The 144,179-nt window shown below is 40.1% G+C and overlaps 1 protein-coding gene across 3 annotated transcripts; it reads right to left on the bottom strand.

Annotated features, from left to right (window-relative positions):
- Positions 1 to 7,200: 7,200 nt before the first annotated feature.
- Positions 7,201 to 119,893, bottom strand: LOC124142211 (zinc finger protein GLIS3-like). Of its 3 annotated transcripts, none has more exons than XM_046510540.2 (10): positions 119,716 to 119,893; positions 62,206 to 62,549; positions 46,617 to 48,259; positions 39,105 to 39,266; positions 33,302 to 33,418; positions 22,736 to 22,895; positions 18,291 to 18,423; positions 16,315 to 16,472; positions 15,644 to 15,835; positions 7,201 to 14,985 (listed from the first exon to the last, which is right to left on the bottom strand). In XM_046510540.2, exons 1-10 carry the CDS (start codon positions 119,784 to 119,786, stop codon positions 14,834 to 14,836), a joined length of 3,132 nt encoding a protein of 1,043 aa, XP_046366496.1. In that variant the 5' UTR covers positions 119,787 to 119,893; the 3' UTR covers positions 7,201 to 14,833. The 3 variants fall into 3 exon arrangements, with proteins under 3 accessions (XP_046366496.1, XP_046366497.1, XP_046366499.1); XM_046510541.2 differs by lacking the exon at positions 119,716 to 119,893 and adding an exon at positions 91,584 to 91,728; XM_046510543.2 differs by lacking the exon at positions 119,716 to 119,893 and adding an exon at positions 63,822 to 63,952.
- Between the last annotated feature and the right edge of the window lie 24,286 nt (positions 119,894 to 144,179).

Raw genomic sequence — 144,179 nt, forward strand, 5'->3', positions numbered from 1 at the left:
TCTATAGTGCATATGCCATATCAGGATCTCCTGCAACATATCATCAAAAAATATATTGAAACATTATTTTAAAGTATCTTATCTACTTTGTTTTAAAGTATTCTTGTTGGGGATGATATGGGTCGTTGAAAGTTTTTCAACTCTTAGGTGATTTCATTTTCTGACACAAAATTCACCCTTTGGGTGTACTTGTTAACAATACTACTTGTGGGTAGTTGTTGGGGGTTAGTATTTCATGTAGGTCATAGCATCCTACATGTGGGATATCTCCCAGGAATATAGAATAGTTATTTTACATTTTTTCTCTGATAGCCTGCACTGATGGTGATATGAATTTGCAAAACCTTGTACACACCTGAATGAACTTGTGTCTTCTACACATCACATATGAAAGATTTGTTTAATGTTTTTGTATATTTTACTTCTATACCAATTTTATGCTCACCATGATGTGATAAACTTGTCAATATTCATAATATGTCATGTCTTCCTATTTGACAGGTTTTATGGTCTAAATATTAGAAAGTTTGTCGATTGAATTTCAATAGCTCTGTGAAATGTGGCATGTAGCGTCTTCTAGTTTTAACTAACTAATCATTAGCCAGGAATGGCCTGGTGTATTTTGGTACAACATTCCTTGCAGCAATACTGTTATGCACAGTTATGTGTCAGAGACTTTAGTTAGATGTGCGTGAACCAATTAATTTATTTATAGGCACTATGTGTATTTTTGTCATAATATTGCTAATTAATAGGGCTTTTATCGCTTATTAAAACTATTTTGTATCAAAGTAAGGCCACACATTTTTGGTTCACAGGCCCGCCGCCAGTACTGAAAAGCAGCTGGAAAAGAAATAAATTAAACTTTAAAATATTTATTTTTATTGTCTCCCACTAGTAATATAGACCCTCAATACAATATTAAATTTGATATATAAATTCCATATCTGCATCACTATCAGTAGTCCAAGAAGCCAGCTACAGAATGGCAGAATGACTTTCATAGAAATAAATGAATGATTGACATTGCTATTTATTTTCATTTTTATTTCGGCCGACCTTATGTGGAAAAGCTGGAATAAATCTGTGAAACATTAAATTAAAAAAGTTTGTCTTAAGGGCTTTTTGTAAGATGGGATTGATAAACTACATGGATGATTAATTATTCCTATAGGAAACGAAGAGATGATAATCAAATGAGGTTTGATACTGATGTTGTGAAATGTTCTCCGGGATGGATGAATGATCTGTGTGATTATAGGCAATACTCAACCGATGTCATCGATGTCATTATGGCTTTCAGGCGTGAGATTCTGGAATCCAGGAGCATATTTGGTGCTAGTGTGAGGTGAGCTGATTGTACGTGTGATGGCAGTTCTGGGAATAATGTACCATAACACTGGTGGATAACAGCTCCAACAATAGTACAACATGGTAATTGGTATAACTTGTAACACTGGTGGATAACAGCTCCAACAATAGTACAACATGGTAATTGGTATAACTTGTAACACTGGTGGATAACAGCTCCAACAATAGTACAACATGGTAATTGGTATAACTGTTACCATATAACACTGGTGGATAACAGCTCCAACAATAGTACAACATGGTAATTGGTATAACTTGTAACACTGGTGGATAACAGCTCCAACATTATTACATCATGGTAGGACTGTGTTATAATGCTGGAATGAAAACCTTGTTCTAGATCCTAACTTCATCCAATGATTCTTGGTCTGCCATGCTTATTGGTTCCATCAACGAAAACAGTTACGGGTCACTTTGAACTTTTCTACCACATTTCTGACACACAGTGATAGAACTGAAATTCTGTTGAAAGCAGTGTTTAAATAAATTTATTCACTCACCCACCAAAATTTATTGCATACAGTAACCACAGTTACGACAAAAAATGGATTACTATATGTTGAATTTTATTTTTCATGACATCAATGGCCACACTGGAACATGTTGATAAAGTAACAGGTTCAGCCATATAGCTTTCCTACTGTTGTCCCTCGATTTCATTCACGCAGTTGGGATATATGATGTTTTATTGTATGCTTTAGTGTGAAAGACTGAATTTTCTGAAGTTGAGAAAAGTGATATTTTCATTGCAGTGAACATAACACTTAGACGGAACTATATGTCATATAAAGCTACCTCCCCACAAATTATCTCCCTTTTACATTGACATGAAATATTGACAAATGGCCATTTATGGAGTTAATATCGCTACTAGCTAGCTGTTTGTTATTCTCTTGAAAATGCTTCTTTGTAAACTATAAACTTGGAACTACTTTTTGAGTCGCAATTACAAGGGTAGTTGAAATGTCCCTGCGTATTAGGTAGGGATAATTTGAGTTTCAAGGTTGAATATTTGTTATGAAAAATATTAATTTTCCAGTAGACAACTATACAAAAAGTATAATATATATATATATATATATATATATATATCCTATGTTGTCCCTACTGTCATCACATGCATCGTCAGTGTAGGAAATACGGCATTGATCAAAGTTATTATGAATGAAATGGCTGGCATATAAATGTGATAGTCAGCCCTGGTTATTATCTGTGACAAACCTACGATCGACTGATGAACTGATTCTTCCCATTCATCTTCTATCCATGCACCATTCTTCTTTTGAAGAAAAAGTTGTTTTTCTTTTTTGAATACATGATATGATATCTAGTGTTTGAACTTTGCTTCATCTTTCCAGGATAAAAGAGAAAGGGTTGTCCTTTATAATCAGAGATTCGGTAATGGGAACTGTGTGTAGGGAAGTTGTATACAGTACGTTTCTCTGCTGCTCAATGTTTGCAGGGTTATTGATTCAAGAATACATGACTCTTTTATGGACAGCAACTTCTTTTATTCTTTGGACGTTTCAGAGCTACTTTGTACTCATTCATCAGCATTCACCTGATGAAGAAGCAAAAAGCAAGAAGTAGCTCTGAAACACCAAAAGAATGAAAGAAGTTCCTGTCCACAAAAAGTGTCATGTATTCATGTTCTTCAAACTTCTAAATGTCGATCAAAGACAATTTTGATTCAGTATACAAGAAACGTTGGTCTCCATGTCCTTGGTCCATGCAATGTTCAAACTAGTCCGAGGTAAGTTTCTGACTGGTGGGTTAAGGGGAGACCGTGTCGAAAAGTTGATCTTTCATTCATAAGGGGGCACGGGTGGCCCAGTCGTCTAAGGCGCCGCGCTTCGCTGTGCAGAGTTGCGTCCCTTGGGCACGCCAGAAACCTATGATTGTGGGTTCGAATCCCGGTTTGCCCCGATTATGTTTCTAGGTTTGTCAGCACCATACCCGTGCTCATGGGTTTCACCGAAGTGGTAAACGTCTGAGACCTGCATCACTTCAGGCTTTCCTCCCACATTAAGCTGACACGCCGCGATATAACTGGAATACTGTTAAAAGCGGCGTTAAACCAAACTCACTCACTCACTCCCTCACTCACTCACTTACATTCATAACGTCATGGATAACCATGCATGGCACCAGGGCTCCCAAGTCTGAATGAAAAACTAACACATGTAACGTAACATGGTTATTTCCTTAAGTTTGAAGCTGATTTCTGTCTTCATTGTCTGTATGTATCATTCAACAACTCATAGAAATTACAGCACCAGTATCTTTCCCATGGATATCTCAAGCAAACTTTGAGCAGTATGTACATGTACTACAAACCTGTAAGTTTGCAACCCTACATTGACTGTCCTTGTCTTCAGTGCATCAGTCAACGTATACTATGCAAACAGAGTTAAAGAACACCCTATTCGTTCATGTCACACGGAATGACAGATTAACTACAGTAATATAATGAACCGGGTGTTCCTTATCTTCTTTTGAGTAGTATATGTTAGAAAACTTGTCATCTGCTTCATATTGGAAAACAGAAAGATGCGTGTTTATGAGATACAATATAAAGAGTGTTTATTTTCCCTGCTGAGTGATTGACTAGCATTTATTACTGTATATCTCAGATACATATTTACATATTTTGCTATAATTGTTGCACTTCATGGTTGTTTAACTCCACATGAATCTCACACAGGCTTGTTAATTACAACAGTCGGAGTGGCCAGGCTGTGAGCCAGGATAGCACAGAGTTGTCTCCCTTTGGATGAAGGTCGAAGTGGTGTGCCACTGCATTAAATCAATGTAGGGTCATGGCTTCATGGTCTGAATTGGCAAACCCCTACTTAGTCGGTCTAAGTGACTAATTTTACTGTGAAATTAACCAGATATGTTCACTTATTAATATCATTCCAAAATTTTTAACATACTGACAAAGTAACAGTGACATGATACAACCCTAACAGGGGATTGTGAGAATCTCCATCGTGAATGTTAAGAATGGAGCGCTGATGAAGATGCTCCATTGTTGCAGATCTTGGCTTAGACGTTCGGCCAGTATTCAGGGAAGGTGGAGCTAATTAATCCACACCAATTCTGTGTCCATGATTTTTATAAAACTATTTCAGTTTACATCTTGATGCTCTCTTTTTAATTTTCTTGCTTTGTGTATGAATGTTTATATTGTAATCTAGATTGTGATTTTCCCAATATTTATTGATGTGCATCATTGTCTAGTGCTTCTTGATCTTACAAATATACCTCATTGTAACAGCCTTTGTCCTCATGCTGGACGCCTTGTGGGAGACAAGCCATTACGTCCCAGTACTCCATGCTTGTCAGGATAGACGACTGACATGGTGATTGGCTGGTCAAAATGGCTGATTGTGTAATTAGTACTATTAGCAGACCATGGGGAAGATCTCTTAGTGGTGTAGTTCTGATGGAGTGTCACAGTGTACCTTCATGTCAGCTTGTTGGTCAGCGGTAGACCTACTCCATTTCAGTTGAATCTTGCAGGCCACGACAAAAAACACATTCACTCACTTTTGCATCGTGAGGTACACTTGTGTTAAGGACATCTTTACATCATCATTAAACTTTTATGGTCATATCGAAATAAAACCAACTTCAATTGACCTAAAGTGAGAAGGCTTAAAGTGTTTTTAAACTCCAAAATTGCTTTTTTGAAGACACATATGCTCGCAAGGGGTTAAATACCGGTGTTTGTTATAACCTATATTTCCCTACAATTGGTTTCTGGATTTGTAAATAGTACGGTATACTCTGCAGTATCCATGGTATTAAGTGACCACATTTGCAGTATTGATGAAGTCATTCAAACTGTATTTTCAGCTCTCATCGATATTTTGCATCCAAGGTTAGAGGTTAAGTTAGATTATATTCAACTCTGAGGGAGAGAACTCAGTATTGGGAGAAACAGGCTGATGTATTGACTAAACAAGTTGTGCAGTTATGCTGTATTCACATCAATTTCTACAATCTTAGACTATTTTGGTGACCAGTTATGTATTACAATGGGTAGGCTGTTGATAGTACCATCACTTCATGAACTTGAAAAGTATCACTCTCAGCTTATAATTACCAGTTTTCACTCTGCCCCTCCCCAAATTCATGTGTATTTTTCTCATCACACAAACAGACTGTTAGCTGACAGCTGGTTCTATAGGTAATATCAATATTTTGACATTAAAATATTTTTTTCACAACCTTCCATGACGTGTACAGTGAGGATTATAGAGACATTCTGCCATGTTTGTTGATGGCACAGTTATCTTAAGCCTACCCTTGGTGATGCATAACGGTCCTATTGGCCAACTGTTATTAGATTTTCATCCCCGCCCACCTTGCTAGCAAACACCCAACCTAACATCATTATATTGTGGGGGTACGGGTGACCCAATCGTCTAAGGTGCAGAGTTGCAGAGTGCAGAAATTGCTAGATATGTTCCTTCATTTCTATATTATGAGAAATACATACTTCTATGAAAGTCATACCACACAATCAGGCAACATTGGGATCACATCCATAACAGTTGTTCAAAGATGCCTTGAAGTTTGTGTAAATTAAAAAATAAATATAATTAAATGCCGCTTCCCTCACATTTTTTAAACATTTGGATGAAAATCAAATAATTAATTTGTTGTGGCCTTATCTTAAATATTGTATGTTTCTATCACAAACTGGGCTGTCAGTGATTTGTGCTTGCCCATTCTGTGCAAGGAACACTAGCTGGTGAATCTGCAGTGCTATGGGTATGCCTTAACATAAATGACATGTTATACATGTGTTATTAACTCTTGATAAAAGTGCTATGATTAGAAAAGTGAGTTTTTCCTTTTGACCCACATTTTGTGTACATTGATACCTTGATAGGTAGTCAGAGCCCAGAACAAAGTGCCTCTTAGCCATGTGATTGTAGTGCCCGTGTTGTGACATGCTGACGTGTTATTGTAATGTCTTGCTATGTAGCCTGCTGAAATCTGCTTTTAAGCAATAAATATATGTTTACACGATAGTAGACTTTTTGTTTCCTGTAATGTGAGGCCTGTCAGTGCCATCTACAACCTGCATAACTTCAGGGTCCCACTGTACATGGATTGACCATGACTGAAACAGTGACAGACCGAATTCGCTTACTTGCTTAGAGATCCGTGAAGATCTTGGTTAGAATTGGTCTTCAGTAACCCATGCTTGTAAGAGGTGACTAATGGGATCGGGTGATCAGGCTCGCTGACTTGGTTGATGCATGTCATTGTATCCTACTTATGTAGATATCAGTGCGCATGTCAGTCACTGGATTGTCTGGTCCAGACTCAATTATTTACAGACCACCGTGACACAGCTGGAATATTGCTGAGTGTGTCATTAAACAGCAAACAAACTCGCTTAGAGAAATGGCTCATCTCTCATAAAATGACCTACACTGGTACTGCCAAATAGCATTTTGTTAGCTAAAAGTTGGGGACTGGTGATGGGAGTCTTGGAGGCTGGTTGTCAAAGGCGCTGCAAGTCGCAGTGGAATAACTGAAATACTGTTCAAAGCAGCGTTAGACCCACCTCACTAACTCACTCTTGGAGGATGCAGGGTGTCTGGTTTCTGGAACTGTGACGACTCTCTGCTTATGGATTCCCAATCCGGATCCTCCCCGACTAGAATCCTCCGTTCTGTCAGCACCACACCCACATTCACTGGCTCCAAGTCATAACAGTGTCACTATTTTCAATCTCCCAAATTCAGCTGAAATATTGTTCAAACTCATTCAATGTTTCATGTGGACAAATAACAAGAAATACAAAGCTGAATCACAGACATTTAATGACCAACAATGCAATAGGGACCAACATTGATGGTGGCCTTGCCCAATGATACCATAGGGACTACGCTGCTGGCGGCCACACCCAACACTATTATAGGGACCAACAAGAACATCAGCCATGCCCTGTAATGCTAAAAGCACTAGGGACAAACACGGAAGTCAACCATTCCCAGTAATGCCTAAAGCACAACCTGGACAATACTAGTGTTGACCTTGCCCTGTAATGCTTAAAGCACCAAATGGGCCAACAGATGTCAACCATTCCCAGTAATGCCTAAAGCACAACCTGGACAATACTAGTGTTGACCTTGCCCTGAAATGCTTAAAGCACCAAATGGGCCAACAGATGTCAACCATTCCCAGTAATGCCTAAAGCACAACCTGGACAATACTAGTGTTGACCTTGCCCTGTAATGCTTAAAGCACCAAATGGGCCAACATGGATGTCAACTTTACCCTGTAATGCTAAAAGCACTATAGGGACCAACTCTACTGTCAACCATGCCCTGTAATGCTAAAAGCACTATGGACCAATACTAGTGTTGACCATGCCCTAAAATGCCACAAGAACTTGTTCGGTGCCAGGCGTGGCCTTCTCCAGAGGGACCATAAGTTGGGGTGGCTGTCCCCATGGTTACTCCAGTCTGAATAAGGCACTTCTTTAAGCAAGCTTCGCCTTCTCTCCATCCATCTTTCTGTCAGTCGGTCCTGTGCTACCAAATTATCACCTCTGACACGTACACTGTAACCATGGCAACAGCACACAGCCAGTTTACACTTTGCGTATTAAATTTACAAGTAATTTGTACAAAAATATCACCAATATGACCTAGACATGGACAGTCAGTGAGCAGAAATAATCACAACAATTTGTAATAGCACAAAACATTTGAGGATTATTTTTCACATCTTATTTTTGATTACACGTAAAGTAACTTTCTGAGCACTATACTTCAAAATATCTGGGAACAACAAACATAACAATAAACATTTTGGAATAATGTATCACTTGAATTATTTTTGATTTCCAACAGTGATCACAGCATTTGAAGAGCTCTATTTAAATACAACTACTGAATGTATAACTGTACAACAAACATGCCATTCCGTCTCTTCCCTTGGATTAGCAGCATTCATAGTAACCACAGCTCCACTCGTAGTGAGAACACAGATGCATAACAACACATTCCATTAGCCAAATGCATCCTCTCCTATTTCCGTGGACATATCATTGGCTATATTATTGAATTGTTTGATAGGCATAACTTAGATGACGGATGACAAAGTAGACACAATTTATGGATAACAACTTCTTGAATACTGTAAAGGTGACGTTTCGGTATAGATCCTTGTCAAGCAAGACTGGACAATGGTATAAGGATCTGTACCGAAACGTCACCTTTACAGTACTAAAGAAGTTGTTATCCATAGATTGTGTCTACTTTGGCTATATTATCACCTATACATTATTTCTGTTTTAGATGTCTTGACTACTAGGGTCACCAATGTCACAATGTAGATTTTAATGAGAATCCTAGATGTTTGGTAGGGTAATTGTCCAACTTTTGAGCACATTTTAATCTTTCGGCATTCCAGTGATCTTAAGCCAAAATATCAATGGCCCATAAATATTAGAATTTTTTCCCTCTTTCAACAAATCCATTTCATCTTCCTCAGCTAGAGTCCGTCTCATGATCATAAAGCATTGTGAGGTTGTCTTATAATACTATAAAATTGTTGTAAAATAATAATGATAACACTATAAAGCATTTTAAAGTAGTTCACAGAATGTCCAAATATTTGTGTTGTTGAGAAGATCTGTTATCCATGGCAACATGACTAACCTTGGGAGTAGGCATAGTTGTATACAAATGTTGATGAGCTCACAAGGCTATTATATACAACATACCTTAACAAATGAGTGAAGAAACGATGTAACAACAGCATCCATCTGTTAGACACAATACAATAATGCTTTGTTTTCAAATCAAGTAAATTTACAGCAGAAAAAGTTCCGTTTCTAAAACAATTGTTAGAAACAAATAGCCAAAAGCTAAAAAATCTCTAAAAGAAAATGTCTATCTTTGGAATGTACAGCATAAAATAAACAAATCGGACAACAAAATGAAATACTAAACATAGCACTGTGATGAAGCTACTGAAAAGAGCACTTTCCGCTACCGGGCTGGGGACAAGCCAGTACAATGCAAGACATGATATCGTGGCATCCAAGGGTAGGCCTGCTTGGACTGTGTCGTATTCACTGCAAAGAGCTATATATCCCCCCAATACCTGGTGTATAACCACACCGTAACACACACATTAGCAATGACCACCAACATATGGGAATATTTCTGTAAAAGATGATATCTAGACTCTCACCTAGACTTTGAAACACATGAAATGAAATCGGCAATGCTGAGTAAGTGCTTCCATGGTGACCGTTACCATTGGAAACCTTTTTCTCTATATATCACACAACAGCCTATGATTCAACTTCAGCCCATGAAATCCTGTACAACATGAATTCATGTTTGATTGCTGAAACATCTATGGCATTACAAAAATGGAATATATTTGTCCTTGATACTTTATCTTTCACTGGCTTTGTTTCAAAGGGAAATCCAATTGATGTCAGCATGTGTGTTCTATATGTGTTAAGAAGCACAGAGTTGCTTCCCCTGATGTGTGACTGGCCTGGCTGTGTGAAGTGTGTGTGAAGTGTCTTACACTGGAGACACACCCAACCACTGCCTACTGTCGCCTACACATCTGGGTAGAAACTTTGCTTATCTACCATTTAAAACTTTACTGACATTTGTCATAGCTATGAGAATGTACCTCGATACCTAAGTAGGGGCAGTGGGATAGTCTAGTGGTTAAAGCGTTTGTCGTCACACCAAAGACCCTTGTTCGATTCCCCAAATGGGTACAATGTGTGAAGCCAATTTCTGGTGTGATATTGCCGTGATATTGCTGGAATATTGCTAAAAGCGGCGTAAAACCATACTCATTCACTCACTCAATACCTAAGTATGATTAAAAGGACTTGAATGATAATATGAATAAATAAATTCTTGAAGAAATTTACAAATGTCATTGAAAAGAGTTCTGAGAACACATATATTCTATAAATAGTCCTTAACAAAGCAATATTGTTAATAACAGAATGTCTGGAACTTGAAATCATCAAAATAAAGAGTTAATGATTCTTGCAGTAGTTAACTGTTAAGCATATATATGTGGACACTGATATTCAATACTGAAACTCAAGACACGGTACAGGGCATTGACTATGAGGACGAACAAGCGACAACATCACGGGGTTAATATTGCAAAACTCTTGGACGGCATCAGCAACCAAAGAAATGATGTTTATAAGTGTGGATAATTCAGCAATGTCTTAATATGTAAGGAAAATTGTTTAAATATTTCCCTTAAAGAAAGACAATGGAAGAATCTCAAAATTCTGATAACCGGGATCCTTCATAAAATGCTTTGTAAATATTTTAAAAAATTGCTCAGTTTAAACTCATCATTTCTCTGATTCTTCACAATTGAATACATTTTTTTAAACATCAACACAGTGCATTAGGAATGATACATGTATATGGCATTATGAATGTGTAGGCATGGAAATATGAATGCATATCATGAGTAATATGTGGATGTATTAACAACGTGAATACACCCCATGTAAAACATGGACATGTCAACAATGTGAACAGACCCCATGTAATACATGGATATGTCAACAATGTGAATAGACCCCATGTAATATATGGACACGTCAACAATGTGAATAGACCCCATGTAATACATGGATGTGTCAACAATGTGAATAGACCCCATGTAATATATGGACACGTCAACAATGTGAATAGACCCCATGTAATACATGGATGTGTCAACAATGTGAATAGACCCCATGTAATATATGGACACATCAACAATGTGAATAGACCCCATGTAATACATGGATATGTCAACAATGTGAATACAACACATGTAATACATGGACACGTCAACAATGTGAATAGACCCATGTAATATATGGATGTGTCAACAATGTGAATACAACTCAAGTAATACATGGACACGTCAACAATGTGAATAGACCCCATGTAATATATGGACATGTTAACAATGTGAATACAACTCATGTAATACATGGATATGTCAACAATGTGAATACACCCCATGTGACACTGGATCTATCAACAATGTATATGTTACATGGATGGAGGGATGCCACTAGCAACAATATAAAACACAGGATACAAGGGAAATACTTGATATATATCACAACCATATATACAGTGGCATGAGATGACTTCAATACTGCCTACATGCTTTCTCCTAATGGGACTTTAGTACAACAAGCTCAAGTTATCAGGTCACTGATGCTGCTCACAATATAGCATGAATAACATGGATATAAAATACTATGTTTTTCTCTAAACATAATAAACAAATCCAAAAAATATCTCTTCAGCATGCATAAATTTGCATATATTATGTACCTGCCAACAAAATAACAAAGTGAGAGGACGGAATTGCCATCTGGATATTCTATAATGCTTTCTGGTTACGGGCACATAAACCTCCGCTTTGTCTATGTAATAAATGTGTTTCTATCTTTTACACAAAATAATATTAAATATGAAATGTCAGAATCACACTAGTTACTATGGCAATGAAACGATGACATTTCTACAACTGAAACACACCTTAACCATGTTTATGAAGATTTCTCCATTATTATAATCACACTATGAATTGGAACGATGTGTTTAAGGGTGAATTATGGCACATTATTTATGTTATTGCTGATAAATAATGACAATATTCCTACATGTGTATTTTCCTCAATTATTTACACACATGGGAGGAGGGTAACAAGGTGGATGAGGGGGAGGTTTAACCAAGGATGGATGAGGGCGCTTCTCTGACCTGCAGATTTCAACAGTGGAACTTGGACAGGATTCGCCACCAAAATCATCACCAGTGATAAAGTGGCTGTTTTAAAAAATGTTAGCAAAAAATCACAATGAGGATGATTATACGAGTTAGCAGTGATCTGGTGACAATCCAGGCATCTTAGTCTCATCATGTGTATGTTTGAGAAGATCACAATGTTAAAGTGTAATGTTAAGGAGTGATGTTCAACTTTCATCCCACGACATTTTTCTGGTCCATAAACTGAAGGCAGAAAACCTGGCTCTGATACGGCAGGATGTGGGAGGATGTCCTGATTGTGTTGGGACAGTGAACACCCTGTAGACGAACAATGGGTGAAGAGTAGGAGACAACACTGCCATTCTGTTCACATGACATCTTCCAATGTAGGTTTGATAATGAAGAGAAACAGCTCGAGTTTAAGCACTTGTTTGCTCGACTTCTATGTGGTTTGTGTGAAGCAAACAAGTTTACTCAAATTTCCTGATGAGTTAAATTTGGCTGTTTGAAAGATGATTAAATTCAAAAGTTCACACCATTTAACAGATTAAAATGTCAACAAGCTTAAAAAAACATAATTCTGCGTAGGTGACTTAGACATAATAATATCCAGTCTTTGAAAGTTCAGCAATGAGTGTATCTCCCGCCATGTGTCTACCAACCTTTTCGCAGTGGTGTCACAGAAAATGACAGTAGTTAAATCTTGACAAAACTAGTTATATTTACTTGGTACAAGCTAACCTCCTCTTGCACTTTCACATCTCTGACCAACAAAGAATTTTCTAGATTGTCTCAAACATGGCAGTCACCCATATATCTAGAACAAATCCTCACTCATACTTCCCAAGCAACGTTTAGAACCAACATCTCTCCACTAATACTTCCCTAGCAACATGTTAACAGTTTGGACCAACATTTGACAACTATTTTCTCCCTAGCAACATGTTAACAGTTTGGACCAACATCTGACAACTATTTTCTCCCTAGCAACATGTTAACAGTTTGTACCACCATCTGACAACTATTTTCTCCCAAGCAACATGTTAAAAGTTGGTACCAACATCTGACAACTATTTTCTCCCTAGCAACATGTTAACAGTTTGGACCAACATCATCAACTACTTTCTCCCTAGCAACATGTTAACAGTTTGGACCAACATCTGACAACTATTTTCTCCCTAGCAACATGTTAACAGTTGGTACCAACATCTGACAACTATTTTCTCCCTAGCAACATGTTAACAGTTTGGACCAACATCATCAACTTCTTTCTCCCTAGCAACATGTTAACAGTTTGGACCAACATCATCAACTATTTTCTCCCTAGCAACATGTTAACAGTTGGTACAACTTCTCTGTACACAAAGTCGCCTAATACCCTCATTAATACTATATCCATTACCACTAGTAACAAATAGGATATTTGTTTATGAAACAGGTGAAGATATTTCACAGTTATGTTGAAAGACAAGTACATGTGATTAAAACAGGGACGGAAAAACTTCTTCTGACTTGCAAACGAAGCAGTTAAAGCATCTAGAAGACATATATACCTCCTCAGAGATCAACAGGATGATATGAAGATGCAGCCATGAGACTAGCTGTCATTTGATGAAACCTGAAACCTTTGGAAAACATGTAAACATATCTAAAAGTGACAATATGTATTTCAAACGTGGACGGCTCTGGACGGAGATCCTACAGTCATAACCGACATTGATTAGAAATAACCAATGTTCATCTGCATAAGGCTTCAAGAATAACACAAACTTTACACTGTGTGTAACAAAGACATGAAACAAGAACTCAAGACTGAAACCTGAATTATTAACACTATCTCCTAACTGATATATAGTATATATGCAAGATTGTAAGATACAGGGTGACAGAGATGAGAAGTTATTGACCATCCTCCAGCCTCTACAAGAATGGTGTGGAGATAGCAAGGTGATGTGATCACCTGGCTACTAAGTCCTGACCAGGTCAAATATAGCAAGTGGTAAGAATATAGCATCACAGTCTCACTTTGATTCTTACCAGATAATTCCAATTTTGGCCTCATTTTCAGCAAGGGAAACACCTGATGACTTCTGTACAGGGCAGTTGCCCTTTCGGCATGATAATGTTGATGATAAGTGATACAGCATTTCACAACACAAGGAATATACACATATATACAATACAAGCTGGGCACTATATTCCCAGCAACAAATGATAAAAAACAGGATGCCATAAAGCAGAATGTCCACAAACTACGCTGCCATCTTGGGACTTCATTAAAATGGACGGCTACGTTCTGTCACTGAATATCACAATTCTGTAGTGTTCGTTTTCTAAATGCTGACAGACATATTCCCAGCTTGGTATGAAGCGCTGTAGTCACGACACCTGAGTGCGTAGTACCATGTTTATCTGACGTGTAAAAAATGTCCGTTTGATGTGTAATTACGGTACCCTTCTCCCGTAGAAACAGCATCCTCTTGACGTGTACAAACATCAGGCGTGTAAAACCAGAACAAGTATTACCATAAGAATGATAATACGTCCCTGCCAATCAATCCAGTACATAAAAAGATTGTCCAAGCTTGTCACATGCCAACCAATGGTGGAGCAGGTAATGAGGCCGTGTGTCGTCATGGTGACAGGATGGAGGATGCTAGGTGGAACCATCAGCTGCGTATACTGCGGAGAGTCGACTGTTGCAGCGGTCCACGGCCGACAGCTGCAGGAACTGTTGCATATTGGCCTCCTCCGGCCCAGCCATGCTGAACTGTTCAAATCCGGTTGGCATCTGTTGGTCACCATATCCTGTCACACAAGACGAAACATCTCAACACATGACCTGGCAACGTTGAATACAGAACAAATATTACATAAAGAGGATATAATACACAATTAGTGCATGACCATAGACATTTCAGAAACCACTCTACCCAAAGACTTAATACATTATTAGTACTGGTACTAAGATGGCTTTGTGAAGGAGAGCCCAGATTTTCAGCATAATGTTATAATGTACATTGAACAATACGTGGATCTGCACTCTATCACTACTTCAGACCATCAAGAAAGTGTCTACAATCATCCAAATCTCTATACATCAGTGGACACCAGACACATTGCACCCATGTGAGAAGTCATCCCTGGACAAGGTTAACTGACGTTACCACACAGCAAGAGGAGATTGAAAAGAGAAAAAATTTTAACCAAAGGCTATCACTTCTAAAAGCACTTCTCACAAGAGCATCCAGACACAGGGAACTGACAACAACACTCATCCAAGGAAGAGAATTTATGGATGTCAACTTCTTTATTATAAGGAACGGAGTATATTCTCCTTCACCTGATGAAGGAGTAAGTATAAACTCCAAAACATTGTGTTCCTCATAATAAAGAAGTTGACATCCATAAATTCTCTTCCTTATATATATATTTTCTAAATGCCTTTCAAAGACTTAAAACTCACCCTGTTGGCTGACAAATGCCTTCTGCATGTCCACAGGCATGTTGGCAAACTGCTCCTCGGTGAAGTTCTGGAGGGACACATGCTGTGACTGCATGGCTCCCATGCGGCAGCTGTTGATGTTGGTGAAGGCGTTGGCGCCGGCGAACGGCAACCGCTGAGTGTACTGAGGGTACCCGCTCTGGTTGGGCATGTCTGCAAACAAAAAAGGTACCACTATATATATACACAGGAACAGCTTTTGTGTTGAATCTATTTGCTAAACATCAAGCCTTTTCTGACATTCCTGAATAGTTGCTGAAAATCTTCTATTCCCACCAGTATTTGTCTTTTAAACAAGCCATGTGAACATCTAAAGTATTAGTTTCTTAAAATCATGTTTCTATTAAATCAGGCCATTATTTTAAAAAGTCATAAAGTTTCCTCCACAACATGTCTTTCAATCTTTTATTGGTTTATTGTCTTAAGTTTTAACCTTTAATCTAGTGTGTGTGTGTGTGTGTGTGTGTGTGTGTGTGTGTGTGTGTGTGTGTGTGTGTGTGTGTGTAGATCTCAGGTTGTATGTGTCAGCGTAGGGGTAGAAAACTAACCCTGCATTGGGGGTGGGGAGAGGGTGGTGGCAGGGGTGTATCTCTGGTAGTAGGTGTCAGCCTTCCTAGGGGTAGCAAACTTACCCTGCATGCCCCCGGATGGGGGGTAGCCCTGGTAGGATGTGGCAGGGTAGGGGTTGGGTTGCATATTGTTCAGCATGTTGGGGGCGTGTCGGCTGATGGGTGGGAGTGGCCGGGGACTCAGCATGCCCTGGGAGGGGCCAGGAGAGTAGCCACCCATGCTGAAATGATACACATGAGATAATTAGATAAATAACACACTATAATCAGTACATTGACAAACTGTTTACGGGTACCATCCATGTGCAACAGTGCAACAAAGTCATGACACACCACCGTATTTGACTCTAGAAAAGCCACATTTTGAGGACCAGAAAAACAGATTCTGTAGAAAGGAATTGGCCTATGTGAAGGTAACATGGGTCCGGGTAGTCATGTGGGTAACAGGATCCTACTCCATACCCACCCGACCCGAGTACCTGAGTTACCCATCCCAGCCCTACGGACATAACATTTTGATACAGACTTCAAGGGTCAAGTTAGCACCTCGGCTTAACTATGAGATTGGCTTATCTATGGTCATATACGGTATGTATCTTAATACTTGATACATATGATACACTTTGCGATACAAATAGATACATATAAGTATCTATTAAATTATATTGAAATATGTCCCAGTCTGGACAGGCAAACCAGTGACTGAGAGCATGAGCAGCGATCCACGCTCTTAGGGTGCAATACCATACTATCAGCCAGGTGACATATTGTGACCACACATTCCTTTTTTAGTTGACCCTCACATCAATCAACGGGTGCTGTTGAACTATTCTGACCCAGAATTCTTAAGGGGCTCAATACACAAATACAAAACTTCCTGTATCATTAATCTATCTCACGATGTACGGGTGCACATCATAACAAAACAAACAACAATTAGCTACTCATGAAATCTTATGTAAAAGCATTCTTTAGGGCACTAAAAATTGTCAGTGCACCCGATTATTCAAGCAAATTCTGCATAGAAACCCAAGGCCATAATAACTATTTCTACTTCAAAGTCGGAGTGATAACATTTTTTTATCTTTGTACCCAGGGCGGCAAGTTGGCCAACACACATGACATGCTCATCCTTGATCCATGTTCCCTGAGGGATCTGGCTATTTCAGACCAGTCTATCTCTAACAGCTATTTCTGTTTCAAAGTAGGGGAGCAGGTCCTCTTTCTCCCCCTTGCTGACAGAGGGATGCACTTTCCCCTCACACCGGGAAGCTCCACCCACTCACCGGGGTCATGTCACACCGATGTGTCTCCACCAGACGTAAAACACCCACCTGTAACACCTGTCTGTAACACTACTTATAACACCCACCTATAATACTACATGTACCACCAACCACCTATAACACCTACCTATAATACTACCTATAACACCCACCTATAATGCTACCTATAACACCCACCTATTATACTACATGTACCATCACCTGTAATACTACCTATAACACCCACCTATAATGCTACCTATAACACCCACCTATTATACTACATGTACCATCACCTGTAATACTACCTATAACACCCACCTATAATACTACCTATAACACCCACCTATAATACTACATGTACCACCCACCTGAAATACTACCCATAACACCCACCTATAATACTACCTATAACACCCAGCTATAATACTACCTATAACACCCACCTGTAATACTACCTATAACACCCACCTATAATACTACATGTACCCCCACCTGTAATACTACCTATAACACCCACCTATAATACTACCTATAACACCCACCTATAATACTACATGTACCACCCACCTGTAATACTGCCTATAACACCTACCTATACTACTACCTATAACAATCACCAGTAAGCAAGATGTGATATGGAGCTATGTTGTCTGATTGGAGACTAGGGACGGTTGACTGATGTTATTTTGGACCAAAGGGCACTGATTCCACTGATGGAAGGTGATGAAAGACCCCTCAAGATAAAACGCTGAATATTTTGGCCGCCCTCACCTGTCCTCCTCATTGACCACGCTGAGAGTGCCGGTGTTCATGGGACTGCCTTGCATGCTGACGGGGGACTGGTGGTTGCTGACGCCCGTGGCAGTACCGCAGCGACTGGAATGTGTGCTGGAGAAGCTGATGCCTGCAGAACAAAATTAAGGTGTGTCACAACACTTCACGACACGGGTACGTCAAAATACTTCACCAAACACGTGTCTCAGAATACTTCACAATGCTTCAAAACATAGGTGCGTCAGAATACTTCAAAACACAGCTATATCAAAATACTTCACCAAACATGTGTCTCAGAATACTTCACAATGCTTCAAAACATAGGTGTGTCAGAATACTTCAAAACACAGGTACATCAAAATACTTCACCAAACACATGTATCTCAGAATACTTCACAATGCTTCAAAACATAGGTGTGTATAAGTTTACTTCACAACACAGGTGTGTATAAGTATGCTTCACAACACATGTTTGTGAGAAAACACATTAAATCATAGCCTTACACATTGTTAGAAATTAATTGTTATTTTCATCAGTCTGCAAAAAACAGTTACAGAGCTGCCATTCTGCCTCAAGGTAAAGTCAGGGTAAGTCAGTCACAAATTTGATTTTTTTACATGTACTTGGTGCATGTAGACATAAATATTTAATAAGGCTGCACTTTTCAAAAATAGGTTGCACTGGTGCTTGTTTTATACAGCTAAATCAAGCCCTGTAACTGTGAACTCAGCAATTTTCAACATCATGCAACACTTATCATGTACCTTGTCTAAATTTCCTAACCCAAAATGCAATGATGCAGTGACCCTAAAATGGTCATGTTTTTGTTTGTTTGGTTGTTGTTTAACGCTGCACTCAGCAATATTTCAGCCATATGACGGTGGTCTGTAAATAATCGAGTCTGGACCAGACAATCCAGTGATTGACATCATGAGCATCAATCCACGAAATTGGAATATGATGACATGCATCAACCAAGTCAGCGAGCCTGACCCCCTGACCTGTTAGTCGCCTCTTACAACAAGGGTAGTCACCTTTTACGGCAAGCATTGGATACTGAAGACCTATTCTACCCCGGATCTTTACAGGTGAAAATAGTCATGTTTGACAGGGGGGGGGCAAAAAAAGAATACTAAATAAATTGGAAGCAAAATTTACTTGGGAAAAATCAGGATATTATGTTGTAATTAATGTAAAATAAAAGGCTGCCTAATAAATTATCCTCGAACCAGCTCTTACACAACTGTTAATTCACAACTTACAACATATTACGAGTTTGCATGAGTGGCCAATCATAATCACCTATTGTTATCCAACAAAGATGCTGATATAATACATCAGTGCATTGACATAATTCTCAGATACGAAACACCATACCCACTTAACTGAAGTATTTCACATATAGTCCTGTATAGATTCATATTTTAACTAGTATATTTTCATGTTTAATTAGTATTCTTAACTTCAACGCGATCAGAGGCCTCTGTTCTAGTCTTTTCTAACTGGTGTGGAAACTCTAGTTTTATCTGAAATAGGGTACTGATTGAAATGACACATTTATATATTCAGACCAGATATTCCGGAAGTTTAAAGCCTGGTTACTAGTGTTTATACCCTTTTGTATCATATGTATACGTATCATATCAGGAACAAAGTACCGGGAAACCCATCATATCAGAGATTGGTGTATCATTCCATGAACTTACATCGCTATGTAATGTTAAGGCTTATCCATTTTGTGAGTCATTTCAATGGCAATAATCTCAGTCAATTTTATTTAATGACTACCTGACAACACTTGGACTCCTCGGATACAACTTAGAAATATATTTTAAGACTAATTGTCCAGAGGACAAGTGCAAAAACTATTTCACTTGTCCTCCATGTTAGTAGCTAGTACTCAGTACTGATTTGTAGTAAAATCACACCCCGAGAACTGGTTCAGAATTACTGCCCTGAAATAGCACTAGTGATTGAGGTCTACCATCACTGAATAATTAATAGTCCTCTGCACAATTTGGTGATTTCAGGCTAGCATGAATTTGGAAGGCTGCAGACAAAGTACAGAGTGACAATGAGTTGTGTGGCAGATAGCACTAAACCTGGCCATGTCAACTACACACCATAACAAGCTGAAATATTTCTGTTGAAGCAGAGCTAGGGTGCCATGATCAATCAAAGTTTGGGTCACACCTCATTCAAAGAACAATACACCCCAATCAAATAACTGTATTTGACATTCCATATTTTCTCGTCAATCAATATTCCAGTGATAAAATATTGCTTTTCAGCATGCTATTCTCACATCATAATTCTAAAAATATAATCATGTTTTCAAGTTATCAAAGGCTGACATGGGTATTATCTAAATCTCCAGCTTAGATGGTAGAAAAGTGAAGAGTCGTTACCTGTGAGAGATAAGAGAAAGTTTAACATATGACAGGTAGTTGTCTATTTGCCATATTACGTGACTGACAAATGGCATCGACCTTACACTGTGCATACAGCTTCGACTTGAGGTGGTGTTTAGCGGTCATTATGTACCTGTCTCTCCATTACCCTGACAATTGTTCTCATTGAGACCTGGGACACGGCTCTGACCAAATACAGGTATATCCTAGCTACGCTCAACTGTTGTTTGTACATTAGATTACAAGCTAGATGGGTTTTAGGGTGACTGACTTAACTAGCAAAGCTGGGTGTTTGAGTCAGCACTGGAAGATCTTCAGGTTGGAATGTTAGGAGGCCATCGTCATGTTTGTCCTAACATTCCGTCATATATCACTGGCTGGTCATGTGATAAGAGGACACAGGGACTTAATGAACTATATGCTGCTTAATTAATCCTAAAACAATCTACAACAGTTAGTCAATGGACAGAAAATAGCAAAGATGTCTGGTATTCACATGTTCTTTTAAAAACAGGTTTCTTGACAACATATTAACAATGTAGCAACTTTTCTGAATTGTTATGGGGCACGGGTGGCCTAGTTATCTAAGGCACTGCGAGTTGCGTCCCTTGGGCACGCCAGAAACCTATGATTATGGTTCATATCCCGGTTCGCCCCGATGTCAGCACCATACCCGTTGATCGTGGGTTTCACCGAAGTGGTTAACGTCTGAGACTCGCATCACTTCGGGCGTTCTTCCCACATTAAGCTGACACGCCGCGATACAACTGGAATACTGTTAAAAGCAGCTTTAAACCCAACTCACTCACTCACTCACTCTGAATTGTTATGGTATTATCAACATACACCTCACAGATGTATTATGTAAGCAGCTTTCATAAAAACATCACTCTTCAAGACTAATAAAGGACACGTATGCTCTTTAAAACAAATATCATATTGGTAGGTATAGACAATATATATCCTGATATTAACATTCAAGCCTTAAATGTGTGTAGTGATGGGTATTGGCCTGAATATTGTACTTAATTAATCCTAAAACAATCTACAACAGTTAGTCAATGGACAGAAAATAGCAAAGATGTCTGGTATTCACATGTTTTTTTTCAAAAACAGGTTTCTTGACAACATATTAACAATGTAGCAACTTTTCTGAATTGTTATGGGGCATGGGTGGCCCAGTCGTCTAAGGCACCACGAGTTGCGTCCCTTGGGCATGCCAGAAACCTATGATTATGGTTCAAATCCTGGTTTGCCCAAATTATGTTTCTAGGTTTGTCAGCACCATACCTGTGCTCATGGGTTGATATTAACGCTCAAGCCTTAAATGTGTGTAGTGATGGGTATAAGCCTGAATATGGTACTGCAATTTATTGCAATAATCAATCATGTATTGCAATATGTACCACAATATATTGAATGCTTTCTTTCATCTGTAAATTGTATGAACCTGAACAAAAAAAAACCCTGCATGTTTTCGACAACTTCATATTTTGTTGCTATGGCCACAAAGCATGCGTAATAGACACATCATATACAGGAAACTGTCACAAATAGTTTCACTGTTTTGACCATCCGGAAAAGTTGCTAATTACTTAATTTCCATTTGAATTGACACCAGCGTAAAATGTCCCAATGAGATGATATGCATGATTTTGAAAAAATGCAATATATCGTTATTTTCCAAATGTATTGTGGTACATATTCATTGGTATTTCATATCGTGGTATACCAGTAATATCGCACACCTCTAAATGTGTGTGATGCTACAGGCTGTCATCTGTTACATAATGGTAGATATAGACAATATACCCTGCTATTAACACTCAATTCCTTCTTTGTTACCCGTCAGGCATCTGTTTAACAGCTGACATCAGGTGTTAGACAACTGACATGTAGTCCATGGAGTTGTAACTTGTTGGTTTGTTTGTCGTTTAATGCAACCCTCAACAATATTACAGCTATATGATGGCGAGACTCACTTGGGTACTTGTGGGCTGTGGGATTTCCTTGGGTAATGTGTTTCTTACTTGGGTACATGTCTGATGCGGTGCCTGGCATGGATGCGTGGGGGGAGCGTCCGAGCCCGCTGTCTGTGTGCTCCATGGGAGAGCCCTCTGGTCGCAGTGGCTGGATGGAAAGGCAGTCATTCAGGAGGTCGGGTGGTGGCATCTCTGCCTCCTTCTTCAGCTGGGGAAGAACAGAAAAACACATGAGTGAGTGAGTGAGTGAGTGAGTGAGTGAGTGAGTGAGTGAGAGAGAGAGAGAGAGAGAGTGAGTGAGAGTGAGTGAGCGTGCAATCAGCAATTATCGTAGCAGTCTATGAATAATGGAGTTTGGACCAGGCAAACCAGTGACTAAAATTATAAACAACAATCTAAGCCATTGGGTTTCAAGACACGCAAACAACCAAATCACAGAGCCTGATCACCACATCTTTAGTCAGCTTCTACAACAAATATGAGGTACTGGGTACCTATTCTGACCTGGAGCCCACTCAAGACCAAAGATGTATCTAGTATACACACCAATGTATATCTAGTTTTCACACTATAGTATACACACCAATGTATATATAGTATACACACACCAATGAATATCTAGTATACACACCAATGTATGTCTAGTATACACACCAATGTATATCTAATATACACACCAATGTATATCTAGTTTACACACCAATGAATATCTAGTTTACACACCAATGTATATCTAGTATACACACCAATGTATATCTAGTATACACACCAATGTATATCTAGTTTACACACCAATGTATATCTAGTATACACTTTAATGTATATCTAGTATACACACCAATTGTATATCTAGTTTACACACCAATGTATATCTAGTATACACACTATATAATGTTTACAAGCTTAAGACACAAGTATTCATTAAAACTCCACTCCACTCATTGATAAAAGTGGAAAAACTCCTCAGCAAGCCTCAGAGTTTTTCCACTTTTATCAACTCGTGTTCCCATATTTTATATTAAAAGACACTCGGGTGAGATTCTCTATTTAGCTTACACCTGTGTGAGTGGGCATCTGATTTCAGAAAATAAAAAATGGATGGTCTGAATCATAAATTGTACAAAGGTTCACTGTGTGTGTGTGTGTGTGTGTGTGTGTGTGTGTGTGTGTGTGTGTGTGTGTGTGTGTGTGTGTGTGTGTGTGTGTGTGTGTGTGTGTGTGTGTGTGTGTGTGTGTGTGTTCTCTATTATACTTATACAAAACTCATCCTTTGTTGTTGACTTGCATAAACACCCAACTGGACATCAGCGAGGGCTATCGTGACAAATTGTCCAGCTGTGTACTTTACTGAAGGGTTGACAATTCTCCTAACACGGTCCATAGCATCAAACAATAGTAATTTGCAGTTAGTGGTACATTGATATATGAACAAGGACTTTTTCCACGAGTGTGTCTTACAGACATTGCCACAAAGAAGCTGTATATCTAAGGCAATAAAAAACAGACAAGTCTGACTTTGGTTTTAATGAATACTTATCATAAATCCCTCATTCGGCACTTTAGCACTTGTGTACAAGAAGGTAAGACCCCATTCTTTAATTGACCATCCATCAAGCAGGCAATCCTTGGGACAAACAGCAACCCACAAGCCAGTGTCGAGAGCCATCGCCTACAATCTTGGCATTTGTCCAGCTGTAGTAATTCATGACTGTAGCAGGTACCCTAAGTTTGCGATCTCTCAGCTCCAGAGTGGCAACACGATCACAAATTAAGTAAAGTCACCAGTTCCTTAATAAATTTTGGAGCCATTATTATTTACTTTGCTTTTCATGAGGAGCATGAAGGCCGGGTGATTTATTTGGTTGGCCATTCTCTGCCTGGATGGATCCTTGCCAAGTAAAACATGGTTAGAAAAAACACAGAAATCAGAAAACACTGCTTAACGTTTCCACACAAACTGTGATATTTTAAAAGAGACACAGAAATTATCCTAACGGCATAAATATCAATCACCATTCCCAAAGTAAATTATTAGGCTTTTATTCATAGGGATAAAAGTTGTCAGTTAAACCTTGAATATAAAATATTCTCAGACAACATTTACATTAGTTAACTACAGGTAAGAGAAATAACGACACATAATTTCTCAGTATTTTATGCCATTTTCCTCTAAAACAATCCAAGTGACAGTTTAACATATTAGAGTTGGCAAACCACAGCATCAACTAATTACCAGTGATTTCTGCTCTGGAAAGAACCCAAGGTAGCTTTACTTAGAAAAATCTAAAAATACACCTTCAGGTAAAAACTTCTCCACACCTTGTAATATAAGGAAGGTTCCAGGAAGAGCATCAGGTTGGGTTACCTTCAACATGTATGTGACTTCAACCTGCTGACTTGTTAAGGAGGCCTTGTCAAGCACGAGAAATAAACGTCAGCGTTTCCGTTTGTACAAATAATTCCAGACAGTTGAAATGAGGAGATGTGCTCTGCCCGTTTCATTACAAACTAACTGCCTAATGGTATTTATTCCTTTCTAAAGACAGGATATTCCAAGTATTTGAATAAAACAGGGTGATGTTAATAACCAGTGATAGACTTGTTGAGCTTCAGTTACACTGACAGTTTACTGTATCAGCATTAAGCTAATGAGTAGCAACAGTTGTAAGGAAAACACTATTGACATGTGTCTTCATGCTCATGGACATGCAAATACATTGGGGTCATTTATTTTATCTATGACAGCCAACGAACTATTTTTTTGCTGTAAAGACAAGATATTTTTCCAGATGACAACTTCTTTATTCTATTATCTATTGTGACGCAATATTTCAGTATAGATCCTTCTACCATTGTAAAGCAAGAGAGAGTGTTTATTCTATTCTGATGCAATGTTTTGGTATAGATATGTTGCATCATCCAAAAGTAACTCATCTTTGCTGTTACTTACTAGTGCGAGGACGATACAACAATGCATCGGTGGATCGCAATATTTTACTTCCCGATACAAGTTTCGATCACAGTTGCAAACTAAGTAAAAAATATTGATTCATACTTTAAATGTTTACTTTAATGCCTGTTACACCAAACACTAATTAGTAGGGAAAAAGTAAATGTTTTCATCCACTGCACCATACTTGACACTGCCAACTGTATATCGTCAGTGTGCCAGATATTTGACTATCCTGTCTATGAAAAAGATGGCTTACGAACCACAGATATGAGGATATGAGCATCGTGATATGTATCGGATCGTGATCGTGTGAAAACCCCACTCACCAACTTTCTTGGTGATGTCATGAACAGTGAAACAGAACTGCAGCCAAGTGACAGAAACTTTCAGCTACCTCTTGTTCCATTCTACAGAGGTCAAGAGACATAGGCAACTCAATGGTCTTGTGTCATACCAAGGGGCAGGATCTGCTGATTGTTGGTTATCATGGACCTTGGTATGTCTGCACCATACCCATGCAATGTGGTCGACAACCTCCAAAACTAAACTTTGACATGCCATGCAATAACATAAGTTCTGTTCAGTCACTTGCTCCAGATATCTATTTTAAGACCTATTTAAGACCTATTTTAAGTTTGCTAAAAGATAATAGTAAATTTAGGGACCAGACTTTATGTAGGGGTGGTGGGTCAGAGGGAACGAGGGTCACCAAAAAATATCACAGAGCCTAAGGGGGTCATAAAAATTAGTAGACATTTTTGGGGAGGATCTTGAAAAAAAAGTACACGGACTTGGAGAGGGTCATTCAAAACTATTACGAGCATTAGGGGGGGGTCATTATCTGCAGTACATTAGTGCAACGCCCATCCACCCCTGTATTAAATGACTGGTCCCTCACCAAGAAAGCAGGGTTGGTGGGGCTTGACTTTTTAACCAAACTTATTAACCCCACTTTGGAACCTCAGGACGACATGATCACACTGAAACCAACTGCTGACCTCACTAGTTAGACATGGGTCCTTCTTGTCAGACATTACACAATCCGATGTTTACATTATTCACACATACTTACCATCCATAAACACATACCACCTCTTTAAGCCATCCTACCATATCGTGTTGCTGGCCTCTCCGGCGCAAATGCCTCATAAACATTTTTCAGTGTCTTGCTAATATGTCATCCATGGCTTGTCGTCATTTACAAACATACGAGGGTCACCATGCGGCCACTCCACAGTATTGTGTGAAAGAAGAATCAATTTAAACCTAACTGTATATTTGACTTGGAATCCTGGGCATGTCAAGAGACCACTAAATGCGTATTTAAATCTCTAATGGGAATTCTTTGCCATCTCATTGTGGTTACGATTCACAAGAATCATGGACAAATCTCTTTCTCCAACAAGTTATAGGTATTTATAACATCTGTACACGGACATCTACGTGACTTTGATGGAGGTTATATATGTGTAACTGCCAATGTCCAATGACTGGCAGAAATGAAGTTCTGTCATATGAGACACTGATCCCTAGATCAGTGATTGGAATTATGTTTTGTGTTACTGACTTCTTACCATTGTTGAAAGTCCTGTAGATCGGTGTTATTAACCTGTTTGTAATGCCAAAAGGGGAATAAAACCCAACTCACTCACTCACTAACCGCAAATGTGTCAGTTAGGACCTCGTCTCATGACCTGTTATTTCCTATTGTTTACATCAGCAATATTCATAAACACCATTTAATCCATAACATTTTTTAAGGTAACTGTAGAAAGTTTGGGATTGCCAATAAACTATAATACATGAGCTGTGAGTTCATCTATTGTTGGACAAAAGTCACATGAAACCTTCTGTAATGTCAAACAAGGACAACATTTTCAATTTTTCACAATAATTTGCAACATGATGTCACACTGCTGTGGGCCACTTTACAAACAATCAAAATAATTGGCATGAATTAGCCAATCAGCATGAAGCAACTACATGTACATGTATTACATTTTTCAGTGACACTTGCCAAAAGTATGCCACATATACACCAGTTGGCAAGGCCGTAGTTTACTTTTTGACAGGGGGGGGGCAGGCAGCAAATATTTGTACAAGTATCACTAAAATGTCCCAACTTGTATTTTCATGATTCAAATAAAACTGCTGTTTTCTATAAAAATCCAGGAGGGGCAACTGCCCCCCGGCTGGCTACGGCACTGGTTGGTAATATTTCTGAATCTAATTTTAACTTTTAGTCATATGTTTGTCATGACTGGTTTTTAAGTCATTGTTATTCCGTAACCTTTGTTTCACTACAGCAGTAGTGAAGAGCTACTTGTTTGTCTTGCCAGTTACATATCTAAGTAATATCATATCCTTGATAGAACATTAGGCTTTATATACAAGTCTACTAGTTCAACAGAACTAAAACATCCCTATCAACAAAACAGATTCCAAAGATAACATTCAAGACACACACTGATTTTATCAACATTAAAAAAACAAATAAAGGAAGAAAAGGACAATAAAAAAATGAAGTATCAAGAAAACATACCACTATAAAAAAGATAATTTAACAGCCAAGCCACTTGGCTACCAAACATGCATTTATTAGCCTGCTAGACTTTCCTTATTCAGCATTCAATCAAGTTGTTTGAGTTGAGAAAACACCCTTGGTATGGATGAAAACATGTACAAGTGTAGAAAAACATGGGAGAAAGGCTCCATGTTGGGTAGGTGGCACCTAGGTTAGCCTAAACAACCTCATTAATTCATAATTCCCCTACTATTGACTATTGCCGTCTTTGATTCCTAGCACAGCGTGAAACCCTACTCTCCCTAGTGTCCCCAACTCAAGCACCTGTAAGTGAAGATTTCAACCTGAGATAGCCCGGCCATTTCTCCTCCTGCATGTGTGAATACTAACATGAGCTAGGTTGTCGTGTGTTTTACTGAACCGACAGAGGTGTCCGTCATGACATTCACAAACAAAGCACAATACACTCTCTCTTCTGGGACAAAAATTTGCTCTCTACAATTAAACAATCAGACCAAGTTTCCATTCACGCCCTCTTCGGAAGTTCCAGGTAGAATAGGTCCACAACACTCCATGCTTGAGTAAGAGCTGACAATGATGATCAGATGGTGACAGCATATGACTGTGTATGACCATGCTGACCGTACGTCATCATACCCTGAGAGTGTGGAGCATTGCTCACTCTGCCAACCACGTTTAATATTTTCCATGCAATCAAATATAAAACACCAATGCCAGAGAATAACCAGTCTCGATTTTCCGACGCACAGATTCCATTTGGTGTAAAATGCAAAATAGCAGTGAAAATTATAGGAATGGATCACGGAAAATCAGTGATGACTCCAGGTGTTCAAAGACATCCATTTAATGATTTAGATAAAAGCTGCTTTTTCAATAGGAGTATTGCAATCTTCTGATTGTCAGTACTAGTAGATATATGTACTTTGGATGTAAGTCTTAAAAATAATAACATAACACATATAAAGAATAAAATGGCTTTTGAAATTATCTTTGAGAACTGATAACTCCAAATTGTTATATAAACTGAGACGTTAGCATCTCACTACAGCAGCTCTGCCACTGGCAAAGGTATATTCTTGACAACTTAAACCAGTGTTTTAAGGAACATATAAAATGTTTGAAGACTATGTGACAATAAAGTTGATTTCTCTTTGATATTTTCATAAATGTCACCTTGAATAGAACCTAGACACACACATATCTCTTAAAAGTTCAACAATAGTTACATACAATACTACATCCAAAAGTGATTACATTCAACCATTGTATCTTTTGAAGTTCTGTCAGTTGTAATCATACTGGTGCCAGTATGGCTCTGTCCAGGTCATAAATCTTATATCACCACAGCAAGTCCTAGTGGATGACGGAGCAAGACACACTTGTGCAATGACTCATACTATAAGCCCTCTCAAGTTCCGTAGCATCAAGATATTTGACAGAGGGTAAACATGGTTAAGCTCACTAGAACAGCACAATGCTGTACATAACACTACCTGTAATACCCATATAACTATTTATTACATATTAAGTAGTTGTTCTACAGGTGGTACGTGTCAGAGCTGTCTTCTTGTCAACTCTACCATGGTATGCTGACCCAAGAGCCAACTCTACCCCTGGTTGCTGATCCAACAATAAAACCTATTCCTGTTGGCTGATCCAAACGTGAAACCTACCCTTGTTGTCACATTCCATTAGAACCTAACCTAAACTTACAGGTCGATCCAATAGCCAAACCAATCCCTACTGGCTGATCCAAGAGCCAAACCAATTTCATTGTCCAACCAAAAGTCAATTCTACCTATGTTGGCTGATTCAGAAGCTAAACCAATCCCTATTGGTCACTCCAAGAGCCAAACCAATCCCTATTGGTCACTCCAAGAGCCAAACCAATCCCTATTGGTCACTCCAAGAGCCAAACCAATCCCTATTGGTCAATCCAAGAGCCAAACCAATCCCTATTGGTCACTCCAAGAGCCAAACCAATCCCTATTGGTCACTCCAAGAGCCAAACCAATCCCTATTGGTCACTCCAAGAGCCAAACCAATCCCTATTGGTCACTCAAAAAGCCAAACCAATCCCTATTGGTCACTCAAAGAGCCAACCAACCCATACTGGCCAATCCAAGAGCCAAACCAATCCCTATTGGCCAATCCAAGAGCCAAACCAATCCCTATTGGCCAATCCAAGAGCCAAACCAATCCCTACAGACCAATCCAAGAGACAAAGAGATCCCTACCGGCCAAGACAAGAGCCAGACCATTCCCTACAGACCAATCCAGGAGACAAAGAGATCCCTATCAGCCAATATAAGAGCCAGACCAATCCCTACAGACCAATCCAAGAGCCAGACCAATCCCTATCAGCCAATACAAGAGCCAGACCAATCCCTATCAGCCAATACAAGAGCCAAATAAATCCCTGCTGGACAATACAAGAGACAAAGAGATCCCTATCGTCCAATACAAGAGCCAGACCAATCCCTAACGGCCAATACAAGAGCCAGACCAATCCCTATCAGCCAAGACAAGAGCCAGACCATTCCCTACAGACCAATCCAAGAGACAAAGAGATCCCTATCAGCCAATATAAGAGCCAGACCAATCCCTACAGACCAATCCAAGAGCCAGACCAATCCCTATCAGCCAATACAAGAGCCAGACCAATCCCTATCAGCCAATACAAGAGCCAAATAAATCCCTGCTGGACAATACAAGAACCAAAGATTGGCTCGGGATCTATGATATAATCCCTACCATCTGATCCTACATCCAAATCTAAGCTGTTAATCAAGATGCAGACTGATGACTAACTGTCCCCAGAATGACACACATTACCTAGGACAAAACCTCTGCTGGCTGATCTAAGACATAGCCTACACAACAATTTCCCTATCTGTGCCACATCTAGGATTGATAGCCACAGATTACTTCTGGGCTAAAAAAGAAAAGCTGAGATTACCTAGAGTCCCATTTTCGTCTGGTTGTAAATATCCACAAATCTTTCCATATTGCAAGATAATACATTGGATACAAATATTGGACAATATATTCGTGTTTGGCATTAAGTCAAGTGAACAATTGAACTTTCGTGCAGCACGTATGCGCCCCACATTTCAAGGTTCACCATGTTGAAGCATTTCAGCAAACATCAATGGTTGACAGACTTCCAACAGGCTTCTGTGGACATTTCCATGGGGCTCTAACATAACTTTTCAGAACTTAGCAAAGACTGGCAACTTTCACTTCCATTCTCTGCATCCCACTTGGGACCAATGAAATAATCATTACAAAGTAATTATGTGTAAGCACAAACATCTTAATGATTTACAAGCATCTAAATAGAAGTACCATATACACCTGGATAAAAGAACACTGAACGCATGCTGACTGCATGACAGAGCAGAACATATTGGTCAGAAAGAAGGTGAGAACAGACTCCTATAGCTGTCATGTTCGAACAGAGGACGTCTATTGGGTCAATCCCTCGTGAAAATGTAACTGGGATTCCAGTGGGATGTCAAAATCCTGACGGCATTACTTCATCCTAGTAGGATATGGTATTTGCCAGTTGGGATTCCATCTCACTGGCATTACTTGTGTGTGGGATCCCACAGGGATGTATTTTCTTTTTTATATTTTTGTATTTTCATTCTTTAAATTGTTTCGTGCAATTTCTTAGAAGTTGATGAATGACAAAGTAGACTCAGTTTTTGTACACAACTTCATTAATATACTATAATAGCAACATTTCAGGATAGATGCTTATACCATTGCTAAGCAAAACTAAAGAAACATTGCTATAAAAGTATATTTATGAAGTTGAAGTTGATGTATACTTTTTCATTCCTTAGTCTACTTCAGCTTATAACTCAACAGTAGGATAATGACACAAAGATTAACATTTCTTTGTTCGAACTAAACTCAATGGTCTTTCTGAATTTTTAGCATATTTAACAAGATGTCTCTAACCTACCACTGAATAATATGAAAATACCCATTAATTTTGAAATTAGAGTAACCTCCCCCTTTAAAATGGATGCCATCTAGTTATCGATAGTCCAGTTAGGCAATTGTGGACATTTGTTGTGTACATTTGTCCTATTCAACTTGCTTCTGGAGGAGAAAAATAGATTTCAGTTCTTGAGCTGACCTGGTCTAGGTAATTGCAGTGTTTTTAAAGTTTTTGTGGATTCTATGACTAACATAGTCAACTGAAAGGGTCACGACCTTGAGATCAGTCAGTTCACCTCATGAGACATCTGATAGTCTCTCTGTGCACTTTCTGAGTATTATGTGTGTCTGTGGGCTATCTAAAAACTTTCAATGACAAAGAATGCCTGAGAAAATCCCTCAATGACAAAGAATACTGGTAAGGCTTAAAAAAATAAAAGAATTGGTTCTCAGGCAATGACTTTGAAAATATAGTGTGGGTGGGCGTGTTTTTTTTCTTTTTGTGCTTGTTCAAACTAGTATGTTACCAAATAAACAGCTGTGCACCTGGGAAAGGGCCTCTCTACATAAACATTACCATTACCATAACACGAGATGCGCAGTAAAGCAGTGCGCATGTAAAGGGAAGAAATTGCATGCTATGTTGGATCCCATTGTTTTTAAGTACCATATTTCGACGTAATAAGCGCCCAGGGCGCTCTCAAAATTAGAAATATGGGGCTCTTATTAGAATATTATTTTGGTGAAAAAAAACAAAAAACAGTGTTGAAAGATAAATTTCGTGGTTTATGCTGACAGCCTGAAATGTTTATGTATGACAGATATATTTTTCCAGAATTTATTTGCCCATAATTAAAGGTGCATTTAACACTCGAGTGTGTAATTTATGCGAATAAATAAGTCTTGTGAAAATTGATCAATCGGAAGGGGTGCTAATTGGGATTGTTCACTAGCCAATATATCAGCAAATATCACCATGGGCACTTATTAAAGCGGGGTGCTTATTACGTTGAATACGGTATTAGGTTTTTTATATCTTTTTAAAAATGGAAATTAAAAACAAAACATGCGGCAGACTTTATGATGATGCGGGCAGTGCCTGAGAACCAAGACTATTTTCTTTATTAGCCTAGGTGAGAACATTGACCAAGGAAATGAGATGTACCTTCTTCTTCTGCTGCTGTTGCTGGTCCTTTTGACTGTGATTCTTGACATGTTTGCGGAGCGAGCTGGGGTCCGTGTACCGCTTGTTGCAGGCTGGGTACTGACAGGCGTATGGTTTCTGACAAAAACAAATTATTGCATGCAATAAATCAATTAATTGAACATCTGCAAAAAGAAATCATTTTTTGAATATTAATGTAGGGAAGGCTCTATTTTCATATGGTTATATTTTTTAGGTGATCATCCATTGGCTTATTCTCTACCAACAACCAATCAAGTTGAGTTTTTCTTCACCCCGTCGCTGGAATACTCATAATGGCGAAGACTATTAGACTATTGAACAATGTTCAGGTTGTTTTCGTAATATTAGATAGTTTTCGTGGCCATATTTTCTTCAACCTTGCCGAGGACAATTGTTTTGTCATAACTCTGTAGATTCTGCCGTGCAGTGCTCTTGAGAATGTTCAGATAGAAACAAATCTTTCAATGGCATTTAGAAGTGATTCATGTAAGAGAGAGAAATGAAGGATGTCAACACCTTTGTGAGGAACCCCACATTTCTCTCTCTCAGACAGAAACAGTTCATGTGGCTGAAGAGAAACACAACAAATTCCCTGCTTATTCCACTCCTGCATCTAGACATTTAAAAAAGAAATGTCCATAAAACAAGTAATTAATGTGGCCTGGCCTTTCTGTGAAAAACTAAATAGTTAGGAATTTTCATTTTCTTTTTGTGACTTAAAATATCCTGCTGGTTTGCCTTCATTACTGTTATCTAAGAATGAAGACTACTGCTTTTAGCCTCAGCTTATTACAATATGTGTGAGATATCCCTCTGGCACTTGTCAACACCTTTATAAAACTGAAACATCTACCTGTATACTTTTTAAAGTGGTGTCAAACCCAGCAGTCAGATTGGGAACAGTGTATACAAGCAAAAACAAATACTGTTCCGAACATAGATTTCAAAATAAAAAATGATTCATATTCTAATAGTTTTTTTAAAACTGCATTTGAATTAGACAAGGAGAACTAAGGATAACTTCTTTACTATACATAAACAGTTTCAGGGCTTCTTGCCCTTCAAACAGTGTATGCATATATCACACAGCTAAATGCCCCTGAACACTACTTGCAATACAAAGTAAACAGCTATAAGTTCTAGCATAATATGTTCCAATATGTACATAATTCTGTAAATATACATACAATGTCATTTACAAAAGTTGTTTTTGCAATGAAGCCTATTTCAGTTACACAGCAAACAGGTGCTTGGAATAACCAATGGCCAGAGTATATAACTATCTACTTGTGTATCTGGAGGTAGCATTGAATTGTAGTCATCAATTACCCACCAACACGACCTTGTTCCCTGAACTGAATCTGTAAGCCGACTCCTACTGAAAACACTGATTTATGTGTTTACAATCCCTCGGCTACATACTCTGTTGAACAAATCTATTAGACATGTATGAATAACTATTTCAGACCCCAAAAAACATACACAAGAAACTACACGTTCAAAGACTTTGTAGTTCGGAAACCCTTACTGAAAACACATGGCAGTTTGCGTCATAGCATAAGTGTCTGAGAGATTTATAGCTCTGTTCTCACATCAAAACCTGTCTGAGTTTAAGTTGAAAACACGAACATGTTTAAGCCTAGCTATCACATGTGATGGGAACTTATTTTGTGACAGATCCAATTCAAAGCCAACTCACTGAAGCATAGCATCTCTGTTTAACCTCTGACCCTTGAGGACACGTACACAATAAAGTGGCACAAGCTGTGATTACAGAACATGTTCTACCCGGCACTCTTGAAGTGTATACATAGCAATTGCTCCCCGACTTTGTAGTCTTCATCAAAGAGACACATATTCTGAAGACTGCAATCACTGTGTTATCACCGTGAGATCAGCGCCGTTGCATTAACACCAATCCTGTGTTATATATGACGGTGTCTGTCATGCCTCTTCCCCTCTCTCAATGTTCTGCATGTCAGGAGCTGAACAGAACTGAACACGCTAACACCAACGACCCGCCTCAATACTGAGCGAGTATTGTTTTACGCCGCTTTTAGCAATATCCAGCAATATGACGGCGAGGAACACCACACCCATGTGGAGTGAGCGAGTTTGATTTTACGCCGCTTTTAGCAATATTCCAGCAATATCACGGCGGGTGACACCAGAAATGGGCTTCAAACATTGTACCCATGTCGGGAATCGAACCCAGGTCTTCAGCATGACGAGCGAACGCTTTAACCAGTAGGCTACCCGACCGCCCTACACCCATGTGGAGAATCGGACCCAAGTCTTTGGTGTGACGAGTGAATGCTTTAACCACTAGGCTACCCCACCACCCCCTCCTCAATACTGTACAATAGAGGGATATAACATACTACTCAACATTTGATAAGGACCACACCTTTGACTGAAGATGACTATGTTATTCCTTAGCAAAAGTTGAGTAGAATGCCCTTGATACACATTCAAATCATCTGGATGGCAATCCAATTTAGAGTTGTAATCAAACATATACTTGTTTCAGCACACAATATTTGCTCTGTTCAGTCAAATCATGGTACATTATGGGGGATTTATTGTGTCATTATTGATTATACACATTCACAGCTGGACATTTATGTGAGTCAGCTTAACACAGAGGCCAGGGAGGTGATTAGTCTGGACCAGGCAAACTGGTGGTTGATACTATGAACAACAACCAGGGATGCTTCTAGGTGTTCTCAGAGGCCCATGTTCTCTTAGAGTTGCTAGAAATAAGGCCATTTATACTGCATTATATTGCCGCACCACAGAAGGGCATTCTCAAAGCACAAGTTGCAGGACTGGCTGTCATCATTTGCTCTGAAATTGAGTGAGTGAGTGAGTTGGGTTTAACGCCCCTTTTAACAGTATTCCAGTTATATCAAGGCGTGTCAGTTTAATGTGGGAGGAAAGCCCGAAGTGATGCAGGTCTCAGACGTTTACCACTTCGGTGAGTTTTTGTCTACATCAAATGTCATAAAAAAAAATAAAAAAATGTTATCAGAACTAATGACAAGGCTTGGCAAGCATGACTTGTCTTTCATGTTAACAAGGCCTAAAAAGAGAAAACAGCTTTAGATTCAATCTTTAAATACCTCTGAATTTGAGAAAATAAAATAACATTCCCAACTTTGGACAAAATAATGTGTTTGTCTTTGACACAGGCACTTAGTTTGAAATTCAAGATAAATCCCTTCATTGCATAAAGTAAGTTTTGCTGGCGACTCCACTTTTTGTATTCGGCCATCACTGTACCCATCTTGTGCATGTCACAGCCAGCTCTATTGAGAAGCACAAGGGGTACTAGGAACCAGGGCCCACTTGCACAAAGCAATCTTAGCGCTAAGATGATCTTAACTCCCATACTTTTACATAGGCTTGCAATAGTCTTAGCGCTAAGATCGTTTTGTGCAAGTGGGCCCAGGTGGATAAATCAAGTGTTCAAAATCAAGGTCCCTTGCCACACAAACTCTGAACAAATTGTTATTTTGTTTAAAATTGAATTTTTAAAAAATAAAGCAAGCTCCCACACAAAGTGCTGGACCTTCATTATATTCTCATATAATAGCACAGAGAAAAGAGTATCGCAGTCGGGAGCTTTGTTGCAGTATCTGACAGGTAAAACATGCTGTTTGATTGGCTCTTGTCGTTTATATACAATCTTACTATTGGCTTACATCCAACATAAGGGGCGGTAGGGTAGCCTCGTGGCTAAAGCGTTGGCTTGTCACATCAAAGACCAGGGTTCGATTCACCACGTGAGTACAATATGTGAATCCCATTTTCCATTGTCCCCTGCCGTGATATTGCTGGAATATTGCTAAAAGCGCCGTAAAACCATACTCACTCACTACACCAACCTGAGCAAAGCTTTCTATCAACAACACAGCAGTAGTGTCAACCATAGACTTGTACAAATCTCTAAGGTAATAACAAGAAAAAGTGAGCAAAGCTTTCTATCAACAACACAGCAGTAGTGTCAACCATAGACTTGTACAAGTCTCTAAGGTAATAACAAGAAAGAAGTGAGCAAAGCTTTTTATCAACAACACAGCAGTAGTGTCAACCATAGACTTGTACAAGTCTCTAAGGTAATAACAAGAAAGAAGTGAGCAAAGCTTTCTATCAACAACACAGCAGTAGTGTCAACCATAGACTTGTACAAGTCTCTGAGGTAATAACAAGAAAGAAGTGAGCAAAGTTTTCTATCAACAACACAGCAGTAGTGTCAACCATAGACTTGTACAAGTCTCTAAGGTAATAACAAGAAAGAAGTGAGCAAAGCTTTCTATCAACAACACAGCAGTAGTGTCAACCATAGACTTGTACAAGTCTCTAAGGTAATAACAAGAAAGATGTGAGCAAAGCTTTCTATCAACAACACAGCAGTAGTGTCAACCATAGACTTGTACAAGTCTCTAAGGTAATAACAAGAAAGAGTGAGTGAGTGAGTGAATATGGTTTTACGCCGCTTTTAGCAATATTCCAGCAATATCACGGCGGGGGACACCAGAAATGGGCTTCACACATTGTACCCATGTCGGGAATCGAACCCGGGTCTTCGGCGTGACGAGCGAACGCTTTAACCACTAGGCTACCCGACCGCCCCTAACAAGAAAGAAGTGAGCAAAGCTTTCTATCAACAACACAGCAGTAGTGTCAACCATAGACTTGTACAAGTCTCTGAGGTAATAACAAGAAAGAAGTGAGCAAAGCTCACATACCCCTGTTATCCCCGCTGGTCAACAACAAATAGTAAATAGTTTGTTAATTAATGAAATATACCTGTTGCTTTAAGTCAGAGGAACTGCCCTTTCCTTTGTAACCCATGAGGATGCATTATGTTTGAAATGAACACATGTTTTTGCAAATATATTTTAATCTAGTGTGGAATAATCAATGCTTAGCACAACATACATTCTTGATGTTTCTTAATGGGTACATGGAAACGGCAAAAATTCAAAAATTCAGAATCTTCAAACTAGCAAAAGGCACAAGTACTCATTGTGGTTAATGTGTGTAGACAGTTTGGTGAAGCTAGGGTGCATAGTTAAAAAGATATAGGCCGTACAAAACACCCACCCTAAAACTTTAAGTTTCTTAATGTTTCCATGGAAACGGCAAAAATTAAAAAGTTCAGAATCTTCAAACTAGCAAAAGGCATAGGTACTCATTGTGGTAAATGTGTGTAGCAAGTTTGGTGAAGCTAGGGTGAATGGTTAAAAAGTAATGGGCCGTACAAAAGCTCATACAAAAGCTCGGACGGAAGGACGGACAGACGGAACACTATATATCCCTGATTTACTTCACAAACAGGGCTATAATTATTAGTTTAAATCATATTTTCTAGAATATGTAAACAAGTTGTCCCTATGAGAGACTGGAGTCCTTAGGAGAACTGTCCACATATCTAGACTTGCAAATGAGGACAGAATTACTACACATCCATGGACTTTTCTTTAAGTACAGCCTTGGAGCAAGGCTATGTCAACCACTAAGGCCTCTTCCCTTTTATTGGTTCCAGTGAAGTCGCCATTATGAAGTCATAACATTAATTATCACTACAATAACAGGAATTGGGAACTTTTTCATTCCAATTTGAAAATTTTGCCTGACATTTCCTGCCAAATTTTGTTAATAAAGCAGGTCTAGATACATGCCTGGTGCTCATTCCACAAAGTGATCGTAGCACTTAGACGATCATAAATCCAATACTTTAACATTTATGCAGGAAAAGGCTCCTGCCAGCACCTACCGTGTCAAGATGTGTACGCTGATGTTTGGCGCGGTCGGAGGAGTTGCTGAAGGCCTTCGTACAGCCGGAGTGTTGGCAGAGGTATGGACGTTCCCCTGTGTGCGATCTCAGATGTATCTTCAAGTTCTCGAGGCGAGAGAATGCTTTGTTACAGCCCTCGAACTGAAAAAGGGAAAACAGTTTGTCAGAAGTCCTCAAATCATAACATTAAAGTAATTGTTCTAGGCCTCATAAGTAATGGTGAATTATTAAGTTTTAAAAGAGAATGTCTTGATACAACCCTCAGACTGATCTGTGTATAGTTCCCACATCTTCCCAAGGCAAGGGAGTTATCTGACTGTAAAAGTTCAGTTTCCGCCCTTGCCGAACTAGGCTGGAATTAAGGAGTTATATTTTGTCTGGACTAGCAGGTCTATGCATAGTCCAATCGAAATCGCGTAACAAAATCAACATCAGGTGGTGGCGCTACGATTGAGCCAAGACATTCCAGCCTAGAACTGCAAGGGTGGAAACGGGACTTTTATAGTTAACTCCCTTGCCTCGGGAAGATGAAATTACCAGTATTCTATTGCTTGTCATAAGAGGCAACAAAGAATGCGATCCTAGTTTTCTATTTCTATTGCAACAAATTTGGATTGGAATATTGCTGACTTTGGCGTAAACAAAACAAAAATCTTGTGATAGCACAGACAATCTGTAGACAGAGACTATCCCAGTTTGGTTTCAATAAGCTCTTCAGGGAATGTATGAACAAACGTGACAATAGCACAAAAACACAACACAACAACCCCTTAAAAAACCATGAAACTATTCATGTCAAAAGCAAACTTGCATCACTGTGGCTGCATCTTCAGGGAGTGTTTTGAACAATAACACAAGCAAACAACACAAACAAGTCTCTATTTATAAAACAAGCGACTCTGACTTCAAAAGGACACTTTTGTGGCATCATCCTTCCTAATGTCATTTCATCTATCACGCTATCTTACAGTAATAAATTCACACATGGCAGAATAATAGCTCTTGAACAGGAATATTCAATATAGGGCTCTGTGTCAAAATAAATCGCGCATTGATTTTTGAAGCATGGTCAAGTAATGATCAAGAAAGAATTATCAATAATGTTGCCATGGTACATTTCATTTCACACTTGCAGCTCTGTAACATATCTGAACAATGCAGTTTCTTAGGAGATATCAAACTGTAACAAATTGCAATGAGTGTTTGATTGAAACACCTTGACCTATACACAGTGGAATCTTTGATCCATGTGATTAAGAAACAAAAGACCAATTGTGACATAATTCCTGTTCACATAAATCAAATGATTCATAGCGGCTTGCTTTGAACGTGAAAAGATTTAAATAAATAACACAATTTCACTCTTGAACAAAGCTTCTGTAAAGCTGGATCTCTTGACATAGCATATGAGCTGAAATGCTTCAAACTCATGTTTAAATAATTGAAAACCTTAAATTGCTTTACAATATCTTAATCACCATTACACAGATCAATAAGGCCCCGCTATCGGTAAAGCAAAGTAATCATGACTGGGTAATGACCTGGTACAAGATAAATCAATGAATTTAAATAACCATTACTGTCAACGTATTTGCCTACGACAAACAATAAACTCCACGACTGTTTTCTGCAGACATTCAGCAGCAGTCCAACCATCAGTCACTGCCAATACCTGGACCACAGTTCTCGGAGAAAACAACGAATGAATACCCGCTTATAACAAAAACAAAATATAACAAGGTGCAAGAGACCACTTTTCAGATGCCACGATCGTTCTTTAACCTCGATTTAAAGGCCTTTGCAAGGCTACCAACACATAAGTAAGAAATGTCGACACCTATTGTGTTGCTCAGCCCATGAATATTTTGTTAAGTTTGCTTATGGAATGCCCACGTGGAAATACAATATACCTTATTTGAACAGGTGCAATTAAAGTACCATACTTGCTCATGCTTTCCTGTCCTCGTCTTATGGGTAAACAAAAACATTCTCACAAAACCCTGCCATCCAGTGTGATAATGGAAAACCTACCCAGTAAACGTAGGATAGTTTTGTTCCTGGAACATTCCTTATAACCAAACCATGCAATCACTAGATAGTTTTGATGTGGGGGAAATACCTGATTCATGTTTTCATTGCCCTTGTCTGCTGACTTTCCACTCCATGAGAAATTTCATTGTGAAAGATACATTGTTGACAAGGTTAAAGAAAACACTGACATCTATGTTTTGACTAATGAGTGAGTGAAACAGGGTTCCAAGCAGCTAGTATTATATCAGACCTATCCAGAAATAGCTACTTGAGTGGAAACTGTGCCAGTAATACAATCCATCTAGACTGTAGCCAGCTGGAAGCACTGTTAAAGCATCGAGACGTTCAAAATAATTACTCATATTCGTACAGTTATCATTAGGTTTTAAATAGATAAGTCAACCTCTATTAATTTTCGAAATCATTGTTGGCTAGTGAGCCTACTGTGGGACAATACTGTTGTAGAATCCTGGCCAAAAAGCACTCTGTCACTGTCCCAAATACAAGTTTAAAGACAAAGCCCAGTTTCAGTAGATTTCCCATACTGCATCTCTCCCAGAATGACCTGCTGGGTGAAATTAAGCCTGGAACAGAGGAACCAGTGGATGACACTGTGAGACCTCATCCATGCCATCAAGCCTGGCACAGAGGAACCAGTGGATGACACTGTGAGACCTCATCCATGCCATCAAGTCTGGCACAGAGGAACCAGTGGACGACACCATGAGACCTCATCCATGCCATCAAGCCTGGCACAGAGGAACCAGTGGATGACACTGTGAGACCCCATCCATGCCATCAAGCCTGGAACAGAGAAACCAGTGGATGATACTGTGAGACCCCATCCATGCCATCAAGCCTGGCACAGAGGAACCAGTGGATGACACTGTGAGACCTCATCCATGCCATCAAGTCTGGCACAGGGGAACCAGTGGACGACACTGTGAGACCCCATCCATGCCATCAAGCCTGGCACAGAGGAATCAGTGGATGACACTGTGAGACCTCATCCATGCTATCAAGCCTGGAACAGAGGAACCAGTGGATGACACTGTGAGATCTCATCCATGCTATCAAGCCTGGAACAGAGGAACCAGTGGATGACACTGTGAGATCTCATCCATGCTATCAAGCCTGGAACAGAGGAACCAGTGGATGACACTGTGAGACCTCATCCATGCCATCAAGTCTGGCACAGGGGAACCAGTGGACGACACTGTGAGACCTCATCCATGCCATCAAGTCTGGCACAGAGGAACCAAGGGATGACACTGTGAGACCTCATCCATGCCATCAAGCAAGGCAAAGAGGAACCAGTGGATGACACTGTCCGACCCCATCCATGCCATCAAGCCTGGCACAGAGGAACCAGTGGATGACACTGTCCGACCCCATCCATGCCATCAAGCCTGGCACAGAGGAATCAGTGGATGACACTGTGAGACCTCATCCATGCCATCAAGTCTGGCACAGAGGAACCAGTGGACAATACTTTGAGACCTCATCCATGCCATCAAGCAAGGCACAGAGTAACCAGTGGATGACACTGTGAGACCCCATCCATGCCATCAAGCCTGGCACAGAGGAACCAGTGGATAACACTGTGAGACCCCAACCATGCCATCAAGTCTGGCCCAGAGGAACAAGTGGACAACACTTTGAGACCTCATCCATGCCATCAAGCCTGGCACAGAGGAATCAGTGGGTGACACTGTGAGACCCCATCCATGCCATCAAGCCTGGCACAGAGGAATCAGTGGATGACACTGTGAGACCTCATCCATGCCATCAAGCCTGGAACAGAGGAACCAGTGGATGACACTGTGAGATCTCATCCATGCTATCAAGCCTGGAACAGAGGAACCAGTGGATGACACTGCGAGACCTCATCCATGCCATCAAGCCTGGAACAGAGGAACCAGTGGATGACACTGTGAGACCTCATCCATGCCATCAAGCCTGGAACAGAGGAACCAGTGGATGACACTATGAGACCTCATCCATGCCATCAAGCCTGGAACAGAGGAACCAGTGGATGACACTGTGAGACCTCATCCATGCCATCAAGCCTGGCCCAGAGGAAGCAGTGGATGACACTTTGAGACCTCATCCATGCCATCAAGCATGGCACAGAGGAACCAGTGGACGACACTGTGAGACCTCATCCATGCCATCAAGCCTGGCACAGAGGAACCAGGGGATGACACTGTGAGACCTCATCCATGCCATCAAGCCTGGCACAGAGGAACCAGTGGACGACCAGTGGACGACCGCATCCACATTGGCAGACAGTCCTGAATATACAGTTATGTTCTTCAAACTAAGTGCCTTTGGCAGGCAATTTGGCTAGAAAATCGTTATTTTGCTCAAATTGGTCAGTAAAAAACAAGTCACCTCTACAATGCCATATATTACTATATAAACATGACTTGGGAAATTTGTAATTCCAATTTTGCAATTTTTAGTGACTTGACACAGACTCTGGGGCAGAATATCGACCTCTGAGCAGGTCTGCTGAAATACCAACACAATCATACTCACTCTTGGACTTGAGGTGTCAAGGATAATCGCGTACAGAATATTTGTTGATAAGGTATGTCCTGATTTATAATGTCTTATCTCAAAGTCAGTGACCCTCTTGTCCATTGAGCTTAATGACCTCTGTCCAACATGAGGTAAAAACAGAGCAGAGGTGATGACCCAGAAGCTAGTGCATTAGCTAGTGCAGTCTCTAGAACACTACTTATCTGCTCACAACTCTACTCATTCAGTCAAGGTTGTTTCCATTTGAAACAATATACATTATCCTTAAGTTCCATAAAAACACTTTCTAAATTTTATACATTTCTTTTCAACTTTAAATGCCACACTTGATAATTGCTGATGTAAACTGAAGCAATTTTTACAACCCAAGCTGCCTGTGAGGCGCTAGAAGTTTAACAGTCACATTAGCAGGTCATCCAACAGGATATATTAACAGAACTGTAGTCTTAAATTGAATAAAACGTGAGTTATTATTACAAAGACTTCAACAGATTGTGTGAGTGTTCATATACTACAGCGTTAGAGTGAGTGAGTGAGTGAGTTTGGTCTTACGCCGCTTTTAACAGTATTCCAGTTATATCACGGCGTGTCAGCTTAATGTGGGAGGAAAGCCTGAAGTGATGCAGGTCTCAGATGTTTACCACTTCGGTGAAACCCACGAGCACAGGTATGGTGCTGACAAACCTAGAAACATAATTGGGGCGGACTGGGATTCGAACCCACAATCATAGGTTTCTGGCGTGCCCAAAGGACGCAACTCTGCACAGCGAATCGCGGCGCCTTAGACGACTGGGCCACCCGTGCCCCCTACAGCGTTAGAAATTAGCAATAGTTCTATTGTCCATGCCAAACTGACCAATAGTTAGAAATTTGCCCTTTTTTAGGGTTTGCTATATGTTATCATTATACAGACTTGTTGACCAAAACTATTAGTTTCTACCTATGTACCATGGACTAACACACTGTTTAATATAAATATATGTAATTTCGTCATTTACTCGAGAGTCTCAGAACAACTCTTCTGTTACTTCTTGCTGAGCTGTTGCTCAAATACCATGAGTCTTTCAGTGCCCTGACAGTAAATATTGACAACATTTGTACAGCTTGCACCAGTTACTTTTGTCCCAGTTGGTTCAGAATCACCCAAGCGGGTTCAAGTAAAATATACCGCATTGAAAGGCCACATTGTGGCAGTGCCATCTGGATGCAAGGGCAGGTAATACATGGACTATGCCATCCTGGCAGTAACGTTGCTGGAGCCGTCACGTCTCATTATAGACATGTACCTGTAAGCAAGGGTGTAAACAGGGGACTGTGCCAGCACAATACATGACAGGGGTAAGGTTTCTCAGGTGTGAAGAGGTGGACTCCGTGACTCAAGGTTCCTTGCTAGTCATGAATGGAGGGACTGTTACAGCCCACATAGAGTGAATTCATCAACACCACAGCACACAACTGTTGACTGTCTGGCAGGACATTCTGCAGCTACCAATCTTTGTCCATGGCAGTTAAATCCCTTGATGACCTTGATGCTTACTGGTTTCACTGAAGACTCTTAATAATTAAAACTTAACCATCAAAATTAAAGTTTTCTATTTTTAAAATGTTGTCTTAAATGTCTGGCCAGGATTCACAAAACTAAATCATTGTTCAGGAATAAATACTTTTGTCCCTGCTTGAGATTAATACATCTGAAGAGGGCAGTAACAATGCACTCTGATACAAGAATCCAGATAGTAATGAGTGAGTGAGTATTGTTTTACGGCGCTTTGAGCAATATTCAAGCAATATCACGGCAGTGGACACGAGAAATGGGCTTCACACATTGTACCCATGTCAGGAATCGAACCCGGGTCTTCGGCGTGACGAGCGAACATTTTAACCACTAGGCTACCCGACCTCTTCAGATAGTAAGGCTGTGATATAATACAGAACAGCTTTACTTTATGATTGTTTCATTCTACACTGATGCATTACAGCCCTAATTTACAATACTGTATTCGAAGTAATAAGTGCCCAGGGCGCTATCAAAATTAGAAATAGGGGGCTCTTATTAGAATATAGTTTTGGTGAAAGAGTTGAAAGATCATAAATTCTGTGCGTATTAGACACGACAGATATATTTTTCCAGAATTTAATTTCCCGTAATTAAGGGTGCATACAACAAATGAGTGTGTATTATACATGAATAAATAAGTCTGGTGTACATTAATCAATCGGAAGAGTGCTAATTGGGATTGTTCACTAGCCAATATATTAGCAAATATTGCTGTGGGCGCTTATTAGAGCAGGGCGCTTATTACATCGAATATGTTATGTTTGAAAAGTTCAATATGTATTCGAGCTTTCACAACAATATTACATCCAATCCAACTCATGACTGCAAAACCAGTAACCCAACATTTCTGTGGACAGTAACCAATCAATCAAGCATTGGTCCAGTAGATGTATGTAATATAGCTACTTGAACAATGTTTCAGAAAAACATAACTTTTATGGAGAAACTATTACTTTCATAATAATCCAACATTTGATTCCATTATTCTTAGTTTGATATTATGGGTCAAATGTCCTTAATCCACAAGCAACGTTTGACATTTGTCCTGTAGTACTTGCCAAGCTGTCCAATAGTTAAGGTATCACAAGGACTACTAGAAATTTGCCATTTTTAAGGGTTTTGCTATATGTTAACATTAAAAGGACTAGTGGACTAAAAATGTTAGTTTTTACCGCTGACAAAACCAGTAACCAAACATTTTTGTGAACAGTAACCATGGCAATCGAGCATTGGTCCAATGGATGTATGTAAAATAACTGCTTTCATTGAGAAATTTTTGCTTTTATAATATTCCAAAGTTGGATATAATGGGTCAAAATGCCATAGAGCCACAAGCCTGCCATGCAGTGCCATCTTACCGTGCACTTGTTGGGCTTCTCTCCTGAGTGTACTCGCATGTGGATCAGGAGCTTGTACCGGGCATTAAATGGCCGGTATCTCCTCTGACATCCCGCCCAGAAACATGTGAAATCCTCGCCCTTGCGTTGGTCAATATGGGCCTTCTCAATATGGCGCACTAGTTCGTCCTGTTCACTGAATTGTTGGTTACAGTCGATCCAGCGACATACTTGCTGCCGCTCATCGTTTTCTTCGTCATACTCTTCAGACTTGCTTGTCTGACCTTGACCTTGAGATTGTGGATTATGGAGGTACATGTTCTGCTGTGGCTGTTGCTGCTGTTGCTCCACAGCCTGGTCATAAGGAGGTGGTGGTCGGATCGGTACTACATTGTTCATACCAGTGTTCATACCATTGTTCATACCATTGTTCATGGGGTTCATAGTGTTCATTCCATTGTGCATACCACTGTTCATACCATTGTTCAAACCACTACTCATCCCATTGTTCACACCGTTGTTCATCCCACCATTATTCATACCACTATTGGTCATACCATTGTTCATACCGCCATTGTTCAACACACTGTTCATTCCTCCATTGGTCATACCATTGTTCAAACCACCATTCATGCCAGTAGAGATGTTGGTGTCCATGGTGTTGAATGGCTGCCCCTGCTGCATGTGTTGTGAGTTGGCCATGCCCTGCTGCGACTGGATGTTGCTCTGTAGACTCTGATTCGTCTGCATGTTGAACAGAGCACACTGCTCTATGTAGGGAATCTGATCCTGAGGTGCCACATACTGGTTGGTCATCAAGTCGTGGAAGCCATGGCTCTCAGACGGTCCCATACTGAAAAAGTCTGTATTTTCCTGTTTAATTCCATTGGAAACCGAACTCTGAGGTGTGAATCCATGCAGCCTGTTGCCGCTGGACCCTGAGAAAGGGCTGTTCCGGGCATACATGTGGCAAAACGAGCCAGGCATCATGCCAGGTTGAGGCGAGACACTTGTTGATGATCCCCGGGAGCCATTCAAGATGGTCACCAAGGATGTAGGCGAAATACGGATGATTTGGTTAAGGTCCAAGCCATCTGAGAAAGATGGTGATATTGAAAGAGCACGTTTCTGTGATGCACGACCATGGATGTTGGCTGAATTACGTGGACTTGTGAACGTTGACAGTGATGGCGACATGTCGACTTGGTATGGGGACAAGTTGCTGCTGTTGCAAGGGTACTGTGAGGTGGCGCTCCCTGGTGGATGATAGTTATCCATGTCGCTCCCTGCCACCGACCCCGTCCCGCTAGCAGACACACTGGGAAGGGTCTTGTAATGGCACCAGTCCTGTTGTTTGGGGAGCGGCTCCAGAAACACATGTTTATCGCCATTGTTACTGAACCCGCCTGGCGTGGACAGTGAGTTCCTGTCATTGGACACAATTGAGAGAGACGGCGTGTTGACGCTGTGGCGCGGACTCATGTTGGATCTGATGCTGGACACCTCGCTTGGCGTAGGCGTGGATGTTTGAAGCTGATGGTTCGGCAGGTTCAAGTTATTACCTCCCTTGTTGAGAGCCGCATGGCGTATATTATGCCCGAAGCTGGGTATGGCTGACCGGCCTGGACCCAGTGGGATGCATTGTGGGCCATACCCAAAAGCATCTGAAACACACAAAAATATCATCAACATTTAGAGAAGAAGATACACATTTTTTCACAAAGTGAGTTAATGTATGGTTAATAATCTTGCATTCAGATCATTGTGGTGGACCAGTGAGTAAATGTTTGAGTGTGGGAGGAGCATTTGTAAAAAACATTCAAGAATTGCAAAGAGAATACAAGGGCTTGGACAAGTCCAAATTTACCCCCCGGTACCCAACCCCCAATTACCAGACCCTAAACATGTACCCGCTGTAGGTTTCAAGAGATGGGTACAAAATGTCCGATTGGGACTAGTTTGACCGGAGCCCTAGCAAAATGCACTTAGATGCACATATAGAACGATCTGGTCATGCATACGCTGAATTCGACTGAAGCTTTATCTTTATTCGAACATATGAAAGTCAGAAGGAATGGGTCATAAAGAAATGCGAACATTAATGACTTGGAGAGTAGCCATGAAGTTCTAGATAACTGTTGTCATTAAACAATATGTCGTGTGACTAACCATGGGTCTGGGTAGTCCTGTGGGAAACCACCTGATCCGAGTACCCTAGTTACCTGTCCCAGCCCTAGACAACACCAAGACAAGGCTATGGAGAGATGGTCCTTTGCATGTGTAGCGGCCATAAAATTTCCGAGTCCCATGATGGGATTCGAACCACGGACCTTCTGATCCGAGGTCAGACGCCTTGTCCACATGACCAAAGAGGTAAACCCCGTCAGCAAGCTGACAAAGTAAGGATGTCATCTGTGGGATGACTCCACACCCCCTGCTACATACTCCCCCGTCAACAGAAGGCACGTCCCGGGCCGCATAGTAGGGTACTGAGGCTTATTTTGCTCAAATTTAATATGAACGTGCTCAGCCCCACATGGGCGCCAATGTAGTGGCCATAAAATTTCCGAGTCCCGTGATGGGATTAGAACCAGGGACCTTCTGATCCGAGGTCGGACGCCTTGTCCACATGACCAAAGAGGTAAGGATGTCATCTGTGGGATGACTCCACGCCCCCTGCTACACATGGCTTCTATGTAAGAGTGAATATTATCCTACCCTATTTTTTATCCAAGGGATGAAATTCTCTAGTGTCAAGATGATTCACCCAAGTGAATTTGAACCCATACCAGTGTGTTTAATACTATCCTATACTATACACTAGAGTAAAACTTCCCCTGGGATAATATTTAGGTAGGATATAATCCTTGCTTACATACACACAGTCGTCATGCACTAAAGCAACCACCATGTTCAGTTACACGCACGTGCAGTCGTCATGCACTAAAGCAACCACCATGTTCAGTTACAGGCATGTGCACAGTCCTCATGCACTAAAGCAACCACCATGTTCAGTTACAGGCACGTGCACAGTCGTCATGCACTAAAGCAACCCCATGTTCAGTTACAGGCACGTGCACATTCACAGTCAGATTACAAAACATTCAACATTCAACATGCAACGAGAGTCTCACAGGTATATCGCCCTAATCACACACTAAATGCATCGTCATTTGAGTTCCCATTGTCACATACTAGCACACATGTATGCTCTTAAAATTTGGGTAATACATTCAACCTTTCACGATAGCTAGTCACAAATCACTCTACACTGGAAAACTGATTGGAAAAAATTGGCAGGTATTACTAGTATCAACACCAATAAACATGATAAACAAACTTTACGTATATGAGATATGAACATTTTGCATTTTAAGCATGTCAATAAAAAGTACATGTTTTAAAAATATTTAATCATATTTAAATAATGATGACTCCCTCAAAACAATCCGAACTCGGCAATATCAGACATGTCCGTTTTATGAACAGGGGGCTACGTTAGGTATTTCCCAGACATTTTCACAATTTTCACATCGATTATCTGTATCGTTTCTCCCAATACCGATTGTCATATCTCTCCCACTTTTGAATGCAATCATTCAGCCATTGCATTCATTTGCGTTGCCCAATTACATCTATGGGGAACAACTCCTTAAACACTTCCCTTTCAAATATGATGTTGTCCAATATACGTCATCAAATTGCGAGCGTATGTCCAGCAATGACGTCATGATTGAACAATGTTTTATCATGAAATAAACCACGCATCATTCTTCATTGTTCTTTGCCATTTATTGCGTAGCTATCTCATATTATGGTCTCAAACATTGTTCAAACAATATTCTTGGTCACTTGCTGATCTCTGAAAATTTCAGTACCACTTTCTTGACATCAATGTAGTCTGCAAGAGTTTAATTCTCAAGGAATGCCCTCTACCACATCTCCAGCTGTAATTTCTTCAGTACTTTTTGTCATTATTGAAGTATTCCATTTGCAAAACAAGTGAAGGGTTGAAAATAATGTGAGTTCCTGTTGGAGAATGTCAGGAAGCCTTTCAACTACCTCCCCTAACTAGAACCTGCAGCATCACTGATGGTTAGGATATCTACAGTGTGGATGCACACCAGTTGCTAATTACAAATAATGTGGAGTTGAGCTCTTTCAGACACTACAATTCAACATGTGTGGCCATAATGTCTGCCGACTTCAATTCCTTGCGTCAAATATTACATTAACACCTGGTTTTACTTCCTAACATCAAACTAAAGATAAAAATGTACCTGCTCCTTGCATTTTTCTTCAAAAGCTTACATGCAAATATTCTTCCTCCAAGAGAGTTGAGCATATCATCATGGTCTAAGTGGTTACATTTTGCAATATTCAGTCTAGTAAACACAGTTTAATGCCAAGAATGTCTGGAGAGTCAATAAAATACTACTACATGGATGTCATATCAGATACTATACAACAAATTTAACAGAATCTCTTTAACATCCATTACCAGAATCTGTCACATCCATAACCAGAATCTGTCACGTCCAATACCAGAATCTGTCACGTCCATAATCAGAATCTGTCACATCCATAACCAGAATCTGTCATGTCCATAACCAGAATCTGTCACGTCCATTACCAGAATCTGTCACATCCATAACCAGAATCTGTCACATCCACAACCAGAATCTGTCACGTCCATTACCAGAATCTGTCACGTCCATTACCAGAATCTGTAACATCCATAACCAGAATCTGTCACGTCCATAACCAGAATCTGTCACATCCATACCCAGAATCTGTCACATCCATAACCAGAATCTGTCACATCCATAACCAGAATCTGTCATGTCCATAACCAGAATCTCTGTCACATCCATAACCAGAATCTGTCCTATCCATAACCAGAATCTGTCACGTCCATAACCAGAATCTGTCACGTCCATAACCAGAATCTGTCACATCCATAACCAGAATCTGTCACATCCATAACCAGAATCTGTCACGTCCATTACCAGAATCTGTCACGTCCATTACCAGAATCTGTCACGTCCATTACCAGAATCTGTCACGTCCATAACCAGAATCTGTCACATCCATAACCAGAATCTGTCACATCCATAACCAGAATCTGTCACGTCCATAACCAGAATCTGTCACGTCCATTACCAGAATCTGTCACATCCATTACCAGAATCTGTCACATCCATAACCAGAATCTGTCACATCCATAACCAGAATCTGTCACGTCCATTACCAGAATCTGTCACGTCCATAACCAGAATCTGTCACATCCATAACCAGAATCTGTCACATCCATAACCAGAATCTGTCACGTCCATAACCAGAATCTGTCACATCCATTACCAGAATCTGTCACATCCATAACCAGAATCTGTCACGTCCATAAACAGAATCGTTTTTTGAAATTGTGGCTTTATTAACAAATTGCAGAAAATTGGACGTCATATTGGAAATGTCCATTTAGGAGAAACAGGCCAATATGAAATCTCTTCATATCTGACAGTTCTTTCCACAAATCATTACTTAGAACATATTACATATTCTAGAAATCCAGAGTCATCCCGTTGTAGTTATGCTGCTAGGGGAGGCGGCGGACTATGTCCAGTCTTATGTTGATGCATTTCTTCTTTCTCACGCCCAAGCCACCATTAAAACTGCCCCCGTCCCTACCTGACCACTCGATCCTCTTACAAGCATGGGCTGCTGAAGATCTATTCTAACAATGATCTTCACAAGTCTTATTCTTACCATACTTTACAGTGAGAAACAATATTTGTTTTGCTTATGACATGCCTTTCATTGTGTGTCAGATTCAACCTGACACCTGGCTATGGACATGTGGAGCCATGACCAAACGTGGTCACATGGTACATTAGAAATAGATTCATAGGCTTGTAAGCTATCAAAGAAAAACAAAAACAGATTTTTTTAATACAATTCTACCTTTCTCCCAGTCCGTTGTGAAAAAACCCCTGTAAAACAAAACATTTTTTAACTGGCCTAAGTCAGCATGTTTTGATTTAATGATGCAGTGGAGACATTTAACACAAGTTAGCTACTGATGCTTTTTCAGGTAACAGACTCATTTCATATTTAACTAATTCTCATTATAAAATACTTAGTGAATCACCTACGAGTTACGAGGAATTACAGATGATCTGTCCCGAGTGAACGCTGGCTCGCAACTTACAGGATTCATTCACAAGGGACAGGTAATCATTAATTCCGAGTTTCAAGGAGGTTGGTCTACTTATAACTCATTAACATTTTGAGAGAGTAAATGAAGAAAAGAATGTACGAAATATCACCCTTACAGAGAAATTTTTCTGAAGGCAGCCGATTGTTCAGATGATTTGGTTGGTTGGTTTGGTTTGTTGTTTAATGCCGCACTCAGCAATATTCCAGCTATATGACAGCGGTCTGTAAATAATCAAGTCTGGACCAGACAATTGATATCATGAGCATCGATCCACGCAATTGGGATCAATGACATGCATCAACCAAGTCAGCGAGCCTGACCCCCCGATCCCATCAGTGGACTCTTACGACTAGCTTAGTCGCCTTTTACAGCAAGCATGGGTTGTTGAAGACCTATTCTACCCTGATCTTCACAGGTCTCATGGCAAGCATGGGTTGTTGAAGACCTATTCTACCCTGATCTTCACAGGTCTCACGGCAAGCATGGGTTGTTGAAGACCTATTCTACCCCGATCTTCACGGGTCTCACGGCAAGCATGGGTTGTTGAAGACCTATTCTACCTCGAATCTTAACGGTTCAGATGACATAATGTAATCAATCTGTGAAGTCATGAACAATGGATGACATCATATCAATATGCCAGTTGCAATAACATTAATTCTGTTGCAATAACATTAATTATGATTATTATGTCTTATCTATACAGTATCAGCATCATTAAAGTACACGCTGCCAGCCACCTCATGATATATATATATATATAAATGTTTATACACTATGAATGAAAATAATATGTAATATTTATATATTTTTTGTACATTATGTTTATCAACCTTTCATGTTGATAGTTATATTTATTCCATATGTAGATAGTTTGTACCCTGCCCTACAAGGGTGTTCTGTACAATAAAAATTCTTGATTCTTGATATCATATTTTTCTCAACGAAACACTGTAACATGATATGGCTTAAACTAACCAATCACACTGACGATCGCTAAAATGCACATGTGCAAATATCGAAAAATATTACACACGATCATTCTATCCTTATGGGTACAACAGTAACTGTATAGTTCACTGATCAACAGTTAAGTACAGCCAAGCATCACTCAGGAATAGAGACTTGCTGCTCTATCATTATGAGATAGCAAAACAGGTCTTCAGGTGGCAATATGCCTGTTGCAATAACATTAAAAACTGAGCCGTTCACAGATGACAAAACAACTTAGTTCATAACTTGTTCGGTGTTGTAACAGTGGAGTAGACAACATTTGATTAATGAAGTGCAGACAGACGAGACTCCAATGTGTTTGTAAATGAATAAGCATCACAATTGATACAATATATGAAGGCTAACACATGAAGCAGATCGGCCAACTTATCTGTCTGCCACAGAACGAGAGTACCCTGCCATCTGCCGATGTAGATATTCTTATAATAAGCGTGTTCTTTCCATGCCCGTAAGCCTTTCCAAGTAAATAAATATATTCTGATGGAATAAAAACCTGTTGTATTTGTGGCTCAGGGGTTGACTTTGTTGCTGCTGGAGAGTTTAAGTAGCTTTCACTGGAGTTTCTCAATCTGATATTTGTCTACTACGAGCAGCTCACAACTCGACAACCGCACTAGACGTAAGTGATGGAGCAAGTGAGTTTTACAACAATGCTGTTCCTTTTCATATAAAATGATTCCCGTGAAGATTCCGGGTTAGAATAGGTCTTCAGTAACCCATGCTTGTCGTAAGAGGCGACTAACAGGATTGGGTGGTCAGGCTCACTAACTTTGTTGATACATGTCATTGTATCCCTATTGTGTTGATCGATGCTCATGATATCAATCACTGGATTGTCTGGTCATGACTCGATTATTTACAGACTGACTGCTGCCATAGAGCTGGAATATTGCTGAGTGTGGTGTAAAACAACAAACAAACCAACAAAATCATATAAAATGATGCTATTTTGTATTTTCAGTCAGCTCTAGGCATAACGTCTGCCACATCAAATTATTAGCAATAACGAAACACATAATGATTATAGATAGTATAACCAAGCAGAAATAGTCACTGGAATAGCCAATTTCAGCAATAGGAACTTATTGTTTGGGCCTGCTTTGAGTTTGCTGAACAAAGCTTCAGCTAAAATTCTTCAAAATGGAAACAGGTTATAATCACAAATAGAATTTATGGTAAATTCACCTGGTATAAGTCAATTTGCATAAATCATTCATTCACTTAGATATGCCTTGAAAAGCCTACTTCAAAATTTTCTACGACCTCCTTAAGTTCTACAGAAGATAGCTTTGATCTCTGCTTACATCGACAGACATGTTATTATGGGGTCTTGTTTTATTGTGTACAAGTGTTTGTGTAGGTAGACAATCCAACTGACACACTGGAACAAGACAACAAAGGAACAGTTACAATAACACAACACATGAGTGACTCTAACAGATGAAATCCTGCACAACTAATGACAAAGGTTCCTCGAGAAATACGCCTTTCATCATGTTCATTCAACACTCATAAAGAACAGACTATAACTGGTCACAGTCACTGAGTGGATGATATATGCATTGTTTATATCTCTATGTAAGCACCTGCGTGACAGTTTTCCCCGTACTATGAGTGCATAGAAAGAGGGGCAGTTAATAAAAGAAGCACCTGTATTCCTTAAGTATTATCGATATACTGTCCCCTACGTCTCAATCACATCATAAATAAAACCGACAGGCTTAAAACGCTAACTATCTTACTGCGTATGTGAACTGAAAAGCAAGTCTATAGGTAGAGTCAGGTATTTTGTTGCTCTTTGTCATACCGGGAGCAGGTCAGAGCCTGCCAGGTGGAGCTGACTGTCACAACAGATAATCTTTCACGTTTAATGCTCCGACCCGTTAAGTTCATAATCCTGGTGTGAGGACACTTGTGTGTGGAGACAAGATAATGAGAGCTTCCGAGACGAACATCCACTGCCTCTACAGCCCGTCATTACCAGCAATACCTGATGGCTTATAGTGTGTAACTCGGTAGCAGTGTCAGTGCCCTACGGTATATAACACCTGATGGATGACATAAAAGAACACTGTAGCAAGCAATATAAGTGCTATACAGCATATAACACCTGATCATGACATGAAAGTGAGTGAATTAGTAAGTAAGTATGGTTTTACGCCGTTTGTAGCAATATTCCAGGATTATCACGGCGGGTAACACCAGAAATGGGCTTCACACATTGTACCCATGTCGGGAATCGAACGGGTCTTCGGCGTGAGGAGCGAACGCTTTAACCACTAGGCAACCCGACCGCCCCCATGACATTAAAGAACACTGTAGCAAGCAATGTGAGTGCTTTACAGTATATTATACCTGATGGATGACATTAAGAACACTGTAGCAAGCAATGTCAGTGGTATATAGTATATATACACACCAAGAAGCTTTACATTTAACAATGCTGTAGCAATATCAGTACCATACAGTACACAGGGGAGTTCAAATGCCAAAATTACCTACTTGCCCTGAGACAATAGACTAACATCTAGTCTCTGAATAAACATATTTTACCGAAAAAAACAACAGTTGTTAAATTATAGTTATAAAATATAATTAAAAAAAGCCGGGAGACTTTCTTCATGCTCTGATACTGCAGAAATCTATACCTGCCAAATTTATAAACTTGCATGGGCTATTGGATATACAGTAAAGTATGGTTATAACGAACTTAAAGGGACTACTAATTTTAGTTTGTTATAACCGTAGTTCGTTATAAGCACATATATACAGCATAACTACAGCAAATAGTCAGGACCAAAAAAGTAAGTTTGTTATATCCGTAAGTTTGTTATAAGCGTGTTCGTTATAACCGTAGTTTACTGTATTTGTTTCAGGGTCTATATGACAGACTACAAGGCCATGTTAACTTGAAAGATCTACTTGCTCAGCCTGATTTTCAACTTCCCTCCTAAATCAGCGAAAAGAAGAAAACTTCAATTACAACAACAAAACATTATTAACTGATTCAACCGGTATTGGGAGATGTGCACAATAGAAAAAAGTGATCTCCAAGCTACAAGTGTGGTAAGCATATATTTAAGTATGAGAGTTAAAGGGAAACACCACTCCTAAGACCGCTGTGTGGAACTGAGGCACATGGGGGCTTACAGCATACAATACGGCAGCAGTGTTTGTGCTCAAAGTTGGGACTATTATGCAAATTAACTCTACAACAAGTCAACCCTAATATAATACTCAGCCCAAATATATTTTTCTGATGCACTGAGGAAACATTTGACCTTATGATGAATAAATAAATTGAATGCCTACACCTTCCGCTCAAGCCATCCTGAAGTTGGGGATACAAACTTGAAAACGCTTGATGCTGAAGACGGATGCCTTGTCATTGGTCCTAAACATCAACTGGCCCTTCAAGCAAGTAGAGATGAATGAGACTCCTATTTCTCGTTGAGGAAAAGTGATATCAAAAACATTCATGAAATTATCCACAGCCTCTTTACATTACACCTAAAGAGAAGTTAATGTTACATTATGCAAGTCTCCTGAACAACCTGCAGAGTTCTAGTTCAGAGATGTCAGCCTCACAGACACCTAGTGTCAGACTCATTCCTGCTCCTCGTGCACATGGCCTCCTAAAAATGAGACTCAGAGGCTCGAGAGTTGTTACAAAATGAAAGCGCACCCTCGAAACCAACATCAAAGTCAAGTCCATCAACTAGAAATTGTGTAATGCTTGTGTGTGTTTTCTTCATCAAGTGTTAACAGAGGATCTGTGTAACGGACAAAAAGTGGCTCAGTCAGAAATAGGCAGGTTTGGTCTTGGCACTGGTTTCAGTGGGAGCCAGGTGGATCAGTCATGCACGAAGGAGGTGCTGCTGTTACAGTCAGCGTCGGGAGGAGAGGTGCCGAGCCTGCAACTAAGCAGTGCTGTTGTCTGTATTTAACTTTCATCTCACCTGTTAACGACCAATCACAACAATACTGGCTGCATAAATTTCACAGTTGGTAGTTTTCCTACCATGTCTACTGGCCTCATTCACAGATTGGACACATACAGACATGTTTTATATGACACGATAGATAAACTATTAACTTTTTAAGAAGCAGAAAGGATATTTATTACAAGCTGTGATCTATAGCAGGGAGTGATAGAGCATTCCAAGAACCATTTCAATGCGATAAATCCAGAAACCCTATACCTGAGAGAAGGATTAAGCAATATCATATTTGTTGATTTAATGAGTTGTTTGTAGGAAAAGACATGTTGTGAAACTTTTGATATGGAAACGTTCCTGTTACATCAGTATATAACGCTTCAAGAATAACAACAAAAATCTCGACCAAGAACATCACAAAAATAATAATTTAAACTTAAACCCTTTCTGGACGAGGACTTGATATTCTTTGTCATTTGCAAGTTTCTGACAGTTGCACTACAGAGATTTGTTTGTGTGTTTGTTGTTTAATGCCGCACTCAGCAATATTCCAGCTACATGATAGCAGTCTGAAAATAATCAAGTCTGGACCAGACAATCCAGTGATTTACATCATGAGCATCGATCCACACAATTGGGATGCGATGACATGCATCAACGAAGTCAGCGAGCCTGACCACCCCATCCCGTTTAAGTCGCCTTATACGGCAAGCATGGGTTGCTAAAGGCCTATTCTACCCCGGACCTTTACGGGTCTACAGAGACGGTGGTGGGGTAGCCTAGCATTTGAGCGTTCGCTAGTCATGCTGAAGACCAAGGTTTGATCCCAAACATGGGTACAATGTGTGAAGCCCATTAATGGTGTCCCTCACTGTGATATTGCTAGAACATTGGTAAAGTGGCATAAAACATACTCACTCACTCACTCACTCACTACAGCGGTATAATTCAACATGGTTTGGTCTTTGTAATGAACAAGGAAATTGAAACAAACTAAAAAGGAAAATAATTAAACGTTTTTATTATTTTCTCTCTATTTGATGGTTTGGTCTCAATATAATTGTTTGTTGTTTAATGCCTCACTCATAAATATTTTCACCGTATGATGTTGGCCTGCTAATAAGCGATTCTGGTCCAGACAAACAAGTGACTATTATGAGAAACGTCCCACACAATAGGTGAATGATGAAAAACAAACAAGTCATTGTCTAAACATGACTACCCAATCCATTTAGCAACCTCTTATGACAAGCATGGGATAATTGCTGATGACCTATTCTAACCTGGAACACCCACAGGGGCTAAACATAACTGACCAACTGCTTCCTCTTGTCTCCTGCAACTGCAGTGAGAACAAAGACTACTCTTACGAATGTGACTGCTTCCTTTTCTTTTAACAGTTTTTTCATCTATTTCTGCAGCTTTCTCAACCAACCCATGCAATGTTTACCAACTAAAGTACAACATATTCCGGTACACACATTCATGTTATTCTTACTTTTACTTCAACCTTCCCAAAGTGACTTGCAAAAATGTTTGTTTGTTTGTGTGTTTGTTTGTTGTTTAACGCCCCACTCAGCAATATTCCAGCTATATGACGGAGGTCTGTAAATAATCGAGTCTGGACCAGACAATCAAGTGATTGACATGAGCATTGATCCACGCAATTGGGATACAATGACATGCATCAACCAAGTCAGCGAGCCTGACCACCCGATCCCGTTAGTCGCCTCTTACGACAAGCATAATTGCCTTTTACGGCAAGCATGGGTTGCTGAAGACCTGATCTACCCTGGATCTTCACGGGTTAAAATATAACCAAGTACATTAATAAAAGAACTGCTTAAATTGTATACTGCATCAACAGTATGTATGGGTAGATTATCACAGCATGGTCAACTGAACATAACAAGTGTGTGAGTGAGTATGGTTTTACACCGCTTTTAGCAATATTCCAGCAATATCACAGCGGGGGACACCAGCAATGGGCTTCACTCATTGTACCCATGTCGGGAGTCGACCCCGGCTCTTCGCCGTGACGAGCGAATGCTTTAACCACTAGGCTACCCGACTGCCCAAAACATAAAAAGAAGTAAACATATTGGATAGTTTTGATTTTTCTAAAACTGAATACTTGATCAAATTTGACAGTGGTTATCAGTTGTTGTACCCATTAGAAACATATTTATTACCATTATTAGAATGAACCAGAGCAGTTCCCTCACTTCTACTTATCCGATATGTGAGGCTGTGTTCAGTTTATATTAAAATTTAAGTCACGTTAGCTCCTGTGAGGAAAATCGTCATGACTCTAATCTTCGATTACTACTCAACTCAAATAACATTCTGGTTGGACTTTACACTTACGGCTTCTTTATCAGGGAGTGCGGCATTTCTGTTCTATCTTTGTCTTGTGAATGGGTTTCAAATGTTGATTCATGTTTGACCCATGGCAAAGGTTATGGACATCAAATCTAATCATTGGTAAGTAGTGAGTTCATTTCAACTCTGTAGTCAGCAATATAACAGTAGTATAACAGCAATATCACAGTTATATAACAGCCATATCACAGGCCCATCACAGTTGTAAAACAGCAATATCACAGTTATATAACAGCAATATCAGAGCCTTATCACAGTCGTATAACAGCAGTATCACAGCTATTCAACAGTTGTATAACAGGTATATCACAGTTGTAAAACAGCAATATCACAGTTGTACAACAGCAATATCATAGCCTTATCAAAGTCGTATAACAGCAGTATCACCTGATCACAGTTACTCAACAGCAATATCACAGCAATATCATAGTTGTATAAATATTGTATAACAGCCATATCACAGCCTTATCACAGTTGTAAAACAGCAATATCACAGTTATACAAACAGCAATATCATAGCCTTATCACAGTCGTATAACAGCAGTATCACAGCTATTCAATAGTTGTATAACAGCTATATCACAGCTGTATCACAGTTGTATCACAGCCTTATCACAGCAATATCACCACCTTATCACAGTTATATCACAGCCATATAACAGTTGTATCACAGACATATCACCATGTTGTACCCTACATTCCATGTCATGAAATATTGTTAGGATGTGAATTTCATAAAAACAAAATCGTTCTTAAAACCAGTTCAGCATGATCCTATCCAGTTCAGCATCATATCTGCAATTAACCAGTGAATCAATATCTCATAAAATCTCCACAATGTAAGCAAACAAAAAAGTCACATTAAAGACTTTTCCCCAAATAAAATGTTGACACAAAAACGCCTTAAAGCTTAGATGCACTCTAAACACATCTGTAATTGCATGAACATTGGTCTGAGGAGCTATTAAATCTTGTTGCTTCTAGAAGTATTGTTTAGTTTACATTTCAGGTCTCCACCAGCCATGAGACTGAAATAATGAATGGGCAACTCCGCAGCATGAATGGCTACCATCGGATACAATCAATACCCCTCCTGTATTGATCCCAGTCAACCACACAGGGAAAACACTGGTTCTTTCACAACTCAAATGGCTGTTAGACGAAAATGACTGTATTATTAAGTTCATCATTATTCAATTTTGTAGAATTAAAACACTTGTATCAATCTCCTTCATAGTACATATGGAAGAGTGTGTAAGGCAAATGTAAATGCTGTAAGTGGCGGGATAGTTGTAAATACAGATACAGTAAATACAGTTTTAGGAAAGTAGTATAGACAGATGACATTGAACATGAGTAGTAGAATGGGAGCATGTACAGGTAAGTTTTGTTTGTTTGTTGTTTAACGCCGCACTCAGCAATATTCCAGCTATATGAGGGCGGTCTGTAAATAATCGAGTCTGGACCAGACAATCCAGTGATTGACATCATGAGCATCGATCCACGCAATTGGGATACGATGACATGCATCAACCAAGTCAGTGAGCCTGACCATCTGATCCCGTTAGTCCCCTCTTATGACAAGCATAGTCACATTTTACGGCAAGCATGGGTTACTGAAGACCTATTCTACCCAGGATCTTCACAGGTCTGTACAGGTAAGTGGTAGAATCAGCTTTATATTGGCTGTACATTCTGCAGAATGAAGACATTAACAAATCCTTTCTTCAAATGACCCAACTATCAAAGTGTGAATAGATTGGAGAACAATGATCTATGTCTAAACTCCACCAAAAGTATTGCTAGTAAGTCATTTGTGCAAAATGTCAGAACAATTTTGGATGGTTAGGTAATTTGTACCAATATTGGGTGACAGGTGAATGACTAATATCCCCCTGATGATGAAGGAAGTTCCAACTGGGTCTCCGAGTGCCTCAGTCACCTTGAGTCTTTCATGACACACATTTTGATAATTTGTACCAATATTGGGGCCCTCTTGACCTGCCTTCATTACATATCCACAACATCTGTGTAGGATAACGAGAAAGTATTAGCTCACCTGATTTGTGGGACCTGTTGAAGGTGCCACTGTGGCTGACTGAATGGCCGTGCTGGGTCCCGTTTGTGCGTGGCGTAGGAAATATTGACTTCTGTTCAAATCCATTTTGGCGAGGTGTGGGTTTACCTGCATTCACTAAAGAGCGTGAGGAGCTGAGTGCAGGAAAATGTAGTCCCTTTTCACCAGCACGTGTGCTTGTTTGTGGCGGGCCCGGTGTGTTGCATGCTGGGGGAACTGGAGTCTCTGATTGGATACGGAGTGTAGGGATGTCCATGCGGTTGCCCTTGCTAGTCGGCGGTCCATTCTGGCTGCTCGGATTTCTCGAGTTTTGTCCATTCATTCTCCTGAAACACAACACAGGTAAGTTGTACAAGAGACGTAATGCAAATGGAACACAGGTAAGTTGTACACGAGGCTTAATGCACATACAACACAGGTAAGTTGTACAAGAGGCTTAATGCACATACAACACAGGTAAGTTGTACAAGAGACGTAATGCAAATGGAACACAGGTAAGTTGTACAAGAGGCTTAATGCACATACAACACAGGTAAATTGTACAAGAGGCTTAATGCACATACAACACAGGTAAGTTGTACAAGAGGCTTAATGCACATACAACACAGGTAAGTCGTACACGAGGCTTAATGCACATACAATACAGGTTAGTTGTACAAGAGGCTTAATGCACATACACAAAGGGTAAGTTGTACAAGAGGCTTAATGCACATACAACACAGGTAAGTTGTACAAGAAGCTTAATGCACATACAACACAGGTAAGTTGTACAAGAGGCTTAATGCACATACAACACAGGTAAGTTGTACAAGAGACGTAACGCACATACAACACAGGTAAGTTGTACAAGAAGCTTAATGCACATACAACACAGGTAAGTTGTACAAGAGACGTAATGCACATACAACACAGGTAAGTTGTACACGAGGCTTAATGCACATACAACACAGGTAAGTTGTACAAGAGGCTTAATGCACATACAACACAGGTTAGTTGTACAAGAGGCTTAATGCACATACAACACAGGTAAGTTGTACTAGACGCTCTCCACATACAACAGAGGTAAGTTGTACACGAGACGCACTGCACATACAACACAGATAGGAGGGGTTGCCAGCTACCTGGCTCTGATGATGCATACATGGAGTTGTCTGTTTATATTTATCCTGTTTAGACTTTCATTGTAATAAAATAATGGTTTGTCATAAGAAGTCATTTTGAATATTGTAATTGACTTGATTAATAAACACCCCAATTATCATCACCCTGAAGTACAATTATTATGTATTATGAGTCCCACACACTAACTAAAATGTTGTATTTCCAAATGACAACATGATTTCTGAAAAAAACAATGTCTAATAATAACAGATTCCTTTGTTTTAATGATGCTATCAGGTGGTTCAATGGTTGAAGGCACCAATGAGTATCCACTGGCCATGGGTTTTATTCACATTTTTGCCCGATGTCTTCTTGGTCTTTGCAGCATCAAAATGGTACACATCTATCCTTCACCTGTGCCACTTTTGGCTCTCCCCAATTAAGCTAAGAAGCCATGACACAACCATCATTCTGCACATCAATAAAACCCAACTCACTAACTCCATGTTGGATTACTTCATGGCTGCCTCTGTCATCTGGACTAAGTGCTGCCACAACACAGACCTCTCTCATGGTGTACCCTAAACTACCTGGTCTGACCTTGCCAGTGTAATGCAGGTAACATCTTAAACATTTGTATAAACACCTCAATCATGGCTAGTAGTAAAGGCAAACTAGGCCAACTGCCCTGTTGCCAATGCACAAGTGGTGATAAAGAAATTTGACTGAATTGGATCTTGAGCTCATGGTGACCTGGTTATTAATCAATGTTTGACATTCAGTATTTAGGGAACAGTTAGGACTTAAGATAGATCACAGGCCCTACTGCCATAGTTTGATAGCACACATCAAGGACAGGGTACCCACTTGTATTTGGCATGACTAGTCCCATATAGTAGAACACTAGGACCCAAGTGGTGTTATATTGTGACGGATGACAGTCTGCCCCAGTAGAACACTAGGACCCAATTGGTGTTATATTGTGACAGATGACAGTCTGCCCCAGTAGAACACTAGGACCCAATTGGTGTTATATTGTGACAGATGAAAGTCACCTCCAGTAGGACACTAGGACCCAATGGGTGTTCATATTGTCAGATGACAGTCTGCGCCAGTAGAACACTAGGGCCCAATTGGTGTTCATATTGTGACGGATGACAGTCTGCGCCAGTAGAACACTAGGACCCAATTGGTGTTCATATTGTCAGATGACAGTCACCTCCAGTGGAACATTAGGACCCAATTGGTGTTCATATTGTCAGATGAAAGTCTCCTCCAGTGGAACATTAGGACCCAATTGGTGTTCATATTGTCAGATGAAAGTCACCTCCAGTAGAACACTAGGACCCAATTGGTGTTCATAATGTCAGATGACAGTCACCTCCAGTGGAACATTAGGACCCAATTGGTGTTCATATTGTCAGATGAAAGTCACCTCCAGTAGAACACTAGGACCCAATTGATGTTCATAATGTCAGATGACAGTCACCTCCAGGAGGACACTAGGACCCAATTGGTGTTCATATTGTGACGGATGACAGTCGTCTCCAGTGGAACATTAGGAGCCAATTGGTGTTCATATTGTCAGATGACAGTCACCTCCAGGAGGACACTAGGACCCAATTGGTGTTCATATTGTCAGATGAAAGTCTCCTCCAGTGGAACATTAGGACCCAATTGGTGTTCATATTGTCAGATGACAGTCACCTCCAGTGGAACACTAGGACCCAGTTGGTGTTCATATTGTCAGATGAAAGTCACCTCCAGTGGAACATTAGGACCCAATTGGTGTTCATATTGTCAGATGACAGTCACCTCCAGTAGAACACTAGGGCCCAATTGTTGTTCATATTGTCAGATGAAAGTCACCTCCAGTGGAACATTAGGGCCCAATTGGTGTTCATATTGTCAGATGACAGTCACCTCCAGTGGAACATTAGGACCCAATTGGTGTTCATATTGTCAGATGACAGTCACCTCCAGTGGAACATTAGGGCCCAATTGGTGTTCATATTGTCAGATGACAGTCACCTCCAGTGGAACACTAGGGCCCAATTGTTGTTCATATTGTCAGATGAAAGTCACCTCCAGTGGAACACTAGGGCCCAATTGGTGTTCATATTGTCAGATGAAAGTCACCTCCAGTAGGACACGAGGACCCAATTGGTGTTCATATTGTCAGATGAAAGTCACCTCCAGTGGAACACTAGGACCCAATTGGTGTTCATATTGTCAGATGACAGTCACCTCCAGTGGAACATTAGGACCCAATTGGTGTTCATATTGTCAGATGAAAGTCACCTCCAGTGGAACATTAGGACCCAATTGGTGTTCATATTGTCAGATGAAAGTCACCTCCAGTGGAACATTAGGACCCAATTGGTGTTCATATTGTCAGATGACAGTCACCTCCAGTAGGACACTAGGACCCAATTGGTGTTTATATTGTCAGATGACAGTCACCTCCAGTGGAACATTAGGACCAAATTGGTGTTCATATTGTCAGATGACAGTCACCTCCAGTGGAACACTAGGGCCCAATTGGTGTTCATATTGTCAGATGACAGTCACCTCCAGTGGAACATTAGGACCCAATTGGTGTTCATTTTGTCAGATGAAAGTCACCTCCAGTGGAACATTAGGACCCAATTGGTGTTCATATTGTCAGATGACAGTCACCTCCAGTGGAACACTAGGGCCCAATTGGTGTTCATATTGTCAGATGACAGTCACCTCCAGTGGAACATTAGGACCCAATTGGTGTTCATAATGTCAGATGACAGTCACCTCCAGTGGAACACTAGGGCCCAATTGGTGTTCATATTGTCAGATGAAAGTCACCTCCAGTGGAACATTAGGACCCAATTGGTGTTCATATTGTCAGATGACAGTCACCTCCAGTGGAACATTAGGACCCAATTGGTGTTCATATTGTCAGATGAAAGTAACCTCCAGTGGAACATTAGGACCCAATTGGTGTTATATTGTCAGATGACAGTCACCTCCAGAAGGACACTAGGACCCAATTGGTGTTCATATTGTCAGATGACAGTCACCTCCAGTGGAACATTAGGACCCAATTGGTGTTCATATTGTCAGATGACAGTCACCTCCAGTGGAACACTAGGGCCCAATTGTTGCTGTTCATGTTGTCAGATGACAGTCACCTCCAGTGGAACATTAGGACCCAATTGGTGTTCATATTGTGACAGATGACAGTCACCTCCAGTGGAACACTAGGACCCAATTGGTGTTCATATTGTGACGGATGACAGTCATCTCCAGTAGGACACTAGGGCCCAATTGGTGTTCATATTGTGACAGATGACAGTCACCTCCAGTGGAACACTAGGACCCAATTGGTGTTCATATTGTGACGGATGACAGTCATCTCCAGTAGGACACTAGGGCCCAATTGGTGTTCATATTGTCAGATGACAGTCACCTCCAGTGGAACACTAGGACCCAATTGGTGTTCATATTGTGACGGATGACAGTCATCTCCAGTAGGACATTAGGGCCCAATTGGTGTTCATATTGTCAGATGACAGTCACCTCCAGTGGAACACTAGGGCCCAATTGTTGCTGTTCACATGACAGAGCTCCAAAGTCTCAGTCTCTGTTAAAGTATACTGGTTACGGTATATATGGGTTAGGGTGGCTGTATAATGTCTGCCTGGGACACTAGCACCAAAAAGCATCAAGTCAAGTTAAATGTTTGGACTCTTCCACCAATCAGTATCTAGGACAAAGTAAATATAGGGCACCTGCTGCCACAACCTGGTTCATGGACAGCCTGGGGCACCTGCTGGAGACTTCCACCACTTATTTCCTCTGAGGAGAGGGTATTGATCTCCCCATCCACTATGATCAATTTGATAATGTCAGATATTAATTGATTCCTTCTGAAGGCGAGGAAAATCATATTATCTCAAGTTCACTTTAAAGGTCAAGAAGCTTGCACTCAAAATGTAATCATATAAAATTAATATTTCATTATTTTCAGAAAGATGAATGACTTATGCAGGCAGAATCAAATGAATGACATTTTGGCCAAAGGTGTAGATCAAGAGATTCTTCGTCCTTTGGGTTGCAGCTAGGTGCAGACATGTTTGACCTAGTTAACCATCTGTGCTCCAGTTAACTGATTGCTGACACATTCTAACAAGCAGCATGAAATATCTACATTACCCAATCCTGTTGGAAACACTTAAATATCTTCAGCCTGCAACATTAATATATCCTTTGTTAATATAAACAATACTAACACGTACTGTCAACAACATTTGCATGTCCTTAAAGACATTCACATGTTGGATGGTTGGTTGGCTTGTTGTTTTACGCTGCACTCAGCAATATTCCAGCTAATGACGGCTGTCTGTAAATAATTGAGTCTGGACCAGACAATCCAATGATTGACACCATGAGCATCGATCCACGCAATCGGGATTGATGACATGCTTCAACCAAGTCAGCGAGCCTGACTACCTTATTCCGTTAGTCGCCTCTTACGATAAGCATAGTCGCCTTTTACACATGTCCTCAGTCGACAAAATTAACATGTCCTCTGTATATAGTATAGAACACAATGTCTCTTCAAACAAGAGTCATCAGGAGATGACATATCCGCCCGATCAGGTGCAAATTGGAAATCGAAGTTTGGTTGATTGCCATTGGATACCTTCAGTTCAGTTAAGATTTCAGTGAAGATATTTTCAATATCCAAAGTCACCAAAAGGCAGCAGTTCACCACCAGACTGATCTGAATAGCAAGTTTCATCCAGAAATAGTCAACGTTATTTTTACTTCTGCTCCGGAAGTGAGTTCTACTCACTGTTTCAGTGAAATTCAACTTGTCATCATGAAAACAAACAAAATTATAAAAACATTGAACATCCCAAATCATCAAATGGCACCAGTTCACCACTATACTGATCTGTACAGCAAGTTTCATCAAGAAATAGTCAACAGTTTTGGAATTCTGCTCTGGAAATGGAAAACGGATGGAGGACAAATTGGGGGATAATAGGGCGTGGTGATGTAGCCTAGTGATTGCAATGTTTGCTTTCCATGCCAAGGTAAGATTCCTGGACATGCCGGGAACAGTTTGGGAATACTATTAATGTTGTTCTCTGCTGTGATATTGATGGCACATTGACGTAAAACCATACTCACTCATTCTTCTTTTTATGAAAAATTACTTACAAGCAGTTCTGATTGTCAGTATTTTTACATCTATTGACTCTAACCAATGTCTAGTAATGTATCTCAATCTTAACACCAAACCGACATACAGCAGATACTTCGTCCAATCATAACACTCCAACTACCAACTACCGACACTCCTACTATAAACAGTAAATAGGTGGTGTGGAACCAACAAAGACACAGGCAATTAACTCTGATGTATTTATTGCCTGCTAAAATGATAATGCCTAGTGTCATGTCCAGCCATTCTTTCAAGTCGTTAAAATCCATCTTTGATGGTATATTAAATTTTAACAGCGCGGACATCCTCCACCTGTAAGTATCAGTGGCTGATGACACATCACATTCTATTTTATAGTCAATGGGCACGTCATTCCAGCTCAACTGTAGGTCCAAGAATCTCACTGTTAGGTCATTCCAAATAGCTCACTGAAGTGATCCATGAATATATCAGACTCTGCAGCAACCACTACCTCACCGTACATGCCATTCTGTGTACCCTACAACACCACAGAACTACACAACTCTGCCCCAACAACTGCCTCACCGTACATGCCATTCTGTGTACCCTACAACACCACAGAACTACACAACTCTGCCCCAACAACTGCCTCACCGTACATGCCATTCTGTGTACCCTACAACACCACAGAACTATACAACTCTGCCCCAACAACTGCCTCACCGTACTTGCCATTCTGTGTACCCTACAACACCACAGAACTACACAACTCTGCCCCAACAACTGCCTCACCGTACTTGCCATTCTGTGTACCCTACAACACCACAGAACTACACAACTCTGCCCCAACAACTGCCTCACCGTACTTGCCATTCTGTGTACCCTACAACACCACAGAACTACACAACTCTGCCCCAACAACTGCCTCACCGTACTTGCCATTCTGTGTACCCTACAACACCACAGAACTACACAACTCTGCCCCAACAACTGCCTCACAGTACATGCCATTCTGTGTACCCTACAACACCACAGAACTACACAACTCTGCCCCAACAACTGCCTCACAGTACATACCATTCTGTGTACCCTACAACACCACAGAACTACACAACTCTTCCCCAACAACTGCCTCACCGTACTTGCCATTCTGTGTACCCTACAACACCACAGAACTACACAACTCTGCCCCAACAACTGCCTCACTGTACTTGCTATTCTGTGTACCCTACAACACCACAGATCTACACAACAGGTATGCCATGCAAAGAGCATAAAGTTACTCCAGTACCCGACAACTGCCTCTCAGGAAGTGTCATGTCAAGGGTACATAGTTCAGTACTAACCACTACACATAAACCAAAACCTGAGACAAACACACAGCCAAATAATAATTTGAATTATTTCCTAAGAACATTTTCAATAATCATGTTCAAGTTCTGTGTACGATGTTTATTTTTTCTTCTATATATTGGAATATTGTTTGAGTCCCAAGAGTACTGATGTACAAGTCCCAAGAGTACTGATGTACAAGTCCCTAGAGTACTGATGTACAAGTCCCTAGAGTACTGATGTACAAGTCCCTAGAGTACTGATGTACAAGTCCCTAGAGTACTGATGTACTAGTCCCAAGAGTACTGATGTACATGTCCCTAGAGTACTGATGTACAAGTCCCAAGAGTACTGATGTACAACTCCCAAGAGTACTGATGTACAAGTCCCTAGAGTACTGATGTACAAGTCCCTAGAGTACTGATGTACAAGTCCCTAGAGTACTGATGTACAAGTCCCTAGAGTACTGATGTACAAGTCCCAAGAGTACTGATGTACAAATCCCAAGAGTACTGATGTACAAATCCCTAGAGTACTGATGTACAAGTCCCTAGAGTACTGATGTACAAGTCCCTAGAGTACTGATGTACAAGTCCCTAGAGTACTGATGTACAAGTCCCTAGAGTACTGATCCATGTGTATCGGACCTTGCAACCTCCCAAGTGTTTGGTTTACCAGATGACCTGATCCACACATCCAATCACAAGGTTCAGTGTTTTCACCCAGTCATGCCCTGTGGGTAGAGCGTGAGTCTCACCCTGTTGGTAGAGCGTGTCACGCCCTGTGGGTAGAGTGTGAGTCTCACCCAGTGGGTAGGGCATGAGTCACGCCCTGTGGGTAGAGTGTCTCACCCTGTGGGTAGAGCGCGAGTCTCACCCTGTGGATAGGGTGTGAGTTTCACCCTGTGTGTGCGTGACGTGAGTGACACCCATGTGTCCTGCAATCACTGTGTTCATATGAGGCTTAACATAGTTATAGTGTCTGATAGTCTTGCACAGCTTTCTTGAATACCCTACGAAATTTGATCTGGATCTATTATCAATAGCATAAGTGATTGGCATGGTTAGGTTTGGGATTAAGATATTAGTAGACATGGTAAAACATACACATATGTGATAAATTGTCAGAGGGTGTGAGGCACATTAGGCCTTAGTATCAGTTGGATGTTTGCATCTATCAGGAAGGATTTAAATACCGCAACAAATATCAAAATATGATATAAATAGCACTCTGATATATCCAATTTTTAAAACAAGGTCTACATTATTTTTGTCATGTTTGTGGGTTATTTAGACGTATTTTGTCGGTGTATTTCAATGTTTTAACATAATTTCTGATAATCTCTTAACCAATAAAGTCATGTGTTATGGGCCGATCATTTGTATTACATTAAGCAGAAATAAACGCATTAAGAACATGAAGAAGGTGAGAGCAGTTCATATGAGGTAGTGATAATTACTCGGCTCATTATTCATTTCAAGTTCATCTCTTCATGCACCTGTCTGGACTATCAGAGTTCTGGACAGATCGGGAGGTATCACATGTATACATTCTCATGCTATGTAACAGAAAAATAATGTGTTCCTGTATGTTACTGTTCTATTTCACACACGGCCAAACCAATTCATTTTCTTGTTTTACAGAGTTCTTGTCAATATACCAAGAGGCAGGAGTGAAAAAAAATATAAAAGTGTTATCAGGGTGGATTTACTGAAAAACATACGAAACCCTTAGAAATGAGTTTAACTTTTTAAAATGTTTAAAATCATGCCTAAAATAACAAAGCTGTCCTGCTCTACCAGTCTACAGATAACGTAAATTTTATTTACCTCAATCAAATTCTAAACCTTTTGAAACATCATGAAAAACAGGTCAAAACTTGAAATAGGAAAAAATATCATTTATCCACAAAATAGACATATTGACAAGTTCCACATGAAAAAACGGCAAAGTAGCTGTCCAAAAGGACATTTTCAATATTGGTAATCGACAACTAGGATCATCATCTGATGTGAATATGTCAGACACAAATTTGTCTTCATCATGGATTTGAAACCCGCTAACCCAAATCAGCACCAAACGATTGGCTGGGTACAGGAAGTTGAAACAGTTTTTGTTTCTGGCGAAAATACATCAGTAGATACTTCCTACACATGAACTTTATCTAAACTTCCCAACTTGTGACACTGCAGTATAACACACTGCAACCTTGTGAGGGTCCTCCTACTCCATAGCAGATAAGTTAAGATTGATTTAAAACACTTTCCCCACGTCCTAAGTCAATCAACCACTCCAAAATGACGGACACCTGCTACAAGGGTAGCTTTCTGCTTGTTCCTTGTCTGTTATGGTGTGCAAGACTCACACCTAGCTTTAGTCTTGTACACGCAGTAAATCAGACACATCTCAGTCAAGATGGCCGCCTGTCCAGCTTGTCAGGAATACACACTCCATGTCCCTCAGTCTGAGGAGTGAGCAAGTGCATGTTGTTTATACACCAGTCAGCAATAGTAGCGCTATCACAGGATCATGTCAGCAACTGTGGAACAGACAATCCAGTATGTCAACTATACAAGCAGCAGTCTTTATCAGTGTACCTTCATGTACAGGCTGTCATCCTGTCATGCAGGAAGATGTTTGTGAGTACCAACCCCAGAATTGCCCTGGTTCTAATCCTTGGTGTCAACCCTGGTTCTACTCGTTGGTGTCAACCCTGGTTCTAACTCTTGGTGTCAACCCTAGGTCTAAGCCTTGGTGTCAGCCCTGGTTCTAATCCTTGGTGTCAACCCTGGTTCTACTCGTTGGTGTCAACCCTGGTTCTAACTCTTGGTGTCAACCCTAGGTCTAATCCTTGGTGTCAACCCTAGGTCTAATCCTTGGTGTCAGCCCTGGTTCTAATCCTTGGTGTCAGCCCTGGTTCTAATCCTTGGGGTCAACCCTAGGTCTAATCCTTGGTTTCAGCCCTGGTTCTAAGCCTTGGTGTCAGGCCTGTTCTAAGCCTTGGTGTCAGCCCTGGTTCTAACCAGCACACAACTACCAAAAACAGCCATTGTTGCATTTTGGCACTTCACGTTGAGCGGCATGCAGTCTGATATTTTCTTTATAATGTTATCCTTTTTCACCTCTTCACAGTGCCTTATGGTAAAACAATTCAGAAGCCTTAAGGATAAAGTATTGTTCAGCCAAACTCACTCACTCTGGAAAAACACTTGTACAAGAGCATACAATCAACCTGGTCAGTCATTGATGCTCATACTCAGCAACCACTGTGGAACCTCATCAGAATCCTAACTGCTACTATGGTCTCACCTTGTTTCTTCTTCAACTTGAAGAAACTCAGTTCACATCAAAAGTCCCCAGTGTTCCAGTTTACAAGGTTTTGCAGCGTTTGAATATTTAGCCAACTCTACTTATGACAATTCTAAGGGACCTTTCAAACACATTGTTATATGTGAAAATTATTTTTAAAAATAAAACCTCTGTGATTGTAGAATCGGCTTTGTTATTGCCCATATTTTCATGAAAAACTTACATTCAAATTGCATCAAGTTTAATGTATACAAGTTTCCACTTACCAAGAATTTAATTAAAATAAATACTTATGAACCAGAAAAATTCATTGAAATTATTATTGTTTGATAGAATAGAATTGACCAGTCCTTATCTGAATAATTTTGGAGATTTTGGTGATTTTTCTGTTTTCCTAAATCTCAATGTTTACATTCAGAACATGTTTTGTGGCTAATTTATTTCTTTTACAATCAAGTACACCTGTCCACTTACCCTTTCAGTGAAAATGGTGATGATCCTATGGAAGCACGCACCTCCAGCAGACAGGTGATCATGCCGTGATGGCAATCAGTCGCAGCCAATCATGCGTGCAACTCAAGAGACAATAATTACCAGGATCCCTTTCAGTGGCAATAACAACCACTTTCACTGGTGTCAACAGAATATGCATGACTTGCAGGATTGCTCCGAAAACAGAGATCATGTGGACGATTCCAATCAGGCCAAAAACTCACGATAATCACTTGTTGTCATGAACATTCCACACACAATATACCCCGTTTAAAAAACATCTCCAGTAATTACGCCCCTCATCTGTCTGCTATTGGCCATGTCCCAGAAGACAGGGGTGTTAAATGTCTGTATTACCGTCACATCTGTCATTCACCAATGTCTCTTTACAAGTCCTTATCAATGGAAAACAAAAGCTACATAATAGGCTGATAACCAACACGACAGAATATATGTAGTCAGTTTATAGACCTGATGATCCAAAGAATGCTTTTGATGTATTGGGGAACTTTAGCACGCTACCAAGGCAAAGGGGCTAGCATTGCAAGTAGGCATGACAATCTGCCAGAACATACACTGTACTCTGTGTCTAGTGTAGCTCTTCAGACAATGGAGGGGTATTAACTTGAGTGATCAGGGTAGGAAACTATTACCTATTCTTCGCTTCAATGGCCTCTGACACAACATGCAATTTGTTAAACCCGTACAAGTCAAAAGAGTTTAAGTCTGACCTGGGCTCCATGCCAAAAAGTACTGGGAAAGTACAACACAACAAATGTACAAATGTACCCATCGTTGTTCAATCAGAACTGAACTTACAAACATTCACAGGATTACTGGGGGGAAAATGTGTACCTGGGAAATAACTGAGATATTTGGGGTCATGAGAGACTAAGCCTGTCGTTATGATATATCATGATATACCCTACAGCTGGAACTGATACTCAATGATATCATCAGCGAAATAGTAGATATATGCTATTTCATGAGTCATTTTAAACTGATTATATTTTGTCATTGAGATAAACATTCACATTACATGTTTCTAACTTGATAACACTGCTTATGCCTAAAACATAATTTAGTGTTCAGATAAATATTAATTCAAATAAAATGAATTAGCATTGTTTTAGTTTAAGTGTGGTACTTTCTATACCAAAATATCTTTAAAATAAGTTTTACCTGAAATCTCCATAAACATACTGCATCACTTAGTCTTAAATTCATGTAAGAAATACCTTGGAATTATTATCGATACAAGCTCTGTTAATAACTACAATTATTTTTCCACAACTTTTAATGGAAAATCCAAAACATGCATATAACAAAACAAAACATATCACAAAACAGATTTCTATTTTATCAACATAAAACAGAACTATTTTTTATTGTAAAAGAGATAATAAACAGGATAATAAAAAATCCAGCCCTGAAGCCACATAGTTTCAAAGACCTCTGACAGAGCAGAGTAAATCTGTCAAGGTTCATATAAGTCACCAGGGCGCCCTGAGGCGAGACAACATAATATTCTCATCACAACCAAAGGTTAATATCCTGTCCAAACAATCAAACATGATAGCATGTGGATGCTATATTTAATAAGAACATAAGCATTGCCATCAAAGTGATCAGAAATCACACAATTAAGAGTTAAGATATCTAATCCAGCCTACAAAGCCACAGAATATCCTGAAGGAACGACTAGTCATATAAGGCATTTTGTGGTGATGTAAACATAGCACTGTGTCCGTGCCCAGCTGAGGCTGTGACTGACAGGCTAATAACCTTGTATTACCCTGGTTAGATCGTCAATACGAAGGACAATACAACAGGTTTGGATGGTCAGCTGGCCGGTCACTCACCCCAGACAACTGCTCACACAGAGACGACAAGGCCTTGGTGCATAGTAGCTATGAAGAATTGCACAATCTTATTAGTCCAGACCTTGGGAAATGACATGTCCCTATTGTTTCCCCGAATATGACATCAATCAACAATTTATACATCCATGAAGAAAAATTGAAATATTTTTGTTTGAGAAGGAAACACCTGTCATCACTTAATTCATGCAAAGTAAAACGTCTTCCCAAGAATAAAGTCTTGATGTTTACAAAAGCCCAAAATAGCTAAGGCACCCACTATACTGACATGCATGGGTGCAATGTGGGAATGTTGAAAGGATTCCAAGTAATGCTCTCAAAACAGTCAAAAACATAGTTGTCTTTATCTCCAAAAATCAAAATATAATTTAAGACAATGTAACTGGGTACGCTCCCTATTGGCACCATGGGATTTGAACCACGGACCTTCTGATCAAAGGTCGTCAGATGCATTGTCCACATGACCAAAGAGGTTAACCCCTTCAGCAAGCTGACAAGGTAAGGATGTCATCTGTGGGACGACTCCACGTCCTGCTACATAAGGACTTGTTTTGATGGGGTCAAGGAATTAACAAGATTTCCCTGTATTAGCAGTTCAATCTATGATCAGTGTTCCTGTACAACAAGGATTTATCTAGGATCTCAAATTATTGCCCTTGGCAGAGAAATTTGGGATTTTAATTTTTTCTCTCCAAAATTAGGATTTTCCAGAAAAAATGTTTTTTTTAAATTGGTGAATATTTTAACATTGCACTCAGTTCAATACTGAAAAACTAAGCATCAATGCCTCCTTAATCCTCATAATTGGTCCTGTTATCAGTGAAACACAAGACCTCTCTACAAACATTGGTTATTGATGGTCATAACTATAACAACATCAATTGAGGAATTTTCAATTCCAATTTGGGAACTTGTAGTGATATTGGCTGCAACCTTAGAGTAGAATACTGACCCCTGAGCAGGGTCTAGCTGAACAGCAAATATAATAGCATGAAAATTATAACTGCGTAGTGATTCATTTTGCCCATTATTGGTGACCATCCTACACATATGAGAAGATGAAACAGCGCAATGTACTGGACTATGATAATGACAATACTGACCCCCCACATCTGCTGCTGATCTTCAAACACATCCTACCACATTCACTTATCAACATTGTCATCCATTTACCCATCCAAACTAGTCATCTATCCTGAACCACTAGTTCATAAACCCTCTCTCACTTCCCAACCAACACACTCTCTCTCACTCACCAAACAACCCACTCTCTCACTCCCCAACCAACCCACCTTCTCTCACTCACCAACCAACCCATCCTCTCTCACTCGCCAACCAACCCACTCTCTCACTCACCAAACAACCCACTCTCTCACTCCCCAAACAACCCACCCTCTCTAACTCACCAACCAACCCATCCTCTCACTCCCCAAACACCCCACCCTCGCACACTTACCAACCAACCCACTCTCTCTCAAATACCAACCAACCCACCCTCTCTCACTCACCAACCCACTCTCTCTCACTCAGCAAACAACCCACTCTCTCACTCCCCAACCAACCAACCCTCTCTCACTCACCAACCAACCCACCCTCTCTCACTCACCAACCAACCCACTCTCACTCACTCCCCAAACCCACCCTCTATCACTCACCAACCAACCCACTCTCACTCACTCCCCAAACAACCCACTCTCACTCACTCCCCAAACAACCCACCCTCTATCACTCACCAACCAACCCACTCTCACTCACTCCCCAAACAACCCACTCTCTCTCTCACCAAATAACCCACTCTCTCTCACTCACCAACCAACCCACTCTCTCTCTCACCAAACAACCCACCTTCTCTCACTCACCAAACAACCCACTCTTTCTCACTCACCAAATACCCCACCCTCTCTCACTTACCAACCAACCCACTCTCTCTCACTCACCAACCAACCCACTCTCTCTCTCTCACCAAATAACCCACTCTCTCTCACTCACCAAATAAACCACCCTCTCTCACTCACCAAACAACCCACTCTCTCTCACTTCCCAAATAATCCACACTCTCTCTCACCAAACAACCCACTCTCTCTCTCACTCACAAGACAAACCCGCTCTGTCTCACTCACCAAACAACCCACTCTGTCTCACTCACCAAACGACCCACTCTCTCTCACTCCCCAAATAACCCACTCTCTCTCTCCAGCTAGTCTCGCTCACATCCAGCTAGTCTCGGTCACATCCAGCTAGTCTCGGTCACATCCAGTTAGTCTCGGTCACATCCAGCTAGTCTCGCTCACATCCAGCTAGTCTCGGTCACATCCAGCTAGTCTCGCTCACATCCAGTTAGTCTTGGTCACATCCAGTTAGTCTCAGTCACATCCAGCTAGTCTCACTCACATCCAGCTAGTCTCGGTCACATCCAGTTAGTCTCAGTCACATCCAGCTAGTCTCAGTCACATCCAGCTAGTCTCAGTCACATCCAGCTAGTCTCAGTCACATCCAGCTAGTCTCAGTCACATCCAGCTAGTCTTATCAGTCTATCCAACTACCTATCTTGTCTACATGTTTGTGCATCCTGGAATTGTAATGTCAGGAAGTAGAACAGATGCCACAGATCTGTGTCAGCCTGCTCACTCCTCTTCATTTGTCTCACAGTCCTAGTAGTGCCATTTCTACGCTTAAAGCAGTTCAAGTGAAAGATGAACTGACAAATGGTTTCAGGAATGAAAAACAAATCCTGTAACAATACTGTTTGGATCTTTACCTTTATGAAGAAATTGTAAATTTCAAATCAATACAATACCATACTACTGACACAAGAGGCTCAGCTTCAAATAGTTTACATATGTTGGGACCGCCTTCGTGGTCTAATGGTAGAGCGTCTGCCCGGAGAGCAGAAGGTCCAGGGTTCGATCCCTGGCAGCGTCATACCAAAAGACGTTAAAAGATGGTACTTGTTGTTGCCCTGTCTGGCACTCAGCATTAAGGCGCTAAAACAAGGACTGGTCAGCTTGGAGTCAGTATACTGTGTCTGAGTGGGGTATTCATGTTAAACTGCAGCATGGTATCTCAGTGTGCTAGCACTATAAATCGGCATAAGTCCGGACTAGTACAAGCAGCCACACAAACACACACACACGTACATGCACGTCGCTATATAAGTGCAATTATCTTGGACGCAACGTTAAACCCCATTTCACCTCACCTTACATATGTTGGGAGTCAAACCTAGACCTCATCAACCACATCAACCACAGGGCTACCACTAACAACTTGGCAGTCAGACAGATCCATCCATTAATGGCATTACATTTGTTGTACTCACAGCTTTGTTTCCCTCCAATGGGAAAATGGAGGCTTAGAGGAATACAAAACAGTTTCCTGAGACTGAATACCTTGTGAAAAAACAACAGTGATTACAGTTGAAAAATGTGCATTCCCTGCTTACAGGATATTTCAGGGGCAAAAGATATTTGCTAATTAAGATTGAGAACAAAGACACGAGAGATGAACCAAATTACTGTGGTCTTACGACTGCATAGTTTTACTTTGTTTGTTCACTGCAGACCTATTAAGATTCTCACTCTAGATAGAGGCTCTTTCAGGAAACGAACTACTTATTTTCTTGTAAATTTGGCAAATAAGTTGTCAAGACCTTGAGTCATAGACAGCAAAACATTAACTGAGTTTTAATATTAATCTTCTTTCCATCACTGAGCGTTAGGTGGAGAATGTATTGTTTATTATTACTGAATAATGAATATTCTATTCACCTTGAGATAGAAAGATGTTGTACTTCCACCCATGATAAATGTCTTTCTCCTATTCTATAATGATAAAGTGCCTCATAAGATGTGACTTCTATGGCAGTATCAAGGGGGTGGGTTAAGCTAGTATCCAGACATCGTACTTGGTCAGGGTCCCTCTACAGACAGGGACTACTGTGTGACTTAGTTTCAATTTCCTTTCAATATATGCCGACCTGTGAAGATCCGGGTTAGAATGGGTCTTCAGCAACCCATGCTTGCCCATGAGGTGACTTTGATTGTAGTAAGAGGCGACCTAGGGATCAGGTGGTCAGGCTCGCCGACTTGGTTGATGCATGTTATCGTATCCCAGTTGCGTAGATCGATACGCATGATGTCAATCACTGGATTGTCTGGTCCAGACTTGATTACTTACAGACCTCTGCCATATTGCTTGAATATTGCTGAGTGGGGCGTTAAACAACAAACAAACAAACAAACAAACAAACAAACAAACAAACAAACAAACAAAAACTCCACTGCCTCATGAGTGGTCAATGACCTGACAGCTGTACAAGCTCCTGTTGGTGATGGGTTTGAATCCCTGATTATACCTACGATGGAGCCTAATATATCAGCAGCTTGCAGCACTAGGCATCAGATGAACCATCTGATGCCTATGTCAATATAGCCTTTGCTTCAACATTGTTTAATGGCACACTCTACAATATCCTAGTGAGATCAGGCCTGCAAATAAGTCTGGACCAGATAAACCAGTGATTGATGATATGAGCAACTTCACACACCATCTGGGTATGCCGACAGCCAAGTATGACAATGCATTCATCTAGTTTCCTCTTATGGCAAGCCTAGGTTGCTGGGGACCTAGTCTAACCTGGAACGCTGACAGGGCCTGGAAAACTGAGCTGACACACAATGATATAACTGAAATGCTGTTCACAGCAGTTAAAGTCACTCACTCATACACTCTGACACATCATCACTACTTAACTACAGGGTTTTCGTATTTCCTATCTTGTCATCTCAATGCATAGTATCCTCATCCATCTTCACTCATGTTTCAACACAAACAATAATGTTTATAAACATGTTGAGTTATATTTTCTGTTGTTTCTGTTGAAGTAAATACAGTCAAGCTTATTCACCAGAGGTGATATGAAATGGGGTTTATTGCACTTATATAGCGACGTGCATGCACGTGTATGTGTGTGTGTGTGGCTGCTTGTACTAGTCCAGACTGATGCCGATTTATAGTGCTAGCCCACTGAGATACCATGCTGCAGTTTAACATGAATACCCCATTCAGACACAGTATACTGACTCCGAGCCGACCAGTCCTTGTTTTAGCCCCTTAATGCCGAGCGCCAGACAGGGTAACAACAAGTACCACCTTTTAACGTCTTTTGGTATGACGCGGCTGGGAATCGAACCCCGCACCTTCTGCTCTCCGGGTGGATGCTCTACCATTAGACCACAGAGGCAGTCTTACTAACCCTGCTAACCAGTGATGTAGAGACTGTTTAGACTGTGTTCACAGTACCAGGAACTACAGAATGTGTGTCACTGTCAGCCTGCTCTCCTACCACTACTATCATGTTCATTTCAACAAGTTATAACAGTATTTAAAGTAATTTATTTGCATCGATAAATTAGTTTTTGAATAAAACATTTTACTTATTTCTGGTCAGCAGAATTAAAAAAACACTGCTTTTCATTTATTATATGTTTTTCACATTCAATTCATTAATAAAGCTCTCAAGACAGTCTGGCCCTAGCTCAGTGTACATTGTGAGACATTTTCACACTGGGTCAATGGCATCAACCTGCTTCGTCTAATTTTCAAAAACAAGTAAACAGTAGCAATAAGAAAACCCAGGTATAGTCAGGGATGAGTGACTTTGCTGGTTAGACAAAGTAGGCATATTGATCAAGCCATTTTACTGTTAACAGATGCACAGGATTGAAACAAAAAGACATTTATACATGTTGTATTTTATTGCATCATTCGCAAACAGGTTGTAAACAAATACTATGCAGCACTTATAACCACAAGCAGAATTATATAATAAACAATCATTGTGTCAGTGTCTGTCCATTTGGCCATGGGTACTGGGGTAAGTTAGAGTAAACGTACTACCTTGTAAGTCTTTTATAGGCATTTAGAATGCCTTGGACAGTATTTCAGTAAATAATGACATGTCAGATTAATGTAAGAACATCCAATTACAGCTTGCGTTGTGTGGAATGATGCTATTCATAAAGTGTGTTAAAAATGATTTAATAACAGTTTTATGTACACATCGTATTAGCTTTCCAGTGCATCAAAATGAAAGAAGAACGTTTTAGGCCATTGGCACAATTAAGTTTTGTGATGCATCACTTTCACAACGAAACATGATAGATTACTGACGTCTAGCTAAAAGTGAAACAGGTAAGACATAAAGAAACTTTCGAAATTTCAAACACATGGCTGACATTTTGTTTAAACTGAATAGATAAATGTATGATTTCCTTCTTAAATTGGGACTGACTTTTTGAAAAGAAAATGGAAGAGATACCCGACTTCTGTACTTCATCATTTTTTACAATTTTTTTTCTAAATATTTTTAGACATTTTTCAAAAGTATACCAGTAATTAGTTTTGAAATTTTTTAAATGATAATGCCAGTGGTATATTAAGATAAACGGCAAGGATTTCCGTTATTGTCCTGCGTCACACATATTCCTATCTCCCACTATCTGGGGATTCCTGATTGACTTGGCAAACAATCACAAGATTGACATTTCCGCAACGCAGGCCTATGGCCCCATGAAATAATACTCACAATGTTTAAACTTTTATCAACTCAGTGTTCCTATCAAATAATGACATCGCATTATCAACAACAAAACACAATACACAGATCGTTGGCATTATCAAATGAATGAATATTTCATCAAGTATATTTACCTTCACATTATTCAGAGATTACGTGAGTGTGCATCTTTTATTAATGAAACTGTGTCCCGCTCAGATGTAGCCATTTGTTAGTGAGTGAGTATGTTTTTACAATGCTTTTAGCAATATTCCAGCAATATCACCACCAGAAATTGGCTTCACACATAGCCATTTGTTAATCATATAGCTCAGCAAGGCTGTAAAGTTGAAGGAGATTGACGCTATTTAATCAGGTGTAACATTTGCAATGTGAAACAGACACCACATTAACTGTATACACTAACTAAGAAATATTTAAACCTACTTGAAATTAGATGTCTGTTCAGTTGAGATGTAAAGTAGTGGATTTATTTAATGTTTATTTATTCGCTCCACCCAAGATATATGTAAACATCTTCCTTTGACATCAGAAGTAGCACACAATAATTTCTTATGGAAATACATAAATTGCTCAAAATGTAAACACTCTCATATCGGATGATTTCACGATGCATTTGTTTACATTATTGTGACATTGGGAAAATATAATCTGTGGGAGTTTAGATAAATTATTTAATTGTCATTTTTTGCTTTTGTATTGGAAACTTTTCAAGAGAGTGGAATTTGAACATTACCGATAATCATCATTTGAACCTACACCGACCACCACCTGAGAAGGGTTTAACATGGCCATATCATTTAATTTTAAGTGTTCAGATGTGAATGGCCAGCTACACCACACACTATAAATCATTAGTTATGACTTGTAATGTTTACAATAAACTGTACCATGTTTACCTCATGCTTATTAAGAGACTCAAACCGCTGATAACATTACTTCATAAATTCCATGTTAAAAGTCTATTTGTTGCATCCCAACTTTAAAGATGGAAGATTAATGTTTCATGCCATCAGACCATTAGCTGTTTTCAAGACTTCCGATAATTAGTATATGTATGCAACTCCAGGTATGGAGATCTTTGTGGACTAGCATATCTAAACACAATAACTATAATGACTATGGAATATTGGGGTGGGGAATAAGGGTGCAATGATACGGGGCCACGATGTGATATGCATCTCGATACAATGGTCACAATAAGATACGTATCTTGATTAGCCCGAATAAGAATAGAAAGGCCATGAACTGAAAAGTTTTGTTTGAATTTTAAAGAAAAAGTTAAATCTCTTACATGAGAGTCACCTCAGCCGTCACTGGTAATAGCAACTGATGAATCGTTTTTAATCCCTTCCAGGACATCAAGTTTATGATCATGCAACAATATGGGGTATTCTTTCTATGGTAAGTAGTAAAAACAAATTTTGTATGGACATGAATCATGATACAGGCCTTTGTGTATTGTATTGAAGTCCACTTACCGTGGAGCATTGAAATTTCATGTGGGGTTGTGTATGGGCTGGAGACTGGGGTGTGTGATCTGATGTGGGGTTGTGGTGTTAGGTTTGATGGGGGTTGTGGTGTGTGGTTTGATTTGGTGTAGTGGTGTGTGGTTTGATATGGGGTTGTGGGCTGGAGACAGGAGTGTGTGGTTTGATGTGGGGTTGTGGTGTGTGGTTTGATGGGGGGTTGTGGTGTGTGATCTGATGTGGGGTTGTGGTGTGTGGTTTGATGTGGGGTTGTGGGCTGGTGACAGGGGTGTGTGATCTGATGTGGGGTTGTGGTGTGTGGTTTGATGGGGGGTTGTGGTGTGTGATCTGATGTGGGGTTGTGGTGTGTGATCTGATGTGGGGTTGTGGTGTGTGATCTGATGTGGGGTTGTGTTGTGTGGTTTGATGTGGGGTTGTGGGCTGGAGACAGGAGTGTGTGGTTTGATGGGGGGGGTTGTGGTGTGTGGTTTGATGTGGGGTTGTGGTGTGTGGTTTGATGTGGGGTTGTGGTCTGGAGACTGGGGTGTGTGGTTTGATGTGGGGTTGTGGTTTGATGTGGGGTTGTGGTGTGATGTTTGATGTGGGATTGTGGTTTGATGTGGGGTTGTGGTGTGTGGTTTGATGTGGGGTTGTGGGCTGGAGACAGGAGTGTGTGGTTTGATGTGGGGTTGTGGTGTGTGGTTTGATGTGGGGTTGTGTAATTTTATTTTTTTTCAGAGATTGGGACAAAAAATGGCTTCAAAAAAAGCTTATAAACATTGAGGGTCACTTAATTTTTATCAACATCTTGCAGAAATCATGATCATCTAACCATGCTAACGCTACCTACATTACAAATGGTAAATTTGTGCACTGTATTGACAATTTGTGGACTGTATTGACAAGACTGTTGACTTGGCACTGTTTGATGAATGTTCTTATTTAAAATATGAAAAGACAAGTGTTGTCAGGGTATGTTAATTTCGTTTTGAAACTTCCTTAAATAAACTTAGGACAACATAAACATCTTCAAAATTGCCACACTTTGAATCAAACACAGAATACTTCAATTTTCCTTTCTTTGCTAAACTAATGGCATACCTATCAGTAAAAAGACTGAAAACAAACAGTCTTAGTGTCATACTAACGTACAACTAGCAAATCAGTCTTTTCTTAGTTTGACAAGGTAGGCTGCAAGGTGGGTATCGGCAGTCTGAGGAGGCTGCACTTGGGATAAGCGTTTCCACTCAGTTTACTTACGGTGGTCTCGCAACGCAAGTGTGGAGCCTTGAGCATTCTTGGCAACAATGACGAGTAGCATGGGGAAAAAAATCAACAATATATTTGACAAATATATCCATTTAGGTTAATGACTGTTCTAATCATACTTCCTCAATAAAGAAAAATACATACTAAGTAATGCCTAACTTAAAGTCATGTCTTTCGATAAAGTCAAAAAGATTTTTAGAAAAAGGAACAAATATTAATTTCTCATCAAGTGATCAAAGTGATCAAAATGCCTAAGGTTACTTATGACCTACGAGGACCTAACATGAAAAATGAAACAATATTTCTGTGAAGCTAAATATCTGAACAAAAACCATAGTGTGTGTCATGTGCAGATATGTAAAAACGCAAACATATCCGTTTCAGGGTCTATTTTTACGACACATTCTCATCGCTATGTGGTATTAGCAGAGTTTACACTTCTCCTCCCAGGTTCCTGTGTTGCAATGGAGTGCCAATAATCAGATTTACATAGCCAATAAGCAGATGTCAAAAATCAGGTGCCGCTATGCTTCCAGCCTGTTAAATCCCCTGCTGAAGTGGCTCCTATCCCAGGGACTGACCCGTCATGCAGTAACACACCTATAAGCCGGGGATAAGTCCTCGTATCACAACAATCCAAGACAAGGATGTAATACGACACGTATCATACATGGCACATATCATAATGCTTTACATATAGCATAGATAAACAATGCTCCACATTTCATGCCAAGGAACTTACAAAGATAATACGAACGTCCGATTCATGTATAAAATCAACAGGCTTGTTTGTAGAAGTCATGACACTAATGGCTGATAGTTGTTTTCAGACTTTCATTATTAATTTATCCTGACTTCTCAATGGCATGTTGTTGTTTAGTGCAAAGAATATAGTACTGGTTGCTGTGCGATATGACAAAGCTTTCAGTGCGATATGCAAGCCTAGAGCAACTGCCCTTTCCAGTAACTGATGGCACAGTCATCTTTATATTATAAGCTCCATATACAAGTGGATGGCCTAGTTCTGTTATTATTCTATATTTGACAAAGGATGAGTTGTGATTAAAGGCTTGAAATATCTTAATGGAAAGTATTGGACATGTTCATAGTACTGACACTTTCTTTTTGTTTGTTTGTTGTTTAATGCCGCTCTCAGCAATATTCCAGCTATATGAAGGCAGTCTGACCAGACAATCCAGTGACTGACATCATGAGCATCGATCCACACAATTGGAAAAACATGCAATGAGCCAGACCACCTAATCACGCTACTTGCCTCATTAAGATGGCATGGGTTGCTGAAGATCAGTTCTAACCCAGATCTTCAAAGGTAGAAATCAAAGTAATAATGATCTTACCTATTTATCATTTTGATGACAATTCTGTTCCAACATAATACCACAATCGTGACAATTATGGTTCAATCAAATTTCGAAAATTTAATGATAAAAGCATAATACCACATTAACAGACTCTCTTATCCCTTTAAAAAACAAATGTTGTATATTGCAGATATTAAAATTATCTGAGAGTGGATTTTGATATTTTGGACTTCTCCCTTTTTAAAATCCTGGATCCGCCTTTGGATCTTCATGTAAATATGAAGTCAGTAGAATTCCCAATATCATGGCTGAAACGGTTGACTACAGGAATATGACAAGAACTCCACAGCTTAGATACATTCTATCCACTGATACAGTATTTACATGTATGCATTAAATGATTCCTCAAATGTTCCTGCAATGAAGACTGGCATGCCAACATGTCAGAACACAGCGATCCTCATCCCAATACAGTAATGAGAACACCATCAACATCACTCTCAGTGTACCTGTTTCAGCCATCAACAGCAGATGACTAAATGTTCACAAAAGAAGTGCAGTGCTGCAACACAAAAAATCAAACCTAATAATATCCACATCAAGTTCTATTTTCGCCTAGTTGAGAACGACCAACCACTATCTGCCTCCGACGGTAATGCCAATGTATGAGTAGGACCTACTTGTATACATAGTCACAAGAAGGGGTGGGATACGGTAGATATTGCCATGCAGTATTTGGAATATGATACATCCATCACACCATGTTGAATATTTGCAGTATACTCCATTTCATGTTATCATTATCTATCTATTCAGGGTGTGATATAATATGTTCTCAGACACATTGTGGTTGTGATACATGTCACCATGATCCAGATACACACAGTTAATTATTTGCCTTTTGCATGCATCAGATTATCATGTACACAATGTAAAACTGTGTATAGCATTGTGCAGTAATGTATCATTATATTAGTAAATAGCTAACATGAAAATACAATCTGGGAGCTGTATTCTAGACTTGTTGGAAAACACCTACCCTCAAGCGTAAGAAATAGGCACTAGTCCTGTAGTCCTTGCCAAACTGCCCAATAGTTAAGGTATCATGAGGACAAGTAGAAATGTTTAAGGGTTTTCTACATGTTATCATTATAAGGACTAGTGGACTAAAAATGTTAGTTTCTACCGCTGCCCTCCCTGCAATGCTTCCTCAAAGTATACTTAGATGTCTCAAAGACACTAGAATAACAGACTCTCAGTGTGTGCTATTTACCCTATCCTTATGCTTGACAGCTGCATATTTCTCTATGAATTAAGGAAGTAATGAGAATGACCCAAGCATGGCTGAACCTGATCCTGAAGTTCACATGCATGTGGCAGCACTCATTCACTGCAAACTCATTACACAGCTATACATCACACATAATGCTCCAGGTATAGCATGACAGGTATGTACAGGAACTGGCCTTTATCTTTGGAAAATGATTATCAACAGAGGCAGTCACTCAGGAGAGACTATGTGCTTTCTTGTTTCAAACAGCTGTCAACCCTGCACAAATCAACATTGGTGCTACATACTAACCCTGTATAGATAAACATTATTGGTTATATCAACCTTGGGTATATCAACATTAACGCTATATGTCAACCATGTGTATATCAGCTTTAATGTTACATATCAACCTTGTGTACATCAACATGAATGCTATATGTCAACCCTGTGTATATCAGCTTTAATGTTATATATCAACCTTGGGTATATCAACATTAACGCTATATGTCAACCCTGTGTATATCAGCTTTAATGTTACATATCAACCTTGTGTGCATCAACATGAATGCTATATGTCAACCCTGTGTATATCAGCTTTAATGTTACATATCAACCCTGCATATATCAACCTTGTGTATATCAACATTATTGCTGTATGTCAAGCCTGCCTACATCAGCTTTAAATGTTACACATCAACCCTGCATATATCAACCTTGTGTATATCAACATTAACACCATATCATTATATGTCAACTCTGTGTATATCACCTTATATGTTATATACCAACCCTGTGTATATCAACCTTAATGTTACATAATAATGTAAAACAAAATGACATATCAGATCTTTTTCTTCAAAAGTTATCTGAAAATGTACCCATGACAATAGTCTCAGTCAAGTTTGTCTTGATAGTCTTGTGCTGAATGTTGAAGATTGCATTCAATGGGCAATGGTGGAATGAAAAAAAATAGTGATTATTTTCTTTCATTTTTATTATGTTAGTAAGTGTCAGCAGAATGAGTAAATCAATTTCTCTTAAATCTACCTATATACTACACTATGTACACCCATGTATTGCACATACCCCAATATATCATGTATATGTTATACCAATGTATTGCCTATATGTTTAATCAATACAGTGTCTATTTGTTAAATCAATATTTGGTCTATATGTTATACCAATGTATTGGCTATATGTTTAATCAAAATAGTGTATACATATTAACTAATATATTGTCCATATACTTCATACCCATGTATTGCCTATTTGTTAAATCAATATAGCGTCTATATGTTATACCAATATATTGTCGAATGTTATACCCATGTATTGCCTGTATGTTAAATCAATATTGTGTCTATATGTTATTCCAATGTATTGTCGAATGTTATACCTATGTATTGCCTGTATGTTAAATCAATATTGTGTCTATATGTTATTCCAATGTATTGTCGAATGTTATACCCATGTATTGCCTGTATGTTAAATCAATATTGTGTCTATATGTTATTCTAATGTATTGTCGAATGTTATACCTATGTATTGCCTGTATGTTAAATCAATATTGTGTCTATATGTTATTCTAATGTATTGTCGAATGTTATACCTATGTATTGCCTGTATGTTAAATCAATATTGTGTCTATATGTTATTCTAATGTATTGTCGAATGTTAAACCCCTGTATTGCCTGTATGTTAAATCAATACACTGTCTTTACATTATACCAATGCATTGGCTATATGTTAAATCAGTAGTAAAGGGTCAATATTTTATTCCAATATTTTGTCTATATGTTATACCAATATATTGTCTATGTGTTATACCTATGTCCTACCAATGTATTATAACCATGTGCTATCTCTATATATCGTCCACATGATCTAGGTGTAACATGATGTGTCACTGATGTGTTATATCGTGGTACCACGCACATGTTCACTCACCCATTGTAACCAACAAAGCTGGCATCAAATAGTGACCAGGTAACTTTAGGCTCATAGAGAGCATTGGTCTTCACATGTGTCACCTAATAGTTCAAACCTACTGACTTCATGACATTCCAACATTTCACAAGTACATTACACATCCATGTCACCTACCCGTATGTGGTATCATAGTTATAATGTGTTTTTGAAGTATATGTGCATATCACCTACAAATTAGAATGTGCACATCATCTATAACCTATATCGTAACTTTATGATCATGATCATCACAATCACAGACGAAAAAATACCATGCATGTAATTAAATTCATTTCATTACTATAGAATAATGTATTTATTGGCATACTATAATAAACTAATAATTTGATTTCCCAACCCCCCTCGTTACCCCACATCACAACATTTATCCCCTACAGATAAAGAAAAACACTATGTTTCGCTTTTCTGTCTCTACATGTTAAAAAACACCATACACAGTCATACCAGAGATTTCAGCTGCCTATGAATTACATCCATTGTCAGTTGATGTCAACAGCTGACTTGAACAGTTTGTAAACAAACAAATAAATAAATAAATAAATAAATAAATAAATAAATAAATAAATAAATAAATAAATAAATAAATAAATAAATCCTGCCTTACATTATTGAAAATATGTAATTATAAACTAATAATTAACTTATTGTGTTATTTATGTTTATCCCTGTACAATATGAAGCACATATTCATCTCTAAAAAACACTTTGTAATTATTCCACCGTGTATTATGACAAACATTCTTCATGAAACTTTAATACAGTGTAGTCTTAAACCACTTCCTGTGTTTTATTTGCAGATCAATACCATACATCCCCTGACAATCACAGTCTAAATCAATCTATCAACCAATGTGATGAATTAACACGTTTCTCCTTGGAATATCATATCATACCACAACAAATGTTGAAAATCAATGATCGTCCCTGACAATGAGGCTAATCTCTCCCTTAATCAACAAAAACATTAATCAGTGCCTAGTTATCTAGTTATCACTGCAAAACTTCTAGGAAAATGTGTTTTTTCCCCATCTAAAATCAAAGCTAACTGAATACGTCTTTTAGGAGACTGTTTGCTCCAGTATGAAAAACAACATACTGATGTCACCAGAAACTGTAATGTTAAAGCTGACACTTCTACGTCTCGTAAACGTTGCCAGATATACAGAAATAACAGCTAAAGAAAGAAAAACATTTACATTTATGATGCAATATCTAAACATAAACACAATTTGTTGATTCATGTTCTGTGATGAATGATACTTCCTGTCCTTTACACAATAGACTGGCAACATTGTATAAATCCTCAAATGTAGTCTTAGTTTTCACAGTTTCGTTTTTTAACATTGTAAATAATCTAAAGCAATAAAAAGACACGTATGTAGGATAAACACTTTTAATGCTGGAGTTAAAGGTTAGATATTTAACTTAACTTAACTGAACAGCTTGACATAATGTTGATAGTAAGTTCAACAATTAAATGTCCAGTAAATTTCATCAAGAGTATATATGTATATATATGTATACATATATATTATATATATATATATATATGTGTGTGTGTGTGTGTGTGTGTGTGTGTGTGTGTGTGTGTGTGTGTGTGTGTTTTCAAGCAAGATACATTTGAACATATGTATCCGTTATATCCAGGTATGTATTGCACAATGACACCTTTATATAGCCAATAGAATTGAACAGTGAACTAACTCAAATACACTTAACAATTTGTTTCACAGACACATGGGCTGTTGGTTTTTTATATTGACAAATCTGTACCTTCAAAATAAAGAAAAGGTTTACAGTGCACATTCAATGACATGGTGAATAAATAAACATGGGGTCTCTTCCTGCCCCCCCCCCCCCCCCCCCCCCCCCCAAAAAAAAAATCTGCCCCTCCCTCCCCTCATCGCCAGACTTGTTACAGCACATTCACTGCCAGTGCCAACGTTGTTCTGACAATCATTGCTTTACAAGCAGAAGGTGATGCCAATTTTAGCAGACTTTAACGAATACCTTACGAAAGCTGAGAAACGAGTGAGTTAGTCATTTCGTTGGCTGTGCAAGCAGACGTCAGCCCGCACCTTACGGGACCTGCTACCCGTACATGCCAGCTCAGGTCGTTTAACTCCGTAACAGGATAACAGAATCTAGCATAAGACAATGGGCAACACTCTTACCACTAATTTGTATAGTCCGGGTAGCGTCCTCACATGGTGACGTAATTGGCGAGTTGCTATCCGTAAGTGTGAACACCGGGAAGTAACCAAGAACTGGCGTCCGCCACTACACGGTAGATACCGCGAGATGGCGCTGTTTGGGCTTCTAGGAATATGGCGACTTCTACCTATAGTCCGTATCAACATTGGACTGTCAGGTGTGCACAGGTAGATCCGCGATTTATTGTACTGCCTGCGTCTTATGTTTTCGATTACAAAACCTGATTAGCTGATAAAAGTTTATATTGCCAGTTCTATGTTTTTGAAGTTTATGGTTTTATCATCTCCCTGGTATAATATTCGACTTATATATAAATTGTCTGGTCGGGCGATATTATATTTTGTCTGGCGTGATATTGTGTTTTTGTCTGGAGAAGTGCAAAATATAAGTAAAAATAATACCACTTTATTGCATGCTATTCGGGATGTTTGGTTTATTTCAGAAATAACTTATGCGCTGCTCTGTGAACGGTGGTATTTTCTGAAACAGTATAGGCGCCAGTGGCCCGCTCCACAAAGCTGTCTGAGTGTTAAGTGATCTCACGTCCAATACTTTAACATAGACTTACGGCTGTCGGAGCGCTACGATCGCTTTGTGTAACGGGGCCCAGGAAAATAACGCTTAGAAACATATTGAATGGTACCATACAACTGGAATATCACCAAGTGTGGCGTTAAACAACATTCAGAAAGTTCCGATGCAACACGACCAAAGTGTAATAATCTGAAATGCATTGACCTCGGTCCGGTCGTTTGTCACTGATTATTACTCATTTTGTTTGTTTGTTTGTTTGTTGTTTAACGCCGCACTCAGCAATATTCCAGCTATATGACGGCGGTCTCTAAATAATCCAGTCTAGACCAGACAATCCAGTGATTGACCTCATGAGCATCGATCTACAAAATTGGGATACGATAACATGCATCAACCAAGTCACTGAGCCTGACCATCCGATTCCGTTAGTCGCCTCTTACGACTTTCGCCTTTCACTAGTCTTTCTTACAGACCCTGATACAAATATATATCAAATACAGCCCATGCAAGTCTATAATGTTTGGCAAGTCTAGATTACTGGGCTCCCTTTTATTATATTATTATTAAAATAACTTAACAACTGTTCTTTCTGTACGATATGTTCATTTCAGAGGCTAGATGTTTGTCTAGCCTTTCACGGTCGTTACTCATTACAAAATATAGCCGTCTGGTTGACTGGTCGTCGTCTTGTAACAGTAGATTACTAAATTAATCCCGTTGTGTTTCAAAACCAGTTTCGCTCGTTTACGTTTTGAAATGCACTGTAATAAAACAGCATCTAACGGGGACGGGTGTAGTAATTTATTTATAACTCACTAAAGGTTTGAAAATTATCGAGATTCAACTTTGTAACAAGACGTTGCAGGTACTGGGTGGCGTATGGATATAGAGAAGCTCACTCGAGTGTCTTTTGTTATCAAATATATCAACGAGTGTTGAAATATTTTATATATAAAAGTCACGATGGTGAGATTATATTTATCATCCAACAGAATTCTTCCAACTTATTTCTGTTTGTAGACAGTTATAAGCAGTGTCTTAGTGTAAAAAGTACTGCCAACAGCTTCAGTAGCAGAGCCATTAGTGATGTAATTTGATTATGACGTCATGGCAACCAATGACGTCACAATGGTCTGCAAATCATATGTGATGCAATTTCATTGCAGCGATATCTACTGTGTAGACATCGCTTGATCTCAACCAAGCGATATCTCCTGTGGGCGCCACTGTTGGATGATAAACAACATTAATTTTGTAGCTGACCTCGACTGATCCACCTTGCAATACAGTGCCTGCGCAGCTTTCTCCGATCTCGATTAAAAGAAACGATAAGATGCCGATTTTAAAACATGTTCATAATGGTATTTCTATGCACAACATCACAAGGTGAGAAACATCTGCACTGTCGTGAGTTCAGTGTAGACTAGGGGAGCACGAGTCGTTCAGAGTCGATCGAGTCATTGATATCATGTTTTCTATATGATTTCATACGAGTCAGCAGATGGCTTATATGTTATGGAAGTGAATACGGTTAAGCTACACCATTTTGACAAATTCGGAGCACGAAAGATTCACGACACGAGATTGCATCGGTTGACATGAGGACATTTCTAACAACCCTCCACTTGGCCCAAGGGGCGCTACTCTCATTTGCAACACGAAGTTCAAGGTCGTAAGTAGACACGGCGATGATGTTTCGACATAATGTTTTGTTTATTAGTGAAGCTCTAATCTTATAATGACACGATGTTTGCACTACTACAAAACAAAAGTAAGAGTTCGTAGATATACATACTCACTATTTCAATCTGTGATAGTTCATAGGCACCTTGAGTGGTCGGGTAGCCTAGTGGTTAAAGCGTTCGCTCGTCACGCCGAAGACCCGGGTTCGATTCCCGACATGGATACAATGTATGAAGCCCATTTCTGGTTTCCCCCGCCGTGATATTGCTGGAATATTGCTAAAAGCGGCGTAAAACCATACTCACTCACTCACAGGCAACTGCAAACGTCACGGGAAAATGAAGTTGAATATGGCAATAGTACACAGCGAGTTGTGAGATGTGTGTGTCTCTGTATCTCTGGTGTTTTGTGAAAAATAGTTGCATTTGTCGGAAGAAGATTGCCCGCCTGTAAACAGAGTAAGTTCCGCAGTGCTGCCGACCCTTCTATTAGAATGACCAGCTGGTGATGTTATGAAACAATGCTATTAAAGGTGTATTGTTATTAAGCGGGTGGTTTATTCACGAGCTTTCAATTTCATACCAAGTGAAATTAGTTTTTGCATGTCCTGGTATAAATAAACCTGATATGATATATCTTATTTATTACCCACGATTATTTTGAGTTATTACCAACATAATTACGCCATGTCCACGTGAGCAAAGTGGGCATTAGTACAAAGTATGCAAAATGTTTACATAGAACCGCACCACTTCCCGCATACATATCTCTTGGAGCGAATTTAGAGACCGCTGACTTAAGTGGGAAATGAAACCAAATGGCAAAATGTCATTCCCTCTTTGTGATTTATACTTGTTGAACCGTCGCGACTACACACAGGTCGTCAAGCTTCTTCAGTGTTCATATAGCGCACTAGACTGAACTATCCTTTATTACTTGCCCGTGAAGAGATCACCCGTTTAATAAACATACAGCTGTATTACACATTGTGTAATACCAAAACGCGTGCTCATGTACTCTCGGAACACGTTTCACGAAAAAATTAATATTGAAAGCTCTCAACATTCCTTGGCTTATTCAACGACATTGAGTGTGGAGTTGATAGATCACTGAGAGGAGCTTATGCACACTCGATGACCCCAGCAACCTTGTTGCTAGGCTGACGTCACATGGCATTGTTTCGCCGATGGATCTTGCAAAAAAATTCCACAAATTAGGTCATCGGGTATTGTGACGTTATTGTAAACTTTGAGGTGCAAGGCCTGCTCAACAAGGCGATCGTATTGTAGCGCAACGACAGTCGTTAGTCTAAGTTAAAGTATGTGAGTTGCGAAAGTCTTAGCCCTACGATAATTTTGTGAATTCTAAAGGTGGACCGTTGTATGGTATTAAATTCATACGTTTCAACTTTTGACGTGTTTGAAGTATTACTCTTTTAAACTCAATTGGACTATGCCGTGGATCGTGTAGGTGTCAGCCTATTCATACTCAACAGTATAATTCTAAAAACGTTATAAATGGCAAGAGAGAAATAAAATACTAAACTCGCTCCCGTGTAAAACCAATTTTATAAAACTCGTGAATAGTTGTGGTGTCTGATACCACAACTATTCACTCGTTTCATGAAATTGGTATAACACGGGAGCTCGTTTAGTATTCTATATATAAACAATGAGCTAAAAGACAAGTTAGTAGTTCAAGTAAATTCAAGAAACAGTCCTCATCGCGATGATTATCGCCAGTGTAAGTCTTAACACATGACGGATTTCATGAATGTAGATCTAGCAGCACCATTTGACAAGCACAATTTAGCGCATATAATGAAAATTGTAAGATTCAAAATTCGGAGTTTGGTAGGTAGCCCACTATCTGCTATATATTGGTAGACATAACGTTCATACATCTGCTCATCTATTCTTCTTAGAACCACACCAAGTGCAGTAGGACCGCATTCATCAATTTTCAGCTTGTTTTCATGGATTTTCAAAGGCCTAATTGATTTTTTGGAGCTAATTATTTCCTTTCTTGGCCATTTCTTTCAGTTTATCTGGCAACAGGCGATTCTACACGAAATGTTTTCTTCGCCAATCGAGACCCATAATATTAAATTCTATGTGAAACGTGTATGTAATCCATGACCCATTTATGTACCTACGAACATGCATCAGGTGTACAAATTTGGTTTTCAATGAATAAATTACAATGTAAAGTATACATTCTTGTTAATGAATGAATGAACCAAAAGTAGTACCAGAAAGGTCAAAGTTTTTTGTTTGTCTTTTTGTTGTTTAACGCCGCACTCAGCAATATTCCAGCTATATGACGGCAGTCTGTAAATAATCGAGTCTGGACTAGACAATCCAGTGATTGACATCACGAGCATCGATCCACACAATTGGGATACGATGACATGCATCAACCAAGTCAGCAAGCCTGACCACCCGATCCCGTTAGTCGCCTCTTACGACAATCATAGTCGCCTTTTACGGCAAGCATGGGTTGCTGAAGACCTATTTTACCCCGGATCTTCACGGGTCTCATGTTATGACAGACGTGTTTCATAACAGTTTGTTATGCTACCTGTTCACTCAGTACCACGTGGGTAATAAATAGAGATTTTTGCGCGTATTATACTGATTTTACGAAACGAGTATCAGATCTTGTGTTTTCCGAGCCTGAGCGAGAGTAATACATAAATTCTTACACGCGTTTCGTAAAATCAGTACGACACACATGTGAGTGGAATAATTTCTTATTATCCATTATTTCTTCATACTTTGGAGCTCCGCTTTAGAAAAATGCTCAGATCAAATCCGCCGTCTTAGAGAACCACAATCGTTTCTAGTGTGACGTCATTCCGACCTCAAGTGACAATAAGATTCGAATAACGTCAAAAGTGCCGGATGACGTTTAGTGTAGATACGACATTTATTAATTTATTTCTAACTTTATTATCAGGGTAACGTTATTTTTCAAGGCATTATCATTTGCAGAAGCGCGAGGTCTTCCATTAACTGCCCGACGAAGGACGTCAGCTAACAACGGACGTGATAATGGCCCGTCGTCAAGCAATACGAGGGCGTTATAAAGTTACAGTTGCCCGCTCATTTCTGATAACGTGCGGGCGGTTTAATGATAATTCTATCAATTTTAGCTATAATTGGTAGTATAGACCCTTACAAGTCGCATGTGCAGCCTGTACAGATATCATGACGTCATAATGTTCATGTGAGGTCAATTGCTTGTTACGTCATAACTGACTCCCCACGCACTTTGAATTACCATAAAAAAATATATTCTTAAAATAATGTGTCGCAAAATAGATTTCATTTTCACATAGAAATATTTCACGGAAAGTAAGTTTTGTAACTCGTGACCACGTTATAAGACTGCTGGGTGTACGGGACTTTACGAGCTGAACATACGTGTGTATCCCTGGACCTAGGTCTCGTGGTGTGCGAGTCCATTCAGCTCGTACAAGCGCGAACACCCCGTAAGTAACACGTGTAACTCATTGGCCTATTACCATTACTCGTTAAAGAAACTAGCTATTTCTCTGTGGCGTATCTTGTAAATAAGAAATAAACGACGAGTTGGAGTTGTTTATCGTAAAAGAAAACTCTGGAGGGAGAATAAATCATGAGGACCGCACTCCCGAGTGGTTTATTCTCCCTGCAGTGTTTTATTGTACGACAAACAACGACCACGAGTCGTTTATTTCTTAAATGAGATATCAACATTATGTACAGCATCTTTAAGGATGTAAGTACACGCTTTAAAAATATTTACCCGTATTAAAATAATACCTCAATAGAATTCGCACTCGGCAATGTCGGACATGTCCATTTTGTGCATAGGTGGTATTTCCCGCATATTCTCACAATCCTCATGTCGATTACCTGTACCTTTCTCCCAATGACGATTGTCATGTCTCTCCCGCTTTCGGATGCGATCGTTCGACCATCGCGTTTATCTGCGTTGCCCAGCTACATCTATGAGGAACAACTCACAAGACAACTCTCTCTAAAAAATAACGTCGTCCAAAATACGACGTCATCAAGTTGCGAGCGCATGTTCCAATCTCCAGAAATGACGTTATGATAGAACAATGGTTTATCGTGAAATAAACCACACTTCGCTCTTCATTGTTCTTTGCGGTTTGTCGCGTAGCTATCTTATATAATTATATTGATATCACGACGTCATAATGTTTGACAAGACGTCATTTACTTGCCACGTCATAATTGATACTCTTGATTGATTTATTGAGTTACCGTACTGAAATACCAATGGCGATCACAAGATATGTGTAAAACCATTGGAAACAAATCATGGAAAATAAGTCACATGCAAACTGGTATTGATTCCAAAGCTTAGGTCCTTACCACAGTGCTGTCGGTGGTTACAAGTGTCAATAGCGGGTTGTACGGAATTTTACGAGCTGAAAAAGTTCGTGTAAACCCCTCGACCTTCGGTTCCGTGGTTTAAAAGCCCACTCAGCTGGTGAAAGCCGTACACACCACTAGTGACGCATGCAACTACTGACAAGACTACAGCACGGTCGTAAGGATCCCCGCTTTGGAATAGCACCCAACGAACGTTTGGTATTCTGCGCTCTATAAAATATGATAAAACATTTCCCGTATTATTATTCATATTTCTTTTATATATGCTTTCAAAACGTATGTTGTGCTGTTGATGTTACATACCTTAATTTCATGTTTGATTTGTGAATCAAGACAAGGCAAAGACTATAAATAAATTCCTTGTATAATTCTTGTAATGACCAAACATCTGTATGTATATGTTACACCCAATCTGTGCAACTGACCATTGCAATACAGCTTGCCCAATGCATGCGATGGACAGTGACGCGTATGAGTTTTAAAATCGTATTCACAGAAGTCAAAAGGACAAAGTTATCTTATAAGGATCTGATGTTTCTTTATTCTATCGCACTGTAGGCTATCGGCCCATTGTATATTTAGATAGTCAGGTCCACAAAGGACATTAACGAGCTTCTAATATTCATGGCATATATATAATGAGAGTTTTTTCATAGTTTCAGCATGGCATGATGACAACAATATTTTAAATGTATGTAATGTAGGACATACTATTTTCCCGGAATATATTTATGTCTAAGATTGTTGTATGTTTAACAAAATACAAGAACATGATATTCGTTTTCGATAAGACCAATGTTACAGAGGTTACAAAGTCTTTGGTCTCCTGGGACGTTGTGATATCTACCCACTTCAATATGGAGTGTATGAGAACTACAACGTAGAAGGGTCTATTCACCGAGTTATTTTACACCGAGTTATTGGACAAACGGCCTGAACAGTGTATTCAATGGACAGTTGCACAGATTGGGTGTAACATATACATAGTCGCTGTCAACACAAGGCGGTACGGTATTTGAAACTTGTCAATAACATCTTGCACATATAGTTTCTGACAACATATGCACGTTCACCTCTTATAGAACGGGCACTATATTCAGCCTGAGGTTAGGTCCTCTCACTTCCTGCCAACATGTATCAATACACATGGGTATTCTTGCGCGCATCCCTGCACCTGGTGAGTACAACACAGCGACTTAAATGGATCGGATAGCCAGTCCTACAAATACCATTGTACCTAGATTACCTCTGTGGAGGTCTCCAGGCCCCGTTCCACAAAGCGATCTTAGCGCTACGACTGTCGTAAGCCTATGTTAAAGTATGGGAGTAACGATCATCTTACCGTTAAGATCGCTTTGTTGAACAGGGCCCAGTACCCTAAGGGTCTACTGATGTGAGAATCGGATGGCTACCATGTGTGGCCCGGATGGAGATAGTTGTTCATCCCGGTTAGAATTAGTCTTCAGCAACCCATGCTTGTCGTAAGAGGCGACTAACGGGATCGGGTGATCAGCCTTGCTGACTTGGTTGATAATGTCATCGATCCCAATTGCGTGGATCGATGTTCATGATGTCAATCACCGGCTTGTCTGGTCCAGACTCGATTAATTACAAACTGCCGTCATATAGCTGTAATACTGCTGAGTGCGGCGTTAAACAACAGACAAACAAGCAACAAGCAGTCCTACAACAGAACGCCTACCATTGTACCTAGATTACACCCCTGGGGTGGTCTTCAGTACCCTAAGGGTCTACTGATGTGAGATTCGGATGGTGATAGTTGTTTAATTCTGGTCCATACCTATCTAATTAAAATCAGATCTGAGTTCTCGCTACCGCTAAACAAAGATCTGAGGACATCCCATTACGGGTCACGTCAGAACGACCTTTCATCCGACCAATCAGAGCGTCGCTTACCAGATCAGGAAAGTGACAGCCGGAATGTGATTTCTAATCATGCATCCTCGTAAACTTTAACACGGGGTATTCCGAACGATAGTTGCGGGATTAGGTTAACGACTGAATCCATACAATCTAGACCATCTATTAGCCATTTCAGATTGTTCTTTTGTTCAGGTTTCAAATTTTTAATCGAGAATTTGTCAAAATATGTTTCGAAGCGTAGTCGCCAATTTCAAATTAGTGCCGTAAAGCACGAGAAAGCTGCCTTCTGATTGGTTAATGTCGACTTCTTGTCAGTCATTCCATTGGTCGGTCAAAGTTCGCGAAAGGTTGTTCTGAGGTGACCCGTAATGGGATGTCATCAGATCTTTGTTTAGCGGTTAGCGAGAACTAAGATCTGATTTTAATGAGATTGGGCCCATACCAGTGGGTTACAGCCGCCTTGATGAAAGCTGGGATGCTGCGGTCTGAAGGTAGCGTTAAACAACAATCACTCACCTGCATCTCATAATCAAGTATTGAAACTGGACCGAGAAATAGACACCCACGCTTTTACAATTAAAACAGTATTAAGTAAATATCTAAACACAGATCGTCCTCAGATATATTCTTTGAAGTTGCCTTGTTTTGTTTTTAATTCCCTACCTGATCAATATGGCATCTTGAATCATGAAATACAATAATAACACTCCTATCGGGAATAAATATGTGAAATCTGTGTAAATACGACAAAATAAATTCGCCATGAGATCTAATCAGTGAGGTTAGGTGAAATGGGGTTTTACGTCGTGTCCAAGATTATTGCACTTATACAGCGAAGATCTAATCAGAAACGTATTGTGAAGGAATCAGACGCATGTTTGTTAAATCAATTTCTTACAGCGTTGGAATGTCTTTGTTTTTTAAATCTGTCGAAAACTATATCTATATAAATAGTTCTTCTAACAATGCATTCATTTCTGTTTTTTATAACGGCATATTCGAATACATGGTCCCCAGGGCCTGTGTGTGGAGCTCGTGCCGAATCCTGCTGGCGGCCCAGCATCGCCTGTCACACCGCTATTAGAGCGGATCAACACCTATTTTATCATTATAAATTGTAATAAATGTCCCGCATAACCATAAATCGATACCACAATCTAGCGGTAACCCCAAACACATAATCAAATACTGTGTTAAAAAGGTTATAAAAGATCTTTCCCGGGTTTCCATGCAAACGGAAGGCCAAAAGAACGACATGGAGCTCGGGAGTTAAAAAAGAAACAAAGCCTGGCACCAGTCTAGAAACGTGTGACGCAGGCAGTTGGTCGGCCTGGAGTCCCGCGTTCACTTTTGATCGATTGGTTATTGGAATTCGATCGATAACGTCGTATGTATATATACCTACCTCGCGATAAGAAAGCATTGTATATATGTCGTGGGGCTATAACGGTACTAAATTACCCGTTATATATCCGAGGTGTATATCAGTAAGTTTATCGGTATGGTCCAGGTGCAGGTGGGCGGACTTAGGCGGGATCTACCCTGGCATTACGGACTTACAGAATGACGTACAAACAAAAGCACAGACAAATACAACCTTAACTATATACACCGAACACGTGGAGATACGCTTCTAGTACTGACGCACATAAGCAATACGAGATGGCGGTCAGCTGATTGGGAACGCTGATGCGTTGACCGACATCCGTGTGCATGGACGACATCGTTGTATTAGCAGTATCTACCGAAAAATCATACCTTTGACCTAATTTGTACAACGTACACTTAGTGACACGGCACAAACAACGGTTGGTTGGTTTGTTGTTTTACGCCGCACACTCAGCAATATTCCAGCTATATGACGGCGGTCTGTAAATAACCGAGTCTGGACTAGACAATACAGTGATTGACATCATGAGCATCGATCCCCGCAATTGGGATATGATGACATGCATCAACCAAGTCAGCGAGCCTGACCACCCGATCCCGTTAGTCGCCCCTTATGACAAGCATAGTCTCCTTTAACGGCAAGCATGGGTTGCTGAAGACCTATGCTACCCTGGATCTTCACGGGTCTCACGGCAAGCATGGGTTGCTGAAGACCTATTCTACCCCGGTCAAACTGCAAATGACGAGTGTATGGGCACGGCGGTATCTCCAAGCTCATTAAAAAAAATCATATAAATAGAAACGTGCTTAGATACATAGGAGCAGATAAAATAAACACATTTGTGTGATATATTTCATATTGTATGTCGCATCAGTGATAGCTACACAATGTACTGTACCAGACAATAGGACTATGGGATACGCATAACCTTGTCAGACATTGAGTTCAACATGTTTTGTTAAACTTTCGGTAAAATACATCCGGGATATATTTTGATACAAGGTACAGTTAATTGTCATTTTGTTTCACGGAAAATATTAACTGTTTACGACGTCTAAAATTGTTTTTCAATGCGATATGAATATTTTACTGTCTGTCAGCCCGTATTTAGACTACGCCATGTCTGACTGCATGGACGAATGTTTTGACAGTGATTCCTATTTTCGGAGTAAACGCTTCAACTAACCAAGAAGCTTATATATTGCTTTTTGTGTTTCAAGATCGCCTTCTACTACACCGGGATAATATGTGACTGCATATACACCGGGATAGTGTATGACTGCATATACACCGGGATAGTGTACGACTGCATATACACCGGGATAGTGTACGACTGCATTTACACCGGGATAGTGTACGACTGCATATGCACCGGGATAGTGTATGACTGCATATACACCGGATTAGTGTACGACTGCATATACACCGGGATAGTGTACGACTGCATATGCACCGGGATAGTGTATGACTGCATATACACCGGGATAGTGTATGACTGCATATTCACCGGGATAGTGTATGACTGCATATACACCGGGATAATATGTTACGGGTACATCTGTCACTACGATCATTATGGGTGCATTATCAGCGCGATCATTACGGGTGCATCTGTCAGTACGATCATTACGGGTACATCTGTCAGTACGATCATTACGGGTACATCTGTCACTACGATCATTTCGGGTACATCTGTCAGCGCGATCATTGCGGGTACATCTCTCAGTACGATCATTACGGGTACATCTGTCAGTGCGATCATTACGGGTACATCTGTCAGTACTATCATTACGGGTATATCTGTCAGTACTATAATTACGGGTATATCTGTCAGTGCGATCATCACGGGTACATTATCAGTGCGATCATTACGGGTACATGTGTCAGTACGATCATTGCGGGTACATCTGTAAGTGCGATCATTATGGGTACATTTGTCAGTACGTCATTACGGGTACATCTGTCAGTGCGATCATTACGGGTACATCTGTCAGTACTATCATTACGGGTACATCTGTCAGTACGATCATTACGGGAATATCTGTCAGTACTATAATTACGGGTACATCTGTCAGTGCGATCATCACGGGTCATTATCAGTGCGATCATTACGGGTACATCTGTCAGTACTATCATTACGGGTACATCTGTCAGTACTATCATTACGGGTACTTCTGTCAGTACTATCATTACGGGTACATCTGTCAGTGCGATCAGATAGTGAAAATCCTCGTCACGGCTCCAGGGCGTCACGACTACGGTGAAGAAGGAAAGATGTGATAATGAAGCATTGAGAACCTTGGGCATATATGTCGTGACGACAACTATTAGGAGGCCGTGTGGATGAAATCGGATGTGATGATAATTCACTGATCGATCTGAAGACAAGCAGCTCTTTGGTGTCAGGAACAGAGGAGATGACATCACAACACTCTGCTTGGTGTGGTCGCGGCAGCCATACAGCTCTCTACACTCCATTGACTTAACAATAATTTACTCCTATAAAACACAAAACAACGATTTTTAGTAATCTTGATTCTGATGTATATACTTTAACGTGTCCATTTGGTTGCTTTAACGAGCTGTTAGAGGATGCACATACACAGATGATGGATGAGGCTTTCGCCACCTTCATTGCGGTAATAGGGTGTCAACAGCCACTGAGAAAGATATTCCCCGGTTAATCGGTTAATCAAGATTAACCGGTTAATCAGCGTGTCAAGCAAACGCACTAACCTCTGTGCTATATAACCCGTCCCTATGAAGCTGGAAAGTCTCATACCGTTAGCTAGGCTTATTTACCTGGTTTTCGGATTCGTCGACCATCAATATGTAATATATTTTGCAGTTCAGTTATTGGACAACTACCGATCACACAAGCGATCAGGGGCGGTCGGGTAGCCTAGTGGTTAAAGCGTTCGCTCGTCACGCCGAAGACCCGGGTTCGATTCCCGACATGGGTACAATGTGTGAAGCCCATTTCTGGTGTCCCCCGCCGTGATATAGCTGGAATATTGCTAAAATCGGCGTAAAACCATACTCACTCACTCACAAGCGATCACTTGTAAAATAATTCATTCTTTTTCTTTTCCGGTAACCAAATATATTTTAATGGACATCCGTAAGTCTAGAATTAAACCAAAGGACTGACTTGCAACCGCCACTGCCCAGTCGTCTGTAGCACATGGGCATACGCTGGTCAATAGACACGCATCAATGGTTCCCATCACAGGCGGATATGTGATGTTGTCCAGTGACCTGGTGATTTGCCACGACTGGGATTTCGTAACAGGTCATCTGTCTTAGAACATACCACAACTATTTCCGTAAAAAACAACTGTACTATCACTAGATCCACCACATCACCACTGGAACCACCATATCACCAAGAGAACCTCCACTAGAACTACCATTTAAACCATGGCTTCTTTGTCTTTGACCCATTCCATTCGTGACCAACTCGTGTTATTCCGGGAAAAGCCGAATAGCGACTCGTGCCCCTCTCGTGGCCATTTTTGCGACCGGGTTCCGTCTTAGCGCAAACGGGCATACCTAAAACAATTGTCTTCTTGCAGGTGACGAAAAGGTGCGAGTGGTGACGAATGTCTTTGACCGTGGTCTTACTAACTGAATTGTTAGTTAAACACCACTTGGCAATGACGGAACTTCTTTTTTTCCCCCTATAATTCATCTTGATGATAGAACAATTTCATGAAAAACGTTGTCTGCACTGGAGGCTAACGAATGTAGTCTTCTGCAACGGCGACATGAGAGAAAGGGTATGAAATTAACAACTGAATATTTATTTACATCAGTATTAATTGCCTATTCGTTTATGAACTGCGAAAAGTGTTTTATGCAATGTTTATACAATATGCTACTCTGTGCATTCTAGTATTTGTTCAGTACTTGTGATTTTGTAGCTTTTCGTTCAACGAAACGAACTGACAGAAAAGAAATTACTATTATCTTGATCAGGACTTTATTTGCTCATAATAGGCCTATCAACATGGGCAAGTAAAATTAAGGTGATTGATAAATGTGCTCAATTTGGTCCAAAATGAGTGGTATACTTGCCCCGGGACATGCATTTTATAACCCAAATCGGGAAAGTGCAAGGTGCACGTGCGAAAGGCTAGGGGAACACATTTCACGTGCTTCACGCAGGCCGACTCACACAGTGTTCTCACAGTTGAGCATAGAGTTCCTGAATAGCTTTCAAAATACCTTTAACAAAACAATGTATTTTAAACATTTTAGGTACCTTAAATGTTGGACATGGTTTAAGTATGTTAGACCACTCGGACCCCAGTGTCTAATCGTTGAAGTGGTTCATTAAACTACTCGGCGCTGCGCTGCGATGTGGCCCACATCATCTCTAGAACCACCACACAACCACTAGAACCTCCATACTACCACTAGAACCATAATGCCACCCCTACAACCACCACAACCATCATACCACCATTAGAACCGCCATGCCACACTACAACCACCATACCACCACAACCACCTTTATAACCGCCATACCACCACTAGAACCATAACGCAACCACTACAACCACCATACACAACTAGAACCACCATACCACTATTAGAACCACCATACACAACTAGAACCACCATACACAACTAGAACCACCACTACAACCACCATACACAACTAGAACCACCATACCCCCATTAGAACCACCATACACAACTAGAACCACCATACCACCACTACAACCACCATACACAACTAGAACCATCATACCACCTTTTCAACCACCATACCACCACAACCACCATTAGAACCGCCATACCACCACTACAACCACCATACCACCACAACCACCATTAGAACCGCCATACCACCACTACAACCACCATACCACCACAACCACCATTAGAACCGCCATACCACCACTACAACCACCATACACAACTAGAACCACCATACCACTATTAGAACCACCATACACAACTAGAACCACCATACACAACTAGAACCACCACTACAACCACCATACACAACTAGAACCACCATACCCCCATTAGAACCACCATACACAACTAGAACCACCATACCACCACTACAACCACCATACACAACTAGAACCATCATACCACCTTTTCAACCACCATACACAACTAGAACCACCATACACAACAAGAACCACCATACACAACTAGAACCACCATACCACCATTAGAACCACCTTACTACCACTAGAACCTCTTTACACGCCATGCTACCTACAAAACACCCCTAAAGAATGAGTGAGTTAAAATTTAACGTCGCATCGGCATTTTTTCAGCTATTTAGCGACAAAGTAAACAGGCAAACAAGACACAGAGTCCGTCTGACTGCCAGTACGTTACATACCGGTGAGTTTTATATGCAATATATTTTGATTCAACGTTTCCAGAATTCTTTGTCTTCACTCCTTCATGCCATCTTATAAAACGTTCTATGGTTACTGCCAGTTTACAGCCGTGTTTGTTTGACAGCGACTGTTTGCCCCTCGAGAGTAGCCGTAGTCCTACTTGATCTCGGGTAGGATAAGCTGTGATGTACCCTGCATGACTCATCGCCCACCCAGTCACCCGCGACCAGGCCATAACACTCGCTCTTCCACGGGTATTGTCCATGACAATGGAACGACCGACCCACTGAACCGGGCCAACGGTCTGGGTGCGTCCAAGTCGCGCGTGCTTTTGCCGCGTTACATGAAGTCAAAACACAGTTAATGAGGTGGATGACGGTCACTGTGCAATATTGTTGGCATTGATGTGGTGTTGAATGACGTCTTTAATCACGGTCGACCAGTTCTAACGACCATTGGTTGGAATCACAGTGTTCAACGGTACAAACTGCGACACTGTGGTTTATCGTGTGTGCTTACCACTGTCGTCATATCCCAACCGCCCCGTGGTAGAGCGTCCGCCCGGAGAGGGGAAGGTCCGGGGTTTGATCCCCGGCCGCGTCATACCAAAAGATGTTAAAAGATGGTCTGGCGCTTGGCATTAAGGGGCTAAAACAATGAGTGGTCGGTTTGGAGTCAGTATGGTGTCGTATTCAGAGTGGGATATTCTTGTTAAACTGTGTAGCATTGGCATCAGTCCGGACGTGCGCGCACACACACGCACGCACGCACGCACGCACGCACGCACGCACACACACACACACCTTATTACTGTCTACAAACTGAAAAAAGTTGGAAGAATGATGTTGGATGATTAATAAAATCTCATCCTCGTGACTTTTGATATGAAATATATCAACACTCGTTGATAAAAGTGGAAAAAAAACCCGAGGCTTTATCAACTTGTGTTGATATATTTGATAACAAAAGACACGAGGGTGAGATTCTCAATATGTGCCCTAGGGTCATATCACGTCATGAGACAACAGTGTATTGTTTCCGTCATCCGAACGGCATTGTTGACGTTATTCGAATCTTATTGTGACGTAAGGTCGGAATGACGTCACACTGGAAACGACGTCATAGCTGAATTCGACAAATTCATTCGACAAATTGTGGTTCCGCTGCTGTTGCGACTTGCTGTACTTGGTGGCGTTGTACAAAGTAACCTTAGCGCTACGACTGTCGTAAATCTATGTTCCGGTACGTTAGTTACGATCACCTTAGCACTAAGATCGCTTTGTACAACGGCTCACATATAGGTAAGCACTAAAATTCATTCGTCTCTGTATATAGACATCTTCTTCACTCTTCTTTGGAAGCTCTTGTCGTAAACATAGTATGACATGAACACTCATTTAAAATCATATAACATGGTACTTTCAAGTGAGTGAATGAATGTGCGTGTACCCCTTCACAGCAGCGCTATATAGCTTTATCATGGCAGAGTGTCAACTATCAATCCTTGACCAGACACACCAATGGTCGATGAGGTGAATTCCACGGCGTCTGGGTACGGTGACACAATCACAAGAGTTGGTCTTCCTTCTGGTATCCTCCACAGAATTCCTTGTGACCAGCTGATCCGCCCGCTTTATTCGCCCCTGAGGTACCGGGTTCCAAGAACTGTGGAGGTATTGTGCCCCTGAAAATGGTTAGTGGGTACCGGGTGCTGTGGCGCTATTGTGCCTTGGACTCTTTGTCTGGTCGCCCCTGAAAATGGTCAGTTGGTAACGGGTACTGTGGCGCTATTGTGCCTTGGACTCTCTGTCTGGTCGCCCCCGAAAATGGTTAGTTGGTACCGGGTACTGTGGCGCTATTGTGCCTTGGACTCTCTGTCTGGTCGCCCCTGAAAATGGTCAGTTGGTGCTGTGGCGCTATTGTGCCTTGGACTGTCTGTTCGGTCGCCCCTGAAAATGGTCAGTTGGTGCTGTGGCGCTATTGTGCCTTGGACTCTCTGTTCGGTCGCCCCTGAAAAAAAGTCAGTTGGTAATGGGTACTGTGTGGCGCTACACACCTTGTGGCGCTATGGTGCCCCGGTTTCTCTTCTGTCGCCCCTGAAGACGGATACCCTGAAAATGGTCAGTTGGTAACGGGTGCTGTGGCGCTATTGTGCCTTGGACTCTCTGTCTGGTCGCCCCTGAAAATGGTCAGTTGGTAACGGGTACTGTGGCGCTTTTGTGCCTTGGACTCTTTGTCTGGTCGCCCCCGAAAATGGTCAGTTGGTAACGGGTACTGTGGCGCTTTTGTGCCTTGGACTCTTTGTCTGGTCGCCCCTGAAAATGGTCAGTTGGTAACGGGTGCTGTGGCGCTATTGTGCCTTGGACTCTCTGTCTGGTCGCCCCTGAAAATAGTCAGTTGGTAACGGGTGCTGTGTGGCGCTACATACCTTGTGGCGCTATGGTGCCCCGGTTTCTCTTCTGTCGCCCCTGAAGACGGATACCGCGGGTACCGTGGCGCTATTGTGCCTTGGACTCTCTGTTCTGTCGCCCCGGAAGATGGTAACTTGGTACCGGGCTCTGTGGAGCTATTGTTACCCAGTCTCTACACAACAGCAGATTTTGTACACAAGCTCCACATAGATTTTGCATATACATCAACTTCATCGCCTCAGGAATATTAAAAAAATGTTTCTTAAGTGTGGATCATTTTTCTTTTCTAAAAGAAGCCGAAGAGCGTTTTTTTCGAATTATATATCGTTTACGTCCGTGTTTTAACTTTTAACATGTAGTGCGAAGAAAATTCATATCTCTTCTTTTTCGCCTCCAATAAAAAAAAATAATTCGAGGTCTGGACGATCAACAATGACCTTGAAATATAAATGCATATGTTATGCATTATTAATCACTGTCTAAAGAGTAGAGTATTTAATGAACATTAAAATTTTCGACATGAATCATTATCGTTCTTTGATTAACGAACTTGTTTGGCCGCAAGCGCACAATAGAACCAGTTTTGTGCCATTGTTTGGCGGTTATGACGACTGAATGGCAAACGTTATCTAAGTCTGCAAAGAAGAGGCCTAATTATTCCTCAGCTCTCATTACTTCTCACCTATAATCGATAAAACCGCTTCTACCAGAGTTCATTTCGTATGTACCAAGGTATTGTGATAGTCCTCGCCATTTTAAAGCTTTGTACAAAGCACCAAATGTAGACTGAACACAATACAAATTGTCGTCATTGGTCTACCACGCTTTTCTACATAATGCTGGTCAGGGAGTCTATAAGAAAAATAATGCTGGCTAGGGAGTCTCTGTAAGATACATAATACTGTCAAAGAAGTCTATAAGAAACATAATACTGGCCAAGAAGTCTATAGAAACCTAATACTGGCCAAGACGTCTATAGATACAAAATACTGGTCAAGAAGTCTGTTGATACTTAATACTGACCAAGACGTCTATAGCTACATAATACCGGCATAGACGTGTATAGATACAAAATACTGGCCAAGACGCCAATAATACATAATACTGGACAAGACGTCTATATATACATAATACTGGTCAAGACGTCCATAGATATATAATACTGGCCAAGACATCTGTAGATACATAATACTGTCCAAGAAGTCTATAGATACAAAAATACTGGCCAAGAAATCTATAGATACATAATACTGACCAAGAAGAATAGATACATAATACTGGCCAAGAAGTATATAGATACATAATACTGGCCAAGACATCTGTAGATACATAATACTGTCCAAGAAGTCTATAGATACATAATACTGACCAAGAAGAATAGATACATAATACTGGCCAAGAAGTATATAGATATATAATACTGGCCAAGACATCTGTAGATACGTAATACTGTCCAAGAAGTCTATAGATACATAATACTGACCAAGAAGAATAGATACATAATACTGGCCAAGAAGTATATAGATATATAATACTGGCCAAGACATCTGTAGATACGTAATACTGTCCAAGAAATCTATAGATACATAATACTGACCAAGAAGAATAGATACATAATACTGGCCAAGAAGTATATAGATATATAATACTGGCCAAGACATCTGTAGATACATAATACTGTCCAAGAAGTCTATAGATACATAATACTGACCAAGAAGAATAGATACATAATACTGGCCAAGAAGTATATAGATACATAATACTGTCCAAGAAGTCTATAGATACATAATACTGTCCAAGAAGTCTATAGATACATAATACTGGCCAAGAAGTATATAGATACATAATACTGGCCAAGAAGTATATAGATACATAATACCGGCCAAGAAGTCTATAGATACATAATACTAGCCAAGAAGTCTATAGATACATAATACTTGCCAAGTTGTCTATAGATACATAATACTGTCCAAGAAGTCTATAGATACATAATACTGACCAAGAAGAATAGATACATAATACTGGCCAAGAAGTATATAGATACATAATACTGGCCAAGAAGTCTATAGATACATAATACTGTCCAAGAAGTCTATAGATACATAATAATGGCCAAGAAGTATATAGATACATAATACTGGCCAAGAAGTATATAGATACATAATACTGGCCAAGAAGTCTATAGATACATAATACTAGCCAAGAAGTCTATAGATACAAAATACTGGCCAAGAAGTCTATAGATACATAATTCTTGCCAAGTTGTCTATAGATACAAAATACCGGCAAAGAAATCTATAGATATATAATTCTGACCAAGACGTCTATAGATACATAATACTGGCCAATACGTCTGTAGATACATAATACTGGCCAAGAAGTCTATAGATACATAATACTCACCAAGAAGTCTATAGATACAGAATACTGGCCAAGAAGTCTATAGATGCATGATACTGACCAAGACGTCTATAGATGCATAATACTGACCAAGACGTCTATAGATACATAATACTGGCCAATACGTCTGTAGATACATAATACTGGCCAAGAAGTCTATAGATACATAATACTGGCCAAGACGTCCATAGATGCATAATACTGACCAAGACGTCTATAGATACATAATACTGGCCAAGACGTCCATAGATGCATAATACTGACCAAGACGTCTGTAGATACATAATACTGCCCAAGAAGTCTATAGATACATAATACTGACCAAGAAGTCTATAGATACATTGTACAGTTAAAAAATTAAAGCGAATTCCTCTTTAACAGCCCATGTTTGAGCTCTAATCCTAAACGTCCCTTTGCCCAATTGGCGGCAGTACCAACGCGGCAAGATTGACAACATCGAAAAGACGACAAGACGCCCATTATAGAACCAAGGAGCACCAAAATAGAATGTTTATATGTCACACCAGATTTCTGCAAGACTTACGGCCCGCAATATCCGGTAATATTCCATATTTGGCCACAGTGACGTCACGGTTCCCGTCTAAATCTATCCTCGTAATGGTATAGATTGATTGTGCAGATCGATATTGCTTGAACCAGTTCTGGGTGATAGGGGAAAAGAGGATAGCCGAGAAAGCGTGTGATGCTAAATGATCTATCATGTCATATATTTTGTTTCAGAAACTTTGCTGCGCTCTTAACTTGTTGTTACCATGGATACCAAATAAACACAAAGAGTGGCAGATTTATATCGTCTATAGTAAAACCAAAAAATAATGCTTGTTAGATTTTGACACACATCAGTTAATTGCAAAGAATAAATTTTGCGATTAATAACCGGTTTATACGCCAATGTTCGCGTCATTAATGCATTCGTCAATCCGATAGCGGTTATCTCCCTTTAAAAAAAGCACCCGTAAAATCCCGTAAGTTGATCAACACGATTTCGTGTCAGTCGTCATTACGTTGAAAATGAGTCACCTTGTCGCAGGCTGGGGACCGGACTGGGTCTGTGGGTAGTCTCCCGGGGGTAGGGACGGGGTCAAGAATTCCACTAGAAATGGCACACCGGGTATCTGCAGTCACGTGACTCCCCTCATCAGGGCAGCGAGGTGGGGAGAGGCGACGTAAATATCCCCTGATTATTGGATTAGCGACATGACAAGGATAATCGTCCTTAACGCTGGGGATTAGCGAGACAACCAGGAGGTGTCCCCGAACACAGGTCGACGTATCGGTTGACGGTGTTGATGTAAAGAGACGTTACAGACACACGCTGATCAATAGAGGAATGATAAATAGGCACATCGATTGTTTCACTATAGGTTTGAGAACGGACCACCAATGGCTGCAGAACGGCCCCTGGGGCTGTTGAACGTTTTGTATGTAGATGTTCGTTTGTTAAACAACAAGACGACAGTTGACTATTCTGTATATAAATCTCCATTATTTGTGAATACTTGTGTGATCATGCATATACGCTTTCAGCTATATTGTTTCTTAACTTTCGGGGGGCATGGGTGGCCCATTTGTCTAAGGCGCCGCGATTCGCTGTGCAGAGTTGCGTCCCTGTGCTCGTGGGTTTCACCGAAGTGGTAAACGTCCAAGACCTGCATCACTTCGGGCTTTCCTCCCACATTAAGCTGACACGCCGTGATATAACTGGAATACTGTTAAAAGCGGCGTTAAACCCAACTCACTCACTCACTCACTCTTAACTTTCGGAGATGGGGATTAATATTTTACATTAATAAACATTGATATTGATTTTTCGGGACATATGAAGCGTTCATATAGCATGGATAAAACAACTAAAACTTGATACATTTCAGAGATGAAACAAATATTGTGTATCATATATATTTAACATGAAAAAGTGTTTTGCACGACAAAATAATAATGTTTCAAATCATTACCTAACAAATGAAATAATGTTCTGCCTCAGCTGGAATGTTTCAATCCACTATCTTCCCATGAAACAAGGTTATATGTTTCAAACCACTATCTTCCCATGAAACTAGGTTCTATGTTTCAAACCATTATCTTCCATCGAAACAAGGTTCTATGTTTCAAACCATTATCTTCCCCTGAAACAAGGTTCTATGTTTCAAACCATTGTCTTCCCCTGAAACAACGTTCTATGTTTCGAACCATTATCTTTCCATGAAACAAGGTTCAATGTTTCAAACCATTATCTTCCACTGAAACAATGTTCTATGTTTCAAACCATTATCTTCCCATGAAACAAGGTTCTATGTTTCAAACCATTATCTTCCCATGAAACAATGTTCTACGTTTCAATCCACTATCTTCCCATGAAACAAGGTTCTATGTTTCAAATCATTATCTTCCCAGGAAACAAGGATTTATGTGTCAAACCATTATCTTCCCATGAAACAAGGTTCAATGTTCAAACCATTATCTTCCCATGAACAAGGATTTATGTGTCAAACCATTTTCTTCCCATGAAACAAGGTTCTATGTTTCAAACCATTATCTTCCCATGAAACAAGGTTCAATGTTTCAATCCACTATCTTCCGATGAAACAAGGGTCTATGTTTCAAATAATTATCTACCTATGAAACAAGGTTCTATGTTTCAAACCATTATCTTCCCATGAAACAAGGATTTATGTTTCAAACCATTATCTTTCCATGAAACAAGGTTCTGTGTTTCGAACCATTATCCACGCATAAAGAACGTTCTATTTCTACGCAATACAAGGTACATGCTTTAAACCATGTTCTAATTCAAGGGTATACAATGTGTGTTTCGAACCATTATCCACGCATAAAGAACGTTCTATTTCTACGCAATACAAGGTACATGCTTTAAACCATGTTCTAGTTCAAGGGTATACAATGTGTGTTTCGAACCATTATCAACACATCAAACAATATTCTTTTTCTACGCGATACAAGGTACATGCTTTAAACCATGTTCTAATTCAAGGGTATACAATGTGTGTTTCGAACCATTATCCCCGCATAAAGAACGTTCTATTTCTACGCAATACAAGGTACATGCTTTAAACCATGTTCTAGTTCAAGGGTATACAATGTGTGTTTCAAACCATATTCTTCACATCAAACAATATTCTATTTCTACGCGATACAAGGTACATGCTTTAAACCATGTTCTAGTTCACTGGTATACAATGTGTGTTTCGAACCATTATCCCCGCATAAAGAACGTTCTATTTCTACGCAATACAAGGTACATGCTTTAAACCATGTTCTAGTTCACTGGTATACCATTTGTGTTTCGAACCATTATCAACACATCAAACAAAATTCTATTTCTACGCGATACAAGGTACATGCTTTAAACCATGTTCTAGTTCAAGGGTATACAATGTGTGTTTCAAACCATATTCTTCACATCAAACAATATTCTATTTCTACGCAATACAAGGTACATGCTTTAAACCATGTTCTAGTTCAAGGGTATACAATGTGTGTTTCAAACCATTATCAACACATCAAACAATATTCTATTTCTACGCAATACAAGGTACATGCTTTAAACCATGTTCTAGTTCAAGGGTATACAATGTGTGTTTCAAACCATATTCTTCACATCAAACAATATTCTATTTCTACGCGATACAAGGTACATGCTTTAAACCATGTTCTAGTTCAAGGGTATACAATGTGTGTTTCAAACCATATTCTTCACATCAAACAATATTCTATTTCTACGCAATACAAGGTACATGCTTTAAACCATGTTCTAGTTCAAGGGTAGACAATGTGTGTTTCAAACCATATTCTTCACATCAAACAATATTCTATTTCTACGCAATACAAGGTACATGCTTTAAACCATGTTCTAGTTCACTGGTATACAATGTGTGTTTCAAACCATTATCAACACATCAAACAATATTCTATTTCTACGCAATACAAGGTACATGCTTTAAACCATGTTCTAGTTCAAGGGTATACAATGTGTGTTTCAAACCATTATCAACACATCAAACAATATTCTATTTCTACGCGATACAAGGTACATGCTTTAAACCATGTTCTAGTTCAAGGGTATACAATGTGTGTTTCAAACCATTATCAACACATCAAACAATATTCTATTTCTACGCAATACAAGGTACATGCTTTAAACCATGTTCTAGTTCAAGGGTATACAATGTGTGTTTCAAACCATTATCAACACATCAAACAATATTCTATTTCTACGCGATACAAGGTACATGCTTTAAACCATGTTCTAGTTCACTGGTATACAATGTGTGTTTCAAACCATATTCTTCACATCAAACAATATTCTATTTCTACGCAATACAAGGTACATGCTTTAAACCATGTTCTAGTTCAAGGGTAGACAATGTGTGTTTCAAACCATATTCTTCACATCAAACAATATTCTATTTCTACGCAATACAAGGTACATGCTTTAAACCATGTTCTAGTTCAAGGGTATACAATGTGTGTTTCAAACCATTATCAACACATCAAACAATATTCTATTTCTACGCGATACAAGGTACATGCTTTAAACCATGTTCTAGTTCACTGGTATACAATGTGTGTTTCAAACCATATTCTTCACATCAAACAATATTCTATTTCTACGCAATACAAGGTACATGCTTTAAACCATGTTCTAGTTCAAGGGTATACAATGTGTGTTTCAAACCATATTCTTCACATCAAACAATATTCTATTTCTACGCAATACAAGGTACATGCTTTAAACCATGTTCTAGTTCAAGGGTATACAATGTGTGTTTCAAACCATTATCAACACATCAAACAATATTCTATTTCTACGCAATACAAGGTACATGCTTTAAACCATGTTCTAGTTCACTGGTATACAATGTGTGTTTCAAACCATTATCAACACATCAAACAATATTCTATTTCTACGCGATACAAGGTACATGCTTTAAACCATGTTCTAGTTCAAGGGTATACAATGTGTGTTTCAAACCATTATCAACACATCAAACAATATTCTATTTCTACGCAATACAAGGTACATGCTTTAAACCATGTTCTAGTTCAAGGGTATACAATGTGTGTTTCAAACCATTATCCCCGCATAAAGAACGTTCTATTTCTACGCAATACAAGGTACATGCTTTAAACCATGTTCTAGTTCAAGGGTATACAATGTGTGTTTCAAACCATTATCAACACATCAAACAATATTCTATTTCTACGCAATACAAGGTACATGCTTTAAACCATGTTCTAGTTCAAGGGTAGACAATGTATGTTTCAAACCATATTCTTCACATCAAACAATATTCTTTTTCTACGCAATACAAGGTACATGCTTTAAACCATGTTCTAGTTCAAGGGTAGACAATGTATGTTTCAAACCATATTCTTCACATCAAACAATATTCTATTTCTACGCAATACAAGGTACATGCTTTAAACCATGTTCCAGTTCAGTGGTATACAATGTGTGTTTCAAACCATTATCAACACATCAAACAATATTCTATTTCTACGCAATACAAGGCACATGCTTTAAACCATGTTCTAGTTCACTGGTATACAATGTGTGTTTCGAACCATTATCAACACATCAAACAATATTCTATTTCTACGCAATACAAGGCACATGCTTTAAACCATGTTCCAGTTCAGTGGGATACAATGTGTGTTTCAAATCAGATAAACGCGATGGCCGAACGATTCATCCGAAAGAGCGGGAGAGATATGACAATCGGTACTGGGAGGAAAGGTGCAGGTAACTGACGTGAGGATTGTGAGAATATGCGGGAAATGCCCACCTGTTCATAACATAACATTTTTTAAATACGGGGAAATATTTTTTAAATATTGTACATTTTATCATTATCCTTAAAGAGGCTGTAAAAAAATGTTGATATCTCATATAGGAAATAGAGGTCTCGTTGTCGTTGTTTATCGTACAATAAAACACTGCAGGGAGAACACTCCAGCCCCTCATGGTTTATTCTCCCTGCAGTGTTTTATTGCACGATGGTTTAATCTCCCTGCAGTGTTTTATTGTTCGAAAAACAACTCTCACTCGTAGAATACCAAACCATTTTAACCTTTTTTCTTAATCACAAATACAATACATACAATATTTGCTTATTTGCAAGGTTCATATAAACAGTTGCTACATGTTATTGTCCTCTTGGGTGACAAGGAAACTTTGATACAATTTTGTATTGTTTAGCTTAATATTTGTTTTCTATTAAATCATTCACAGTAAACTACGGTTATAACGAACACGCTTATAACGAACTAATGGATATAACGAACTAACTTTTTAGTCCCGACTATTTGCTGTAGTTATACTGTATACAGTAAACTACGGTTATAACGAACTCAAAGGGACTACTAATTTTAGTTCGTTATAACCGTAATTCGTCAAAAGCATATATACAGTATAACTATAGCAAATAGTCGGGACTAAAAAGTTAGTTCGTTATATCTGTTAGTTCGTTATAAACGTGTTCGTTATAACCGTAGTTTAGTGTATATGCTTATAACGAATTACGGTTATAACGAACTAAAATTAGTAGTCCCTTTGAGTTCGTTATAACCGTAGTTTACTGTATATCCATTTCTTCTATTTTTTCGATAACATTAAGGTCATGACTGACGCTCCCCTTTATGTGTATTCCGCACCTATTGTCGTAGTGTGAACAACTCAAGGTTTCTAGTGACAACGAAGAGAACAGACTACACACACACAGCTTTTGCTTTTGTCATGGTCCTATGAAATACAGTAAACTACGGTTATAACGAACACGCTTATAACGAACTGACGGATATAACGAACTTTCTTTTTTTGGTCCCGACTATTTGCTGTAGTTATGTTGTGTATATGCTTATAACGTACTACGGTTATAAAGAACTAAAATTAGTGGTCCTTTGAGTTCGTTATAACCGTAGTTTACTGTATATAGCGACGTGCATGCACGTGTGTGTGTGTGTGGCTGATTGTACCAGTACGGACTGATGCCGTTTATAGTGCTAGCCCACTGAGATACCAGGCTGCGGTTTAACATGAATACCCCACTCAGACACAGTATACTGACTCCGAGCCTTGTTTTAGCCCTGAATGCCGAGTGAGAGACAGGGTAACAACAAGTACCGTGTTTTAACGTCTTTTGGTATGACGCGGCCGGGGATCGAACCCGGACCTTCCGCTCACCGGGCGGACGCTCTACCACAAGACCACGGAGGTGACCGGATGAAGAATGGATGATAATAGTGTAATCGTTCTGACAAGATGGGCATTGCTGTACAATTGCGCCAGACACAACACACATTGTTGACTGAAAGATCAAATCATTTTAAAGACATTCATTCTGTCCGCAGACAGCCCTTGTATTTGTTCACAAGAAAACAATCACATACAGAAGTGTTAATACATTGCACACAACATAGAATAGAACGAACAAACAACAAAATAGCAAAAACCAATGTCTGACATCAGTTACTGACACCAAACCCTGGTCAACTCTAACTCCTTTGTCCAGATGTAACATTTAAGTCGATATTAGATTGTGGTCGCGACAGAATGCCTTTTGACAATGAACTAATACAATCACTTCACTTGTCTTGAAGAAAGTATAACGTTTCTAGTTCATGGTGACAGATGTTCCCGAGTTAAGGGTTTGTTTCCCTCCTAACACCTCACTCAGCACTATTCCAGCTACATGACGGCGGTCTATAAACTTCGAGTCTTGACCAGACATTTCGGTGATTGACATCATGAGCATCATATTCCCTGATAGTTGATAATTAATTCGTTTGTTGTTTAACACCGCACTCCAGCTAATTGACGGCGGTCTGTAAGTAATCAAGTCTGGACAGACAATCGAGTGATTGACATCATGAGCATCGAACCGACTAAACGAAGTTTAATTTTATAGCGATAATTTGTTCATGTTTGGACTTATCCTGATCTGCATGATCTGAAATGTGTGAATGAAACTCACCCCCCGTTGTTTGAGGTGTGGCCCTCCTCGGCGATGGTGTGCAATCTCATTACTCGTCGCAGATCCTCCATCTTTGATTTCTTCCCTTAGTAAACCAGGCGTAAACCCTCCTCAAACGGGAACCGTAGGGGGAAAAAACTTCACAACCCTGGATGTCTGCAGGAAGTGTGAGTCACAAAGGTGCTCTCTGGGGATGAAAAATATAGAGAAAATCCTTCAATTTCACAAGGTATCCAAGGTAATTATTTTTCAGCTGCCTCCATTTTGGTAAGCTGTGTCTTTAAATGGCAACTGTTTAGTCGTGAACAGAACAGGCTCTGCCTTGGTAATATTAATCAGTAGAGCAGAGAGGTAGACCGTTGTTGGTAGGTTTAAATCACGCAATTTTAGTCACACCAGGTCTACTTATCTTCGTACCTTTACATCTGTTAAAAGCATTAATCGCTAGCGCTACTGTCGGGGTTATCTCCTCTTGTTCAAGTGTCATGGTTGACGTTTAACCTTGGCTGTCCGTGTTTGTTAGCGGCGAATCAGATCAGTAGATAGTAGGAAGAAGATATATGTTAAATGCTCCACTTAATTGTGCAGTGCAGATGAAAACAACCTTTATTCCTGATTAAACAAGCGATTAAAGTACGACCGTTTGTGTCACAAGTTCACGTCTCTTGCGTGATTCAGCGAGATTTACGTATGATATCGCATAGGCGTCATTCGCCGACTTGAAACTGTTGATCATAATGTAGAGTATTTGCATACATCACATCCTCTCGTAGCGTGACACACGTACAGGTGTGTGACACACGTGCAGGTGTGTAACAGTTTTGTAATATACTACCCAGACATCCTATTCATATACTTGGATTAACAGATTGGTTTTTTTAAGGCAACTAAAGCTGCGTTACATAATCATTCAGTGACAATACGGATATTTGATAAACGTTGTGTTTTTAACAGTTAATTATGCAGAAACATTCTCGAGACCCGCTATCGGAATTCGATGAGTGTGATATTTGTATTTGGGCTTCCTGGCGCTGACCTTTAAGAAAAAAAAGGGAATCGGATCCCTTTGTATTGCAGTTGTTGTCCGTTCCTGTTTCACATGCATGTCACATGACCCATTCCATCATAAAAGACTATCAACTTGTAGATCTCCGATTAATAATGTCAAGGAAATATAACGCTATTTCAGAATCTGAACGATCCAGTGCTCAATCTGTCATGTTTGACTTGCAAATACAGAAATACAGTTTAGTCACCACCACAATGTAAACTATGGACACCAGAATTAAGGTTTGCATTTTGAGGTATGTTATACTGATATTTGATACCTCTTTCTTGAAATGAATACGAATTAGAATGAAAGAATCTGAACGATCCAGTGCTCAGTCTGTCGTTTGACTTGCAAATTCAGGAACAGATTAATCACCACCACAATGTAAAAAATGGACACTAGAATTAAGGTTTGCATTTTGAGGTATGTTATACTGATATTTGAAACCTCTTTCTTGAAATGAATACGAATTAGAATTGAACAGTATCATGAAAGACTAATTTAGAAGTTTTAAGTTTTTATACAATTAACTCTTTTCTGTATAAACTTGTGTTTTAAAATAATATTATCAATCCGTTGTTATATTTACCTTTTAGCCCGATATCTTCAAACGTAGCATGTAGGATTGTGTCATACGGTTCCCAGGGTGGGATCTGGTATCAAAGGGAATGTATCTCTATATAGGGATATACTTGTAGTACTCTAGCTTGTCGCTGTCAGTTCAAGGAGCGATTAAATTTCCCGTCGACATGAGAGTCAAATACTGTCAATACCAGGTGGCCATTGTTTGAGCTATGACAGGCCAGGTCGGAATGTCGCTGGGTATAGCAGCCCGGTATTTATATGGGAATATGAACATTCTATTCTTTATTTGATCTGTTTTAGTTGATATTAAAAACAAACATATCCTCGTGTGTCAATAACAGGAACAACAGGTTGTTCTTCAGGAGGTTGACGCGCGTATTCTACCATCACTGCTCACACAAGGTACTGAAGTTCACCATTCCGAGATGTTTTTCTTCTTCTTCTTCTTTTGTTTGTTTAATGCGCGCCCAGCAATATTCCAGCTATATCACGCCGATCTGTAAATAATCGAGTCAGGACCAGATAATCAAGTGATTGACATCATGAGCTTCGATCCACGCAATTGGGATACGATGACATGCATCAACCAAGTCAGCGAGATCCCGACGCCATTAGTCGCCTCTTGCGACAAGCATAGTCGCCTTTTACGACAAGCATGGGTTGCTGAAGACCTAATCTGACCCGGATCTTCACGGGTCCTCCGCGATGTATTACTTAAAGTCACAATATGACAATTCAGCTGGTTGTCCTCAAATAGGAGGGTCGGTGGGGCTGACTACTGTTTATAGCTTTTGCTCGTCACGTCTTAGATCCGAGATCGACTGGGGTACAATGCATTGAGATGATCCTCAGTGTCCGTTCACGCGTTATTTTCTGGGATATTGCTGAATGCGGCGTAAAACCATCTTCACTCACTCGTGATTTCAGTACAATAATAAATAAAAGCCTCTAAACCATCACCATATTAACAAGACATCTCTGCCAAAACGAGTCGATTGTACGAGTCCGACTGAGCATTGGTTTATGAATCACTATCACCATAGTGATGATACCGTGGCGGCACCCGTCACAAACACATGCAAAGGCAAGTAATTTTTTGAAAATGTACTCGTGAACATATGGTAGAGGTCAAAATAGGGAATTGCATCGGACAACATTTTGAAAATGGCCTCCTCGTGTCATCTTCCCGAGGCAAGGGAGTTAACTGACTATAAAAGTCCAGTTTCCACCCTTGCCGAACTAGGCTGGAATTTCCAGGCTCGGTCGTAGCATCACCAGTCGCTATTACGAGTTATGTCTCTTCTATGTTCCTTCTAATGACCAATCAGATTCTATCTCTCACAATCACTTGCATTTGCTTCAAATAAAATGGGGGCCCCGTTATGTGCATCAAATCACGTGAGCACCTTGATTAAAAGCATGAAAGAATTTGCAAAATATCTCTCGACGCCCAGTTGGTGGTCCACATGCTTTGCAAATCCTGCAGTCGACCGAAATCTGCACTTGAAATCCATTTTGTTTAGGAACCGGATGTCTTGTACGTACAGCGATTTTGATTGGACTGTGCATAGACTCGTTGATCCAGCCAAATAATATAATTGCAACCGGCAAGGGTGGAAACTAGACTTTTATAGTCAGTTAATGTCCACATGTATACCATAAAACTTTTTGAAAGCTTTACTGAGACCTTGTATGTTGTAACCTTGCTCAATCGTCTGCTCAGGAAGAGTCTTCTGACGCTCTTCGAAATCTTGTGTATCTCAAAAGTTATGAAATATGAAGGGAGGTTTGACTATTGGAACGATGAAGTCACCCCTCTTGTCACAGTCTTGTGGCGAGTATTTTGTCACTCTGAATCTAGATGCATAGATTTAAGTATGAAACAGATGAGGCGGTCTCACTGGTCTCCTTTATTTCTTGTTCAGGTGGGTAAATCAGTGAAAGGGACCTGGCTATTTGATGGTTATTGAACGATATCAGATCATCGCTATACCTGAAGCTTAAGTTAAACTTCTTGGTCAAATTACCTTGTTTTGACTTTGCCAGTTCGAACAGAAATTCCGACTCATATGCATAAAGTGAGTGAGTGAGTATGGTTTTACGCCGCTTTTAGCAATATTCCAGCAATATCACGGCGGGGGACACCAGAAATGGGCTTCACACATTGTACCCATGTCGGGAATCGAACCCGGGTCTTCGGCGTGACGAGCGAACGCTTTAACCATTAGGCTACCTGACAGCCCCATATGCATAAAGAAACAGATCAGCCAAAGGGGAGCACTATAGGTGCCCATGGGGGTGCATAATTTCGGCCTACATGTCATTCCCCAAAAATTTTCAGCATTTCACTATTTGTTTTCTCAGTAAACTTCAGAAGACATCTGCTGTCAAATGTTGTATATCCTGATATAGAAGTTTAAATGTCATACACTACGGTAATAATTCTATGAAATCCAAAAATGCATATACAATTTTTGTGTGTCTTAAATAGAAGCAATGTCATTTGACAAGTAGTCATGATCTGAAGCATAGTACATCAAATGCCCATTTGGTGTTTGTTTGTTTGTTTGTTGTTTAACGCCGCACTCAGCAATATTCCAGCTATATGACGGCGGTCTGTAAGTAATCGAGTCTGAACCAGACATTCCAGTGATTGACATCATGAGCATCGATCCACGCATTTGGGATCGATGACATGGATCAACCAAGTCAGCGAGCCTGACCACCCGATCCCGTTAGTCGCCTCTTACGACAAGCATAGTCACATTTTACAGCAAGCATTGGTTGCTGAGGACCTATTCTACCCCGGATCTTCACGGCTCCCATTTGGTGTGAGTGGGTTGGTTAAAATGACATCCAGTGTTGAGTGTGTGAGTGAGTAAATATGGTTTTACGCCGCTTTTGTCCAGAAATATCAGGGCGAGGACACCATAAATTGGCTTCAGACATTGTACCCATGTTGGGATTCGAACCTGGGTCTTCGACGTGACAAGAGAACGTTTTAACCACCAGGCTACCCCACCGCCCCTTCAGTGTAAACTAAAAAATGAGTGAGTGAGTGAGTCAATGAGTGAGTGAGTTGGGTTTAACGCCGCTTTTAACAATATTCCAGTTATATCGCGGCGTGTCAGCTTAATGTGGGAGGAAAGCCCCAAGTGATGCCGATTTACCACTTCGGTGAAACCCACGAGCACGGGTATGGTGCTGGCAAACCTAGAAACCGGGATTCGAACCCACAATCATAGGTTTCTGGCGTGCCCAAGGGACGCAACTCTGCACAGCGAATCGCGGCACCTTAGACGACTGGGCCATCCGTGCCCCCACCTAAAAAGTAATTTGTTTTCACAATAGTCCACTTATTAGTGTATCAATTTATTATCCAATGTGGATTTACAATGTTAACGATCTAAATTATGTTTTAACTCTCTGGATGCCGATTTAATTTTCTGACGTACATTTTTATGAGATATTAAAAGTAAACGCTGTGCGAGAATCGCGCGGCACCGCGTCTACCTCTAAACATAAAATACCCCAGATGTAGAATGTTATATTTTTCTATCGAATCGTGAAAAATAAACTGGTTTGAAAAGACAGTGCTGGGTGTGGTCCAAGATTTTGTTATGCGCATTTTAACAGCAAATGTCGCCACTCTCGTCCACTGATAAACGTACTGTGCGACGAAACATGTATTTAACACCTTCATGGAAAATGTGAGCGAACAAAAAACCGCCTAAAATACGTTATACGTTAAATACGAAAAATAATTTTCTCCGATGAATTTGTCCATAGTAATCCTGCTCTCTTGGTGATTATAGTAATTTATGTGGATAACAATGAGAATAACAATTGAAATTGATCATGAAATGAGGCTTAATGTCGTGTTTTAGATTCTTGCACCTCCTCAGACACAGTATACTGTCTCTGAGCCGACCATTCCTTGTTTTGTCCCATTTATTGCCAAACGCCAGGCAGGGTAACAACAAGTACCATATTTAACGTCGGCTGCATGTCATCTTGCCCCGACGGTGTGACGACTGAAACGAGCAGGATATTCCTAATGATGTCTCTAAATCTCTCGTCTTGACAAACGACATACAGACATACAGACATACTATGTGTCATATTATCTCTTAATATAACGATATTACTCCGTAGAAAATCTACATTTCACCAAGATGCATTTTTCTCTTGAAAATAAACCTTTTGCTTATAAATAATAAGATACATTGTAAAAAACGGACAAACGCAAAATTGACTCACCATACATGCCTGAAGAACGCCAAATATGACGGCCTTTCCACCAGCCAGAGATTCTGTTGTTTATCACGCCTGTATCCATGGTGACAGTATAGTCTTCTGAAATATATAGTGCATAAACACCTCAAAATATCTTTGTATAAATATCAACTTGCTCTCGTCACTATATAGGTGAACCATGTTGGTAAAAATACATTTCGTTTCGAAGAACATAGTAATTTGTACACACAAAAAAGAAGTGTAGAGCATCTTCGGTATGATATCCACAGGAACAAGTTTTTGTATCCAAGATATGTTTATTATACTGATCTGCGTTAATATCGCTGCAGCGACTGTGAATGATTTGACATAATCTGCTTCCATAATTTAAATCTCAGTGTATACCATTATCTCCCGTTACGTGAAGCAAATTCTTAAATGGTGTAACGGTCTCTGCCCCCGTTAGGTTTTCTGGTAACATATTCCAAAGTTGAGTTGTAGCTGGTATAAATGAATCTGCATAAGCTTTTGTTTTACACTTCACTGTTTGAAGATTAGTTTTATCCCTTAAGTCATAATTTGTGTTTTCCGAAACTGTATTAGGAATAAGCCTACATAGATATTCCGGGGATAAATGGTTATTCATTTTGTAAAACATTACCAGTTTTAAAGTGTATCTTCTGTCTTTTAATGACTTACATTTTGTTTCATTGTAAATCTTCTGATGACTCTAAGTGTAATTTTTCCAATAAGTTAGCTTGTTCATTAGTACAGTTGTCCCAAATATGAAAACAATAATAAAAAATTGGTATAATAAATGATTTGTACATAGTTTCTAAGGTAGTTCGGGATAGACGATATTTATAACTCCTTAAACAGTTAACCAGAAGACAACATTTCCTTACAATATCATCAATGTGCATTGTCCATGTACAGTTACTTTGTAAAGTAATACCTAGGTGCTTATGAATTTGTACATCTTTTATTTCTGTACCATTCATATATAAGTTAGGTTTGCGACTAGGGTTTACTTTACGGGTAAATTGAACAGATTCAGTTTTCGGGACAAAATTTAATTTGCCATCTAGCAGCCCATTCTGAAATTCTGTCCAAGTCATTATTGAGATCACGAGCAGCTATATCAGGATCTTCTATGATCACATACAACGATGTGTCATCAGCAAAAAGTCTTTTATTACTATGTATTCCTTCAACAATGTCATTGATATAGATAATAAACAATAATGGTCCAAAGACCGATCCCTGTGGCACACCTGCCAAGACAACTTTTGGATCTGAGCTATAGCTATTTATAACTACCTTTTGATATCTATTTTCTAAGTAACTAACAAACCATCTCAATAAATTTCCACAAATACCATAATGGTGTAGCTTATAAATTATTCCTTTGTGCCAAACTTTATCAAAAGCTTTACTTACGTCACAAAATACAACTCTTACTTCCTTACCTTCATCCAAAGCCTTTGCAATAAAGTCATATAAATATGTCAACTGATTTGAGGTGGAGTCTCCCTGCGTGAATCCAGATTGTAGGTTAGTGAGCACATTATTGTTCCTTAAATAATAATACACATGTTTAAATATACATTTTTCAAATATCTTTGCTAAACAACTTGTGAGCGCAACCGGTCTGTAATTTGTACATTCATTCACGCTATTCTTCTTGTGAATAGGAATGATAAGAGCTTCTTTCCATAGTGATGGAAATATTGCTCGTTCAAGAGAGAAATTGAATAGTTTAGTAAGGATTGGGGCTAAACTGTAAACTTTGTTTTTAAGTACTTTATTTCCAATACCATCAGGGCCAGTTGACTTTGTGGTGTCCACGGACAGTAGTATATGCCTAACTTCATCTTCCATCAAAATTATATTTACTAATAGATTTTCAACTTTATCTAATTCTATGGCTGGAAGGTGCATATCAGGATGACATATGAGAGATTGGTCCACAAAGAAGTCATTGAGAATATTAGCAATATCTATGGAATTATCATACAACCTATCCCCAAATTTAATTGGGGAGAAACATATTTTTGCATTTTTAAGTTTCAGACATTCCTTTACTAAGCGCCACCATGTCTTTGTACCATGAGATCTATTTATTACAGTATCAATTTTAGATGCATGTTTTCTTGCCTTACGGACATAATCGATTACTTTATTTCTTAACAGTCTAAAATTTGCCCAATCAGGTGGAGTATTACGTCTTTTAGCTTTCTTATGTTGGCGAATTCGTTTTCTTATTAAGGAACATATTTCATTATTGATCCACTGTAGATCCTTTGATCGTATGGTAACAATTCTATTAGGAATATGTTTATCACAAACTTTTATACCAGGGTATATTATGTCATCCAAAAACTAGAAATTACATATGGACATCCGGTAGTATTACCATTGCTTTGGTGAGGACTTCCACTATGATGACATCTACTCCGCAAACAGAATAAACATTGATATAAACGTGGTTTTTAGGGAAAAAATCTTGTTTTTTAGGAAGTATGTTTATTTTTCTACATGATCTTATATTCAGTGTATATAAGTCCACTCATATAGATCACTTTTCTAATGGATCACTCCATTCTAATACATAGGTAAAATAGGGTAGACCAATCAGTTCATTCAGCCATGACCTATGTTGTTTTAAGGCGTATGGATAAATGGGAGGTTACCTAATGAGTTCATAGCAGGCGGTGGGATGAAATAGCCTTGATCTCTGTTGATTGATGGCTTGTGGAGGCGAATGTGGACTGCTTCTTTTAGTTTTCTTTCAGTGAGAGAGAGAGTAGTTTATTTCTGTCTCATTTGTTTGACATGGACATATAGTGCAGTGTATGCATACTCATTATGTAACATATTAAACAACCAACCGCTCAGCGATGTATGGACCCGTGAAGATCCGGGTAAGAATAGGTCTTCAGCAACCCATGCTTGCCCTAAAAGGCGACTATGCTTGTCGTAAAAGGCGACTAACGGGATCGGGTGGTCAGACTCGCTGACTTGGTTGATGCATGTCATCGATCCCAATTGCGTGGATCGATGCTCATGATATTAATCACTGGATTGTCTGGTCCAGACTCGATTATTTACTGACCGCCGTCATATAGCTGGAATATTGCTGAGTGCGGCTTTAAACAACAAACCAACCAACCAACCAACTCAGCGATTTATGACAGACATTAATTGTAAAATATAAAATGTGCTAAAGAGTACATATATACAGATATACAAGTCAGCAAAGTTTAACAACATATAGGGCCTTTGCGTTTATTTAAAATGTCATCCAGATTCTAGCAGTATGAAAGATAAGATCAGGGTGGGCTTAAATACGGTTAAATACTTCTCTATTTGTTAAAATGTCAAAATCTGGCCACATTTCCCTGCAAGCCTTGATGAGATCCCTGCGCTGATCTGTATAAAGAGGACATGTTAAGAGGACGTGGTTCTCATCGTCAATGGTATTCATACAGTTAAAACACAGCCTATTCTCTAAAAAGAAATGTTTTCATATCGTCCGGTTTCAATTCGGAAGGGGCCGCTCCACATCTAAACTTGGACATAGCGCTTCTATGTGCTTTTGGTAGGGGGCAGCTGACATAACTCTCTGTTGTATAGCTTTTCTTGAAAGACTTGTATGTCCGAAGTTTGCTTCTGCGTGACCCGCTCACTCCAGTTTCCGCCTGGACGTTAGTTTCCCATGTGGTTATATACTTATTAAAAGCAGCGTTTTGTACAGTCTTAACTAAAAGACACAGGAATAGCTGAACTTGTGATATACGGTATAATATTCTATAGATAAGCTCTGATTCTAAAGTTCCAGTTCGTTCTTGTTGTGTAATCCGCCCACATTAATATTCGTTTGTTTATTCTCCTCTCAGTGGTGTTCTTCATTCTTTCCCAATGTCCAGCAACGCTTGACCACTGACGGACCTCAGGTGGAAACCAACCCGATTCTCAATTCCCCGCCAGATTCGGAGTATACTTTCCTAGACCAAGATGAAAACGTATTGCTCTGTGGTGAACAGCATTGACGGAAGAGTGTATTGCCGTTCCCCATATCGCCGAGCCATAGCTAATACCTGGCCAGACCATAGTGTCATAGGGTTTAGAGTATACATTAAAAGCAGTCCGCCAAATCCTTTACACTTAGCGATTAGCAATCCCAGTGCTCTGCTCGCTGACTTTGCAGCTGATTTCGCCATCATGTTGTAGTTTAAGTGTTCTGCCTGTAGCACTCCTAGATAATGATAAGAATCAACGATATCCAGTACATTATCACCACATGAAAATACTACATTGGTTCTTGAGGCTGACTGTCCCCTGAAGTGGACCACTTTGGATTTATCCTGGTTAATTATCATCCTGTAGTGTTTAAACCATCGGCAGAGACAGACGAGTAAGTTGTTCAGGTCCTCCGCTGTTTCTGCCAATAAAACGATGTCGTCTGCATAGGCTGAGATGCTTATACGTTCATTATCAGTATTGATACCTATTCCAATGGCATTGATAGATTTCCCAAGATCGTTAATATACAAGTTGAAAAGCAGCTGTGATAATATGCAGCCTTGCTTGAGTCCCCTACTTACACTGGACCATGATGTAAATGATTAACTCGAGCTGCACGGTGGACATGCTGATATAAGGATTTTATAGCTAAAAGCATCCTTCCTTTAATGCCACAATTTTGTAGTCTCTCCCACAACAAGGCTTTTCTGAAGTATATGAAGGCAGCAAAAGTAGACCTTTTCATTAATGTCCTCGTCTCGATTATGCTGGTAATAGATACAATGTGGTCCATAGTAGAACGCCAACGTCGGAAGCCATCTGCTCATCACAAGAAATGTAATTTATTTCCACCCATGTATACGAACGTTCATTCAAGACGCTACAATACAACTGCAGGCGCCAGAGCTATTCCCCTATAGCGCAGTGGGTCTCTTGGGTCCGATGAGGAAGGTTTAGGATAAGTCCTTTTGAACCCAGGTTTGGGTATACACTCAAACTTAATATATTAAAAGGTATCTGGTATTGCTAGTGAAGTCATGGAGGTTGTTGGAGAGGATTTGAACGTTTTCCCAGTTGATGTGATTGGGGCAGTTGATATGGTCCAAAGTGGCTGATTTACTGTCTGATTTGATGGTTGAAGTTTTGTGCTCTTTGATTCTGGTGTTGTTGTGGCGGGATGTTTCACCTACGTAGGATTGTCCACAGTTACAGTCAAATTCTATAGACTACTCCTTTAGGTTCTTGGCGTGTGGTTGTGTTTCTGCCGTTGGCGATTAGTAGGGTATTGAGGGAGATGGATCTGGTGAAGTAGGTGTCAATATTGGCTTGCTGTTTGAGGATAAGGTGACGCTTTTCCAATGAATGGGAGGGCGATGCAGAATGGCGATGCAGAATGGCGCTGATTCAGGTTTAGAGGTCGCAGATCTGGATGCGGGATGGTTGGTTGGTTGGTTAGTTTGTTGTTTAACGCCGCACTCAGCAATATTCCAGCTATATGACGGGGGTCTGTAAATAATCGAGTCTGGACCAGACAATCCAGTGATTAATATCATGAGCATCGATCCACGCAATTGGGATCGATGACATGCATTAACCAAGTCAGCGAGTCTGACCACCCGATCCCGTTAGTCACCTTTTACGACAAGCATAGTCACCTTTTACGGCAAGCATGGGTTGCTGAAGACCTTTTCTACCCCGGAATCTTCACGGGTCGGATGCGGGATGGAGTACAGAGGAAATGAGTTTACCTGGATAATTATCGCAGATTATTATATAATAGCGTCGCCTTTAGAGTAAATAAAGAAGTTGTTGTACATAAATTGTCTCTACTTTGTCATCCATCAACTTCTAAGTAATGCCTATCAAACAATATACACAACATAATGCACCCAAAACCGAAGAAGATTAAATATAATCTACTACACTTATGAGCTATTCATGTTATGATATTTCACAATTATAAGTTTATATATTTCATTTTAATTGCTACATTTACACATTTAATATAAATATTGTACAACGAATATGATATTGAATCAGATTCTTCAAATAGTCAGAATCGTACATGTATGACAAAACAAACAATATGCCCGGTGAATCCCTCTGGGGAGTATCTGAACGATCACAATGACTGAATCCCACTGGGGGGTGTCTGTATGATCACAATGACTGAATCCCACTGGGGAGTATCTGGATATTCACAATGACTGAATCCCAAAGGGGAGTATCTGGACGATCACAATGACTGAATCCCACTGGGGGGTGTCTGTATGATCACAATGACTGAATCCCACTGGGGAGTATCTGGATGATCACAATGACTGAATCCCAAAGGGGAGTATCTGGACGATCACAATGACTGAATCCCACTGGGGGGTGTCTGTATGATCACAATGACTGAATCTCACTGGGGAGTATCTGGACGATCACAATGACTAAATCCCACAGGGGAGTATCTGGACGATCACAGTGACTGAATCCCACAGGGAAGTATCTGGACGATCACAATGACTGAATCCCACAGGGGAGTATCTGAATGATCACAATGACTGAATCCCACAGGGAGTATCTGGATGATCACAATGACTGAATCTCACTGGGGAGTATCTGGATGATCAAAATGACTGAATCCCACTGGGGAGTATCTGGATGATCACAATGACTGAATCCCACTGGGGAGTTTCTGTATGATCACAATGACTGAATCCCACAGGGGAGTATCTGGATGATCACAATGACTGAATCCCACAGGGGAGTATCTGGATGATCACAATAACTGAATCTCACTGTGGAGTATCTGGATGATCACAATGACTGAATCCCACTGGGGAGTATCTGGACGATCACAATGACTGAATCCCACTGTGGAGTATCTGGACGATCATAATGACTGAATCCCACTGGGGAGTTTCTGTATGATCACAATGACTGAATCCCATTTGGGAGTATCTGGATGATCACAATGCCTGAATCCCACTGGGGAGTATCTGGATGATCACAATGACTGAATCCCATTTGGGAGTATCTGGATGATCACAATGACTAAATCCCACTGGGGAGTATCTGGATGATCACAATGACTGAATCCCACTGTGGAGTATCTGGACGATCACAATGACTGAATCCCACTGTGGAGTATCTGGACGATCACAATGACTGAATCCCACAGGAGAGTATCTGGATGATCACAATGACTGAATCCCACTGGGGAGTTTCTGTATGATCACAATGACTGAATCCCATTTGGGAGTATCTGGATGATCACAATGACTGAATCCCACTGGGGAGTATCTGGATGATCACAATGACTGAATCCCAAAGGGGAGTATCTGGATGATCACACTGACTGAATCCCACTGGGGAGTTTCTGTATGATCACAATGACTGAATCCCATTTGGGAGTATCTGGATGATAACAATGACTGAATCCCAAAGGGGAGTATCTGGATGATCACAATGACTGAATCCCACAGGAGAGTATCTGGATGATCACAATGACTGAATCTCACTGGGGAGTATCTTGATGATCACAATGACTGAATCCCAAAGGGGTGTATCTGGATGATCACAATGACTGAATCCCACTGGGGTGTGTCTGGATGATCACAATGCCTGAATCCCAAAGGGGAGTATCTGGATGATCACAATGACTGAATCCCCTGTGATATCCTGTTCATGATATAAATTACACCATGAAGACATTCCTATTTACACACGTAAACGTTACATCTAATCTATTATCAAATCAATAACAAACAATCCACGTTACCGAATACATAAATGTCCCAGATCAACACAGACACACAGACATACACTCACCAAGCACACGCTAATACTAGTAACATGTTTAAATATCATTAAAGGAACACTGATCTAAAGCAATTCCCCGGGGCTGGTTGTTGCCTTTGTTATTTTTTTTCCCGTGAGTACCCGGATGAAATAGCAGAAACCTAGATTAGTTCGCGACCTGTGCTGCGCAATTCGTAAGCGCATTTGTCACTTTTATTGATAGTATGGTAACATCTATCAACAAAATGAAATACAGTTTTGGAAATAGTAAAGAAATGTAGGTATCTCTGTGGGTAGCATCAGTAATGGTGACGAACTTTTGATAAGTGACTTGCTGGGTAATTGTGCGATTTTCGTTTACACTATTTTGACTTACAACACAAAATACATATTTCTCCTGAGCATTGCTTATTTTATCGTGTTTATATTTTTAACAGTCAAAATGTTCAAAATTTTCACTTAGGAAATTTATTTAAAGCCTGAATATTCGGTTATTTTACAAATTGACTGAAAAATATGTCCATCTGTATTATTATGATAACGAATTCCAAACATTTTTATGTTTAATATCATCACCAAGAGACTGAAAATGTTACGATGAAAAGTACATTTCTATATTGTTTGGCTACTAATCCTATATAATAATCTATTGTGATGTTTATAGGCCCTTTTTATCGTCTTAATCAGTTTTAGTCAATCTGTTAAAGAAATGGACAGATTTTTCAGTCAAAATGACTGAAATATTTACACATTTTATAAATTGCCTGAGAGAATCACATTTTACAAATTGACTGTAATATATACCCGCTTACAAAGGAAAAGACTTGTGAAAACAACGTCTATCGCGCATCGTAGAATTTCCCAACCAAGACGTAGAGGAACAGGAATGAATCTGTCCAATGCTACAGCAAATGAAGGAAAACAAAATGCAAATATCATAATTACAACCTACCAAATTTATGTGTATAATTTCAGGCAGCTTCCTTTTTCGAGGAATGTATCCGTGAATATCCACACAAAGGAACAATATCCCACACTTCTGCAGCTGTACAAAGAAACTTATTCGATGTCATGTGTCTCTGTAACAATCACATATTTTAAAAAATATATATCGTTTCGGGGGTCCTACTATTTAACGTCCGATGACGCCCGGGAACGTCCGGGGGCGTCCGGAAACGTCCGGGTGGTTTCATCAGACGTCTGGAAACGCCCGGGTGGTTTCATCAGACGTCTAGAAATGTCCGGTAGGTTTCATCAGACGTCCGGGAGTTTAAAAATACAGTGCAGTCAAAAAACATGTCTTTCTCAGTTTGGTAAAATCGTGAGAATATCAACTGGCGTACGTGTTTGCCACGTGCAGCGCCCAGACAATTGACGTACCAGTAACCGTACGCCAGTTGATATTCTCACGATCTTACCAAACCGAGAAAGTCATGTTTTATTGACTGCACTGTACATAACACACATTTCACCTCACTTGAAACCTGGATTTAGATTGAATAACTACCCCAGACACAATAAATGCCAAATTGGAACCTTTATCATGTATTCTGAGCGGTGCTACCACTAATTATACCTGAAATAAATTGATTAACTGAGCATCAAGTGAATGACGACAAATACACACAAGTGTAGGGGTATACCAGAAAACGTGGATGACAACAAGGGAGTAGTAATCGTATTATCGACGCAATCCGAAATCCGAAAATGCTTTCATGGATACTCTTTTATTATTAAACTATAACAATCATATAAATATTTCCAAATGACGACATCCGATGAGCTTCTTTTTGTCTGTTTGTTTAGCCTGAAGAAATTAAAGCGCTCGCTCGTCGCGCCGAAGACCTGGGCACTATGTGTGAAGCCCATTTCTGGTGTCCCCCGCGGTGATATTGCTGGAATATTGCTAAAAGCGGAGTCAAACCTTACTCACTCACTCATCTTTCGAGAAAACTCGAGAAGAGCAGAGGGGATAAGTTCTCTCCTTGCCTTACTCCAGATTTACTGATGGGAAATATCCGTAATTGTATTATTGGAAGTACACACGACTTAATGCTATCGTAATACTTTGGACGCATGTACATAATGAATTATTTTGGTACAATGTGAAAAAATTCAATATTTCCTGCCACCTCAATAACTGTTATTTTAGAAGAATGTCATGAATAAAGCCTCTGATTAAGTAAAATGGTATACACAGGCTATGCTCATATCAGTAGGATGTAGCATAGTGAATGCTATAACCCTTGTATGACATCATGCTTGTCACATCACAATCAACTGTTCTCACTCTGCCATACTAGGGGCGGTGGGGTATCCTAGTGATTAAAGTGTTCGCTTGTCAGACTGAAGACCCAGGTGGTACAATGGGTACAATGTGTGAAGCACATTTCTGGTGTCCCCTGCCGTGCTATTGCTGGAATATTGTTAAAAAGCAGCGTAAAACCAGCGTCTACCATACAAAGGACTGCCTCCGTGGTCTTGTGGTAGAGCGTCCGCCCGGAGAGCGGAAGATCCGGGGTTCCATTCCCGGCCGCGTCATACCAATAGACGTTAAAAGATGGTACTTGTTGTTACCCTTCCTGGTGCTCGGCATTAAGGGGCTTAAACAAGGACTGGTCGGCTCGGAGACAGTATACTGTGTCTGAGTAGGATATTCATGTTAAACTGCGGCATGGTACCTCAGTGGGCTAGCACTATAAAACTGGAGTTCAGAAGTTGTGAAATGTAAACACCAAAGGCTGGAGCTGTTCAAATATTCACCTTCTTATTACTCAAGGTTCTCTGGATAACTCAAATAATTATGTTGTCTGATTGTTTCATGTTTATAATCAAGGTGCTCATGTGATTTGATGCACTTCGCGGTGTAAGACCCGTTTTATCACAATATAGATCTTGATTATCAATCAGATCGTCTTGACTGGGCGCCCCCATTTTGTTTGAAACAAATGCAAGTGATACGAGAGGTGGAATCTGATTGGTCCAAAGGAGATGCATTGAAGGGACATAACTCGTAATAGCCACTGGTGGCGCTACAATAGAGCCCAGGAATTCCAGCCTAGTTCGGTAAGGGTCGAAACTGGACTTTTAAAGTCAGTTAACTCCCTTGCCTCGGGAAGATGGGTTCCAACTTGGACGATTGGTCTGTCAGCTCTGTTCCTGTGTTTCCTCTCATAGTCATCCTCTGTTATCCAGAGTATCATAATTCCATTCTTAAGTGATGAACCGTAATAGAAACACGACAAGTTTATTTATGGCCGAGATATTGCTGCTGTTATTTTAACATTTAACTCACTAGATATGTCAGGAAATGATTTTGCTGCCGAACATCATATTGATATCCATGAACATGTATTCCTCGTGAGTATCAATCCATGTCCCTGTACACGTTATCTCAGGCTGAAAGGTGTGGGGTTATCTGTCACAAGTCGGTATCGGGTATGGCCGCCATTAGCAGTGACACAAGCTTGTCAACGGCGTCTCATTGACGACACAAGATGGTAAAGTAAGACCTGTGGGATGTCATTCCAGACCTGTACCAAGGCCTGTCGGATCTGGACCAACATCACCGGTTGGTTTGGAGTAGGCGTAAAAGACGTTTCATCTCATCCCACACATGTTCGATGGGCGACAGATCTGGCGAAACAGCAGCACAAGGGAGTTGGTTGTTGGTTTGTTGTTTAACGCCGCACCCAGCAATATTCCAGCTATATAACGGCGGTCTGTAAATAATCGGGTCTGGACCAGACAATACAGTGATTGATATCATGAGTATCGATCCACGCAATTGGGAGTGTGGGGATGTTGTCCACTGAAGTCTTTGACCAATCGTGCAATGTGAGGGCGTGCATTGCCATGCTGTAAAGTGCTGTGACGTCCATGAATGAACGAGGGAAAGGGTTACTTCGTCGTCACGGTACCGTGGACCTGTCAAATTGCTATTGATGATCACTAGAGGGTCCTGTGATGTGAAGTGAAGCCCCATCGCACCATTACCCTCCAACTCCGAATGCAGAACGTTTAACACTTTGAACACACGCGTCAGCTCAGCGGAACGTTCCATCCGACGTCTGTGAAGAGGACTCACCTCCAGTCCTGTTACCCGAGCCTCAGATTTTGTCTTGTCCATGCCCGGCAAGCTGTTCCATGACGTGGCAGCAACATTGGACGTACAGCTGGTCCCCGTGGTCGAATATTATGTCCACGCAATTGTTTCCTCACAGTCCTTGAACTAATTGGCATTCAGCCAGGGAAGCTGAGGGATGCCAAGTCGCAGGTGAACCAGCCAGGTATGATTATCTAGCCGACGTGACGACCAAGAACGTCGTCAATTCCTGGTGTTGCCAGTCCGTTGATACCGAACTGACATGATTCCGAAATAGCCATGGTAATTTTATTTTAATGTATTATTTTATGGTGCTCAGGATTATTTGCTTCCGTTCGTATATGATGTCCAATGGTTTGATTTTATTCTGCTGGTCAGTCGTACTGGCCTCGGCAGGCTGTATTGGCCCTCGGCGTTGTCTTCGGCCAATACAGCATGCCTCAGACCATTATGACTTGACCTTGGACCTACAAGGCCAATATGAAATCATCCATATTTTAACATAATATTATTCAAAATGAAAACATCATGTTTTATGCAGGGACCTACAAAGTATGTTTCTAAATATACCAATATACTCCCTGAAGATGAAGTAAGAATTTTGTTATACTTGCAGAAAGTAGTCCTTGCTTGGTGTGGCAATTGTTGGGCAGCTCTTCAAAGTTTCAAGTTCCCCTGGGCCTGGGTTATTTCCAGACTTAGTAATCAAACAAGGAACTATCTGTGTTCCTTCCAGATTGTTTGACATCCATTCTCTGACATGGGTGCCTAACCTGACATTGTCGCCAAACAAGGAACTATCTGTGTTCCTTCCAGATTGTGTGACATCCATTCTCTGACATGGGTGCCTAACCTGACATTGTCGCCAAACAAGGATCTAGTGTGTTCCTTCCAGATTGTGTGAGATCCATTCTCTGACATGGGTGCCTAACCTGACATTGTCGCCAAACAAGGATCTAGTGTGTTCCTTCCAGATTGTGTGAGATCCATTCTCTGACATGGGTGCCTAACCTGACATTGTCGCCAAACAAGGATCTAGTGTGTTCCTTCCAGATTGTGTGACATCCATTCTCTGACATGGGTGCCTAACCTGACATTGTCGCCAAACAAGGAACTATCTGTGTTCCTTCCAGATTGTGTGACATCCATTCTCTGACATGGGTGCCTAACCTGACATTGTCGCCAAACAAGGATCTAGTGTGTTCCTTCCAGATTGTGTGACATCCATTCTCTGACATGGGTGCCTAACCTGACATTGTCGCCAAACAAGGATCTAGTGTGTTCCTTCCAGATTGTGTGAGATCCATTCTCTGACATGGGTGCCTAACCTGACATTGTCGCCAAACAAGGATCTAGTGTATTCCTTCCAGATTGTGTGAGATCCATTCTCTGACATGGGTGCCTAACCTGACATTGTCGCCAAACAAGGATCTAGTGTGTTCCTTCCAGATTGTGTGAGATCCATTCTCTGACATGGGTGCCTAACCTGACATTGTCGCCAAACAAGGATCTAGTGTGTTCCTTCCAGATTGTGTGAGATCCATTCTCTGACATGGGTGCCTAACCTGACATTGTCGCCAAACAAGGATCTAGTGTGTTCCTTCCAGATTGTGTGACATCCATTCTCTGACATGGGTGCCTAACCTGACATTGTCGCCAAACAAGGATCTAGTGTGTTCCTTCCAGATTGTGTGAGATCCATTCTCTGACATGGGTGCCTAACCTGACATTGTCGCCAAACAAGGATCTAGTGTGTTCCTTCCAGATTGTGTGAGATCCATTCTCTGACATGGGTGCCTAACCTGACATTGTCGCCAAACAAGGATCTAGTGTGTTCCTTCCAGATTGTGTGACATCCATTCTCTGACATGGGTGCCTAACCTGACATTGTCGCCAAACAAGGATCTAGTGTGTTCCTTCCAGATTGTGTGAGATCCATTCTCTGACATGGGTGCCTAACCTGACATTGTCGCCAAACAAGGATCTAGTGTGTTCCTTCCAGATTGTGTGACATCCATTCTCTGACATGGGTGCCTAACCTGACATTGTCGCCAAACAAGGATCTAGTGTGTTCCTTCCAGATTGTGTGACATCCATTCTCTGACATGGGTGCCTAACCTGACATTGTCACCAAAAAAGGGTCTAGTGTGTTCCTTCCAGATTGTGTGAGATCCATTCTCTGACATGGGTGCCTAACCTGACATTGTCGCCAAACAAGGATCTAGTGTGTTCCTTCCAGATTGTGTAAGATCCATTCTCTGACATGGGTGCCTAACCTGACATTGTCGCCAAACAAGGATCTAGTGTGTTCCTTCCAGATTGTGTGACATCCATTCTCTGACATGGGTGCCTAACCTGACATTGTCGCCAAACAAGGATCTAGTGTGTTGCTTCCAGATTGTGTGACATCCATTCTCTGACATGGGTGCCTAACCTGACATTGTCGCCAAACAAGGATCTAGTGTGTTCCTTCCAGATTGTGTGACATCCATTCTCTGACATGGGTGCCTAACCTGACATTGTCGCCAAACAAGGATCTAGTGTGTTCCTTCCAGATTGTGTGACATCCATTCTTCGACATGGGTGCCTAACCTGACATTGTCGCCAAACAAGGATCTAGTGTGTTCCTTCCAGATTGTGTGAGATCCATTCTCTGACATGGGTGCCTAACCTGACATTGTCGCCAAACAAGGATCTAGTGTATTCCTTCCAGATTGTGTGACATCCATTCTCTGACATGGGTGCCTAACCTGACATTGTCGCCAAACAAGGATCTAGTGTGTTCCTTCCAGATTGTGTGAGATCCATTCTCTGACATGGGTGCCTAACCTGACATTGTCGCCAAACAAGGATCTAGTGTGATCCTTCCAGATTGTGTGAGATCCATTCTCTGACATGGGTGCCTAACCTGACATTGTCGCCAAACAAGGATCTAGTGTGTTCCTTCCAGATTGTGTGACATCCATTCTCTGACATGGGTGCCTAACCTGACATTGTCGCCAAACAAGGATCTAGTGTGTTCCTTCCAGATTGTGTGACATCCATTCTCTGACATGGGTGCCTAACCTGACATTGTCGCCAAACAAGGATCTAGTGTGTTCCTTCCAGATTGTGTGACATCCATTCTCTGACATGGGTGCCTAACCTGACATTGTCGCCAAACAAGGATCTAGTGTGTTCCTTCCAGATTGTGTGAGATCCATTCTCTGACATGGGTGCCTAACCTGACATTGTCGCCAAACAAGGATCTAGTGTGTTCCTTCCAGATTGTGTGACATCCATTCTCTGACATGGGTGCCTAACCTGACATTGTCGCCAAACAAGGATCTAGTGTGTTCCTTCCAGATTGTGTGAGATCCATTCTCTGACATGGGTGCCTAACCTGACATTGTCGCCAAATAAGGAATTAACTGTGTTCAGTCCAAATTGTGCGATCACGACATGTTATACACTAGGATGGATTGGTGGATCAACAGTGAGTTAGTGACTGAGGTTTGCTAACCGTTCCTTTCAAGAATCTTTGTTATATCACAGCATGTTTACCAGTTAGGTGAGATCCAGGACACGGGTATGGTGCTGACAAACCTAGAAACATAATCAGGCGAGCAAGAAGTCTTTACTTCAAATGTTCGTTCCTTGGACGACCAGGTCACACTTGGACGCAGATGGATCAGCAGAAGGATGACAAGACAAAATAATATCAGAGAATTGTTTTATTCACTTGCAAAAATGTGACGCGAATTATGTACTATATAGTTGCACAAAGTGAATTGTAACGTGTTTATTGTAAAAGTCCACACAGAAGATAAACCTTAAAAGTATTATTCTTTGTCTTGGGTTAGAGATCTGTTCCTACCTTAAACATCTGCATACCATGTTAAATTCAAATTCAAAGACAAATAAAATATGATGTGTTTGTTGACACAGACATGTGGTATTGCAGGGGACATATCCTTGAATAGAATTCCTTTTCAATCTTTCCTTTTAGAAAAAAGAAATTTTTAATGTTTGTGTCGTTTAAAGATGAGTGAGTGAGCGAGTTGACTTTAACGCCGCTTATAATATTATTCCAGTTATATCACGGCGTGCTAGCTTAATAATGGAGGAAAGCCCAGAGTGATGCAGGTATCAGACGTTTACCACTTTGGTGAAACCCACGAGCACGGGCATGGTGCTGACAAACCTAGAAACCGGGATTCGAACAATCAAAGGTTTCTGGCATGCCCAAGGGACGCAACTCTGCACAGCGAATCGCGGCGCCTTAGACGACTGGGCCACCCGTACCACCTGTGTCAAGATGACATGTTTTAGCTCAAATGCCTTTGATCTACAGATGAGGTGTGTCTGGATGCTGGTCTCTGATATAGGATTGGCACGACCCATGATTAATCATCATATATTTGTGGTTCAACAGTTCTTCTGGGAATAAAGGCAGTTACATTATCACAATGTGGAATTTTTTCTCACAAACGTATTCCATCAGAGTTCTGATGAAATACGGACACATTCTTGTCAATAATGGATCATTTCTGATACAGAAACCATTTGATGGGATTTCTATTGTATATTCTCCAAAACGTTAATTTCCTGTCAACAGATATATAACATGAGTATTAATACATACAACACAGTCAATACAGAATATGCACAGCACTCTTTGATAAACAGTAACTCACTGAAATATTCCAAACAAAACAATACTACAATGCAACTACGACACCATTACCCATGAACTGTAAGTTTAACTGTGTCTGCAATGTGGTACATTCAGACAGGGTTTGTAAGGATAGTTAAATGATGGTGTCTGACCCTATCTGACCTGCATCTCAACAGTGTGTTACAGAAGCGAGCTTACTGAGACATCACATGCAAGACAGTCATGTAAATGTATTATGATCTACTGGAATGCAAACAATGTTCACTAAAACACAGTGTTCAGCTGGCCAATCACCACTGGCCTGTTATTTAAAAGACTTGCTGCACATGTGTAAATTGTGAAACAATATACCCATGAATCAGGTTGCATGAACATTGGTGTAACTTTGATGTATAAGTCTATATACACTGTGTAGGTATATGTTGTAGGGAATACACACCGGTGTAGGTGTATGTTGTAGAAAATACACACTGGTGTTGGTGTATGTTGTAGAGAATACACACTGGTGTTGGTGTATGTTGTAGGGAATACACACTGGTGTTGGTGTATGTTGTAGAGAATACACACTGGTGTAGGTGTATGTTGGGAACACACACTGGTGTAGGTGTAAGTTGGGAATACATACTGGTGTAGGTGTATGTTGGGAATACACACTGGTGTAGGTGTATGTTGGGAACACACACTGGTGTAGGTGTATGTTGGGAATACACACTGGTGTAGGTGTATGTTGGGAATACACTCTGGTGTAGGTGTATGTTGGGAACACACACTGATGTAGGTGTAAGTTGTAGGGAATACACACTGGTGTTGGTGTATGTTGTTGGGAATACACACTGGTGTAGGTGTATGTTGGGCACACACACTGATGTAGGTGTATGTTGTAGGGAATACACACTGGTGTAGGTGTATGTTGGGAACACACACTGATGTAGGTGTATGTTGTAGGGAATACACACTGGTGTAGGTGTATGTTGTAGAGAATACACACTGCTGTAGGTGTATGTTGTAGGGAATACACACTGATGTAGGTGTATGTTGTAGGGAATACACACTGGTGTTGGTGTATGTTGTTGTGAATACACACTGGTGTAGGTGTATGTTGGGAATACACACTGGTGTAGGTGTAAGTTGGGAACACACACTGGTGTAGGTGTATGTTTGGAATACACACTGGTGTAGGTGTATGTTGGGAATACACTCTGGGGTAGGTGTATGTTGGGAACACACACTGATGTAGGTGTATGTTGTAGGGAATACACACTGGTGTTGGTGTATGTTGTTGGGAATACACACTGGTGTAGGTGTATGTTGGGCACACACACTGATGTAGGTGTATGTTGTAGGGAATACACACTGGTGTAGGTGTATGTTGTAGAGAATACACACTGCTGTAGGTGTATGTTGTAGGGAATACACACTGGTGTAGGTGTATGTTGGGCACACACTGATGTAGGTGTATGTTGTAGGGAATACACACTGATGTAGGTGTATGTTGTAGGCAATACACACTGGTGTTGGTGTATGTTGTTGGGAATACACACTGGTGTAGGTGTATGTTGGGAATACACACTGGTGTAGGTGTATGTTGTAGGGAATATACACTGGTGTAGGTGTATGTTGGGAACACACACTGGTGTAGGTGTATGTTGGGAATACACACTGGTGTAGGTGTATGCTCGAAATATGTAATGGTGTTACAATCATTTTCACAATCATTATACAATCATCATCATCATCAAGGCAAACAGTGTGACCCCTCAGTTAAATAGACACAGCTGCAATATGCTTCCCTTGTATTCTGGCGACTTTGATTAAACCAGTGTGATCTCAGACCACTAAAAAAACATATCTCTGAGGGAACAGTCATAAATACAAATATATTAATCTTGCATCTACAAGTAACGCAAATAGACATCACAAGCAAGTTGGTCATGTAAGCAACACTGTCAAAGACTGGTACACGATGCCCTTAAGGGACTTCCAGTTTCGAACCTTCCTGCACATGACACTGACAA

This window comes from Haliotis rufescens, unplaced genomic scaffold (genome assembly GCF_023055435.1).
Source record: "Haliotis rufescens isolate VD_foot unplaced genomic scaffold, xgHalRufe1.0.p SCAF_2, whole genome shotgun sequence".
NCBI classification, from domain to species: Eukaryota; Metazoa; Mollusca; class Gastropoda; order Lepetellida; family Haliotidae; genus Haliotis; species Haliotis rufescens.

Coding starts and splice junctions, on each gene's coding strand:
- LOC124142211 (XM_046510540.2), bottom strand. CDS start 119,786: ATGGAGGATCTGCGACGAGTAATGAGATTGCACACCATCGCCGAGGAG. Junction 16,473..18,290: donor GTGGTCAATGAGGAGGACAG/GTGAGGGCGGCC, acceptor GTATCATTTCAG/CATGGGTGGCTACTCTCCTG. Junction 15,836..16,314: donor CCCATCCGGGGGCATGCAGG/GTAAGTTTGCTA, acceptor TTTTGTTTGCAG/ACATGCCCAACCAGAGCGGG.